The 144,179-nt window shown below is 39.6% G+C and overlaps 3 protein-coding genes across 9 annotated transcripts; all 3 read right to left on the bottom strand.

Moving 5' to 3' along the window:
- Positions 1 to 43,747: 43,747 nt before the first annotated feature.
- On the bottom strand, positions 43,748 to 56,686 carry SMPDL3A (sphingomyelin phosphodiesterase acid like 3A). 3 transcript variants are annotated; one of them, XM_021547118.4, is made up of 8 exons: positions 56,277 to 56,686; positions 54,463 to 54,676; positions 53,202 to 53,346; positions 50,282 to 50,378; positions 48,861 to 49,039; positions 47,431 to 47,611; positions 45,431 to 45,555; positions 43,748 to 44,278 (listed from the first exon to the last, which is right to left on the bottom strand). In XM_021547118.4, exons 1-8 carry the CDS (start codon positions 56,365 to 56,367, stop codon positions 43,967 to 43,969), a joined length of 1,344 nt encoding a protein of 447 aa, XP_021402793.1. In that variant the 5' UTR covers positions 56,368 to 56,686; the 3' UTR covers positions 43,748 to 43,966. The 3 variants fall into 3 exon arrangements, with proteins under 3 accessions (XP_021402793.1, XP_085431233.1, XP_021402794.1); XM_085575107.1 differs by lacking the exon at positions 56,277 to 56,686 and adding an exon at positions 56,016 to 56,192; XM_021547119.4 differs by lacking the exon at positions 56,277 to 56,686 and adding an exon at positions 55,955 to 56,168.
- Positions 56,687 to 58,956: 2,270 nt separating this feature from the next.
- FABP7 (fatty acid binding protein 7) lies at positions 58,957 to 62,342 on the bottom strand. Its single transcript, XM_021547112.4, has 4 exons — positions 62,223 to 62,342; positions 61,435 to 61,607; positions 60,709 to 60,810; positions 58,957 to 59,324 (listed from the first exon to the last, which is right to left on the bottom strand). The coding sequence occupies exons 1-4, from the start codon at positions 62,293 to 62,295 to the stop codon at positions 59,274 to 59,276; spliced, it is 399 nt and encodes a 132-aa protein (XP_021402787.1). The 5' UTR covers positions 62,296 to 62,342; the 3' UTR covers positions 58,957 to 59,273.
- Positions 62,343 to 73,521: 11,179 nt separating this feature from the next.
- On the bottom strand, positions 73,522 to 126,848 carry PKIB (cAMP-dependent protein kinase inhibitor beta). 5 transcript variants are annotated; one of them, XM_021547108.3, is made up of 4 exons: positions 126,271 to 126,394; positions 125,706 to 125,775; positions 78,017 to 78,191; positions 73,522 to 74,357 (listed from the first exon to the last, which is right to left on the bottom strand). In XM_021547108.3, the coding sequence occupies exons 3-4, from the start codon at positions 78,162 to 78,164 to the stop codon at positions 74,272 to 74,274; spliced, it is 234 nt and encodes a 77-aa protein (XP_021402783.1). In that variant the 5' UTR covers positions 78,165 to 78,191; positions 125,706 to 125,775; positions 126,271 to 126,394; the 3' UTR covers positions 73,522 to 74,271. The 5 variants fall into 5 exon arrangements, with proteins under 5 accessions (XP_021402783.1, XP_021402782.1, XP_021402781.1 ...); XM_021547107.2 differs by lacking the exons at positions 125,706 to 125,775; positions 126,271 to 126,394 and adding an exon at positions 126,695 to 126,848; XM_021547106.3 differs by lacking the exon at positions 125,706 to 125,775 and having other exon boundaries at positions 126,271 to 126,424.
- Positions 126,849 to 144,179: the final 17,331 nt, after the last annotated feature.

Here is a 144,179-nt window from a genome sequence, read left to right as displayed (position 1 = left end):
TCAAGGTTAGTGATGCCAGTGAACACTTTCTTCAGAAGAACAAAATAAAGCACTTGGATCAGTAACAGTAGAAATCACCTCATCAGTAACTGCCAAAAAAAATCTTCTTTTATTATTATATAAGAGCACATCTATGAGCTTTCATGCTCTACTGATCTTGTGTTTCTAATACAAAACTTCAAAGTGTCCCTTGTTGCCTCTTTTTCACATGCTAGTGGAATGACGGGTTCTGTATCAATTCTTTAACAATGAATATTACAGAACCCTCCTGATGGAAACCAGAGTCAACCTTCAGCCCACCGAAGTCAGAATAGAGTCTGATTGATTTAAATGAACATTTTATTGTATCCTAAACACACATTTCGATCAGCATAGCTATGAAAGTACTTGAGGAGCTAACTGATCACTTTCCCATGATTTCTCTTTTCAGTTTATATAGTAGTGAGAGGTCATGGGATAGACTTGACACTTGGCATTTTATTTTTCTTCTCCGTGTATTTGCAAAATTATGCCCGACACCCTCAGGCTTGTGCTGAGGTGTCTGCAGAGGGCAAAGCAGAAGAAATGAAAGGTGATTCCAGCAGACAACAGACTCCTGTTAGTCTGTCAAAAGAATTTGTGCTTTAGGTATTTTTGCCACCATTCTTGTCAGCTTCAGGTTGTCATCTTGGGAGTTTACAGAAGTCCTTGTCACAATAATACAAGCAGAATTATAGAAAGAGAAATGTAGGAGACAATGCAAAAGGAGAGACTTAAGATTAATTGCAAAACTGCACTTTTCCATTTCAATGTTTTTTCTGCTATCTGGTCTAAAGCTGACACTTCACTCTTGTAGGTGTCCACTAGCACAGCTAGATTACAGAAGTAAAGGGAAAACTGAGGGAGGAGAATTTCTGGGGCATCATGAGGAGTTAGGCTCTTTCTCTTTGCAGAGAAATTAACTCTCCTTGGAAAATGCTCCCAGAAAGGACACAGGCCAATTAAGTGTTTTGGGGTTTTTGTTTTTGGTTTTGTTTGGTTTTTTTTTATCTTTTAGTACTTCTAGACTTTTATATTATATATCTAATGCATTATATATCTAATGTGCTTGAAACCTTTCTCTTTTAGCATTGTTGCAGTACCCAGTAGGCAAACTGTAGGTTATCCTAACATTTGGAAGGGACCAACTGTAACATTCTTAATTTGTATAAGATTCTTGGGATTTTTCTCAGCACACACTGTTTTAAAGACAGTACATCTGGCAAGGACAAAGACCTGACACAGCTCATAATCAAAATTCTTAACTCTCTTCTCAAGCTAAATGAGCTCTCGTGCAATCAGTGGAGGACGAATGCATAGTGTAAAAGTGATTGCAGCAATGTTTCCCCATGTTCTTCCAAAGCTTTTGTCCTAAACTAGTCAGTGAAGCTTTAAATGGGATTTACTTCAAGCTTTTTCAGGCAACTTTCTATGATTTTGATTAATCTAGAGCATGTATATCTATTATGTGGATATGTAACATTTTGCGTGCTCAAAGCGGCTCAAAGATACCATTTTAGACTTAGTGCAGCACAAGAACATTGAGGAAATAAGTTCTATGCAAGGAGATATAGATGGGGTTTTTACCAGGACACAGTAGCATTTCATCTGGAATCAAAGCCTTCTGGTGGCAGAGACTCCACTCTCACTTCTTGTCAATATTGGTCAATTTGTGAACATCAGGGTAGTGACATATCCAAAATATCTGCAGGACAAGCAGGAGGAAGTATATTTAAATTGTTCTTACTGGAAACAAAGCAGTAAATATTTCTCTCTACAGTCCCATTTCAAATGCCTGTGACTTGTTGGCAAGAGAGGAGTACAAAGAACATTAGTGGCCTCTTCCTTTGGAAAGGGCAGGAAAGATTTCATTGTACTGCACAGCAAGTAACTTCACTTTAAAATACATGTCATTTCTAGGAAGGAACTTCCACTTGGGGGAGTTTTGCTGGCCAGAACAGGGCTCTGGCAGACATGAGAGGGCTGCTACCAAGGTACCTTATGGTCTCTAAAAAGAAATGGAGCAGTATATTTCACCTATGCATTATGGAAATAAACAATAATATAGTGAGGAAGGATAAGGTAGTATGAGTAAGTGTATAAAACAGATATGAGAAAGAAAATGCTAAAAATTTCTCTCAAGAGGGATTGAGGTTTCTTCTTTCACTCAATAACATGGTACAGTGGTGTAGTGAACAGGGGCACCCAATGAGATAAAGCATAATTCACCAAAACATTTTCAGTAAGATGAATAAACACATTTATTTGACTAGTGGCAAATAATCAAGAAATTTTTATAGATTGGTCCAGAAAGTCACCAAATGGCATTGGACAATTAGTTGAAGCTTATTAATTCTGCTCAGATGTCCAAGAAATTAGATGCCTCATCATCCTGTCATATAAGTATTTGCTTCTAGCTGAGACCATGACCCTGAATTTTCTTCTCAAATTAGGCCAATTTGATACAGCTTTTTGGCCATTTCCTTTATCAAAAATATGGACATGCACCTAAGTAGCATCTTATTAATCCACTTTTAAAACTTGTGGGGAAAACACTACAATTTTTTTCTGTCTTCAGTATTTTTCTAGCTTTCTTTTTTTTTTTATCAGTCTTGTCTACATGTGTGAATATGAAAATAGGTGTTATCTGTAAACCATACCAGCCTACAGGATGAAAACCTGTGTCAGAATGGGCTAAATATGCACAATATTGCAATAAGAGTTATTAAGGTGCAAGCAAAGCATATCTCTGATAGAGCTGAACAGTGTCAGAATAAAAGTTATCTTGTTCCTGAGGTAAAAAAAGGCAGAACTGCCCTTGATGGGAGAAGATCAGGTTAGGGAACATTTGGATAATACTGAACATGCACAAGTCCATTCTCCCATGAACACTGAGATAGGTGGCAGATGACACCAAGAGGCCACCACAGCAATTGGGAGAGGCTCCCTGAGAAGTGGAAGAAAGAATATGTCACTTCTGTCTTCAAGTGGAGCAAGAAAGAGGATTATGGGAACTAAAGGTTTTTTGGCATCAGCTCTCATCCGGGGAAGGTGCTGGAGCAATTTATCCTGAAATAATTTCCAAATATAGTAAAGGTGATTTGGCATAGTCAGCAGGTATTTATAAAGAGGTCCTGAGCATTGTGGTCTGTCCTTCTGTTCTGAGCCAAGGGGCTGGGGTAGATGATATCCAAAGGTCCCTTCCAATCTCAGTTATTCTGTGATCCCGTGATCTTTGCTTTAGGGTTATAGTAATTCCCACAAATTCTACTTCCTAAGGAGAATCATAAAATTTACTATTCTAGTCTTATCTTGGGAATTGAAGGGATAATCCTCAGGCATTATTTCACCTGAATAAACTTCAGTTAAATTTTTCAAAGAAAGTATATTTGATAGCTCTGTCAAAAGAGATGTAGTCAAATAAATTCTTTTAACATCTTCAACAAAGAACCTCCACAAAGCCAAATATGAACAGGGGAGAAAATCAGAAGGTAATCAACAGTTCCACAGAATTCAAGGAAATAAAGACATCCTCTAACCCAGTCTAAAATCTCATTATGTCAGGAAATCTCAGAAGATACTCAAATGTCATTAAGAGTGAGACAGCTTGCTGAAATCTACAGATCACATTTTCTCAGACACAATTTTTATTCTTCTTCATGTGATTTTTGGAAGGAAGTGCAATTTCTACTTATGATTATTCTCACTTTGGCCAGAGACACTATTTTAGTAAGCACAATATTGGAGACATTCTTTACATACTACTGAGAGAGCAGACTTTCATTAGCTCAGTCTTATTTCCCTCTAGGTTGCCTTTGGACTGCATCCATCTCTCCACCCAGTGAGATTTAATATTCCAGCTTTTGCAACAATATCTATAATTACATGGTGATAGCCCCACAGCCTTACAGTAACCTGGTTCATTCCATTCTATCTTCTGCTCCTCTGAATTGATATTTGTCTCTGGAGGAAATGAAAGTTGAACATTATTTTCCTGAAGGCAAGAGGGGTTTTTATACATTTTTAAACTGATCACAATGGTTATTTGATTACTTAAACATTCAAAGAATGTAATAACATTCCCCTTCTGAGAGTCAGAGCTACTGCTGCCCCTTCTCTCCCCTTTCTTCCTGTTATCAAGCAAATAACACAGGCCTGTGAGTGAGTGCCTCCACTCACTTCCAGGCACTTCGAAGTGAATGGAACATGGATTCTTGAGTAAGTTGGATGCTTATAAAAATTTACATCTGAGAGAGAGTACACAAGACTGGAGATAAAGTGTGCAGTGTCCATGGCACTCAACCTGAAAGTGGAGAAGTCTAGCAATACACAGTTTTCTATGGAGCATTGATGCTCTCAGTTCAGATGTAGCTCCTATACCATTTCCCTTTTCAAACCTGTGGCATGACTATGGCACTACTGAAGTCGTCAGAGATGCCCTTTGAAGTAACAAGCAATGAATTGATCTATAAAATATTTCACCAATTGTATGGTGTAAGGTGACATGGTTGGGATCAGTGCTAGGTCCTTTACAGTGCTGCTGCCAAGAGATCCACATACACAGGTGGCTCAGGACACCACTACTTCATGGACCAGCCAGAGCACCTGGCTGTGGATTCTCAGCACAGACCCTACCCCTGTGGCCTCTGAGAGCTGGAAAACCCCAGCCAAAATGCCAATAGCTTGTTGGAGTCCAGCCACAGCTTGTTCACTCCCCAAATATGCATTCCATGGGAGACTGCCTGGTTATACCTTTACCCTTTAGAAGGCAGAAAACCCACAAAAGTTTAATCAGCCTTTGCACAGTCTCCCCTGGTCTTTAGTTTTTATTGTTTCTTTGTTCCTTTGCCCTACCAGTTGCTGGTGATCATTCCCAACCATGATCCCACCCATCAAACTAGCTGTATAGTATATTTTCTGCTCTCCCACTCTCTTGTCCAAGTATGCATCACTTGCCCCGTTACCAGATTCTATCTGCCAGCACATGACAATTTCAATTTCCCAAGATTGCTTACCACATTGGACTGCCTGCAACAAGAGACTGATTATCTGGAATTCTGTCCTTTCATAGTGAATGGCAAAATCTACCATGAGTATACCACAGTCAGCCTGAGAGGATCACACCTATTTAAAAATAAAACAGGTGAGATTTTCTCAGGAAAAAAAAAAAAAGGGGGGGGATACTGTTGCTGTAATGCTTTGTATCTTTTGTATTTGTTGTAAAATGCCTACAGGCTTCCAGAGATCTTGCAATTATTAGAGCAGACGACAGGATATATTTATGTGTTCCTTAGGAAGAGGAATGTTTTCTTTACTTTTATAAACAAGTCTTCTGTATCTTTTGACACCTGCAAGCATAATTTGCCCAGTTCCACGCATCACAAATTTTTTTTATTCCTGTTAAGCCTTTATCTGCATTAAAACATACAACATAATATAACTAAGAAGCTAAATAAAGTTAAGAATCAATATTATTTTTATTCCCTATAATTTTAAATTTAAAAAATTGATGAAGTGCAAGAATAGTTTTTAAGTATTGTATAAGCAATAATATAACCAAAATCCTAGAATCATAGAATCATTTAAGTCAGAAAAGACCTCTAAGATCTTCAGGTTCAACCATTTACCCAGTCCTGCCAAGACCACCAATACACCATGTCCCTAAATATCCCATCTATGCATTTTTTAAATACCCCTAGGGCTGGTGGCTCAACAGTGGTTGAGGTCACTAAGGGTAGTGACCCTTAGCAGCCTGTTCCAATGCTTAACAACTCTTTAGGTAACGAAATTTTTCCTAATACCCAATCTAAACCTTCCCTAGCACAACCTGAAGTTATTTGCACTCATCCCATCCATTGTTACTGGGGAGTAGAGGCCAACCCCCACCTTGCTACATCCCCGTTTCAGGGAGTTGTAGGAGAGTGAATGGCACAAATGCATGGTGCAAAAAGTTATTATGAAAGAAAACATAGCAAAATGTGTTCCACTGTTTAGACAGATATCCTTGGGGTTCAATTTACTTAATTTAAGGCAATCAGAAATTTAAATCTTGCCTAGAATAGCAGTCTAATCACAGGGGGAAAAAGAAGAACCTCCAAGCAATTCACCCACTCTGTACTGAGATGGATGTCTAAGGCATGTAGGATAGATCACCTTTTGGAGAAGTTTCTCTCTTGCTGCTTTTCCTTCCGATAAGCAGGAGACCAGGCAATGAGCTTAGGTGAGATATTGACCTTTTAGAATACCAGCATTAGGTGAAATTAAGCCCCCTCTAAATAAAGTATCATCTTTCCCAGGGTTTTCATGTTGTTCATGTGATAGTCATTGTGCATGTAAGTACAATATGAAGGCCAAATGCTAACAACTCTTTACATGGGATTCTGTGGGAGGCAGCCTTGGGGAGGATTCTCCAGGAATGCCATGGGAAACCACAGTGGTATAAGGAAAAGTATTGCCTCTGGATTCCTGCCTTCCCCATGCAGATGAATGTATGTCTGTCATACACTGTACACTCCCCGGTTCATGTCTGTCATCGGCTGTACTACCCCCCTGTTCTAGAAAATTCCATGTTTTCTGTTTCCCCATTAGTTCTCTCAAGTTAACCATTCCTTCTCCTTGTTCCCATTGGTCCAGTTTATGCCACTCCATCCCTGCTCCCCCCTTACACCCCCTTCCCATTGGACTGTTTGTACCCCAGCCACCCCTTGCCTTTCCCCGTTATTTCCTCTGGCCCTCCTTCCCCGCTCGCTCTTGCAGCCCGCTCTCCCTGCGTGCAGGTGTTCCCCTGCTCCCACTCCCGTCTCCTTCGTCCTCGTTCTCCTCAGCAAACCCACGTGGATTGCAGCGGCTCAAGAGTCCTCCTGTCCTTTGGTGGAGACTTTATTACGCTATCCAGGCACCTGGGGTCTAGCCAGCAGCGGGCTGCCCTGCAGGACAAGGCTCAGGTTGCCCACAGGATTCCTCCCAGAAATTGACTGGGATTTCCACCAAAACCATTAGAAAAGAGGCCACTGATTCTGAAAGCACACTTACTGTAGCTCTATTCATTACTAGGTCCCCTAAGAGCAGCAGCCTCAGGTTCTGAATCTTCCCATTGTGCATCCATCCCAGCTCCCTTCTTGTCTTTGGTTTTCCATGACTACCAAAATAGCTGTCAGGATCTTTTACTTCAGGTTATGAACATTGCATGCAGCTTCAATAGCAGCCAGAAAAATATATTCAAAATCCAAATCCTTATTGATTCTTTTAGATATTGTCAACAATAATGATTTCTGTTTGTAGCAAGTGCTTCTTTGAAAAGAAGCTTCAGGGAAAAATACGGTGCATTTACACACAGACAAGTTCCCTTCACTTGAGAAAAACTGCTTCTCTGTATCTCAGGAAAAGGGAGATGAATGAGCTGCTTTTGTGGTCAAAAAAGTAATTACTGTTCCCTGAGCCAAAGTGGATCCATCTGGCCTTGCTTGCGGTAAAGCTGGACACTGAAAACAGTGCTTGTCTTTAAGCATGAGAAGGTCCGGGAAAGAACAAGCAAACAGCTTTTCTTAGAGACGTGTGCTTTCTGTCCCAGCTAGTGCCTTTTAGTCCTGTAAGTTATTAAATGAGATCCTGAGAGCTCAAGGGCAGTTTGGCTGGGCCAGCCCGCAGGTCAGTATGCCAGCAGCATGCTCTCCTTTGAATTCCCCAGATTCCACTGAAAACTTAACACAGCTGACAACTTGGCTTTAAAAGCAGCGCTCCAAGGTACTTCCCCTTGGCTCTCTCAGTCTCATCCAATACATTCACCAACACTTGCTCTTACTGCAGTTTTGTGTTTTGTTCATAAAGAAAGTAATTTTGCTCTGAGTCTGATTTTTGTTTGCAATTGTCAGTCAGGCTGGTGTTTTGAGCCTTGCAAAGACATTTAACATTGCAATGCAAAGGTCAATGGAAAAATCTGGAAGTGGCTTACATATTCTTGTAGGCTTTGATAGTCACCACTTGCAAAAGACAGACTGAAAAAGAACAATGAAGATGATTTGCACATAGATCTGGAAAAAATAATCTTAAAAAATCCCAAGGTAATCTAAAATTGTATTATTCCAAGAAAGAGGGCAGCACAAGATACTTGTCAATAAATTTAAAATACAAGCTAATGGAGGCTGCGACTATGGGTTATGCAAAAGAATTGTTGACATTGTAAGTGCAAATGAGAGATGACAAACAGGCTACACTTTTAGGGGACTGACTGCAAAGATGGGCAATATAAGCCTGATGCACAAGAAGAGAATTAAAACAGCACATTACTTGTCTAAAGGAAAAATTAAATGCACAAAATACTGTGGTGATACAGTGGATAACTGATTTCTTTGACCTCATTTATTGGCTGATATTCTGTCAAACAGAAAAGAATTAGAAAGGACATGAAAAAAAAACAGGTAAGCCAATCATGTGTATGGCATACACAGATGTATCCCAACATCACTTGTATTTCACATTTCTTGTAGTCCCAGGAACATAAAAGACATTAATTAGAAGGCAGCTCCATTCATCTTCCTTCTAAAGAATTGTATAAAAGTACAAGTAGTTTCAAAATGGAAGTTACAAAGTAATATTTAGCTTTTCTTTTTTTCTTCTTCATGACATGCATGAATCCTAACAATGAGGGACACCACAAAAAAAAAAAAAAAATACTGCGAAAGGAAAGCAATTGCATTCAGTATTCAAACTGTTTTATTTCACAGTGCTGAATATGAACCAGGAAAACTTGGAATTGTTCCCATAGATCAAAACAGAAAAATAGCTCATGCGTCTTTTCCTTCATGTAAAAAAAGGGTTTATGTTCATTAATGTCTTAATTCACCATTCCAAATCAAAATCATAATACTAAAGACATCTCAATCTGTAGAGATAAATTTCCTTCTAAAATAAAGAAAAAAATTGGAAATTATGTAACATTTGTCTTTCTCCTCACTAGGCTAGATAGTGAAAGAAAGCACAGAAATTTAGAGCATATCAAATTACAGTGGCTCTTCCTGAATCCAATGACATATTATGAAAAAAAAAAACATGACTTCCATTTGTAATTTGATTACAGGAAAACAGAGATGAGGACAAAGCAGTTTGTCATACGTGGCAGTTGATACCCTGCAACTAAACACTTGGTGGGTTGATCTTTTTTTTAGGATACAAATGTCTCTTCTACACTGGGGGGCGGGGGGTTGGGGGGGGGGGAGTTCATTAAAAAAGGATGCTAAAATGCTTAGATACAATCCATATTTTTAATATATTCCAAGCATATGAAAGTGCAATTCTATCAGTTTTACTAAATTCTGAGAGTTACTTATCAGTGGTTTTGAAAATATTACACACAATGTCTACCTTAGTACCAACAATGACACTGCATTATTTTGACTGTGTTTAAATTCATATCATTATTTTGTTTAAAATCATAATTTATAATTAGGATTTCATATGAAAAGTGCTTTTCATTAACAATTTCACATCTTAGTACACTAGGCAATGGTTTGTTTTTTTTTCCTGAGGGAAATCTTTTTTTTGCTACAGCTTTCCAGCTCACAATCATAACAATAGGAGATATTCTTTTATATATGTGACGATCAAAATAGAGATATTTGAGGGTTTTTTTCTGGAAAGCCTCTGAAGATTATAAAGTGAAATGAGTACCATGACATATTCAAGTTACATTCTCTTTTATACATTTCCTAAAGAACACAGAGTGCCTGACAATTTCTTATCTTTATTGTGTCTCAGCCATAAAGCTTAAGTTAAATTATAGTTTGAGATGTTAGCATTAATATGTTAATTGCTTGAACATCACTTTTAAAATACAATATGACAGTTACTGAATAGCACAAACTACGTATGTATTCTAATGCACTTTTTCTCAGATTCCTGTATTCTTCTAATCTTGTGAATATCTTTGAAGAGAAACTGTTTATTTTTAGTGAGAACGTGTTCATCTACAGGTCCTACAGGTTTAGGAAGGTATTGATGCAAATGCTGCTTTAAGTCCGTTCAGTTTCCAAGAGGTTTTTTATCAGAGAGATTTTGGAAATTATATATGCTACTCTGTAGGTTAAAGTTACATTCTTTACAAAATAAAGGTTTGTGAACTGATTGACAAATCTCCTAGCAGACTTGGGCAACTTGTGCATGGGTTTAACTGAACTTTGCTTTCATATCTGTGCTGAATAGCTTCTAACCCTACAAATGCCCTGGGCATCCCACATGGTCCAAAATAACCTGTAGATATTTACCAAAAGCATTGCTGCAGTGGACTTGACTTTTCTCTGTTGTCTTCCCCTCTGCAAATCTGTTCCTTCTCTCCCTCTTTTTCTCCCATAAAAATCCTCCACTCTTCATCTTGCTCACACTAGAACTGCTCCTGAATGCAGCAAGCTGTTGCACACAGAAAAAGAATACTGAAAATAAGAATTCTTGCCTGTCCAGTAATGTCATGGCTCTGGCTCTTGAGCCATGGCAAGAATTACCCTTTTAAAATCCACCATCTCCATGAAATCTTAACTTTGTACAAGGAAAGAAAAATATTTTTACTTGTACTTGGTGACAGAGAAGTAAAAGAGTTATCTCCCCCTGCTGCACATCTCCAACTATTAGCCTGGGAGAGAAAATAACCCATTTTCAATATGCAGTGCTTCAAGGTAAAACACCTGGGACAAAACAACCATACTGACACAAACACAATATGATTTATTACCACTATGTAGGAAAGAGATGCTGTGTCACAGTACAGCACTGTGAATGTCATCCCTGCTCAGCAGCAGTTAAAAAATCCACAGAGGATAGACACAAATAATCCACAAATAAGAGTTTATGACAGCTTCACATCCTGAACACTGGGTACACCCCAGATATACAATATAATAAAAATACATAGTTGATTTTTAAAAGGGGACAATAAAAGGCAACTAACCACAAACAAACAAGACCATGACCACACAGACTAGAAAAAGGCAAGTGAAATAAACCCTTTATTTCTCTAAATCTGAAAAAACAACCATTGAATCCTTCAACATAATAGCCAAGAACACACAATCTACTGATTAGACAACAGCTGCATTCCATACATAACTAAACTGGGGAAATCACTTTCAGTGTCAAAATTAATAATGGGCTTAAAAGTAGAGGAATAGTGGAGGGCTGGGTTAATTTGTAATTGTTAATGTAATGGTCTTAATAAAACCCCAAGAAAAAACCCTATGCCACAAACAGCTGGGAATTGGCAGAAGACAAAAGGGAAGAACCCTGCACATTTGCTCAGGTCCAGAGCATCAGATTCATGGTATTGAAGGAGTCGGGATTTGAAGCTGGACAGAGCTTTGATCTAAAGGAGCAGGGTAAATACTGCACTCTTGTGATAACCCATAACTAAGTGCTTCTGCTGAGACTTGTTTAAATTCAGAACAGTATGTAAAGCAGCCACCTGCTTCCCTTTTCACCATAATGGTTCTGGTGACAATTGGAAGACTCAAAATTATCCAGAATATGTTTTATGCCTTTCCCCAGAGGCCCTTCCTTCTCAGTGTAATCGTACTCTGCAGCCTATTATGATGTTCCCATCTGTCTTAGTCATCTTGCAGCCAAGCTATTTGTATTTATCTCCTTAACCTTTCCTTGCAAATCAATTTCTCTAACTCGGTAATCAACACTGTCTGACGGAGAATGAAAGTAAATCTTGGATTTAGGAATAGGGCTTCAGACAGCAACTGCAGAATCAAGAGACGCAGAAATTCTCTAGGTCCCTTGTATTGCCTTTGCTTGCATTGAATACTTACAGGAGGAAACAATGAAGCAAAAAGGATTGACCATGTTTGGAAGAAAAAATGGGCACTGGATAGGAAAAAGCACAGAAAAGTCTAATAGCAAAAACAGGATTAAGATGTGTTTTACACTTTCCTGCTGTATTATGAAAAAGTATCCATCCATCCATCCATCCATCCATCCATCCATCCATCCATCCATCCTTCTGTTCTTTCTCCTAACATCCTGTTACTAACTTTGATTTTGACTTTGGCCTAACTAAAAGTATGGTTGTAATATTCAATTAAAGGTCATTCAGTGAACATGTACAGTCTAATAAGTTATAAGGATTATCCTGTACAGCCTCTTGTTCAGCACTGTGCTGCCAAAAGCTATGAATAGTAATTTTCAAGAAAATTTTGGAATCAAGTTGAAAGACAAAGACATGCAAATGAACTAAAAAGTATCTGTCACTGCCCAGTAGTGAGAGCAGCCATTTTTGAAGCACTAATGAAGCCAGTAGCTGCTACAGTTGCTTCTGACTTTCCCAAGTGTTACTTTTCCACATTCACATTCTTAGCGGTTCTGTGTTGAGGACTGCTTTCAAAAACTGCAAATAAAAAGCTTAACCCTGTTCAGTTCCAAAATGAAATAAAGAAATGGCATAAAATTGCTCTGAAGCAATTCCTTGTGTTTGGAGCAAGACCTCCTCACATTTGCCTTGCCATGGACTGTTTAGGTTATGCTCATGGCTATTTCAGCAGTTAATGTCACAAGACTCAGGGTGAGACCTTATGGCAGGAGAAGTGATATCTCTCATAGGTGGCACTTGCTCATCTTTTCAAGATAAAACACTCACAAGAATCAAGAGGAATGTGTTAAGAGGAAGGTGTATGTTCAGGTTTTCTTGTGTGCAGCCCAGGGGGAAAGGAACAGCAGCTACTGTGGGTCCTCACTGTGTTCTTTGGCTTCCTCTTGAAAAGAAATGGCAGGGTGGTATTTGTCCACACATTTTAAGGCTCCCTTTAGGAGCCAAACAATTATTACTGTGGAGTCATTAATCTCATAGCATTACTGTCCTCATCCTCCATAAATCTTAGACAAGGTTGCCAGACTCTGCCTTTGGCTGCTTCTTCTGGGTATCTTTTTGGCTACCATCTGCCTTTTGGTTTAGAAGGGGAGAGCACAAGCAATGTGAGTCTGTGTGTACAATTTGTTCACTGAACAAGTTCAGCCGAAAATCATTACACAAACATCTTGGCAGAATGAGGACTAAACAACACAAGCCCATGCAGGGGGTCTTCTCTGCTTCTATAAATTGATCTTCACATTACTGGGACTCAGATACTCTACAGAAAAACTTACAAGGTGTCATGCTATGTTCATTACTCCCAAATGGAACAGGAATGTAGGAGACTTCATGCTGTGTTTTTCTGTCTCTCAGACTCCCTCACTCAGAAACTGATGGCATTAAAGATAGGTATCTAGATATCTAGATCTATATCTATAAAAAATAAAAGAGGTTTAGCCCAAGAGGAGTCCATCCTTATTTACAGACTCCTTTACTCAGAACAGAAATAAGGATTTGATCCAACCTCACATAGATGTCCCATCTTTTTGGAACAGGCAAAAGTTCTTGTATTCTGAAATAAAAGAATCTTTTATTCTTAAACTTCTCAGTCTCCAATGAAATCAAAAGGGTGTCTTGAATGACCAAGACATAAAATCCATTTCAGTGATAGAATTGACTGAGTCTGGGGATGTGAAAAGTGGCTTTACTTCACAACTTACTATCCTGAAAAGAAAGTTGGTATCTGCACATAAATCAATGCTGCTACTGCTGCTAGTCTCTACTGCTTTCCTCTCTTATAATAGCAGGCTCACTGCCATAATCTTGGCAATTTTACCTGGATATTACTGGTATAATTAGTTCTTTTTTAATGCACAGAATGAATTTGGAAATTAATATTTATTACTAGGAAGCATCAGTGGACAGAGGTAATTTAGCTTAATGCAGCCTTCCTGAACTGTATTTTCTGTCACATTTCATGTGACATAAACTGCTCAATAGATCCATTATTCCAATTATTTCAATATTATGAAAATTTTCCATTAATAATGGTAAGTCTGATAAGAAGAAAAGATGATTATATGAAGACCAAAAGGGAAATAAAGCATTAATTTCTTTATAATGAAACCAAAATTTAAATCATAATAAACTTTGATGATATTTTGTGCATAATGAAGAAGAAGAAAAATGTGTATGATAGCCCAACACGCAAGGGAAGGGGGAATTTTAATAAATATAGATTTATAAAATAACAGTTTAGTAATTCAACTTGTGAAAAATTACAGCTTTTAAAATTTCTCAGTATTCTTCCTCACTTGCATTATTTGAACTTTCATTTGCTACTGAACAAACAATAATGTATTAATGGACACATAAATATTTTTTCAGAATTATTTTAAGACACAAGGATAAGAAAAATCATTAAGTATTTGATGACAGTTGCAATATCTGCCTGATTTAGAAGCAGATCTATTCCCAGGAAAATACAGAGAGGTTGGTAAAAAGATGATCAATAAAACTCTGCTTATAAGTATCATATGAAAGAAATAAAATTAAGGTAACCAGGTTCAATGGATTTGTAAATTAAACTGCAGGAGGAATATAATTTATTTAATTTTCTTTAATTTTTGTTCACTGAACAAAACCAAAACCAAATTAATTAAAAACATTTTAAAATGAAAATTTTACCCATGAAAGTTCCAAGGGCATTTTATCACTGCCTTCAGGTGGGATGGATTATCATTTATTCTCAGCTCTTGCTACAACTGGATCTTTATCTTTGTGGATGTAAAAAAAGTATTGACACAATACAATTCAATGGCAGATCTCTCAACAAGTTTTCAATCATTTAGGCCATGTTCAGAATAGAAAGAACTGTAGAATACTTCACCTGCTTGGCAGTGGCAGAGCAACAGACAATGAAAATGGCACTACAGGTGGGATGAAGACATCTGTTCTTGTTTCATATTAATCTGCCCATGTAGCTAGGTTAGATTAAAATTATTTTAGACAGAGATGCATGTGCTTCAAATCTATTAAGACTTACACTTTATTTATTCCAGTTGTACTGATAATAAAATATGAGGTAGAAAAGTGGTGTGACACAGGGAAAATTAGAGCTGGGAAGAAATCAGAAGTTGGTTTCCTCATCTGTGATAAACCCAAGCTGCAAACCTGTTTCATACATACAGGACCCAAGACACCATTTTCTGGGCACTGCTGATTTGTTGCTTGGGCTTTTTATTCACCTAAGGAAACATGCTTGTAATGCATGGCCTGAAATGTTACACAATAATTGGCCTATGAAATTTTTTGGTTGCACATTTTCTTCCTCTCTGCTTCTATTTCTCTGTATTTAACTGACTCTTCTTCAACAGAAAATCTGAGCATCTTCTTACAAACAATCTGAGCCACAAAATAAATTTGTTTCCTACCTCTTAAAAATAGCAAGATTCGCTTCTTTCTGGAGCATACAAGAAATTTAATTTCTTTTTCAAGTTCAGGGCAATTTCATTTGGCTGCTTTGGTTCTCAGATAATTCATAATTGACTTGGAAAAAAGACAGATTCAGCTTGGATCTAATCCATATCACAAGAAGCAAATCACAGCTGACACTCTTGATAGCACAGTCAGCAGAGAAACCCAGAGCCTGCTTCTATAAACATTACTCAAGCAGAACTTACATTCTGAGTAATTTATTGTTAAGAATTTTGCTAGCATGACGACACTCTTCTAATTCAAGGGAGACATTGCTCCCTTGAATTAGACCCTATGTGTTCCCAATATTACATCAGCTTAACAAAAAAATTTAAAAAAAAGCATTTTAAGCAATTTTTGTTCATTGCTTATGTAGGAGTTGAGTGAGTTTTTTTTGGTTGAAGTAGGATTTCTTATACTTAGAAATAAACATAAATTAAACATTTGAAATAATCTGCATTCCACCTGAGTAAGAATGTTCACAGTGGTTCTTGTATTGACTTTAGTTGTAAATAAAAAGCAACCCCCTTAGGTAAGCTAAGGCAGAAGCACTTCTTCACCAGAAAGGTTAATTGTGCCAGGGAAAGGATAATGCTTGGCTTTGTGCCCAATCAAGGCACCAATAAGCTCTCATTACTCTTACTTAACCTGCAGGAGAAAGTGGAAAGCCAGAGCTTGTGGTGTGCCCAGCTGACAAAGGGATTGCTTTCCTTTCCCTGTCTGGTGCCTGGCTCTGCTGTGCAGTTACACAAACCCAGCCCCATCAGATGCCACAGGAGCATATGTGCAGCACCAGTTGGTGCTGATGCAGTGGGCTTAAGCTCTTTATCTCCCTTCAATCCATGCTGCATGCTTTATCATTCATGTTTACTCCTTTTGAAATGTAGAATAAAAAGCCTTTTTTCCAGTAATATTTCTTCTTTCCTTCCCTCTGCCAGTTTTATTGCTGTGTCCCTTAATTGCTGTCTTTCACCAAAGGTTTCCAGGTTTCATCATGCCAGTAAATAAATTATTTCCATTTATAATTCCAAATAGTCTGTTCATAGCTGTCAATGGCTAATAGATTCATTCATATCCTGAAAGGGCCCCACATCAAAACCTAATTAACATTTACTGAGCAGAAGAAAATTGAATGGAAGAAGCAGTTCTCTCTAGCCTGTGTAATACATACTTGCTCATTTTTCCTTTCCCAGATTTGTGTCCTTTACCCATATTTGAATGCATTTGTTCTAACTCCCTTGGCTTTAGACATGGCACATACAGACCCCTGTTCCCTCTCAGAAGCCTGTGAAAGGCATCCTCCTGAAAGCAGTGAGCATCCTAATGGCATGGGAAGGCTTCCCACAGGTCTCAAAGTTCATTGTGAGCAGACATGCAGAACCAGGGCTAAAGCTACATTCCTGTCTGCTCCCTGGCTGTATTCCTGCACTGCTCCTCCTGCTCTCACAGTCATATGTTTGAGGGGGAAATGTAGCAGATCAAACTAGTAGTTTAAAATTAAAATCTCATTTAATAGAAGAGGAACCCCTTCTCTGGTGGTTCTGACCAATTGAAACTGTCTTAATTCCATCCTGGAGGGCATCCCTCTCTCTCTCCTGCAACAGGTATTCTTTGTCTCCCCTGGCAGTAGATAGTAAACAAACCAATAGCATATCCTGAAGATCCCAGAGACTCAGGGATGCCTCCCACAGTGTGAATGCATCAGCAGTCAGCATGCATCCTACCATTCAGCTGAGACCTTCCCCTCCTGCATAGGTTCTCTGCTTGGGCCATGGAAGCTGGAAACTCAACCTGTCCCCACTCCCACCCCTCCTCAAATCTAACCCTATAGGACAAATCCTCTCAGCATTCAATAGGGGAACAATGCAGCTGAGTCTTCAATAATTTGGCACTAATCTGATACTAACTCTCTTTGTTGGAGGAGTCTGGACTTTCTGTTGTGAGAAAAGCTTTCCCAGACTGAACTTTGTTCTCCTGCCAGATTTTTTGTTTGTATTTCATTTTTGAGAGTGGCTTACCCAGAAGAATTGATATGTACACACACCCACTTTGCTCCTTCACAGTCAGAATTTGTCCACATGAGTGTGAGAAAACTCAGCAGTCTCTAATAATCAGTTTCCAGCACCAGAACTACTTTGGCTGAACATTGTGGAGAGAGAGCCTACACAGAACTTACTCACTGCCCAGGGAGCCTTTAGAGCAGCCCTCCAATACCTAAGTGGTCTTCAGGACAGGTGGGGAGGGACTTTTCCCAAGGACAGGCAGTGATGGGACAAGGGGGAATTGCCTCAGACTGAAAGTGATAACACTTAGATTAGGTTCTAGAAAGAAATTCTTTGCTGTGAGGGTGATGAGGCACTGGAACAGATTGCCCAAAGAAGTTGTGGATGCCCCATTCCTGGGAGTGTTTTAAGTCAGGTTGGGCAGGGCTCTGAGCAGTCTGGTCTAGTAGGTGTCCCTGCCATGGCAATGGGGGTTAGAACCAGATGACCTCCAATGTCCATTCCAAGCCAAATCACTCTGTGATTCTATGAAATTAAGCCCTTTCTGTGAGTTTCAAAGCTGAAACTGGTATGCACAAGAGAGACTAAACATTTTTACTGAAGCAAGTATATGCCATTTGGAATAAGATAATTATTATATATATTTTAATTCTAGTAGAAGAAGCTATATTAACAAAAGAATTTCTGTATTATTTTGTCATTTAAAGATATCATAATCTTGTCTTGCTTCAGATTGGAGGGCACAACCCATATAACAGCAAACAACAGATGAAAAGTTCATTCTTGCTTTTCAGTGACACTGATCATTGAATTATCATAAATCTGTGCAGTGTAGCTCTACTTTCTTTATGAACCTTGAACCTACTACTTCTGTGCCACGATTATTTAGTTATTAATTTACATTGAAAAAAAAATTAATAAAAGGGCTTGCAGCTGAATTTTGTCATTCAAAGGTCTAATCCCAGAGTGATTATTTTTGTAATTGTTTAGAAATTATCAACTTTTTTTAAGATGCAAGAGTAAAAAAAAAAAAACTTAAAATATGTTCAGATTTTTTTTTCTTAAATAATGTTAAACCAAATCTTACAGGCAGTTTTTAAAAATTATTGTTTTTTACTACTGTGATGCAGTGAGAGGATTCTGTTTAAACTGATACTCATACAAAAAAAAAAAAAAAATCCCATGCTGTATTTAAATAACTCAGGCCAGAATAAACAATCTGCATGCGACAGTGGTGGCCATCAACGTACCCCATCTCTGGGGAACTATTGTAACAGGTGTTACTCAGGCTTCTGTTGCAAATTGCTGGTTTAAAATTTGTAAGCTTGAACACCCTTCTTCTAATAAAGCCTTTGTACAACAACAGCAGAAAGGCACTCTCTCAGAGAAACATGGAAATACCTCAATGGCTCACAAACAAAATTTCAGTATGAAGAATTGAAAAGTCAATAAAAATTATTTTAATATTATACTTTTTTTCTTTTCCTAAGTGGTTGTTTACAATAATGATTACATATTTCCTTGAAGGCTTAAATTTTAATAGCATATTTAGTTAGAGAAAATGCTATCAAATGGATTCCAGGAAGGGAGTTAAGGTACTGAGGTAGAAGGGAATAAGGCATTTGGGAAAAGTCTGGGCAAACTGATTAAAACAAGGATTTATTTTCCCTATACTTCCTAAGGTACAAACCAAACTGGTTGTCTAAATTTCCTGTGTATGGAAAGAATACCCAGAGAGCAATTCAACACAATCAACTTAGGTGTTTGTCATAGACTGAGACAAAATAAATATGCCCTGCAGGTATCCTTTCTCTCCACTAACTATAGGGGAACTGAAAGATGTGGTTTAAATTAGACATATAGCAAAGTGATGTGAGATATATCGCTTACAAAGTATAAGTGGGAGATACGTTAGCAGCTGAGAAATAAAAGGAAACTGCAAAGTGATAGGAAAAATGTGGAAGATGGAAAATAACATAATTAGGTAATCAAGTGGGGTCACACTAAAGGATTTGAAGAGCAAGACAAAATGGTTTCACAGCAACCAGGTGAATTTGATTGGGCTGTCATACAGTATAAAAGAAAACAGAGAAAGTGATTAGGGGAAAGGTTTGCGATAATCCCTGCAAAAGTTGCTCTGCTCAACTCACAGATATAAGAGTTTCCTGTATAGTTGCAAAAGAATTGCCAATCTTTGGGATATTGTGAAAATACAAAGGGTATTCAACTGCAGTGTCTTCAAAAGAAGAGGAAGGCGCTGAAGGTGAAAATGGGTTGCACTTTTACTGTAGTGGAGATAAAAAATACGCCAAATTGAGTGAGAAAGGGTTTTTTTTGTCTTTGAACCAGATCTAAACCTCATATAGAGAAAAAGTCTGTTGTATGTTAATAGGGATTTTTTTTCTGGTCACCTATTGGGGCAGAATTGCTGGCTGAGATACTAGAGATAAAAGAGACATTTACATGGAAAATCTTCAATCATAGACTACAAAAGGGAATCTATTTAATTGAAAAAAATAAAATTTGCATGATTAAATAAAGAAATCTGTTCCTTGGTAATGCATTATACCACCTAGTCTTAACAGTCTGACTACACATTTAATAGTTTCAGTCTGTAATATAGCAATAAATATTACATAATCCAGACAAAGAAAGAGCGGATTATTTGATTCAACCAAATCAGAATAATGAACTGATGAATAGCAAGTGACTGCAAAATGGCTTCCAAGGCTGGCTCATTTGGACATTTTGAGAAATTGTACTATAAAAGCCTTTGGTGATCATCAATAACCTGTGTTATCTGAAATCAATCACAGGGTAACTGAAGGCACTTTTAGAGCAAATCACTGCTTTGTGACTCATATTTAACTAAAATATTTTTATATTTTCATTGCTCATCTTCCCAGCTCAAAATCTGAACTGTACTTCTTTCTGGTTTTCTAGGAATTAATCTAGGGCTCCTATTTTTCTCTGTGATGTTTTGACTGCATTTTAAGCATAAATATTATGAATCCTTCCCTGACAACTTTTGATTTACCAAACATTTGGCCAAGTCAATGAACACATTAAGCTCACTACATAATACCAGATGGCTTTATGGGCTTGTGTCCTCTCCTGGGCAAATCCTGCTGTCATCTCTGAGCATCTGCACAGAGCCACAAGGGATGTGTGCACTTTTCATTCATTCAGCTGGGTCACTCATCATTAATATTCGGAGGAGGAAAGGAGGTGTCAGACAAGAGAATTGGTTCTGGCTTCTGTTAGCACATTGACATGTCAATCATCCACCCTAGAGGCTGCCAGACCCAATTTAGAACAAAAGTAACTGCTGGGCTGAGCACAACACAAAAGGAGACGAGATTTCTTTGTGTTAACCAGTCCCCACACAGTGTGGAAATGCAATTAGAGTCTTCCTCACAACCAATAACACATGAAACCCAGTCACTAGCAGGACGTACTTTGAGATAAAATCTCTGACCCCAATCACATTATGAACGATTCTGCTGCAATCATAGGGTTCTCGAACTGAAATTGTATTGAGAATTTCAGTTCTCAAACTGAAATTGTATTTAAATGCCTCTCTCAGGAAGGTGGTCCAACCCAGCATAGTGATAACTGTAATATGTTAAATTCCCTGCAATTTCTTACATGACAGCTTTGATCACTCATAAAAGGTACTGTTGTTTTCTAGATTAATACCATCACCTTTAAAAGACAAAACAGCAGAAACAAATTAATCCTCAAGCTGTTTGATCTCAGTGCAATTCCCCAGCAGCTGCATGTGCAATAGCCTCCTAGTGCTCCCTACTGGAGTTCATACAGAATGCCTCCTGCTTCCACAGGCAGCTTTCAGGGAAAAAGGTGGGTATGATAGCAAAACCCACATGGGATGAGCTGCTTGGACTAGGAAACAGGAATTCCTGCTCCATGAACCCTTCAGCCTTGTCTTCCAAAACTTTGATCTTTTTTTTGGGACCTTGAGATAATCAAAACAAATGTAAGCATCAGCAATGAGAGCATTTGCTTTCACAGTTCATGCCTGTGTACCATTTAAGGGGAAAAAGTTTCATTTTGCTCTGGTAGGTGGCTTCTCTCTCAGCAGATGGACTAACATAGGACAGCTTTCAAGTGACTGCCTTTATAACAGTAGATTCAAACCCCTCAAACATTTGCTTCTGAATGTCAAAGTTAGCTTCTTCTCTGGCCTCAGTTGAACCAACACCTAGGCTGAAAATATTCTGTTGAAAGTTAAATATTTATTGCATTGATCAGCTCTATCTCTGTGTGTAAAATCTCCTACCACCCAGTGATATTCAGATAAACATTTTTTCAGGACAAGCCACAGGTACATCAGTAAATCTCTATCAGAATCAATAGACAGACACCTTTCTATGTCAGCTGAAGAACTGGTTTATTTAGTTTTAATATAAGGTTGTAAAATACAGGTTCTTTTCCCTTATGTTTGCAGCCATCTTCTGTTTACTACATGTGACCAAGCAAACCACCCTGAACTTTTGCCTTCGTCTGAATGTGGGAAATCTTTCACCTCCAGCATTTCTCATAACAGATAGCCATTGTTTCATATACCTAATTTATTTCCTCAGGAAAAGAAATGGGGAGGAAAAAGTACTTCAGTGTCTTTAATTCTCTTATCTCCTTCAGCCCCACTGACTGTATCTGACTGCATCATGAAAGATGGATTCTAACTATAGCCTGGATTCACTGTGAAGTTTTATGGTCAGATACATTAAACCCAAAGTGTGAACCCCACACTTCTATTTCAGATCCTGTAAAACAAACACAGAACATCAGCAGCCAAAGGTTGTAGCTAAACTGCAGGAGAGGCAAACAGTGACAGCAGGAAACAGTAAACCACTTCTCCTTTAGCTCTCATAGCTATATATTACTAATGCTGTTCAGTAATAAATGAGTTTGAATGGCTGCAACTCACAAGCAGGTGAGAATAAAGCCTGACCTCCCTACTTATGTAACCACCATGGGTACAAGCAATAAAGTATAACAAAATATCTGTCTTTGACTCTTACTTAGACTTGTACTTTATCTGTACAGATATTTTGGTATTCAAGTACCCACAGACATTGTTGTATGACTGACTACACCAGCTATTCTGCATCTCAATAATATGGTGCCATGCCCACAGAAAAGAAGACTAAAAAGACAGTGATTTGATGAACTTTTAGGAGTGCATTTTGATCACCAGCATAAGACCATTTCCCTTTTATAGTCTAAGAGACTAAATAGGCAGCACAGTGGTATTTTTACATGCCTTAATTAATGCTACTATTATGTAAATTATATTATTCCTACCATTAATATCACCTTCAAATAGCATGTTCTTGCCTATTTCATGTACTGCTGTAATTTACTGAAAGAATATGGCACACAAACTCTGGCCAAAATATCAACATCGGTGAAGTAAATATCGTGGCTAAAGAAAGATGCAGAGGAGCTTTTGTGCTCTCTCACTAATGACCAAGTCACTGTGTGTGAGTCCAGCATCCTTTCTGAAGCTGTCTCCTCTAAGTGATGTGAGGGACCAAGGAACTAATGTTCACTAATGTTTTTTCTTTAAGGTGTATCTTCAGCAAAACGCTGATCCTTCAATACTTCAGTCAAAAATATAGTGCAGAGGAAATATGTATATCTTAGGTCAGATTAAGCCAGATCTCCCCACAACATGAAGAAACAAGGCTAATTCAGCTCTGAATAAGTGCCATCACTGATGATGTAAACATCTGTATGGCAAGTAATTCAGGGCACAGTTATGTTGTTATGCATGTCAAAACTGTGTTACAAATACACACGTTTACATAGCACGTCAGAGAGGAAGAGCACATCGGTGCTAACCTGTCAGAAAAGACAGGAGCTCTCTTTGCTCAGCAGAGGTTTGCTGTGTTCATTTGTCCTTTTCTGTTCCTCATCCCTAAAACTGACATTAATGCATTTTTTTAAACATTAAGGAGATGCATGAGGTCTTTAGGAACAATATGAATAGCATTGGTATAAATATCGTCTTTTCACCAAAATTGGTTTTCCATAAGGAATGTTGCTGTTACAGGATAAAGATGGTCCAATTTTCAACACACTGACAGCATTTGGATTAGCAACACTGTATTTTCTTCCCCTTTTTTTACATTAACATGATTTTTACATAAGACACAACTGGTCCCTCTGTAATTCATCTCCATACATAGCATTTCCACACACAACTTTATGAATTCAGAGATAAATAGTTTGAGAAGGCCGTCTGCTTTCATTTCCATCATTCTCTGTGTGCTCTCTGATCTGAGGCTAAGTTTAGCAGCTGCCTAATACACAGTCCCAAGACTGAATTATCTCTGTTACTTGCGAGGACAAGATCTCTTCTCATTATGAAACATTCTATCTGTTAAAGAACAGGGGAAAACATACACAAAATGGAGGGATGAACCACCATTATTGTTCACTCACAGTTTTAGGGAGATTTTTCACATTTAAAAAAACCTGCATGTGAAAAGAAACTGTACTAGAGTACTGAAATGGTCAAGATTCCTGAGTTGAATTTTAAACAATGGAGTATTACCTAAGAAAACTCACACTAAAGCACCCAAGAGAGTATGCAGTATTTATTTAATGTTGAAGACAAGTTTAAGAACATATGCAATTGAGACTCCTCAGCCATCAAAGGGAGCTTATGTTGAGAAAGCAAGGAAATAAAGCTAATAAATTTAAGAAAATTTATACAAATATAAATACATAAAGAAATACAAATAGAAATATATAAATTTTGATTTTCAGAGATTAAAAACTGGCTAAAATCCCTATATTACAATACTGAAAATAAAATATTTCTTGTTAAAATCAGCTAAAAGTCTATATAGGACTAACAAAAGCACGGCTTCTTTAAGTGGGGGTTCAAGAGAAAACTGTCCCTGAGAAAACTGTGGCTCTTGGTTTTTGATTAAAGACATAGTCACAGCAACCGACATCTTCATAACTTCCAGGCTGGATCAATACTCCTCATTATACTGCTTAATGCACATCCTGAGATTAAAAAGTGCCTCTGCTTGCTGGTGTCAATCCCAGCAATCTCTTGTAATGGTACCAGCCTTGAAGAACATGATCCCCCAGCACTTTGCTCCCTAGCACAGCTCCAAAGCTAAGAAGCCAATCATCCTCCTGTGTACTGTGCTGAGCTCCATGGTGAGCTTTCTCAGCACAGGGTCCAAGAGCTCCATGTTGGAAGAGCTGTTCCACAATTAGCAGCTATACTCACAAACTCAAAAAAAATTAAGATTGAAAATTCCTCTTCAGATCCTTACGTTGTTGGAGTTAATTTGCAGCAGCACTCACATCTGTGGCTACCCCTAGGTCTGAGACCACAAAGCCCTACAGATGATGGGAGGCAGGAAGGCAGGAAGGCAGGAAGGCAGGCAGGAAGGAAGGAAGGAAGGAAGGAAGGAAGGAAGGAAGGAAGGAAGGAAGGAAGGAAGGAAGGAATGACAGCTGCTGGATAAAACCCAGGAGAGTGTCAACAGTCTAAACAGGGAGTGACTTTCTGGAAGCCAGGCTGAAAGAAATAGCCTTAAGAGATAAGACGAAATATACTGGCACAGGAGAAAGAAAGAAACGAAGCACAAGGCAAAGTTTAAAAGATCAAAGCTCTAAGATGAGTACAGAAAATGTTTCCATGAAAAACATCTGAGAAAGAAGCAGATCATGGAGGATACTACAGACCTGAACCATAATCTGCTCAGATGCAAGGCTTTGTGGGCTTTTGAGAATAGGTCTTTGAAAGAAACTGAAGAGGAGATGGGAGCTGACCCAGCACAAAGAGACAAAACACAGGCATCAGAAGTGAGTTAATCACCAGGTCAGAGATGATGAGCTTGAGCAGAAGATTTGCTACAGAACAAAAGCTTCAAAGATCTCAAGAAATCCTGGATCAACTGATGGAGGAATGGATTAGGGAATCAAAATTAAAAAGCTTTAAAGGAAGAAGAATGGGTAGTCTATAGCCAAATTTAAACCAAAAGAGAATGAGAATAAGAAGACATATAAGTGTGCTGCTGAATATAGCTAAGAGAAAAATTCAGCAAGCCCCAGAAATTCTGTCCAAAACTACCCAACAGACAGTAAAATACATCAAGGAAATTGTTTGGAGGAAAGAAACCACTGCTCTCAAAGACAAAACTTGGTGATGAAAAATGTCATCAACAGGAAACAGAAGAAAAAATCAGAATAAGAGATCACAGAAGTATTTGTTGTTAAGAGTTCTGAAATCTGTTGGAGAAAAAGTTAGAAAAAGTACCAAAGCACCTTATGGCCTGAGTCAAAAGGAGAAAAAAAAATAGTGGATATTTAAGCAAACATGTCTTCAAGTGTCTCTTATAGTGCAGATAATCTTAAAACTTAAAGAAAGATTACAGCTGATTTTGTGTCCAAAAGATAGCTTGCAATTTGTTCTTTTCGAGATTTGTCAAGAACTCTGGATTGTGTTGAACTAAAATGGTTTCATTTTAACCTTGCTGCATCAAATGACTATGCCAATCACCATCTCTCCTGGCAGCCTGGCCTACCTCCCTGTTGCTCTGATGTCCTTTGGCAGCACAACACAAATGGTGAATGATGAATGAGAATTAGACTGCATTTGAGAGCAAGCCTTGGTCTGATGTTATCAAAGACATTTAGGGGCTTCTGCCTTGTGAAACTAATTAGGGGTTTTCCCAAGCATGTGGTTCAAAAATAATGTCTCTCTTCTAGAAGAGCAAAATTCTGAGCAAAGCAGAAAAATGTAGCAATTGGGAGAGCCTAACCCTTTCACAACCATTGCTTAACATCACTATATTAGTTTTGTTCAAACTCCTGTGTGAAATTTCCTAGCTTCAGGCTGCAGCCCAGCAAGTCAGAAGCACTTCTTGACAGAAAAGAAAGTAAAGCTGCATTTCACCAATATAAATCAACTATGATTTGAAAACCTTTTCCTGCTAAAAATTCAGAGATTGTAGAAGCAGGATAGCCTGTCTAAGAACCCTACAGTTGGAAATACACATTCCCAGTAGAACTGAGGAATCTAATTTGTAAATTGTAACAGGAATCTATTTGCATACTTAGAAATCTACAATATTTTCTACACTGCCTTCTGTCATTGTCATCTGCTGAGAGATTCTGATTAATGGCTGTGATTCTGATTTCTGTGTGCTGAGACTCTGGTGCTCTGGTGAGGCACAGGCAATGGACTGGTTTGCTGCTTGCCTGGACTTATCCAGCAGTATAGAAACTTACTTCAGCTCAGTAAGGAATACTCATACTACACAATTCATATTATTTCTGGATATATATAGAACTGTAACCAATTTCTCTTTCAAAGAAAACATGATGTTACCTCTTTCTGGCCTGAGCAGAGACCCAGGAGTCTGGGGTCTTGTGAGTTATTTCAAATGCAGGAGAAACTCCCAGAGGCCAGCATATCTTGGATATAAATTAGTTTATTACAAAAAATGTTCAAAGCAACTTTTCCTCAGAGAAAGAGAAAATAAACAAGAGCAGGTTTCTCAGCAAACAGGTAAAGGTTGACCCTTTTGAACAACACTTGGAATTCTCTGTTTTCTCCCATGCCTGTTTATAATTTTCTTTTGTAGACTTTTCTCCTGGTTATTTCTGTAATTCTGCATCCCACAAATTTGAACATCATTACAAAACCCATTTGTTCAGTGATTTTTTGCAATAGAAACTATTTTTGATCCTGATTTCTGAATACCTACAGAAGCACAATCTTTTTCTTACCTTTATCCCTCACAAAAACCTTTTGTTAAACCTATAAGCACTTAATGACATCTACCCAACTATAACAACATCCTGGTTTTGAACACTTAGCAACAGCTACAGAATTTCTCATTGCTGTGAACAGCAGCCATATCCAGCCCAGTGCCCCAACATCTATTTCAGCAAAAGGCAGACAAAGATAAATTATCCTGGTGTTTGGAGATAAAGAAACAGCAGCATAATAGTTCTCATATGTTTTAGTGCTTCAGCTTCAGAGGTGACAGAAAAGGAATTGACTCAGGAGTCACTACTGACACACACAGCACAACTGGATAAGCTGGGGGCAGGAGGAGGAGGAGATCACAATGATGCTGCCTTTGGAAATCCTGTCAGGGGTGAATGCTGTGAAATATACAACATCCACACAATAGTATGGATTCATGCTTAGCAAGACCTTGAAACATGTCTTTCATGCTGCATTTCTGGAATACTATTTTTGTTTTGTAATACCACCCCCCTCCCCTCCTTTTCCTAATTAGTCATATTTGAGAAGAGAATCCACTCTTCCTTTTAGTTTTGCAGCAATTATGGGCAGACATCTATCTAGATATCTGTGTGTCTGCAGTGCATATGAAGGTCTTGACGCCTTAATCCTAAAGTAAACTCTATACAGCAAACAAACAAGATTTTTGTTGGATTTCAACTGAGACACACAATATTTACAAAAAATATTTACAAGACCACTTTGAAATTTAAAATAAAACCCATGAGGGATTTCAAAGCAATGTTTATAATTGATTTGGATAAGCTCAGCTTTTAGGATTACTTCCTGCTACTTTTTAAAATAACTGGATTATCCGAAGGATGAAGAAATCTTTGACCTATATATTCTAGTTCCTGTCTCTTCCATTTACTTGGTTTTAAAGCATATTAAGACAAGTTAACCCATATATAAATGTCTTGTGGGACATTAGATCCAATTTTAGTCATGCAAAAAGTACCTGTGTACCACAGGAAGACAGATGGACAGACTCTTATTTTAGCACATATTGCATGGCAGAAGGAAACCGGTGGAAAGCAGTACTTGCATTTCTCTCTAGCTGAGAAAATTAAAATCATAGAATTAACCCAGAAAATTATAATGAAATAAGATAAAGCAAAACAAACAGCAACAGCAAACAAATATATCCCCCCAAAATCCACAAAACCACCTTCATGCTGCTTGTATTGATACTTTTCATATCAGTGTTGGTTACATGTTCACCAAAGTTACAAAAGCTACATATTATCAAGGAGAAAGGATAGACAATGTGGCAACTTATTTTATCAGTGAAGTCCCATTCCTTCAGGGAGGATGTGACAGGCAGACAAGACAGTACCATTCCCATTAGGGGAAATTGTTGTTGACATTTCCCATTAGCGGAAATTGTTCTTTACCAGGAAGGAAATGAGGTATATATTACATAAGGAAATACAATAGAAGCACTGGTCCAAGGGTGTGAAGCAACAATCCTTTTCCAAGCAAGGACCACAGCTATTTCAGATAACAGCTCCCAAAATTCCGAGGAAATATGAGTCTCTTGACTGCGCCTCAAATCTTCTTGCTCTTCAATGGGACTGGCATAGAGTAGCACACAATGAGGCTGCAGGGATGTGGTCCAGGGCAGAGAGGCTATGGACATGCTGTCCAGGTTCTCAACAGGACTAGTTGAGCCACCTAAAAATATGGATGAGGTGAGTCTCCTGCATCTGCATACACGGTAGATACTTGACTTCATTCCCCTGTACACTGGCTCCACCACCTTTACATCCATTCTTTCTTTAAGCAATGTTTTGGTTTAGATCGCACATCTGTCTTCCCTTTCATCCAGGAGAAATGCACACAGTGTTCAATGCTAAATGACTCACATGGAAGAATATGTCTGACCTAGAGTGTGGTAAGTTTTACTGTTAACTATTTTTTTTTTTCACTTGCCTCTCTGATATACTTTGCTGAGAAGTCAATATCATTATGACGCCTGGAAAACAATATTGTATATTGCATATTTTTGTATATAATATACATGTTTTTGTGAAACAAAATCATGGCATACACACAGTCCTTTGGTGGTTTTGATTTCTTGTTCTCTGAATAAATGAAATGCCCCCTTCCCCACTTTTAAGACAAACATTGATTTGAGAGACAGACAACAGTATCATTTCAATTTAGTAATAAAGTCACAAAATTATTTTCTTAACTATATTTAAAGTTTCCTTACCAAACATAGGCATTTCCACACTGGGACAGGGGAGGGCACTAAAGAGTTATACATAGATCAGAAAGCTGAAGCAATGCTTTGTTCAACATGTAAATTGGCTCGACAATGGTCCTGAGATTAGCATGTAAACTTCTTGAATGAAAAAAAAAAAAAAGCTTTGATACATCCTATTTTAGTTGCTTGAACCACTTCCTTAATCGTTGGGAAAAGCTGCTGAAGCCAAGCTTTTCTTTTTTACTTTATTCTTTCAGCCAAGTAAGGAAAATACATCCCTGTCAATAGTTTTCTAAGAATATGTTGGGACTCCAAGAGTCGATGTGGTTTGAACAAGACTAGTGTGTTTAGGCATTAGTTTTATTTGTCTCTAGTCAATCAAATTAAGTTTTAGGATAAAAAAAATCACTTATAAGATCCTTGTTCTACCTGGGCTAATACCACTACAGAACAGAGACAGTTCTTGGATAGTGTCAGTTTGGACAATCGACTACAACCATTACTGTACTGTCAAGAAATCTCCTGCAAGACTATTTACAAACTTACTGCACTTGTTAGCTCCTTAGGGGAAGCAATGATTCATCTTCATGTGCATGTGTGTTTTGTCGACAGAAATGAGCAACATGAAACTATTTACATAATTAATTACCATAAAGTTCCGAGTAGCGTATGAAGCTGAGACAATTCTTCCAATTTTCTGCCTGTCAGAGTCCACTATCACAGCTCAGAACATGAACTGAGGTATTTCTTTGTACAAGCCCATCCGAATGAAGACTCTTTTAATTATAGCAACTTTTTTTTTTAATTAGTGGATAATTCTGTAACCAGTGGTAACATTTGTCATGGTACAAGGCTATAATCAGATCTCATGCACTGGTGGATGAGTTTATCACTGCAGAGATCAGGAAGGCTTTAAGAACAGCATTCAATAGTTCAACAAAGTACAAGTTCTATATTTTCCTAGAGACCTTTTTTCTATTTTTCATACTATGCAACATGTAATAAAGCAGGAGTAAACCTGGGTGTGTTGGTCAGTCACAGGAGTGTTAGGAGGCAACATTGTGCAGTGCACACAAGGAAAAGAAATTATAACAGGGATGGAGAGGCATGAATGCCACTTCACAGGTCACTGTTCTGGCTCACTGTTCTGGCTCACTGTTCTGGTTAACCCTGATGAAAAATATAACATTTAAAAATGGACCAGAGATATCAGAGGAAGAGTGCTAAGCATCCCTGAAGCTTTTGAGTTGATGGATGTCCTATATGCAATGAACACATGTATGTAACACATCCTAGGGCTTGATTTTGAAATACATCCAGCTCTGCATCACACTTTTCATTTAGCAGCTCCAACAGATGCTCTGGTGTAAAAAGGGTTCCTCTAGCCATCTGGATCACATCCTCCTTATTGACGTTTTAGAAGGAGTATCACATGCAGCAGAAACAGAACGAGGGAACAAAGAGAGATGTGGAGGAGAATGCCTGCCTGGAGAGTCCTGGAAGACAGCCCATGCAGAGGTGTGGTGGAAGAGTCCAACAGCAGAAGTCCTCCAAAAGCTCCCCACCCCATAGCCAAGCTCTGCTCCGGTTTCCAGAGAAGGACAAGTTTGATGCCTCATGGTACAGCGAGACAAGCTCCCTAATGGATCAGAAAACATTTTTTTCTCTCCATGATCACAGTCTCCCATGACAACCGTGTTTTTTCTCCATAGGGATACTGTGCCTGGCTGCCAAGAGATGGACTTTTGTGAGAAACAGAATTTTCACAGAAGCTGGACCTGTCCCCAACAGATGGAAATGGTTCAGGTGCTTATGGTGTCCAAAGTATATATAATGTGAACCCATATTTCCGCCTTTGAAAGAAGCAACAATGAAAACCACATTGCAAACAGAAAAATTAAGCTTCTTTTGAATTTCAAAACAAAGCAAAGAAGGAATCACTTTCCCTTAAGAAAATACCAGGAGCTTGCAAAAACAAGGACGAGCTATGCAAATGTACCCATCTTGACTTTGTGGGTGTAATAGAAAACAGAAATCAGAAATGCACACCATGTGTTACAATATTTTTTAGAAAGAGATCTGGCTGCTGTGCTTACCATACTGACACAGACCCTCCAAATCAATTGTAAGGACATTGCCATGAAAAACAGGATAGAGGGAAGAGCTCGGTCTTCCCAGGAGCCGCAGCGGGCTCTGCGCTGGGGTTACTGGAGGTTATTTCCTCCGCACACTGCGCTGCCTTGGCCCCGTCCTTTCGATTACACACCCCGCTTTTGTGCGCCCCGGCTTGCCGGGGGAGAGAGCTCCGCGCCTTTGCGGTTTTGTTCCCTTCATTACCATGCAGACAATATTCGGCTGTTCTCAAGGAAGGTCTGGGATCCCTGCTCTTTTCCCAGGCTTTCTCCTTGTCCATGAAAAGAGGAGAAACAACGAGGAGCCTGTTCGGCTCCGTCTCGCCAAGCCGTGGGCTGATGGTGATGTAAGGAGGCGGCGGGCGGTGAGTGGCTGCAGCCGGGCTGGTCATGCTCTGTCCAGGCGTGGCGCGGCCGCCGCCCGGCAGCCGCCTCGCACCTCGGCCCCGCCGCCGCACAAAGGCTCCCAGGGGGGAGCGCTCGGCCAACAAAGCGCCAGCCAAGCGTGAAGTGGAAGGGGATCTGCCCCTCGGCGCAGGGACGGCTCCCAGCTCTCGCCCGGACGGCTGCCCGGAGCTCGCACGCTTCCTGGCTCACGCAGGGGAGCCTGCCTGGGGCTGCGGATATGGTGATGATGATGATGATGATGGCGGTCATTATTAGCCGGTGGAACGGGATTTCGTGAAATTGGGGCTGGCTGGGGGAGTAAGCGCAGAAGGAAGAAAACCAAATCTGTTTTCTTTTCGCATATCTCAACCGATGTAAATCAGCATTGCCTCGTTGCCTCCAGCGGCAGATGCATTCACTTACAGATCCGCACAAAAGCGGGTCCATGATGTCAGATAACCGAAGGCAGTTTATCTCTACAAATGTTGCACACTTCCTTGTCGGGCAATTACTAAGCTAGATGTCTACTACCATACATTTTAATAGAAACGTTAAGGCAGTAGGTTAAAAACCAGTCTCCTTTTTTTTTCCTTTTTTTTTTCCTTTTTTTTTTCTTTTTTCTTGTCATTTTTAAAAATTAATTTTGCCTAAAAAGTATTTATTATTATCGATAGGAAGAAAAAAAATCTTTAGGCAATCCTTTGGTGATTGCTTGTCAACTTTCCCGTTTTAATTTTGAAAATGAGTTACATTATTGCAACTAGAGATAGTTGCCTCGGAAAGACAATTAGTAATTCTCGGGCTTGTTGTGTGATCTTGCCAGACACCCAACACAGAATGCAAACCCCTAAATATTTGGGGTTTCTTCACAGTAGAAAGTAATAAATACAGGATTTATCCTTGCTAACAAACTTCTTAACTAGCTCTAGTTTTTCAGTCTTCATTCTGCCTTCACTCTGCCTACTAAAGACTGACTCCTGCGGTGACACTTTCAATACTTATAGCCTCTTGACAGATCCATGGGGAATGAAAAGCAATAGAAGTTCGCAGCTTGTTTTCAGAGGGGCAAGACACTGAAAGCACATAGCCAAGTTTTTCTGAGAAAGTATTAGACCTAATTTAAAGAGGAGGAGGACATACGGGAGAAATTAAGTATTCCACGTTATCTGAAACATCTCTCACCTCAAAATTGGATCAACTTCCAAAGTACCAGTCATTGTTGTATCCTTTAAACTTGCATGAGGGGTGTCAGACAGCATGCATGTTTTACATGCCTTCCAGAACCTTGAGTTTGAAACGTGCTGTATTTAAATTCAGCCAAATTATAGACTGTAAATTAATTAATTGTTAATTGTAATGAGAATAAGTGCCCAGGTAGCTAACCTGCATGCCTTTATACTCATCAAGACACAAAGAAAAATGAACAGTAAAGCCCTGATTATCACCCAGCAACACAAATATTCATCATTAAAACCCCTCCTCTCAAGTTTGTCATCAGACTTTTTAAGTGCTTCACAATACATTTGCAATTTTCTGTCTTCTACATCAATTTCTCAAGAGTATGCAGGTGCTGCTTGTTTCTGCAGCTCAATGACATATAGTGCATGCACAAAAAGTGTCATGAACATTTTCATTTGGGAGAACAGAAGTTGTCTTGTGGGTAGCTCAGTCTCTCATTGGCATTTAGAGACTGACACATAAAAATGATGGTGCCGAAACTGAGATTTACAGCAAAGCCATGCACCCACCAGGACATTCAGGGTCTCTGTCTCTTTACCTTGCTGTATCTCATACGTGCACATATGCAGATGTTTATGACAGCAGGAAATGTATGCAATAGAGAGGCTACAATTGCACTAGTAAAATCAGAAATTAGAAGTGCTTGGAAATTGGAAATTATTTCTGTATTAAAAAGTAAAATTAACAATTTGAATAGCTGGTGAATTCCCTGAGCCTGCCACTGTATGTTCTTACACAGCTGGGGAGAGGAGTGGTTGGGGTTGATTTCTTATTGAAAGAAAAAAAAAAGAAATTAAGCAAGTCATAACCCAGAAAATTTCAGTCTTCCCCCAAGCAGTTTTCTTTGCTAATTAAGTTGTCTTCATCGTTAGATGGTTTTCTCTTCCTATAATAACAAGCTATGTTGTATGACCTCACCCTTTTTCTTCATGGTACTTTTCATGTCAGTGCTCTACTCTCCAGCAAAAACTATAATTTGCACAAGGTGTTGCAATCCTGTGCTGTTAGGATTCTCATTATGACTTGGCAATTCACTGTTCAACCTGATTTTACCTCACTGCCAGTAATTCTTTCCCAAATCCACCTTCCAAATATAAAATCTGAAAAAAAACTAACAACAGTGATTTCTTAAAGGTAGTCTTGTTCTGGGTGTTATCCAAAGCAATGGCTTCTGGATGTGGATGCCCCATGCCTGGCAGTGTTCAAGGCCAGGTTGGATGGGGCTTTGAGCAACATGGTCTAGTGGAAGGTGTCCTTGCCCACTATAGAAGGGTGGAACTAATGATCTTCAAGGTTTCTTCCAAGACAAACCATTCAGTGATTCCGTGATCTCTTGCATTTCTCCCACCACTTCCTTTTCTTCACTGGGTCCTCTAAGCAAAGTCAATAATTGCTTGAGCTATAATTTTTAACATCTAAACATTTCAAGAAACATACAGAAGATGTGTCTAGAAATAGGGAGGTGAACAAAGCATGTTGCTTTGATTTTATCTACTTTGTTATCATACTTATAATTGTACTGCAACCGGTTTTCCTAGGAAAAAACTATCCAGTATTGATACTGATGGTGACTGAAAAGCAGCAGAACAAACAGAAGGTAGTGAAAATATTCAAACAAACCACAAAAGATTACTAGAGCACTATGCCACTTGAGAATCCAAAAATAGATTGCTTTGGTAAAATTTATAAATTATGTTTAAAAAAAACCGATAAAAAGTCAGTAAAACCTAGATAGACCTCCAGAGGAATGAAAAGAAGCCATCTATCTGTACTTATATAAATATGTGTTTTGTTAGTTTTGACAACAGTGAGCTCCATTGTAGGGAATAAACATTTCCAGTTCCAGAGGGGAAACCTTCACACTTCAGAAAGGCAGAAAGCAGAAGAGGCTTTTCATTCTGCTGTGAGACGCTGGGTTTTGTACTTGTTACGTGTATGGGGACCCAAGCTTTCATGTTCATGGGGAAGTAAAATAGTTCTTTATGGAGTATCTTATAAAGGACTATCAATCATTCCAGTATGAGTCTGAAGCAGAGGGGAAGCAAAAGAGAGGTCATGCACAGAAATGGTTGTGTTTCAAGCCATGCAATGAAAGATTTGACTGTGGGAAAGCAGATTCACATTCATGCAGACCCTGAACTTGGCCTTGCAGAGCGGATAAGTGCTGCTTGTGCCTGCAGTATCCTCTCACTGAGGTCTACCACCTATAAAATAAATCCTGTAATGAAAGCAGATCACCTCATAATGCAGTCCTGGAAGGGGTTGATTCATCCAATATCTCCTGCTTACAAATGTACCACGGGGTTACCATAGTTCAGGCAGCCTCATTAAAGGCAGTGCGAAACACTCCGAGCCTGAATGGAGAGGAAATAAAAGCCCTATAGATGGTTGTTACACACAATCCATTTGTTACTATGCTTCAGGCAAACAAAGGAGCACATTGTTTATGGAGCTGCTTTTTGCCAGCAGCAGAACAAATTCTTATATGATTCTAGTGAATATTTTACAACATTCAACAAAAAGAAGAGTGTGCCTCCCCAATAATGCTAGTAATTCATAACTGGGAGAGAAATGAGTGCAGAATAGAGAGTGTGAGAGTAAAATAGTGAGATCAGGTAATTTGTAACAGCTGTACAAGGAAACCAAAACTATTACTGATTCTGAGCACCTGAAGACCTGCACTGGAAAAGAGGTGGAATTTTTCATTCTTTTATATGCACTGTATATAGAATGCATAAAGTCTAGAATCTATTCCCTAACCACTAAATTCAATGGTTTATCATTTTGCATATCAATGGGTGAAAATGTCTAAGTTCAGACAGGCAAAAATAAAAGGATATTCTTGAAATAAAAGTTGGCCAGACACTAAAAACCACAACTGAAAGCATTGAATGAAGCAACAAATTTAACAAGTATAGGATCTCTCTAGTTACACAGTAAGAAAGTTTAAAATATAATTGCTATTTCTAGTTCTATATTTGGCATGTATGTTGAAGGGTTTTTTTTTTTTCTCTCCTGACAAATTATTGAAAAACATAGTTTGCTGTCTACATATTATTTGCTTTCTCATATTCTAGGTTAAATTATGTAGATGATATAGATGCAGACTTCATCCTGACCTCACTGGAGTTGCACCAGAGTTTAAACATACCAACCAATGTCAGCCTAACCAATCACACTGGTTAATTCACATGTTTAACCACTGCTCTACTTTGTCAGACTGTGTCTTCAGGAGTATACTGTCATTTCTCTTAAATGTGAACAAACAAAAATTCCCAAAGCTGGATTTCTAAAAGGAGGCTAAACACTCCTTAAGCTGGCATAAGGTGAGAGGTGGGCCTTTTACCTAAACAAAGAAAATGTGTGATTATTCTTCAAGCTGAACATGCAATACACTACATAGAGCTAACCTTTCACAATTTAAGCACAGGACACTGGTCTGTCACCACACTTACAAACTAAACATTAAGAAAAAATTATCACCTAAAAAAAACCTAAGGGCTATCAGAGACAGAGCCCAAAACCCCCTAAACGTATTGTGAAGTTTTATTTAGCAGCAGCATGATAACAGTTGTGCAACTGCAGCTGAAGGAAGAGATTTTCACCTCCCCATGTCATCATATGACTTACCCTGGCTTAGAGGAGAAGGGGCAGGTCTCTCTCAAATGGCCTTAGGAAAGCAAAGCAAAGAGACCCTGAATGCAGTTAGGGGCCTCAAAAAGGGAATATGTATCTGCAAGGAAATGGCACACCATGAGGCCCTGGCTGTTAATACTATCTTTGTCCCAAGAAGAGAAGTGGCGGCAAAACACGGCCTGGTGAAAAGACATGAAGACAGCACTGGGGCAGATATGCAAATTTCTGTGGGAAAACATCTCCTTGGAGGCATTGAGAAGCACTGACATGTTTTCACATAAATCATTAGGCAAGACAGGATCCTATTTTCCATTCAAAAGGCACTCCAGAAGCTAAGGACCACCCCTCTTCCAGGCACAAACAACCACTCTTGCCTCTATCCAGCTGCCCACACAGCAATTGCTTTTCTGCATAACTATATGAAAGTAGCAAAAATGATAAGGGTTGTAAGGAGTTTATTGTTTGTGTATGCATGGTAAATACTGACAATTGGGATATAGGAAGAGCCACGTTCAGATTTCCCAATTGCTGATTTTCTGGATTCTAAGTTTCCAAAATCATTCAAGGCACTATGACATTGTTTGTTTCAGTGCAGCTAATATATGCAATAAAAACTCCAGTGGGATGGATTTCTGCTGCAGCTGAAAGGTCTTATGGACTAAGTAAGCAAGTAAGTGCAGTGAGTGAGTGGTAATTTTTTGACTGTTTCAATGGATCAAACTTTAATTGTAAGCATATTCTGAATGCTGGACTCTCCTGAAAACTTGAACTGGTGCTATGCAAAAAACCATAACAAGTAATGACTGACATTTAGCAATTAAAAAAAAGAGGATGTATGACTGGGTGACAGAGAAGGTTGCTGAGAGAAGCTGTGGATACCCCAGCCCTGGAAGTGTTCAAGACTAGGTTGGATGGGGCTTTGACCACCTGGTCTAGTAGAAGGTGCCCCTGACCATGGTAGAGGGATTGGATCTAGATGATCTTTAAGCTTCCAGCTAATCCATTCCATGATTATATGACAGGGAAAAACTTGGGGCCTTAGAGAAGTGATTTGAAAATCCTGAGTAGAGGGATGGACTTAGTAGGGGGGTGGAGGCCGCCCAGGGAGTTCATGTGTACTGCCATGAGCAGCGGCACCTACTGAGCAGCACTCCAGCCCCAGCAGCTGCACCTGATGGAGAACTGCTGAACAAATGCCCTGATGAGCCCATTGAGAGTGCTCTGCTCTGCCCTGCTGCCCCACCAGCCTGCCTCTGACCCATTTCCATGGCAAATTCCCTGCTCCTAATCCTCCTTCCCCTGACCAGACTAAAGGGAAAAGCCCATTTCTTGCTGACTGGAACCCCTCCGTCCATCCGTAGTCTCACACACTACAAGTAACACACTCCACTTCCTCCCGTGGGTCACTTTGGGGGGAGCTCTTCACCACCTGTACAAATATTTAGCAACTGTTTTCTGCAGAAAATTCCCAGCATCACATTGGATGAGACTGTGGGCTTGGGGCAGTGTAGTGATTAATGGGTCCTCTGCAGAACAAAACCTCCTCAGCTCTGTCACAAGATAGTTGCTATGGTTTTTTGACATTGCTTAGCAGAAATTTATTTTGGCCATGGGATTGGAGGAGGGGAAATATAAAAAAAAAAAATACTATAGAAAAGCCCTCCATTGTACACTGGCAATTATTCTGAGCAAATCCTGTGCCTGTCTAGAATTTCAAACTCTGTATAAATACTTTCAATTAGATTTAAAAAAACAAAACCAGAAGCAACAAAAGAGGAGACTTGTTAAGAACAAACAGCTTGAAACATGTCTTGTTAGCTATCAACAAAGTCATTAGAAATGCTGGAAGGTTTCAGCTAGGTTGATGTAAAAACAACATCAAATATCCTGTGAGAGACAAAGTTAAATGTTCTCTGCAGTGATTCAGTCGAGGCTAGGTAAGAAGGCACACTTCATTGCAATCAGCTCCAACAACCTCAGAATCTTTTAGCATGATATTTTACCAAGGTCTCAAATTTCAGCTAGCCCTGTGGCAGATGGCGGCTTTCATAAATGCAAAATGTTCTAATATATCAGACAAGTTCTGCCTAAAACATCCAACAAAACAGAAATGAGAAGTTGGCCAGGGAATGTTTTTGAATGTGCTTAAAAATGGATATTTTCTATTTTATACAGCATAAAACGGCCAGAGCAGCATGCAACAGTTTTAAGGTGCTCTATCCATCTGAAAGAGGAGGTTTTCTGCATATATTTTGAGTGACATGACAGTCTGGTATCACCACCTCCACTTGAAGGAAAATCCTGCTAGACTTAATACTGGAGATTTGGGTTTCAAAGCTTATATAAGATCATAGAGAAAATGCTATTCTTTAACAACCTTAGGCATGCCTAAATTATCTTGTAAACTCCAATCCACAAGATGCAGAGTGCTCTACCTCCTTAGAAACATTGTATTAGGATGTTCCACCTATTGTCAACAAACATCAAACCAGAACATCTGGGAGCACAATTCATCTGGATTCACAATGTCATAAATGAACATTATCCAGGGTAAAGGAAAGGAAAGCAGGTTAGCTGTGTTATCATATTATGGGCTACAAGGAAAATTATTCCAGGAAAAGCAGTATACTGATACAGATACTCTGTTACTGCTACCTGAGTCTGTTTATTCAGTTCCAGGAAAGACTGCATTTTGTCACACAGAAATACTTTTTAGTTCTATTTGAAAACCCATTCCTGAATCTCAAGTAGAATTAATCATTTCTCTATTAATTCATCACTTTACTTATTTCAGTGCTCTTAAGTCAGTATTTACCAGCTGATCATCTGATCTGCACAAAATATCAAACATCTTAGACTATTCAGAACAAATAAACTGCTGCAGCTTTATTGGTATCCATTGGCGTGTACTCTGTTGGACAGGCAAGGTGTCAAACATTATAGCATGTGGGAGAAGTTTTGAGAAGTGCTTTATAGTTTCAGTGGAAAACTTCATCACTAGCAGAATTTCATATATAAACATAACAGTCCCAATGAAAATTTTAATTTAGAAAGTAGTTTAGTTCCAAGGTAGGAGGAGAAAGCATAGTCAACACCATGACAATGCACACCAAATACTTGAGAGGGAAGGTGACAGGCTCAGGTGCAAATCCCCACTTTGCATTTCTCCTGCCTAAAATCTTGACACAGTCTTGGTTTTATTACAGTGGGGAATACTGAAATATCAGGATGCTTTTCAGGATGGGAGAAACTTTTTCTTCCCAGGTCCACATCTACAACTCAGTTATTCCTGATGTCTGAGTGGTTGCTTTCAAATCCACCAAAGAGTTTATAGGGTATGAGAACAGTGTTCAATTCTCTTACCCAGTGCAAACTAGAAGACATGATGGGGGAATATTTCAGTAATTAGATGTAACATATTTGGCAGGTAGATCCAGATTAAATTTGATACAAATGCAGATAAGAGAAGCAATTTTCTGTATGTTCTCTAAAGAGAGCTCTATCACTGAAGGCACCATAAGTTGAATTTGAACAGCTGCAATTTGGACACATCTGTAAGCACATCTGTGCTCTTTACACTGCTTCACTAAGTCTTTGAGGCTGAGGTTGCCACATTTCCAGTAGTTTTCCTTTCAGCATTTTTTTGTTTGATTCCCTGGTTGTATTTTCAGTCATGTACCAATTTACTGCATTTTCCATCCTACATGTGGCCACTATCCTGATACTTACTTTGGCAGGAATTCATATATGGTGATCAGTAGGATAATAGAGTGTTTAGTACAAGGCCTTAAATATTTCCACAACCACCATAAACTAATTAAGCACACATAGGTACTTTAAATTTTTGTTGTTTTTTTTTTTTTCTCTACTTTTTTTTTTTTTCCCAAGTTCCTGCAGCTTTGATATTCCAAACACAGTATGAAAACAACATTCACCTTACACTAGGGTTCCTGGCAGATCAGGAACTAACTAAACTAGTGGAATTGGAATTCGTAGGTAGGATGTTCCTCCAGCAGAACAAAAATCCTAGGGTTGAGAGATGACAAATTACTTAAAGCAGTATTTTCTTGAGAGCTCTAGTGGTAAGCATACAGAACCTAGTCTTCAGCTTTTGGAAAATAAGGAAGAAAAGCAATCTTGAAAATTCCTTTCTTCATTGACATTGGCATAGTTCCTTTGGACTGAGAATGAGAGGGACTCCCACGAATTTTATTTTATTCTCAGACCCATGTAACAACTGACCTTCTTGAGATTGCTTTTCCATGGAGAGAACTTAGACACAGCATTAAACTAGATACTTTTCTTTGGAAATGCTGTGTGCTTATCATTTGTCCATTTCACCACAAAAGAATACAAGTACTTAGTTACCTGCTTCTGGTTTTAGACTCATCAGTTTTACTAACAATACATCACTCACATATTCTCCAGTCCCATCTCCTTCAGTCATTTAATTTCTTCAGGCTGACAAGTGAAAACAATAGAATTGATGAGATCACATCCAGACACTAATGAGTGCAATCTAAAGCAATTAACAAGTCCGTCTGGATGCACCTTCGCTTCGGTTTGGATCAGAAACACATATTTGAACACAGTTTGCTGATCATCCTCACTTACTGTGCCTTTATTCATGTTTCCCAGTCCTCTCAGAGAGTGTTCTTTCAGATGCAACTGCAGCTGGCAGCTGCATTTCAAGGGTACATCTAACATCTTCAACTGCTACTGAAATGTGCAGCAGTAAGATCAGCTCCTCAGCATCAACCCTCTTGTTAAAGAGAGCACTCCTACTAAGCTGCAGTTCCTGTTAATATAACCATAAGCTTTCACAGGATTCCTTGTGGAATTTCATTCAGTTCTTCCCTGGATGGGGGCTGAGACCTGGGGGCTGAGACCTGTACCTACTGCAGGGTTCAAAATCCATCAAGTGACATGGCCCCTTAGAAGCCAGCAACATTTAATACCCAGAAGAAGTGCAACATGGAAGTACTGCTACTTCCTTGAAAAACTAGTTATCTTCAAAAGCTAGGAGTTAAATCCTAGAATATCTGAGAGACCCTTGTTCATATGCCTCTAGATCAACTGTAGATAAATTAAAACCTTTTTACTCCACTAGGTGGTGTAATTTGTCTTTCTGTCAAGTGTAGCCTTACAAATACCCCCCCTAATTCTTCATTTCAAGAGGAGGCCATAAAAATATCATCTGAAAGGTGAAGTGGGAATCTCGTCTATAAGGGCCAGCTACTTTATCAGGTCATGCTTCTTTGACATTTTCCATGATTCCTTAGAAAAGCTTCTGTCAGCACAAGATAACTTTCTTGTAGAACATTCCTGCATCCATGAAGGAATAAAGTAGGAACCCAAAACAAGAACTACACAGGTATTGTAGGTATTAAGCTTAAACAGAAGCCACAGAACTCACAGAAACAAACTAGCACGGTTTAAAGATTATAGACTGAACTGAACAAAATCCATCTGGCAAACTGGAGGAAGCTCAGCTATCCTACAAACTCCAATTGCCCTTATGCTATCCACCCACAACTCCACTTGCTTTGCTTGGAAAATGGGTACTGGTAACAGGCATTTTTTTAATAAACACACCCAAGAGAATCACAACCAAGGAACACGTACAAAACACAGGGAATCATGAGCTTTCAGAATGGAAACTTTATGGCACTTCCTCACAGTCTGTACACTCACAGTCTGTACAGTGCCTATGTTAATTTAGGTTATTTACATATCGAGATCCATTTGAGGCCAGGCAGAGTAGATAGCTCTAAAGAGTTATGCTCACCATATCTTCTCCAAGCACTGAATTTAAAATATAGGACTGCCTGCTGTGCACTGGAGGATTTGTTTCTGAATGCAAATTTAACAAACCAACCATCTCCTCTGAGGATGATTGATACATGAGAAATCTAAGCTATCTGCATCTACAGTTGTGCATGCTACAGAGTCCAAAACTTTATCTGAAAATTTTCTGCTGAATATTTCAAGTTTGAGTAGAAACAAATCCAGGAAGTTCCTCAACAGCTGCAGTAAAAGCTTTAATCTCATTATAAAAGACCCATCAATTGGATTAGTTTCATAGCCACTTCTACAGGGATAATATAAGGGATAATATAGAGCAAGATCTGTGTTGTATTTTATTGACCAAAGTTTCCAAAAGTATAGCTTGTTGTGTAGCAGAAAAATGGTTAAAGTCCTTTTTGATTATAAACAAACCAAATAAAGGGCCATCTTAATAGCATCATCTTGTGCATGTATTTAGCCATAAGAAGAGGAAGAAGCAATCTCTACAATTGTAAATTTGAACATGTGATAATACATTAAGTATGAGGCTGCTCTTTGAAAAAAAATAAACCTAAGATACAGCACAAGTAAATGTTTACCTGTGCCACACAGAGAATGTATAGGCTGAGTTGATACTATGAATGTATATGCTGAAAGTATATGAGAATGTATATGCTGATGAATGTATATACTGATGTTGATCAATTTAAACCTGGTCTATGGTGTGCTGCAAAATCTCATACCAGAACACTCCTTGACAGCTGTATCAATGTACATAGTTCTATTGTAAGAAAAAAAGCACTCTGTGCTCAGCAAACATATTCTGAAAAATTAAATTAAGCATTTACAGGATTGAGGTTTGTGTTCCATTAAGTCACTTTTATGCCATCATTAGAAAATGCACCTAAGGAGTGGGTTTGAGGGATTAACAAGGAAAACCTGGCACAGAGAGATCTATAATACTGGCATTGCATCAACAACATAACTGCACTCAAGTCTCAGCAAATGCAGGTTTTGCCGACTTCAGCTTGCAAATTTTGACAGACAATGGTTGAAACCTGCCCCCATAAAAATCCCATGCCTGTAATGGCATTGCCTATGTTTAAACACCCTGAGAAATAAGACTTGGATTTACAAAGACTGGAGTGAGTAACTTCTATTCCCACACACTGGGATGCCTGTTAGAGAGGGTATAGGACACTTGAGACAACAGCAAAGTATCTGGCCACTATTACAAAGCAAATAAACTTTTATTTAGATGATAAAGAGAAACATATTTGCAATAAGAAAGCTCTAGGGAGTTTACTGCTGCCCTGAAATGTCCCACAGAGAAGTCCCACAGGCTCCCTGTCAGCATGTCAGTACTTGAGCAAAAGAAAAAGCAGGTTCTTTAAATCACAGGCTAAAGTCACTATCTGCATTGACTGCACAAAGATTTCATCTCCACACTGCCTCATGATTGATGCAATCTGTGTATGAGGAGTAATCTAAATATTGGATTGCACATATTTGGCAGGTCTTGCACCCCTCTTCACAGCGAATAGTTTTGTCGTAACTCACAATATAGTTACTGTAATACTGCTCAAACAGTGTGCTGTTTGGCACAGACAACTGTTTGGCCATTTCATATAGGCTTTCTGGTTTCAAGTCTTCAATGCCATAAGTTTTAGTCAGGATGTATTCTAATTTCCAGTTCGATTCATTTTTCTTGTTGGCATCTCTGAGGTCCAAGTAAAACTGCCACAGATCCTACAGTTAAAAAAAAAAGAGAAAGAAAGAAAACATAGGCACTGCTGTATTGCTTTCTTCCCTGCTTCATTAAGTCTCTGGAGTGATATATTGATTAGGAAGCTGTCACTCCTCATTATTCACATGTGAATAGAAGGTCATGTCCCACCCCAAGAGCTGGGCTTACACCCAAAGCTGGTACTTGCAGAACGGTAATGGTGGGGGGATGGGGAGGAGAAGAAAAAGGAGCCACAAAGGCAGCAGTGTCAGTGTTAGAGGTTTTTCCTGTCCAAACTCCACAACACTCCTATCTGCCTTAGGAGTGGGGCAAAAGGGTGAGAGCCAGAAGTTTCCTTTCTGTGGGCACTGCTTGAGGGGCAGAGTGCACAGAAAAAGAACAGCCTGGGGAGAAGTTAAGGAAAAGGAGGTATGCTGATGCAGGAGTGAAATCTGCACAACAATGGAGCATCCTGAATTAACATAGGTCTCCAGAGAGAAACCCCAGTCCCAATCAAGCTGCAGGGTGCATTTTCAATGCAGGGTCAAGATTTTATCTTGAATTACAGAAAGTCTAAACCATTCACAGACAAAATAATTACACAGGATTCACTTTATCTCCAAAAATCACATGAAATTACAAAGTAGAAGACTTCTACTTTTTCTTTCCTTCTAAATTTATGTAACATTTCCTGTAAAAACTCTTTATAGGAAGTTTTGTGATTACAAAAGACATCATATGGTTAAAAGTGCTTTCTTCATCAGCTCTTTTACACCCTTTAGAAACATTTATTTGGCTGCATCCCAAAACTCAGGCTATCATCAGCAAACAGCATTGGTATGTAAGCATGCCCCATGCCCAAGATTTAGGTGAACTTCTTTCACTCTTGCAGAGCTCCCTGCAAATGGTTTTAGGATTTTGCCCAGAAAAATTGTCTTTGATCCTACATCATAAAAATATTCGATACAGAGCAGAGACTACTGGGTAGTTCTGCAGGCACAGAAAGACCAACCAAGTTATCTTTCAGATTTCCTTTCCTTTGCCCACGAAGAAAAACTAAGAGTAGGCAACAAAATTCCATCACCAGCAGCCATAATACTACAAAGGCTATCATATTGCTGTAATTTTTACTAACATTATAATGTCTTAAAGAATGCTTTAAAATCTTAACTTACCTGCAAGCTATAGTCAAAAAGATCATATTGATACAATCTGACACCAGGGTTATTGGACTCTGTTTGCAATACACTCTTCACTGGGGTTACAGCAGGTGCCACAAACAAGGAATTGACTGGCTTTTCTGCAGAAAAAGGGAAGTTGAGGAGACAGTTTTCTTTCAATCATTTCCTTTTCAAACAAATATTTTTGTAGGGTACCAACACAGCAAAAACAAGAGTGACAGGCTTAAAGACTTTAGAAATTTTTTCACCTGATTAACTGCATCACTGTGAACTGCCATACTTCCAAGGGTAGACCAAACCCTGTGTGGAATACCACAGTACTCACTCCAGTGTGTACCACTGCCTATACTAGAGGCTTCCCAACCAATTCAACTGCCTGTGCAAAATTGCAAAATGGTCTTGCCTATATGTGAAGTCTCTGTATTTTGTATATTTCTACTAAAGAAATATTTAAAAACTTTAGTTGTTCTTTCCATGCTGTATTTTACATGTTGCTTTATGTATTTACGATGCTATTAGAAACACCAGGGTCTGTTTCATCACCTGCTCCAGGGTAGCCCAGCACCTACTGTGTGAACACCAACCTTTACTGCAACTGAAACATGAGGATATATTGTGAGTTTTATTGACACAGAATGTGCATGTGAGTGCATTGAGAAGTTCACTGTGGAGCAAAAAGGAAGTCCTAACTATTCCCATCCCTGACAGTGTCACAGCAGTGACATCACAAGTTCAGCCTCCACACATAGGCAGAAGTTTTAAAAGTTCGGAAATCAGTAGATTTTTCTGGAGAAAAGTAGAGCTGAGCTCTATTTCAGTACACTGGTGTTGGCTGCAATATTGCATTTATCTTGAATTCTCTGGAATTTTGTCAAGAGGAAAATGTCCTGAATACAGTGTAAAACTGTACAGACAAACACAATGTGTATTTGATTATGATTTAAATTTTGTCAAAAGATGCAAAATTACTAAAATATTGGGGAAGTGGTTACTTGCACATGCAAACTTTAATGACAAACACCAAGATCAGTCTGATCCCAGTGAAATTTGCAGTAGAGATAATGATTTCATGAACAAATGGGACAGTGTAAAAAAATAAAGTTATAAGGCTGCATTGAGCATAATTTAAAAGAAAAAATAAAGAAGCCAGTTATTTCACTGGGCTAGATTCTTTTTTACTAGAGATTAACACCATGTAAAAAAGGTAAAAATTTGGAATAGTATTACCTAATCAGCATTTTGGACATTGCTCATATGAGTTCATATAAATCATAGATGAAGAACCACTTAACATTTGGGTATTTTACATAAGTCAAAGCAATGAACCTCTTACTGTTCTATGGTGAAGACAAGACTTGTTAGAATTCTTCTGTTAGAGATCCTAAGAGTGCTCCATATGCCCATGCTTAAAACTAAGGGATTTCAAAGCCATAAACAGAAATTTCAATGTGGGTGATTTTCCTGGAAGGGAAATTAGCTGATCTAAGAGATGCAACAGGCAGAGACTTTCTTTCTCCTGCCTCCTGTTTACCCTTATCTTAATTAACTTTGAAGCAGCAGGGAACTCAGCAGAGAGGTACAGTAATGATGCAGGAAATACAAGAACATAGAGCATGTCTAGCTGGCCTGAGAACATTCCCTTTGACACATTACACAATAGCAACTGGCTGGTATAATTTGCCCGTGTCACTGTGAGAGCAGAGAGGAAAGACTAGAAATTCTCGTCTAGGCATAAAAAAAATAGGAAGCTTGGGGAGTCTCTGCTGACATCAACAACAAAAAAAAACCACAGTCACCCTTGGAAGGTTCTCTTTGGAAATAAAATTGGAGTGTGGAAATAAAAAGGAGACTTGAATTCCTGCAGATAAATAACAGTATTTCCCAATTTCCTTTTTTCAATTTATAACACAGGCTGACTAAAAAGAGCATGCAATAAAGTATTAATTTACTTTTAATCAGGAAGAAAAAGTTTAAAAGTCAACAAGCATCATTACCTTCTTCATCCAGGAGCACCATGATACTATCTCTATGGGTATGTCCAAAAAACTGGCCCGCAATAACACTACTGTATTTGCGAAAAATCTTTACCAGTCTCTCATTGTAATACTCCCTGATAGCTGTAGTATTCCTTGCATATGGCAAGTATCCTACTGGGACATGACCTATTATATACACCTAAGGAGTTAAATACAGAAAGCACAATTAGCACCTTCATTTGAAATTTATAATCCTAGCTGTATCCTAGAAGTAGTTACCACAGCTTCATAATAATGCTGCTTTTAGAAATGGCATTCTAAAAGCTGTAAACCATGGCAGTTTTTTTAATATAAAATCCCAACATTAAAATTGCTTAAGTTCATAATACCAATTTAGTAACTTACTGGGGTGAAAAAAATGTTCCACTAAATCTATGCATGATTTTAGGCCTAAGGAAAATGTTATCAATTATTTCAAATTAAAAAAAAAAAAGTTACTAGGGAAAGGGTTATAATTTGGCATCTCAAGGAGACACAAGAAAAAATTTATGTTTGAGTATTACAGAGTCTGCACCAGAGAGACAGAGAGTCACCAGAAACATGGATAACTGGTTAAACCCCTCTGTCCGAGGTAGAGACTTAGTGCCAACTGCACACACCAACTAATATGCTGCAGGGTTTCCTGAGGAAAGGAAATCTCACTTCTGTTGACTGTAATATAATATTCTAAAATTGAAAGACTGTACAAAAATATAAATATGTTTCAAATTAAACCATTGCTCAGATGATGATCCAATCCTCACACCAATCAACCAATCAATCATGAGACAACAATTTAAACCTTCACTTCAAAACCCATGTAATAAAAGTTATTATAACACTCAAATCATAGCAATTACTGCAGCTTGGCTAAGTTTTGCAGCTGATAAACTCTTTTCTAATTTCTATTTTTTTATACCTTAAATTACATTACAATATAAATAAAATATGCTAGCTTTTGTCCTAGGCCAAGAATATATGTTTTAAAATTAAAGGCTATGTTTAAAAAAGGTCAGAAACTGACTTCTGCAGTATTTTACATGGTAGGAAAGAAAAGGTATTTTACTCTAATAATTAATTGCTATTATTAATTATGAATTAATAATAAATAAGTATAATAAATTAATTATGTGTAATTGTAATTATATATAATATATTGATTAATAAATATAATAAATTATTATAATTAATTTGAGAAACTTCATTCAACTAATTTATTAATTGTTGTAGTAAAATGGGCATATTAAAGGAGGAATGATTAAAAAATAAAATGACTTTGTAGTATCTTTGGTGACATTATTATTCTTCTAGAAGCATGTTTATACTCTCATTATCTCTACTTCTCCCTTCCTTTTTTTATTTTTTCAAAATTGAAACAAATAATGATATCTTCTGTTCCTGATCCCTACCTTTTCCTTCTTTTGTGAAGAAGTTTCAAGTATTTCCTCCAGCCAGGCAAACTGGTTGGCTGGGTCAGTGATATTCACAGTTACCTTGTTGGGGCTGTAATATAAATTTGTATTCAGACTGATTATCCTGAGTGGTTGATAGCTATTACTGGATTCAAACAGCTGTGTGTAAAAGCCACCTGTGAAAATAAGACCAACATCACATGACAGATTAAAGGCTTCAAAGTACAACTTTATAATCAAAGTACACCACTGACAAAATACCCAACCTTCCTCTTTCTAATAGCATATAATGCGTATTCAAGCCACAGTCACCTTATCACAATAGAACATGTTAACAATGTTTTCAGCCACATTTTACTAAAAATTGACACTATTTAATAATTTATGAATTATTGCCTGTATTATCTTTATGTTTATTTGACAGTATTTAGATGCAATTATTCAACTGACATGGAAAAAGTGCCCTGTAATATTTCTTCCACTTTGACAGATACAGTAGCTTTTAAAGGTCCATACTTCTTGAAATACAGTAAACATACAGGCTCCTTCAGGAAGAACTGTTCAAGTTTCGTAGCCTTGTACTTTGAAAGCCATTTAACTTCAGACTGATGATATGATGAAAAGTAAGGATCACATTTTTCAATCCTTGCTCCCAAAATTCTCCATGGCTTGCTGAGATTCTTCAATAGTATAACTTCATAGTTCATGGACTTCAATGGAGCCATGGCAACAGAAGCATAACAATATAATTTAACTGCCTATTTGAGTTTTATTATCCAAGTTTCTACTTCCACTCTTATCCAGAGTTTGCTCTTTTTCAGGACACAAAAACACAAATTAAACTTCCAAATCTCTAATGTTTGAGTGGATTGGAAATTGGGTTGAACTTTTCAGATCTTTTCTAAAAGGAAAAATTCTAATTAGGATAGAATTATTCTGCCAGTTTAGTAAGTTGCATACAAATATTAATAGCATAATCACCACAGCTATGTGCCATCATAACCCGAATGAAAATGTACTTATTCAGTATGCTCTGAAATACATATACCATTAAAACAGAAACAACATTTTAACAGTTTTTCCCATCAAAGTAAAGTTTTCATGTGCATCAAATGCCTGCATCTAAAAAGTGTTATGAGGTCTCGAAAGCAGAAAGATATTTCACAAGCATTGGTACAAAGTCAGTAACAGTAAACATGTTACAAGAAGTGACAAATATTGCATCAGAAAGTAATAAATGTATTCTGAACATAGGCATTGCCATTCAAAAAGATAAGTAACTTCTTCCAGGAGAAACGTTACAGATAATCCATTGTTCTGACTCATCCTATGAGACTTAGCTAAACAAACAGCACAAATCCACAGAAACATTAATTCTCTAAGCCCTAGCTTCACAATGTATTACTGCCATACTTTACCTTTTCTGAAGGTACTGATTGCTTCATCATTTAGCCAAGGTTTCCAGAAATCTGCTACAGCATTGTAAACTTCACTGGTAGTTACAGGAAGCTGGTCCTGTGAGAGAGGAGGACTTGCCTAAGTCTTAGTATATAGAATCAGAAAAAGCCCACTAAATTATCTTGCCTGACTTCTTGCATAACATGTAAGTGTATCCAGTCATCACCAGGAGAAATTCAAGAATTAAAAAACAATTTCTGAATATCTAATATTGCTGATCAGGAACAAATGCCTAAACTGAGAGGTGAATGCATGGCCTTATTAATGCATTATTAAACTAATGCCAGAAATATGTCAAACCTTAAGAATACAGTAGAATGGAAAACCATACATTTTGCAAAATTAATAAATAATTAATAATGTCTAAAATATTAATAATTAATAAAGTCTAAAAATGAAGTCTTTTGGATGAATATACGTTTTCTTTTTCAAATAACTTGGGTTTCACAGCAGGTCCCCAAAACTCCACTTCTGCCCTCAGAAACATTCTGGTGAAATTCACAAATGTTTTCATGATGTCTTTTTTCTCATAAGAAAGCATTTAAAAATTACAAGAGTAAGTTTTGTCAATGTTTTCTACTACTGGCTGTAATTAGGACTGATGAGACCCATGCTCTGATCTAGCCCTGACAGGAAGATACCAGCCTGTCCTTGCCTTTCCTAAAATATCTGGAATCTTGGTGCTAGAAGTAAAAAGACAAGGGTTGAAAAAATTGCAGTGCTTGTTTTCTTAAAAATAAAATTTGACCTTTCTAAGATCTTTGAAACTAAACCTATGTTATTAGAGGTTTAGGCAGCAAGTCTCTGTCTAGGAGAAGAGCAATCAGACCTCTGTTGAGACATCTGTTGACTGCAGTGCCCAGACATGGACTGTTAGGACAGCTTTGAGCCAGAAATAACAGTCACCAGCAGATACAGCAAAAACCTGATTCCAGATAAGAGGCCATGTAATGGACTGAAGGTGTTTTGGGCCCTGAACTGCTAGAAGCAGTTTGGGGATTTGTTTTAAACAGGAGGAAGAATGTGAAATAAGTAATACTGTGCAGAAAGGCTGAGGTCACAGTATATGATCTGAAAGGTATCCCAATGCTTGATGAACTTGAGCAGTATTTTTAATATGTTCTGCAAGAAAAGTCACCCAGGACTGTTCAGTTGTTAAGACAGACAGGTCAGAATACAAGAAAGCAATAAAATTCTTTGGTTCATGGTAATTGCATTTTACGCTTGCTTTGGAACAGCCTACAGTGTGTGGATTGCTCCATATCTCTTCCAGTCTACAGGACAGTTACCAAGCATTTCCATATGAAAGAAAGACATGTCATAAATAACAAAAAACAAACACTAAAAAATTGAACAAGTTGAAATGACCCATATTGAGTATTGTCTGATCCCATGTCTTTTTCAAACAATAACTGAAAAACATGCCAGTTCTGCACAGTTATTCAATCACCAACGTGTTTCAGTCTTCTGTTTGCCACCCATCTGCTCCTCCTGAGCATCTTTTCTTTAGATTTAATTTCACAAACAAAATTCATACTTGTTGAAAAAGTCCCTATATTCTTTGTTTATAAGGCTTTTGTAGATTTTTTTCCTCTATCAAAGGAGATTGCTGAATAAAACCAATTCTCTGCCATGACATTTTAAAAAAGAAAACAAAGTGAACACGAAAAACTTTGTGACACTTGAGTTCAGGTGTTATTTATCTAAATACTTTCCCAGTAGTTTCTAGTGAATCAACATGTCTCCATGTCAATGTGCATGAAAAGCCAAAGCTTTACCACCACAGTAAGAGCACAAAGGACTGAAGTCACAGTTTGGTTTGTGCACTCACTCTTCCAAGATATATATATAGGTGTTATTTCGTCTCTCACATTTCCTTTGCCCTGTCTCTCAGCACCTCTGCTATGCCCCTATTTGGAAACCACTAACTCCAGCAATGACACGGACTATCACACAATCACCTGCTGCACCAACTTACACCCTGACAGGACTAATAAATACCATAGAAAGCTGGAATACAAGCCTTGAGCGTGTGAAAGGGGTGTTACTGAATTCCCATGAGGAATTTCAAACAAAATACTTCTGCTGACTCGCTTCACATCCCTTCCGATCCCCTTACATCCAATGACAGCATTTGCTTCTGATCCAGTGTGCTGCCAGATCAACCCACAACACACTTTAAAGGACAAATGAAGCAATTGTTTACTTTTGAGTATGCCAAGAACAATATTCAGCACAGTTAAAGTGAAAAAGCACCATCCTCAGCTGCACATAACTAGTGAATCATCAATGTGATTATTTCTAAATGTTTAATGAGGAAAGAAAAGTAGATATATTTTTAATAGCAGTGGAAAAACAATGGGAACTTTACAAAAATTCTGCCATTACTCTAGCTAAAGAACAACAACAACAAAAAAAAATCTAGTGATTCCAGTTGACAGATTTCCAGTAGGCCTTTGAGTAGGCTTTGAAACTTACCACAGGCTCACAGATCAATTAATGATGTCACTTCTGACAGATTAGGTTACTGTACATGCATGCATGACACACACAGCAAGGAAAAGTATGTGTGTATTAACTATGTTGACATGTGGTAGTTCTAAGCCATGAGGAATGATTAGTGATAAATTTGTGTGACTTCAGGTCATGTACAGATTCTATCTGGCATCAATGTTTCCTTGGGTAAGAACACAGAGAGAGTGATGTACTTTCTGTTCTAGAGGGCAACTATTTATAATATTAGATGCTAATTGAAGAGGCATAGAATTGTTTTTTCCAGAATAAGTTACACATAATTAACTCTTATTTTTCAGATGTGGCTTTCCAGGAGTTAGGAACACACTCAATATGATGTATGAACAAATGTATAACTTGTTTTACCTGTGGCCAGTAGTCATGATTGCCTAAGGCTGGGAAAACCTGAAGATCTGGAAAGAAATTACGAATTGTAGAACTCAGATTACCAATGATGCTAATGACCAATTCTGTGGAGAGCTCTTTTACATGAACGTGAGGAGGGCTATCTCTGAAAAAGGAAAAGGTTTGATTAACAAAGGTTTGTTAGCAACACAAGGAAGGCAAAAAAGTCTGCAAACACATCTACATTCTAGCATATAACGTTACTATACACTTTAATTAAAATCACAGAATCAAAAGTTCTCTGCAAAGGCTTTTGTTTAAAAAAAACATAAACAAGTGGACTTGTTTAGACAATGGTTATCCTATGATTCATATTTATCATAATGAAGATTTCTTAGAAATTAAAGTAATAATTTTGAGCTACTGTGCATTATATAGTTTGCATTATATAACTTTCATCACATGCACATCATTGCTAGTTCCTTTTTTCCCTTTTAACCATATCCTGTTGAAAATTAAGTACAATAAGGTAAGTTAATTAAATAGATTAAACACTTGCCTTCATATATTTCTTAACACTCTTTCCCAGCAAAAAATAAGTGATATAACATAAACAAACTGGTTCTCACACTCAAAAATACTAACCTCTTTGATAAATTATCCATTGATGTATGCCTTAAAAATTTGTGTGATAGTAGAATTGAGAGTTCTGCTATGCCAGAAGGATAAATCAATGCTATCTTTTATGAATATCTAGAAAGTAACAAGGCACAGTACTGTCGTGATAGCATAGTACTATGAAGCCACTCCCTTTCACACTTTGTCTGTTCCCACTGCTACGGCACACAAAGCCTCACAGGTAACATCTCAGTGAGACAGTACTATTAAGCCCACTTTATGATACTGAAGGCTGGATCACGACAGGTAAATGTTCTTACTCAACAGAGGCCTGCAATGAGTCAGTTATTACCAAGACCTTTCCTTTTGCTTTTTCTGCTTCCCACCCTCCCTGCACCATTTCTGTGAACTCACACTAATATAGCCATATGCTAAATATCACAATGAACAGTCCAGCAGTTACTACAGAGATCAAAGTCTGTTCCTGAGGCCTTATATTCTCACTCAGTCTTGCACTAAGTAGCCCTTTGGTCAACTAAAGGGACAAATGGCTACTAAGACAGCATTAGTGAGATACTGAACTCAAAACTGTTGGTGCAAATACAAACTTGTGAGTTGCCACACTATCTGGCTATCCAGCTTTAACTGCAGAGTGAACACTTACCCTGTCCATATCATGAATGAAACCTGCTCTTTTGAATCGTTCATAAATTCAAATGCTGACAAAATAAGTTGATAAGGAGAATCACACAAAAAGTCTCCAAAAGGGCCTGGGTTGGAGGCATTGACTCCTTTGGAAGAAGAACAAACTTTGGTGCGATCAGGGGTAATGTGGTACGTTGGATCTAAATGTAGGTCAGATACATGCCAGAACTGCCCTGTTTTCAGAAAACAAAGGTTACAGGAAATGCATTATTTGCATTTGAACTGGATATACCAAGGTATCCCAAGTTTACACCAGTTTATCTACTGCTGCTCCTATTCAAAGTTAACAAATTGTTGAATAGCCTGTCTGATAAGTGTGGGCAAGTTCTTCCTGAGAAGTCCTTCATGTAGACTGCCAAAACCAGAAGCATGTAGAAAAACTGAAAACAGAAGCAGAGGTATGACTTTATGCTATTCACCAAAACTGAAATGGAGATTGGAAGGAACTGAAAAATCAGTTCCTTTTCATTAATAGCAATCTGGAAACTGGATAGTAGAGGAGGCAATAGGACTTCTCTACTCCATTTGAAAAGAAAGGGAGCTACTTTTTAATTATTTTTCCAGACCTTCCCTGGCTGGAAGCTACTGTAAAAGATGACAAGAAAGATATCTTAAAATAAAGGCAAGAAGCAGCATGTGTGCAGAGACTGGCCTTCTCACCATAGAGCAGTGTGTCAGTTTTACCTACTCACTACTTTCCAGGCTGACATGCTCTCAGCCACTGTTATATGTAACACTGCATGGATAAAGGAGCTGAGAAGTATACAAATATGCTGAATAAGATGAACGAAATCTGTGTTAAGACTATCAGCCTTCAAGTTTCATGTAAAATAAGATTAATTTCTTTCTGTCAGTTTCAAAGCACTTGGTAAAGGCACACATATATGTGGGGCAGTGGTTGTGAAATAGGGACAGATATAAATTGATTTTTCCCAAGGTCACACGCTAACTCTATGGCTGAGCAGGCACCACACGACTGTACCCCATGGTGTTTTATTTCAGGAATCAGATCAGAGGTGATCTTTAAAATCTGTAAAACTGTGACATAGACCAACAGGAGACAAAACAAACGCTGGGACACTGCTGCGTGCTTGTTCCGAGGAAAGTGTGAGTAACGTTATGAGCATTCTGTGGGAACCATTTCGGAGCACTCCCCTGCACGCACGCCCCGAGCGGGGATCAGGCCAGGCAGAGTGTGTGTGTTTGCTGCCAGCACAGCACAGCCCAGCCCAGACAGCACGGCACAGCCCAGACAGCACAGCACAGCACAGCACAGCACAGCACAGCACAGCACAGTCCAGACAGCACGGCACAGCCCAGACAGCACAGCACAGGACAGCCCAGCACACAGCACAGCACAGGACAGCCCAGCCCAGCCCAGCACAGCCCCCAAACGCGCTGTTTGCAGTGCGTGCCTCGGGACACCGCGCCAGAGGCAGGGCAGGGCTCACCTCATCTCACCCGCCGGCCAGTCCGGGCAACTAAATATAAACCCCGTGTACCGCCCCGTACCTCAACTGAGCCCTGCTGACTGATTTAGCAGTCACGTGTGGCCCAAGTCGGTCGGGATAGGGAATGCTACGGCAGCAGGTTACGCGCGGCAGCAGTGCCGCGGGAGGGAAGCGAGCCGCAAGCGGGGACAGCGCAGCCCGCCCCCGTCCCGGCAGCGGCCCCCGGCCGGGCCTCCCTGGCAGGGCCGCCCCTCACCCGCCTTCCCCGCCCTCCACGGGCGGCCCCGGCCGGGCCCCCCGCCGCTGACCCCCGCCGACTCACCCAGGGCGGAGCGGGCCCGCTGCGGGCCGGCCGGCGCCGCCTGCAGCGCGGAGCAGAGCAGCGCCAGCGCCAGCGCCAGCCGCGGCTCCATGTCTGCCGCGCGGGAGCGCCGGCCCGCCGGCGGCTCCAGCCGTGCGACCGCCCCGGGAAGGAGGCGAGCCCCGGACGGCTTGTGCAAGCCTCGGGCCTCGGCGGGGCCGCCGGAAACCACCGCGCCCCGCCCGCACCTCTCGGGGCCAGAAGCCGCTCCCGGCCGCCACGCTGCTGTCGGAGGGCGGCTCAGGCTGTCCCCTTGAGCCGGCCCTGCCCGGGGTGACCTTCAGGAGGTGCCACCCCCGGGTCGCGATAAGGAGCTCGCAGGAGCCAAGCCTGGCCGCGGGCGGGGCTGAGGTCGGGGCACCGGCTGATGCGGGGCGGCCTGAAGGAAGGCTGTGCTCGACACCCCACACCAGTCTCGAGCATCTCTTGAAAGGAAGGCTTTTCATGGCGTACATGTAAAAATGGATCCCGATTACTTATAGGGCTTTAAAACACAAAACAATGCAAAAGCCCAAACCACACAATTTGATGAAAAATACTACCAAGTGCATCTTTTAACGCAGCTTAAGGGGAGCGATGAGGTATATTGTAAATACAAGTCTCCACTGCCAAGACTTTAGGAACTGCTGTTTATTGAAGTCACAGTAGTTCCATACAGAGGAAGAGTACTTGGTGTCAGTTCCAGGAGATCACAATAATGACATCATGGATCCTATGGCTACTCTGCAATGTCCCATTGCTCACTGTGCTGTTCCTGTCAGAGCTCTGCAAAGTTGTGTCAGCAGCAGCTGGAAGTCTCATTTGACAGTATATTCCTCTCTTTTCTGCTCTGAGCAATGTCAGTTACTTCACAGGCACCACTTCTCCACTTTTCTCTCCCTTGTTTAATTTGACACTAGTATTGTTTATATTTAGAATAAGGAAAAGTAATTTTTGTTTAAATGGCTACTTTTCTTCTTTGTTTAAAAGTGACTGTAATGCAAAATATTTACCATTCAAGATTTATTTGTAAACAAGGTCTTAAAAAATTGCCTCTGCATTCCTTTCCTAGTATTTAAGAAAAAAAAATCTCATTTTTTTTTTAAATTCATGACCCCACAAATCATTTGTTGTGCAGATAAATGGCAGTATTGGGAAAACAAATCAGTTTACTCCAGTGAAGAGGGAAAAGTAGCTGCTCCAAACTTTCTGAGAAAAGGTGACTGGTAAGGACAGTCATGTGGCAAATGCACCCACAGGCAAGCAGGCAGCAGCAGAGGGGAGGCAGATGAAGGCTGTATTAGGTACTGAAGTTTAGAATTAAATAGATTGATAAAACAAAGGGCAGAAGATGTTGCTTTAAAATAACTTGCACTATTCCAGTGAAACAGCCCAAAGCATAGAGAGTGGAGCTCTCCATACCACTGGATCATAGCCTACTTTTAATTTCTCTGATTAAGAAGATAGCTCTTAGGTTTTAAAAACTATCAATGTTCTACAAATAAAACATGTTTATAAAGGCTTATAATCTGCATTCCAGATGTATAGTGCTCCCCACAAGAGAAGACAGACTTGAATATTCATTCTAAACTAGTTTTCGTTAATAAAGCTAACATTACATTTTATATTTGTATGGGGTAGCATGCCAATTATATGTGAACATTCATCAGATGAGTTACCAATTTTATCCTATCCAATTTTATTCAGGGAAGCAAGAAGCCTCTTCCCATAGCATGTGGCAGATCTGAAGGATGAGGCCTGGGAAGCTGGGCAAGATGCACCTCCTGCACCTCTGGCTGCAGCCATACACACCACTCAGAGAGCAAGCACCAGCTAAATTCACAGTTCAGCTTTGCCTTTGTTTACAAAGCTGTAGGTAGCTACACCTCCTTGTGGTTCTCTGAATCAGTGGGTAGAAAACAGGGACCCTCTAAACAATGTCCTCCATGGTGCCAAAAATCTGTTTCAGCTTTCCTAAACCTAAGGCAGTTTTTCCCACTCTGGCCTTTTAGGGATATATTCTTCAGACATAAAGCTTTAATTTCTCATTTTAGAAACACTTTATTTTAAATTGTTCACAGTGCAAATTGTTGTCTCTTCTATATATTAGCTAGGAAACAACAGCTCTAAAAGAGAAGTGTAGTAGGTTTATGTTGTACTGTTTCCCTCCCATTCCTGTGGAGAGTGATGTAAGGGAGTTGACCCTTTCCTCCCAACCCTGTGAAGGACTTCAATATTTGCATATTAGCAAAAAAAAAAAAAAAAAAAAAACAAACAAACAAACCAAAACAACCCAAACAACCCAAACCTATTAAAACAATTTTTTTAACTATTAAGATCAAAACTCTACAAACTCTAGAACATCATCTGTCAATCTGCTGACCTTAATCTGCACTTAGTAACAAGTTATCAGTGAAGAGAAGAGCTGAAACTTAGGTGAACATCTCACTTCTCTGTATACATAAATACAATTAAGTTTAGATTTCTCCAGCAAAAAGCCACCAAAGTAAATTTTTCATTTCCTTCAGTGCTCTACACTACACAGAAAGGCTGCTGCATCAATGTGTACCACATGTTTTTCTAGCCTTTAGCTCAGAAAAAGAAACTTTGAACACCTCCCTTACGGACACCAGAATATTAGCCGATTAAATACAAAAGGAGCACAGGTTTAAAAAATGTTTTAATTTGCCTTATCTGTATTCCAAAACAATTCAAATATTTTCCATTTACTGAAAAATAAAAAAAGAGGCAAGTGTTTCAGAAATTTAATGCCAAGTTAACCTGCTTCACTATACAGCACAGGCATGCCAATTTGATGGCATGACTTTTTTACAAAAAACACCCCTCCCCTGCCAAAAAAAAAAAAAAAATCTTTATTAATCTTTCATGCCAGAGATGTGCATTTTAGCTATGATCAATCATGGACAGAGCATTAATCCATCCAGCTGAAGTAACATCTGGACAGAGGTCAGGTATACTCTATGCTTTCTCATAGTGGCGAACAGCAACCACATCACCAAAGGTGAGAGTCTGCAAGTCCAAGGAAAAGACAGACATGTTAGAGACTGGACCATTTTCTGTAATGGTTTAACACATTATGAAAATCCATGCTAGATCAAGGTTGGTTAGCATCATGTAATTTTTAGAAAAACAAATAAATCTAGATTGACATTTTAAACAAACAAGAAGCCAAACCTTAGCTATGGTTCCGATAAGAAATGATACTTTCTCCTTGCTGCTTTCACACCCAAGAAAGACATCATGTACATTTATGAGGCAGCTGCTAAAATTTGATTTAACTTGCTATTTCTTAAAATAGAGCATTGTTTTAATACAGACTTAACACTTATTTTCCCAAAGCTTATCCTACTAAGATGTGCAATCTAAAATTCCAAGGCCTCTATACTCCTACACATAAATACAAACTCTAGGAGAATACAGTCTAAAAACGATTCCTTCTGTCCCCTGTGTAGACTACCAAATACTCTAAGTCACTGCAGTTGTGTTCTGGATGCATTTCCTGAAGTAGAACAGGACACCTCATTGTATTCAAATTCCAAAGGACAACATTTTCTGTATTTGTGTGATTTGTGCATAGCTGCTTCAAATATAAAAGCATGTGTTTTCCCTTGAAACACTTGCCATGCTGTGCTTCAGTACACTTAAAAGTTTGTATTATTTGCAACTCTTCATCCACACAGATACTCTCTGAAGTAATTAGGAAACAATATAATGGGTCTTCTCCAACAACCATGTCTCATAGATTAGTATAGCTGAAGACATTCTATTTTTGAAAGCTACATCTCTATGCCATGAAAAGTGCTATGCTGGACATTAGCCATAGTAACTTACAATATTTATTCACCCGAAGAGGTTGGGAAAAGCAGGTGAATTTAAACTCAGACTCTTCTCCACACAACTGCAGTTTATCATAGTTTTTAACAAGCTAGGAAGACTAAACCCTTTATTATTAAATATGAAAATACTATTAGCTCCTGCAAAATTGTAACTTTATTTTCATATGAAACTACGTGTTCTGTGTGTATACATAAAACAAGTTTTTAAAGAACTCTAAATTGCCACTGGCAACAGATAATTTCCTATATAATCAAGAACTTTGTAATATTACAAGCTCATGAGGACTTTTTTCCTGGGTTTTTACAAAAAGTCTAGAAAGAACATATATACTCTGGAAATCCACAGGCTGGCCTGCCTAAAACCACTTGAAATTTTTAATTGTTTGTAAAACAAAACACAAACAAAACCAAAATAAATATTTTAAAATCCCCACTAGTTTTCCCCAACAACTAGTTTAAGGATTTATGTCTAAGTCACAGTGTTCACGAAGCTTGAGATAAGGGTGAGTTGGGCATGTTTGTGGTGCATGCAAATGCTCAGTGTGCTCTATACTTACCATTACCATTTTGCCATCCTTTATTTCTCTCACAAAATTTGTCTCTTTGCCGTCCCATTTCTGTACATGCACTAGCTTCTCTCCATCCAGGGTCACAACTGACTGCGAGATACCCAGAAACACAAAGACATGCCTTTATTTAAGGTACTTGGGATTCTGCTCACACATTCAGCATGCACTGTTCTATTGAATTCTCTTCAATAGATGGATGTGGATCTAGAATAAGAAAGAGTCCTAGACATTTTAAAGCCAAGGCTTTAAAAAAAATCATCCTTGTTTTAAGCATGAAATCTACATAATTCTTATTTGTGTCAAAGGATGAAAAGTTGTTTCCTTTCAGATCCAGTCTCACAAGAACCTGCTTCAGATATGCCTTGGAATAATATTTGATATTAAGTCCCCAAGAGTGCAGGAAAATACTGAAATCTGACTATTTTGACTGGGAAAAACTATGCCAATGATGTTTGGTTTGTGAGAAAAGTGGGCAACTAACACAATAGACACTGGGAGACAGGGAGCTGGCAACGTGATAAATTCAGAAAAGGCATGGTGTAAGCAGGCAGGGCAAACAAGACGCAATGTTGCCTTTTTTCCCTGTCCTTTACTATGTTGTAACTAGTAGCAGCAGAAGATACATTTTTTTCTTTTGACCCTACCAATAGCAGAGCCTGGGGGGCGGGGGAGGCAAGAAAAAGAGAGGCGACTGCAGCCTCAGAGTTCACTTACTTTGCAGTTTCTGTCATCGGGGGTAGTTTCATCAAATTCCTCTCCGAGTTTAAAGCTGATTTCTGTGTTTTTGAAAGTGCTTTGAGTTCTGATCACTACTTTGTCCCCCTCGCTGCTGATAATCACAGTGGGTTTAGTCACATTACCCACCTGCCGTGTTGCAAACCCCACTCCTAGATAATTCAACGGAAAAGAGAAACACATAACACTTCGGAATTTTTACTTTTTTTTTTTTTTTTTTTCACATATCGAAGTACAGAGATCTTTCACCCCGCTCTCCAAGTGCAAGCTATCCCTGTGAAACGCTGCTTTCTGCTTCTCTCGTGCCCTTGTACCGAGACTATTCACCGCTATTGTCCGCCCAGCTGTAGCTCCCTCCCTCCCTCCCTCGCCACCGAGCACGGCAGCACCGCACTCCGTCCGCGGTCACACGCACAGCCGCGATCGCTTCCGCTGCTCAGAGTTTCAATTCCTTATCACTCCAGCATAATGATTTCTTTTTCCCTTGGTTGTTTCAAAGTCATCCGCAGGCAGCACATGCTCGTCTTTCACACGCTTCCCTTAGCCCGGGGGCATTTCCCGGAACCTCTCCCACACAAACACACCTGCCCCCCCAGGTGAATGATTCGCATCGAATTAGCTCTATGGATAGAAGAACAGACGCCAAAATCACCCCCTCATCACCACCACTGCTGGCAATGGCGGGGAACATTTTCAAATTTTTTTTTTTTTCCAGATGCTGAAAAATTCCAAGGCTTTCTAAGGTGCTGCCTCCCGGTCGTACCTACCCAGTGCCTTCATATACTCGTCGAAGTTGTGGCTGTCTACCAGCTTCCAGGTGGCGCAGAAAGCCTCGACCATGGCGGCCGGCTGCGTGTTCCAAGCAGGGTGCCGGGGATTGCAGGAGCAGCAGTGCCGCCGCGCTGCCCCGCATTTAAAGCCGGCGCCCGGCGGGGGGCCGGAGGCGGGGCGCGGCCGCGGTCCGCCCCCGACGGCCGCCGCGGAGACGCCCGCACCGATGGGGGAGGGCGCTCCTGCCGCCGGGGAGGGGGCGCGGGGTGCCCGGTCGGGCACCCGGCAGGACGTAGAGGGGGCAGGGAGAGGGGCTGCCTCTGCCTGCCGCACCACTCCTCGCCTGAGCCGCCCCGGGGACACCCCCGGCCGCCCGCCTCCCTGTTACGGGAACGCGCGGGCTAAACGACAAGCGGGCACACAACGTGAAAGGCTACTGAGTGAAAACACAGGATCGTAACGCTACTGCAGTTATGATCCCCAACACCAATTCCAAAAGTTTTCCCATGAGTATTTTCAAGGCCGTTTTGGTGCTGGCCAAGTACCGATCCTTTACCCACCATGGCATCTCTATAGATGTTGTCTGAACTTGGTATTTGCTGTTCCTGGCTCAAAACAGCATCTTGGCTCCACAGTTGTCATCATTTGGAGAGTAAGAATGAAGAAAAAGAGCTTAAAACTCTTTTTTTTTTTTTTTTTTTACTTTTTGTAAGAGAGGGAATGTCTTCCTTCTAGATGTGCTTTGAAATTTGTTGAAGGCATTAGGTGGTCGTCTTGTCTCATCTTGAGTGCTTTTCAGAAAGCAGCGTCTCTCTGTGAGACATCCCACGGTGTTAGCTTTTCCTGACCTATGCCTTGGATGGATTCCAGAATAGTGAATAGAGCACTTCAACTCTCACAACAGAACTCAGGGTCTGAGTTGAAAGAGAATTTATATGATTTAGGAACAAAACCTTAACAATTTTGTTCAGCCATACAAAATAGAAACAATTAGGAATACTTTTCTAATATTTTTAAATTATCATTTGCATTTCTTTCAGGCACTTGTAGTATAGCATATTCTTTGGGTATAGGGCAAATGATGTTTCTGGTGGGATTTTAATTTAAGCATGCCATGTTGGATGGGGCATGGAGAAGCCTGGACTAATGGAATGGTCCCTGACCACGGCAGGGGGCTTGGAATTGGATGATCCCTTCCAACCAAATAATTTTATGACTCTGTGATATTAAATTCCAAATTATTTTAGCAATATCCTCATGAACTGGCAGTGTCTCATCTCCCAGAACTGACAGGAAAAAGTTATCTGCTCATACAGATTTTGATGCAGTAGCTCTGGAGCCCCTGTTTATTATTCTGGTGCACATGTGTGAACAGAGCCTGGGAGAGCTTGTGCTGTCTTTGTTCACTGGGGCTTGTATACAACCAGTCTCACAAACTTTGTGATATAGAACTCCTAAAAATTATTCAGTACCACGCCTGGTAGCTGTACACCTCAAGGACATCTCTGTCTTGCACCTTCTTCCAGACAGTGCTGTAGCCTGGCCTTTGGGAGGCAGCCTTTTCAGAATCCTTCATAATTTAAGCAGTCATACCTACACTGATGGGACAGCTCTGTTCTACTAGGATTTCTCAATGTATTTAAATAAGACAAGTACTTAGTGTGATGACCTGCCCTTAAGGGGAAGGAAGCACATAAAATTTCATAAGAAAAATACATTCTTTAACACTTTGCACCATGCTTCAAATATAAAACAGGGTCTGTTCAAATGTTCACATTTCTTCTTAAGTGGATAGGTTGCCAAAGTCCTCACATATGTTTTAGGATGGTGAGATCCCACTTGTCTGCATTAGTGATGATTTGGGACCAGTGTAAATCAACAGCAGGAAATATTACATTATTGACTCCTTTGTGGGGTGACAAGCCACAGTTCAAAATGTTTTCCATGGCATCTTATGCCCTGTGTTTGATTGTGGAACCTTATGCAAGAGTTATGCTAACATCAAAAACTAGAACAAATCATCTTGAGCGACATAAATGCTTTGCTATGGCTGAAACAGAGATCACAGTGTGAAATACACTGACCTGGAGTTTCAGGTTGTGCATTTTAGGTTGCTGCACAAGACACCAGCTTGGAGTTTCTTTTGTGCTGTCAGCACTTGGATGGTTTTAACAGACTGTGTACTCCTGTGACAAATAGTATCTCTGGAGATTCTGAACAGCCAGGGACTTGTTCTCCTTTATGCTAAACCCTTTACACCACCTGAGCAATGTAAATAGGTACATTTGCATTCCCTGTACAAGGTCGGCTTAAGAGTTGAATATTCTGCAGCAAGATACCCTGTGTAATGAGTAATCCTTACTTCCAAAGGCCATCTGGTGAGACTGTTCTAACCTTCAGCGTTCAAATACAGGACAACCTGCTTTTGGCTACTTTTCTCCCTGTTATATCCCTTCTTCACACACTCTCAGACATTCAGAAAATGAGACTGTCATCCTCATTTAACCTTCATTCTGTACTCAAAATAAAGAAAATTACTTCTTCAGGGAAAAAAAAAAAAAAAGGGTGTGAGTGGTATGGGGAGGAAGGGGGCACCATAGGATGGTCACCAGGCTGCTGTAGTAGAAAAGTCTGACCATGAGGTTCTGTCATGTGTGGATTCCTCATAATCTATGTCAGGAACTGTTGAGCATCTAACCACAACAGCCAGTCACTAAAGGCTTAGTGTCTAGGGAATTTGGTGCAGCTAATATTTGAAGTCAGGTTTATCTGTCCTTATTCTCTGTCCCTCTCTGGATACAATGCAGATAGGACTCTCTTATTTCACCAATTCAGTTAATCTCTGTCTTTTCACCATCTTTGTAGTACAATAGCCAGGAATACTATGTTAAGGGAATACTATGTTATAAGACCTTCAGATAATGCAGTGATGATTGCATTATTCAAACATTTCTGGCAATGAAGGTCCAGGAGCTGCAGAACATCTTGTACCCATATGTACAACAAAGGGCAGCAGTAATATCAGGGCCTAACTCCTCTGGTACAAAAGCAGATGTAAGTATTCAGAAGCCTTTTAGGAATTGAATTCCATTGAAAGCCAAGAGGATTCAGGGTCCTAGCTAACCTAAGATTTCTTTAAACTCTTAGTGTTATGAAACATATAGGGAGCTACTTTTGAATTAAGGAAACTGAAAATAATGTGCAGCTAAGAGAAGTTTCCTCTATTTATGGACAGCAAGCTAAGGTACTCCCAGCAAAGTTTTAGCTTGTTTGAAATCCTGCTGTGATTCTCTGTGTAGCTTTGATCTCAGTATAATAAATGACCAGAGTTCATATATGAGTTTAGTAGCTATTGTGTCAGACAGGTTGATTTACTTCAGGGCTGAGTGTGATTTTGTTTTTGGTGCTGCAGAAAAACCTAATGTCAAATAGGGCAGTAGAATGTTCTTAACTAAAATTATCATATATGTCCTCTAGCTAAGAGATTTGCTGATCCCCCTAATAAAAAGGAACCGTCTCAGTGCTGTTGGTGAATACTCACAGAAAATGCTTAGGTTTATTTACTCTATCAATGGACCACTCATTAGAAATCCCAGGTTCAAAAAGAGATAACTGCTTCATAGAGAAGACACCCAATTATGCAGCTGCACAAGCAAGTGGTCACAGAATGGCCCCAGGTACTGTATGAATCCAGTTTTGTGCTGTATAAATGCCATGGGTAGGGCTTTGCTGGAGCTTTGGAACAGATGGTAGGCAAGGTGCAAGGTAATGCAGGCAGGAGCATGAAAGACATGCTTACACCATATCCTTTCTAAGAGCGTGACATTTCTTGAGCAAAACTTAGGAATATGTTCAGCAGGTTTCCTGCCACTGTAAAGATCAAGCAAAATAATGCCAGAACTGGCTAATGTTAGACACAAGGCATGTTAAAGTCTAATTCTGGTGTTGGTTGCCAATTGGTGAAAACGAAGTGGTCTGTGATCATGCATTTCATCTTTGTAGACTCTTCTGTTACAAATTGGTGGGACATGAGTTTAGGAGAGTCCTGGAAAGTAAATATCCAGTAATAGCTCATTATGAACATATATTTGGATTGGTTTAAGATGAGAGGACAGCTGGTTGACAATGATTTAAAATATGCAAATGCTATGGATTATCTCCAGGGTGTTCTCTGCTTCTGAAAGGCATTTGGGAGATTGTTATCTCTTGTTTAATATTATTGTGTGACTTACATTTAGATTACTCAAGTCAGACATTCTCCTCAAAGAATTAGCCTACATTAAAGCCAGCCACCCTTCTGGCTCCCAGTTCAACTAATTGAAGATGCAGTTACTTTAATTTTGTGCCACTAGGCTGTTGTTATTTTAATATTTGTCTTTGCTTTGTTTTACATTTAAGAATAGAAAAACTATTAAGAAACCATTAAACTGTAACAGAAATGTCTGATACTGCATGTCACTTACAATATATGTCTAGTTACTGTAAAAAATCAATACAAGAAATCAGCTTTCCAGAATTAACAATTTCAGCATGGGTATATGTAAGAAAGCAAGAAACAAAGTTGTATAAATAAGCAACCTGACTATTTCAGGGGTAATAATAACTCATAGACATTTAGAAGGCATGTGAATACTATGAACATACTAAATTAAAATAATTCTTATTAGAAGAAATGGAAAAATAGCACATAGGTTTAAGGAGATTAGATGACTTGCACTTGACCTGTTGCAGCTGATTCTAAGAGACGTGTAGATTTGCTGTTCAGGGCAGACTAATGAAAATATTAGTGGAGCAGAAAGACCCTCTGTATTAAGGTCCAAGGACTCTATATTATACCAGAGGAGGGAATGATATGTATAGTCATCCATATAAATTTTACAGTGTTAAATGTACAAGTTTAAGTTCTCATACATCATAAATATTTTGTTCTCCTTCTGTAGCGTTAGAATATGCTATGGAGGCTGTCAAATACATAAATAAGCATGACTATATGGAATTCAGTATAACAAATCTCAAGCTAATTAATCCCAAGGTAAATCCTTTCAGCAAAACAAGAAATAACCGTGCAGTCTTCAGGGCTGAATTTAAGAAATTTTTGAAATGGCTTAATGTACCTTCATTCAGTTTGCCCATCAGAAGCATTCAATTTTCTACAATATACTGAAATCACTCTCAGTACCAGCTAAGGTTTAGGCAAGAAGTAAATAAGTTTGTTTGACAGAGTTTCAAGAATTCAATAATTTAAGAAAACAATTACTGAATTTGTAAAACAGATGCAAAATTAAAACTCAACTCATTAATTACCTGCATTTGGATATTCCTAAGGTCCTCCTTTGTTCCACTGAGCTAGGGACTGACAAGACACAGTCACAGCCTTCTGGAGCCAGATATGATCTCCCAGATGCAGCTGGGGTCACACTCCTCTGGGTTTGTGTCCTCTAAATCAGAGTATCACTCTCACAAGCTGTTTCCTCAGAAGTTCTAAAGAGCAGTGTTAGTGCATCCAGAGAAATATATGAATTCCACAGTCTTGATAAATAATTGAATTAAGTTATCAATTTATGGGCCTGTCATGGATGAACAAATGCCTGACACAGGCATTTGAAATGAAACCTCATGCTGGGTGACCTAGCTGGAATTACATACCTAAATTAATTTATTCAAGAGTGCAACCATATCCCCGCATTACATACTGGTTTGTGACCAAGCACTGACTCATTTCTGAGTTTTCACGAGTCTAAATACACAAACTTCCTGGAGTACAAAATTTTAGAGCAACTTGAAGCATTGCAGTGTTAAGATAGCTCATAACTAGTTTTAAATAAGTACCAAGACAAACTTGGGGAAAATTTTGGTCATACTGGATGTTTGGGGACAATTATAGAGAAAGAGTGATCTCTTCAGTCTGGTACACAAAACTCCAGTCACTGAAAGCTAAACCTACGGAAGTTTATATTAAAAATGAACTACATATTAGCTGTGAGGAGACTTAAGCCTTTGGCCAGCTTTCAAACTGCCTTACAAGATTTTCAACTCTGTAAATTGTAAACTATGCTAACAACAACAGCTATTGGACATGATGCAGGAAGTAATTCAGAGGAGTTTTATATCCTGGATTATGCAAGAAATTACATGAGCTGGTCACAATAGACAAGTCTATACCAGGAAACTTAAAAACACATCCCACTTACTAAGTGTGGGTTCCTACTTTGCCAAATCCAGAGTCTATTATGGGAAAAAGTACAGATATACACAGAAATGAAAGCAGGCATGTAATCCCTGACTAGATAATCATGGGAACTTACTTTGTGGACTGTACTGCACTAAGTGCCACTGAGGAGGTTTAGAGACTGCCACTATTCCTTTAATTTCCTATATTCATGTGTACATGTTATGAAAGTTTTCTCCCTCAGTGTGGCAACAATAAACACAAACCAGACCCTCTATGGTCAAAATCATTAACTAATCTTGTAATATTTAAACAAGGCCTCTAATAGCATCTTCCTCCAGACCTTTGAAACTTTCTTTAGTGACTGATCAGCTCTGCACCCAGAGCTCAAAACATCCAGAGTCCAGAGCCAGTGGAGGGTGCAGGACCCCTCTGACTTCCTCTCACCATGACTGGCTCAGATGTTCTGATAAAAGAAGGGCTATGGAGAGGAACATGGTGCAACTGTCATGCCTTTAACTCCACCTCATTGCTCTTTGTCTTCCCTCCCTTAAATATACTCCTTATTACATTCCAGCATTTAATTTCATCCTCTATAAATCTACCTAGAAGTTTTTTTGTCACAACAGCCAGTGCTAAAAAAGAAAAAAAAAAAAAAAGTTCAAAGGTTGTCTGAAAAAGGTTGTCTGAAAGAAGATGCCCGGAAGAAACTTATTTCAGCACTTTTTTAGATTGCAACAGCACTCTACTTGCATAATGACATGTTATTTGTTTTCCAAAGAGGCTTTCCCTGTCTCTGTGTTAGAGACAAGGGCTGTTCTGGGCCTGGCTCAAGGGTCTCTCATGAGTCTGTCTGATAAAGTAAAATTTACCTAGTACTTCTTGAGAGGAACAGCAATAAGTTGTCTTTCTACCATCTTATTTTAGCAAGTACAGAGGTAATTAAAGAGATTCGTTTCTTCTATTGAGTGTTGAAAGCACTAACGGTGGATGTTGAGCTTGAGGTGTGAGCGAAGCAAGGACTGAGCACTGACGACAGGAAAGGAGTAGATGGATGTAAGCTTTGAACGGAGTAAGGCAACAAGCCAAGAGGGAAAGCAGAGGAGGACTGGGCTGTTGAGTCCCCTTCCTGCTGCTCGGGCCCGGGCCCGTGTGGGACCGAGCAGCCGCTGGGGCGAGGGCGGCGCCGGGGCAAGGGCGCCCTCTGCCGCCAGCGCCCGCGCCCGCGGGGAGCCGCGTCCTCGTCCCGCGGCGCTGCCAGCGCCGCCGCTCCTCCTCACGGCAGCGATCCCGACAATCCCGTCCTGAAGGAGACCCGAGCTGCCCCGTGAATCAGGTCCTGAAGGAGACCCGAGCTGCCCCGTGAATCACGTCCTGAAGGAGACCCGAGCTGCGCCGTGCCCGGGGAGCCGGGGAGCGGACGGGCGAGGCTGTGAGGGAGGCGAGGGCCCGGCTGTGTCTGGCGCGGGCTCGGGCGCCATCGTGTGCCCGCCGGGCGGGAGGCGCCGCTGCGGAGCCCGTCCCTCGGGAATGCCTCTGCACCCTTGGGAAACTGGGCGTGTTCTGGAAAACTGCCTTTGGAATACTGCTGGGCATTAGCAGCAGTTCACACGCTCCTTCTTTTTATGTTTACACTGCTGATGTATCATTGACAAATATGCCCGAGGAGTCTGGAAATAAAAGCACAGAAAGCCCTACACAGAAGGGTCAAGCCAATCTCTCACAGATTAGCTTTTCCATACAGTGTATAAGTACTCGACTAACAGCATCAATCCTTGCAAAGCAGAGTCCCGGGAATAAAGCACTAGTAGGGATTGTCCAAATCCTCACATCAGGGCCCTTACATTGCAAGCAATTATTATAAATATGTTTAATGTAGAAAAGTCCACAGCACACAGGCAACCCCCGCCCCTCCAACAAACAAGCAAACACCACACAAACAACAACCAGAAAACCCCACAACACTATTCATCAAATGTAAGTCTTGCACTAAAATCCAGAGATCTGGCATCGGGATGTGGCACATGCCAAGATGAAGTGGCGGCCTTCAAGCTTCCTCTTGCTTATATCCATCAGGATAGTCCCCACTGGACTGAAGGAGATAAACAAGGACAGTAAAGGAAGAGCTCTCAGTAATCATTGCTAATTACTAACAGAAGTTAAGAAAATGAAACAAAATTATCCCTAAAAGAGGTCAAAACAGTCATCTGTGGTGGGATTTGCACCCAAGCCCAAATTGCAGAGTGGGCACCTAAAGCAAGGCAGGCTGCAAGCCAGACTTGGACACCTGCTTTAGAGTAAGAGTTTATGGGCTGAAACACAAGATGCCTCCTGTAATATGTGATATATGTTATACCTCCTGCTTCCAATCACACGGATTTCTGTATACAGAAGCACCAAGGTTCTGGGCCTCTAGCAAAACTCCTGAAGTGAGCTAGAGACATTCTGCCTCTCATCAGCCCAGTCTGCAGCTGGGTTTGAGGTCTCTTAAACTTGTCTCCCACCACTGCCTTGCACAGCCTACCTGGCAGGCTCAGGACCCCACTAGATGGCAGGACAGTTTAAGACTTTGCTATTTCTCCTTCAGAGCAAGTGCCCTGGTACCCCGGTGGGCTGAGCCCCACTGGTCTGTGCTGTCTGGACCCGGGGGAACCCACACTCACCACCAACTGGGGCTTATGCTCAGTGGAACAAATGGAGAAATTAGTGGAGAAGTCTTTGTTCAATTCTGTTTCATGGACTTTATCACACAGAGCACTAGCAGACAGAAGAGAGGAATATGAACTAATATTAATTTGCTAAATCTTGAGGTATTCCTTTTTATATGAGTGATACATAAAGGATATTTAGCCTACTAATGGTGGTAGGTAAAATTGTAGTAGTGGTAAAGTGCAGTTTAAGCCTCTTATAGCCACTGCTCTCTTGTAATTTTTAAGTAACCAAGTGCAGTTCTAACTTCTTAATGACATCTGGAAAACATCAAGGCAATTTTTCTACATATTCAAAATACCTAAATTGTTCTACATATGCACAAAGAAATTACAAGGGTGTTTCCTTCCTTTTTTTTTTTTTTTTTTTTTTTTTTTTTAGCATGCCTAATGGATAAGAATGGACAATTGCTTCATTATGTTCATTATTTGGAGACAACAAAGTTACCTTTTTTGCTTGGTACTAAAATGAAGTTCTTTGCTTTATAAAAGCATAGAAGTGCTGTAAGATGATAAAAAAGATGCTATTACCTGTACCAAACTTGCTGGAATGGAAATTTGGATTTATGCATTATAATACCAGATTAGCCTTAATAGAAGTTTGCTGCTGTCATTTATCAAGGTAATTGTGTATCTAATTTTAGGCACCTAAGTAGTTCTATTGACTACTGTGAAACCCGTCTGCATTTAAAGTTAAGCATATTTTAAAATACCCAGTTGATTCAGGGCCATAACGTTGTGGCCATATGAACCAAGAGAATGCACTGTTCTCAATTACCCATTAGTTGAACTAAGGGAGGGTGGTACAGCCCGCATGATGGTTGAAACTGGACAAACTGGCTCACTGACAAACATACTCAAAGCACTTCATTTGCTCTTTGCAGACTCAGACAAAGTTTAGTAGGACTATTATCTGTCTTCAGCACACCAACAAAATAATTAACCAAAGCTTCCCCAACTTCAGCTGTGCTTAAGACAGAAGCTCTGCCCAAGCCCCAGAGTACTGGACAGCATGGCACAAAGCCTTCCAGACAGCCTAAAGGGGTGAGTTCCCTTCTGCCTGAGTCAAGAATCATGCACAACTAATAAACTCTACTCCAAAGACCAGTTTATATGGTACAATGTCTCCCACATCAGTTTGTGAGTCAGTTTATACTCGTCAGAAACATGCATTTGACTCATAACTGGAGAAATTTGGTAAAATCCAGGCATAACTTAATATTCTTACTGCTATAACTAACTGGAAAAGAGATCTGTCGTGCAGTCTAGACTAATACTTATTTAGATACGAACCGTAAATGCACCGGGGTACCAGGGCACTTGCTCTGAAGTAGAAATAGCAAAGGCTTAAACTGTTCTGCCATCTACTGGGGTTCTGAGCCTGCCAGGTAGGCTGTGCAAGGCAGTGGTGGGAGAAAATTTAAGAGACCTCAAAGTATCTATTCCTGTGACCCAAATTTCAGAGTCTGTATTGTATGAGAGAAGAAACGAAATATATCCAGTGCTGCAACTGTGAAAGAAGTGCAGAATTTTATATAGACCATGACTCAGAAGAACAAAACATATAAAGACTTATGTTTCAGTAATACTCATATACTTGATTTTGATGGCATCACCACAGCTTCTTCTAATTTACCATTTTTGGTAATGTGATGCTATAAAGGAGGCCAGTATAGGAGAATGGGACTACAACCCAGAACAAGAGTGTGTACCACAAATACAGTTACCTCCTAGTCCCTCTCTACTGTGGTTTTCAGCTCTTGTCCTCTAGTGTCAGCTAGTTCACTCTCTCAGAATTTCTTAAGCCACCTGTTTTGATTCAGTGGAGTAAGTTATTTCCAAATCTGAAAAAAAATTTAGATGTTGCACTTGTTAAATTAAAACAGATTTAAGAGGTGGGAACTAATTGTCAGTTCAGTTGAATTAAACTGAATCCTTTATTGAATGGTCCCCAAAAGCCAGGGTATGAGTAAATGCATAGTAGGAATGAAAGTTGTGCCTTGCAAGCTCTCTTGTGCTCTTACAAGCTCTCTGCCAGGTTTAGATTACACTAATATTTCATAGATGGAATGATGTCAAGACACATGTGGGATGTACCCATCAGAGATGCTTCTGCTATATACATAAGTGGCTGCTGCCCAAGAAATCATGAAGGTTCATGTCTGTACCTGAATCTTAAGTCTCCTACAACAATGGAGTGAATACCAAGTATTTTCAGGAGCATGATCTCCAAAACAAAACAAGCCCTTTCAGTAGAGAAACAACTTTGTCTAAAATCTTTGCAAAAATCACAATTATTGAAACATCTTCACTGTCAGCAAACAACAAAGCAAAACCCAGATGAAATAAAAGAAATATGTATTACTGGGCTTTAAATTTTGTCCTACAGGAGAAACAATAAGAAATCAACCAAAGACAGAAAAGATTATAGACATTTAATTTCCACAGTGAGATTAAACAATTTTCATCATATACAAACATACCTACTTTACTTTAGATACACATGAACAGCTACAATATTCAGCATGAAAAAGAATGGCTGAAGTGGCGAGACTGCTAAGAGTGGGATAATCAAATAGAGGTAAGGAGAGTCTGAAAATAAACACTGATGTTTAAGTAGTTTATAAAATCTTCTGGCGACAGGAGCAGGAGAAAATTTTATTTTATGTATTTTTTTTTTCTCACACTCATCTACATATGTCTAATGAGAACAAAAATCTCAGGAGATAAATTACAGATAATGTCTGTAATCTAATATATATCATGTTGTGGGGAGTGAACGCACCTCTGTGTCAGAGAGAAAAAAGCTGGTTTGGGAAATCAAGAAACAGGATTTTTATTTTGAAACAATGTTTAGTTCCTGGTAGACATATTAATTGGAACTGTCAAAGAAGATTAGTTAGGATGAATACTATAACCAAAACAAGAGAGAAAACTGAAAACAAAGAGATGCATTCTTTAGTTCTCTTCCTGTTTGGATATGTAGAACATTGCTTTTGAAGGATGACAGTGGAAAGAACTGTATGCCATCCACATAATCATCTAGGTACAACAGTGTTGCAAAGTCATGTCTGTGATGCTAAAGTTGCTACCACACTTCAGAAGGGGTGACACAGGGAAACTGGGAAGTCTGTTGATGCAATTCATTAACCCAGAAGTCCTTAGGTGTTAGGAATCATTGCGTTTTCCTTCTGCCTCTTGACTTTCCAGCAAGGCTTTGGATGATGACACTTCTCCACCCTCTGCTCCTGCATCTAAACAGAGACAGAATTAAACATTTACACCACACACATTCTTGCAGCTTTTTTTAATGCAACCAAGTATTTGGGTTCACTGATCATCTCTGTTTTGCCTAGTTCTTTACTACACAGTCATCGGTGCTTTAGAAAGAGAGATTAACTCAAGAGATAAAGAATTTTGAGAAGCATATTCTAAAAGCTGCTGCCTGTTGGTGTTGATTTGCCTACTTCTTGCACAGGCTGATCAATGTGAATTTGGCTGTAAAAATAGATTGGAAATAACTTTGTATTACTGTTAGTATTTTTTTTCAAGTAAAAATGTTGCATTCCTTTGTGCATGGTTTATGGACATGCCAGTGTTCTGTGTGACCTTCTTTGACTAGAAATACCTACATGAATTTACCCTGTCTTCACAAGATGGGGGATTTTTTATTGCTCTGAGTTGGAAGTTCACTTTTCTACAGATTAGAGTAGAATGCTTACATGACTGGTGTAAATAAAAACTTCCCAGTATCTCTGGTCATTATATGTACTGTTCCATGTTGTTTCTTTTGATCAAGTTTACTCACTGAGAAGCAGAAACTCCTCTTTCCTTGATTTCCTTTTGAACCATAATAATAATTTTCATATTACCTTCAAGCCCAACATGGTAACACCAGCGGTAATAGAAAACTCAAACCTATGGCAGTCCATAGCTTTTGGGTACAAGGAGAGGCCTGCTCAGCACATCTGGCTGTACAGTCCTTCATTTCATACTCCATCTCCTCCACAGTCATAATCTAAGGGGTATATTTTCTGACTTCCTATAAAATATCAAAAATACCCAAAAGAGTTATATATCTTGGTCACTACATATCACAGCAAATATATAATGCTGTACACAATTCATCAGCTAAAGCACTTGGCAGAAACTGCTTGATGTTTTAAGTCTGCTCAGAGATTCAAAGGCCTTGGACTTCTACAGCAATAAAGAACCGAGTTACTTGACACCCTCCATCCTTATGTAACACACCACTATTGTGGAAAGGGTGACAGAGCAATCTCCTCTATTGGCTGTTTCTTTGCAGGTTGGACATCTAATATCAGTGGAGCCTTTCAGACAGGATAGAGGAAAACATTTTGTTAGAGGAAGTCTAATTTCATACTGGGGGACACTTAGGTGTGCAATAGGTGATAGTTAAGCTGCTGAATGTTATCAGCAGAATGATGCCCTAGCACAGGTTACCAAATGTGGAAGACCAATATAGCTTCTTGCTTTCAAACTTCTTGCAGTCTCCTCTTCAACCTTTGGATCATCAGTGACACCAATCAACTATTCAGTGTGGTTCCAGACCACCTGTGGAAAGTCTCAGCACTCCAAAACTTGCACACCACCAGAGGAGGATCAGATATAACACAGAGAGTCTGCATTTCAGAGTTAGGCTCCAAGATAAATAGCTGGTGTCAGAATATCTCCTGTTCATATCACATGAACATCAACTTCATGTGGCTTGCAGAGTACATGGACATTTTTATCATATAGGTACAGTCCTTGTGTATTCATTAAAAAAATAGAGCAGTCTTTTTTCTCTTCTAAACCAGCAAGTATTAGCACATCCTGTTCCTGACTTCTCACTATGACGGTAGCTGACAGCATTTTAGAAAGAGGAAATGTATGATCCAATGAGCATTAGCTAAATTTGAAACAAGATGGAAAGAGCCCTCACCATTTCCCATAATCTTCACTGAACCTGAATTTGAGAGTAGCAACAAAATAGGGCATACTTTATATAGCCACATGTCCAATCTTCTCCACTTCTCTCATTTATCTAATTTCTTCGTTCTGAGCTGCAAATTACTTTCCTTTTTTAACAACTTATTGTTAAAGTCAGAAATAGGCAAAAGAGATGTTTGTTAGAGCCCCTAATGTTTCACAAACAGGTTCCCTGCCACAGCATTTGAACTTCAAAACTGTCTCTCCGTTTTGATGAATCCTCCTTTGTTTGCTTGCTGTTTCATGAAAACTTTAACTTACCACACACTGAAGCTGAAATTCCCATCTGATACTTGTGGAATTCCCATCCCCAGAAAGCACCCAAGCTGTCAGAGTGGACCTAACTGCATCCTGTTTATCCTTATTATCACCACTGTAAACCGATAACAGAATGTGCTGCCTTCCAACATGTTCTGGCACAGCTATATGTAAATTAAAAAAGCCAAGGACAATTCCATGTTCTTAATTGTTCTAGAAATCCTGGCAATGCTGGTCCTGTATATCTAAGAAAGCATCAGAACATTTTGCTAAAACTAACACAGCATAGTGTTTAATTTCTTCTTAATGAATTGGATGGAGACCAGGAGAGGAGGACTATTGTGTCATCTGGAGGGGCTAGATATTTACCTTATGCCATGCTATAAGTTTTCTTATAAAAATATTTACACTCTTTTCTGTTTGTTTTGTAGGGACATAATTTTCACAGTCATAGGGAAAAATGTCCATTCTGGATTCTTAGTCTTATTTTATTTTCTTATTTTCCTTGCTTCTCCAGGTTCAGGTCAGGATATGGTCATTCCACCCTTCTCACTCCTCCAGGAAATGCTCTTTCTACATGCTCATCTGTCCTTTGATAGGCCTATGTGGGGTTTAGATTACAGAACCCCAAACACATGACTATAAATTAAAGCACCAAAATAGTAACAATTTGAGAGCAAATAAATCCTTCCCCCTGGCCTTCATGGTGCTTTAGGAGGCTGTACACCTAGCATCCTGTAATTTCTCTGGGCAATGTAAAAGAAGACTATGCATCACTGGAAACTAGGAATCCCTTTAATGATCTACTTCAGTTCAGATTCATGGACTGTTCACACCTCAGCACAGGCTTGCCTTCCCCTTTGCTGCACTCACACCATCACTGCTCCAGGATGTGGGACCATCTGTTGTGGTGGCACCACAAAAACAGTGATGGGCATGAGAAAAAAAAGCTTTCTGAAAAGCATTCTGATTCAGATTAAAAAAAAGTAGGGACAGACCATGCTCAGGGCCAGTCTATATTTTTTGTTTCTTAAGCATTAGAAATCAGATTTTTATGAATCTGAAAATTCCCTGGAAGTCACTCCGAAAGTAAAAAAAACTCATAAAGCTGGTGTTGATTAAAGCTGTGCTAGATCAACAGAGCACCTTATCAAATTAAAGGACATGGCAAAATAGGCCACTGATCTCAGACAGCAAAGTTGAAAGCCTACTAAGCAGGAGTAAAATACTATGAACTCTACTCTTAAGGTATATGCCTGTATATTCTGAGAGCTGTCATTGTACTAAGAGCACAGCTTTGCTGTCTTATGCAAAGTTATCTCAGTGCAGTACTACAGGAATTTATAGCTGGAATGATGTGTTTTCCAAGTTGCCCGGACATACATATGTGTTTTCTCGCCCTTAAGGGAACTGGAATTCAGTTCCCAGCACTGAGCTGTTTCCCTAAGCTGCTAACACTGGATCTGTGGATGGATATGGGTTAATATTAACTTGTCAAATCAGGAGGCACAAGTGATAACTGCTTTGGAAGGTTGAATTTAATTCTAAATGATAAAAGAAATATTAGTATTCATATCAAAACTACATGGTGGTGGAAGTCTTAAAAAAAAAAAGCAAATGACTACTGCATATAAATGTCCTCTTCTGAATGCCCAGCCATTACCTTCTGAAACAGAGAGCTCAGCCAGTTTGTGTGGCAGGTCTGAAGTCCCAGCACCAGCAGGAGAGCCCAGGATATCTGGTAAGGCGTTTCGGCGGCCTGACCGTCCTGATGAGGCAAAATCTGTGACCACAGGCTCCACATCAGTCATTGCTGACTCTTTTCCTCATAGCAACATCTGTGTACAGAACAAACAGAAGAAGAAAACAACTGTAGCCTGATGGATGCTAGTCACCTGCTCAATGGTACAACAGCCAGAGGCTTTGCCCAATGGTTCTTTTATTATTAAAAAACATACATTTCAATATTTTGTGTTTAAGCTTTATTTCTGCCCCTGAAGAAAACAGAAGACTGTCTGTGCATGTCCTTACCGTGCCATTTGCACATCAACTTTGCACCAACAAGAAACCTGTGAATAAGGTCAGCAATAGGCCTCTCTGTCAGCTATCTGTATGTCCTTTTTTGACCTATTCCTTCTTTTTAAGCGGTTTTGCCATACAATCATTTGGAAGAGAACTTAAGCTCTGTTGTCATACAGTCTATGTGAAATGAAACATTGTTTTCCTTATTATGAATCTTGTTCAGATCCTTATTTAGAATCTTGTTAGAACAAACTCAGGAGCAAACTATATAAAATGACCTCTCAAAATACAAACTGAAACCCTTTGTAGAATTTCTTTATCCTTCACATATCAAATCACTTTGTTTTCCTCTGCTAGTGGTTAGCCTGGTTTAACCTTCACGTGAGCATGTGCCTTTTATCTAATAAATAACTGAATCCTGAAAATATTGGAATGAACCATATTCTGCTCCTGTGATCCCTGCCTCAAAGCCCATTGAACTGAATGGGAAAACTTCGGACTACAATGGGCTTTTGATCAGGCTTAGAGATGCTTGCATGATCACAATCAACAGATGAAGTGTAAACACCTAGAGCAGAAGGATACTTGGCTGCAAGTGGCACACAGAGACAGTGTGAAAACTGCCCTTAGCAGTCACAAAAGGCTATAATACAATAATTTACACAATAATGTGATAATTATCAGAGCAATTTATAATAATTAGGCATCCATTACTCAATTAAAAACAATAGTTACTTGCTCTATATGAATGAAGTTCTGTTTGCAATGTGGGAGCAGGAATGTTGTCTCTATGTAAATCTGGTCAGTGCTTTGTGTGGGAAGGGATACAGATGGTACTGGAGACCAATCTGACTGAAGGCTGTCAGCTTTTGGTTGACAACTGGCTGTATTTAGACTAAGAACTAGATATGGAAAGTGTAAATCATGTTAGTGTTGTTCATATAAGAAGCAGATCATCACAGTCCCCCTTTAAAAATTCTGCTAAGCTTGGAAAATATTACTACTTTCATTTCATGGGTAGAAAAAATTATAGAAATAGATACCAAACCTGACTTGCTCTGATGTGCAGGAAGGAAGAGGCAGAACTTTGATTACTGATGCTGACCTGCCATTCTACCACAAACATTTTCTTTTCTCCATCAAAGTGCCTTTCAGCTGTGTCAATCCAAAACCAAGAAGAACTATTCTTAATCTTCTTTGTATCTCTAAGTACCTTGTAATAGAAGAAATTAATCCTTCTTGGCAAGAAAGAAAGGCACAAGTAGGACCACTAAGTCTGAAAGGTGACATAAACATGCAAATAAACTGCTTGCTTTAACCAAGGGCAGTAGGTAAATGGTCTCACCCGGAAATTCAGCAGAAGGTTTCTGTTCTGCAGGAAAACAGGTTGAATACAAATGAAATTATTCCATCAGTAGCAAAAAGTTGAAACTATACATGGACATTTGAGAGTGACATTTTTCAGAAAACACATACAAATCATGGAGTCATCAAGGTTGGAAGAGACCTTTAAGATGATCCAGTTCAGTGGTCAAACATGCCTTGGCATTCTCAGTTAGATTTAGAATTGTACTATCAGAGGGTGAGATCAGCACTTGGAATGAAATATGAAAAGAAGGAGAATGAATCCATGTTTATATACACAGTCTCATGGCTTTTTGAGGGTGTTCATATTTATTAAACTCTAGATGTCCTAATTGCTTTTCCTCATATGTTCACCACAGTGAGTAAGGAGACTGTAAATTACACTTCAGAACAGAAAACGTTTGGGGTCTTCTTTTGTTTAGTAACATTGTTAAAATTAATCTCAATGCCAAAATACCAGCATGCTTGCATTTCTGCCCATTTCATTTCAGCCATTAATATGGTGGAGCCAGAAGTACTGTTGTGAGTAAACTGCTGTTCATGTAAGATCTACAGAATCTCAAGCTTGTCTTGGGACTTTTCCCCTCCCTCCTTTTCTCTCTTGCATGGATGTTTTGGCCCCTAAATGGTTACTTTTTAAATGGAGAAAATCTGGTCTACAACTCATGCCATATGAAGCTACTCTCTTCTGTAGTACAGTTTTCACTTTTGCACTTGTTTTAAAGCCTTCCCTTTCCTCTCTAGCACACCTCTTTCTCCTCTGATGTAATCTCCCTTCACTGCATAATACTAGACAACCCAGGAAGATGATGAAGGACACAGTCTGATGTGCCTCTATGTAAGTGAATTTTGATTTATGCACTTGATTTAAAAAGTATGCAAATCTAGACAAATCTAGAACATCTCTGTCAGACAGCAAATCAGCTGATCATTATCCATCTGTCTGGTGGCCATAATTCAAATTTGGCTATCTAAAAATAGATCCTTTATATGCATAACATTTACCATTAAGAGTTTTACCTTTGTTTTTTTCTATCTACACTGCACTAGCACAGCATGTTCTCTAAGTACATTTGAAAGATGAGGAACTACCCCAAAAGGCTTAGAATTAACACTACAAAATGTAAGTCCATTTATAGGTACATATAACCCAAAACTTAAGCTCAACTCCCAATATATGACAGACATTATTCAAAATAGCTTGCAGCTGTACTTGAGATAAATGCCATTTTGTTTGTTAATGTTCTAAGGGATTTCTTCCATTTCATTCTGAGGCTCTCTTTTATCAGTATTTTCTAAGGCCTGTCACCGCAGGCCCCCAGCCAGGTAATAATTAGTATTGACTCCATGATTGCAGAAGGATGATCAATTGCTTTATTATACTATTAACTACTTTATTATACTATCATACTCATCTTATTCTATATTACACTATACTTATTAAGAAACTCAGTAACCCTTACAGCCAGACCTAATTGGTCAATCCATCCAAACACCATCCAGTGACCAATTAAGAAATCACCCTTTGGTAAACAAATCTCCATGACACATTCCACATGTGCACAACAGCAGGTGCAAGTGGAAATAAGAATTGTTTCTCATTCTTTTTTCTGATCTTTTCACAGCCTTCTCTGGGAAAGTCTGTGCCTGCTCTTTGTGGCCAGAGAGCTGCAGCCACAAAGGCCTACGTCCAAGTAAGGATACAGAGTTTCTCTGCTCTTCATCTGTTTCTACTTTTACATTTTTTAACACATTCATTGGAAAATATCTACCTTTCTGGAATCTCCTTCCATCTGTTAAGCTCAGTCTTATTCATGCCTCCTCACAGAGTAAACAGTAATTACAATGTGCACAGCATCTATTTTTCTCAAATCCACTCCTCCTTCTGCTGCCAACATCTTCTTCCACTTCACTGAACTCATTTTGCTCTAGCCTGATTCAAGATAAAGATACTCACGTGTTGCAAACACCTGTGTGCAGTTGCTTCTGAGTTTCCAAATTACTGTTGTCATTTCTCTCCTGTGTGACTCCTCAGCAGACTAATGGAGCACAGTTCCAAAAGAACAGTGCCAGATTTCCAAATCACAAAGTTCTGTACTACCCCAGTTCTCTTTTTGCCACAGCAAAAGCCCAGTCCACCCAAAAGTATAAGGTGATTGGGTAGAAGAGTTGGGCAGGGATGGAGGCTGTCTGCAAAGGATCAGTAGTAGGAAGGCAGTGTATGTCCCAGGAGGCCTCACCTACCAGTTAAGAGACTGAAGGCTATGGTTAGCAGCCCAGCTAGCACTTCATCACCAGGACTAACTTTGCAGCTCACTACTGGGCCAAGACAGTGTTAAGTAGGCTTTGGGAGTATTAGATGAATCCTCTCATATATGCCTCTGACATGCCTGCAGGATCGCCCAGAGTGCACAACAGACAACTCAGGTGTGCATGGGGGAAGGAAACGTTCTGCTTGTGAAAACTGACTACAGTCAAAAGCAAAACTCAATTAATGATCTATCAGATATTCAGGTAAGTGTCCCAAGACAAAACAATGGCAAGTAAACTACCAATGGCATTTTCTCTAAAAGACAACTAGTTTGTTAATCTTTGAGTCTTCTTTTGCTGACAGCATAACCATTCCTTTGGGGGAAAATGAGTCACAGAATCTGGTGAGAATTTCTTTAAGTAAATGACAGGAAAATAACAAATAATTCTTCTGAAACAATTTGTGTTGAGAATCAAGGGAAATAATCCTTCAAGGTGCTCAGTTGTAGCAGGTGCCACAGTCCACATTTAATGTCAGTGTTGTCACTTCTTCACTCTTATCTGTTAGAAAATAGATAAATCACCACCTTAAGTATGTGTGAAACCTAATTTTGCTTCTGATCTTTCTACTGTCTAACACAGACAAAACACCAGATTTGTTCTGCTTGGAAGGACAAACTATTCCTCAATAAATATCAAAAGGTTCCCAACATTGGCACTGTGGCAACTCCACTCCATGCAGGAGCCTGAAAGACCAAACACACAGACCCTGCTATTCAGGCACTTTTGTCAAAAACATATGAATAGTGTCTGCTTGTGCTGTCAGAGAAAGCTACATTTCCCAAACACTGTTTGTTCTGAATGCCCTTTAGCAGAAACAAACTGGAAAGCATGAAATCCTCTCACAAAACAGATGAAAAATTCAATACCCAAGTAGCACTTTCAGAACCAGACTGACGGATTCTTTGTCTTGCAGGTCTATTATTGTAAGATGCATTTCAGCATCTTAATATATTCAGAAAAAACTTTAGTCCTTCGAGTGGTGTTTAGTTTGTCTTTATTTACTTGTAATGAGTTTTCTCCATCTACCTCTACCCCAGAATCCTGTAGGTTCAAAACTTTCTAAGTAAGAACAGAACATATTGAAGGATGTGCTTCCTACTGTGCAACTGAGATGAAAACCACGTCTTCTTGCTGTGCAGTGGTCATGCTTTCATATCCACTTCTGCTGCAGCTGCATCCTCATGTCTTTGTCTCCTCTTACCAAAGGTCTCAAAATAGGAACATTCTCATTATACATGCTTACATAATCATTATGCTTTATCCTGAGTCATTTCTGGACCACAGAAAAGAAAGACCTAGGAACATCCATGCTTTTAAGGAAGACAGCCTAGAGATTATGATGATGACTAACAGTAACCTGGGCACTCACATAAATTTTATGAGAAAAATTTATCTTATGCAGTTTTTTTACATCAGGAGCATTTGTTACACACTGGCAATCCTACTGCTGAGAAGCATACAGAAAGATAAGCAATTGTTCTTCACTAATATACCTTTGCCATATGTATATCCAAACACAGGGGTCTTGATTCTGTTTAAGGCTTAGGACAAGAAATCACACATTTCTGAGTACACAGAAACACTATAATAACTATATGAAAGTTAGAAGTGATCCACTAATGAAAAAAAGTAAATTTGTTATTTTCCAGGTTTTTTAATGTATCAATAAACTAGAAACAAGAGTACTTTTTGTTATATCATGTTAGAAAGATGATTTGGGTTTCCTGTACCAACAGTGTTGACTTTTCTAAAAAAAAGTTCTCAGAAAATTTTTTTGTTTTTCTATGCAGGGAAAATACTTATATCCCATTTCAGTAAATCTCCAGTGAAGAAGCATGTTCTTCTACATCTGTTTCAGTCTGTTGCAGCCCATATAACACATGATATTTTTGGGATGATATTTGAAAGTTCGGTATATTGTATAACAGGTTTTCCCTTTTGCTTCTTTGCAGTGTACACAGCTGTACAGACATTTTACACAAAGGTCTTGTGTATTACTTTTGCTCTGGGTACATGATATCCTCTACACTCTTGCACCAGAATCAACATCCTTATCAATAGTAAAACCAGCTTCCATATATGGTCAGACTGGGACCATTCCTCCAATTCCTGCTCTCAGAAGCACTGAATGAATACCCAAGATCTTGATCTTTTTTTTCAGAAGTCCCATCATTTTAGCACACAGAATCTGAAAAACTTAGCCAAAGCTGTAGGACTGTTTCTTCCTCAGAATTGAACTTTGAAACTTTCAGTTAAATTTTCTGATAATTTCCATGAAGAAAACATTATCCTCATGGGAAAGACAAGTGGGGGAAAAAAGGAACATAAGATTGATCCTGCTGCCTTTAAGCTTCTGGAGAATGTGCATATACCAATGGTGCAGTTCAACCAACAACACATACAGAGGAGAAAGCTTGACTGTGAGCTGTGTCTGACCCTGGGGTATGCAGTGCTCTCATGCACAGGAGAACACATTACAGAACTAATAGCAGCTCTAAATAATGGCACAAGTTTCTCTTTGTGAAAGAAAATAAGGGAGAGAGGAGAAGGGGTCATGATACTGACAACTGAATCAGAAGTTATCTGCAGTGAATAATAAATGAAGTGACATTAGCTGAAGGCAGTCAATACCAGACAACCAAGCATGTCACTTTCCAAATGCCTGTGAGTGACCAAGAGCAATGAAAAATAAATGTTAGTCAACTTAATGGGAAACACAGTTCAATTCTAACTCATCAGCCATGCTGGGAAGAAATCAAACACATTCCCTACTATGGAATGAGAAATTAAGCTCAGTGGTAACAAAACAATTGACCAACCTAATTCTTCCTCTTATATTTTGTCCATCCATCCCCACTGAGTTTCCATTTCCTGTTGCAAATGCACATATCACTTTCTGAGTTCAGCCACACAGTTCCAACCTGCTAAATCCTCTCTTAGAATCTGCATCTGGCCTGAAATTCAAGAGAATTTTTCCCCCTTTCAGGAATATGTATGAAAAGTAATTTCAGAATTAGAAATAATTTTTACAGTTAGTCTTGCCTTGCTGAGTCCCTGAAACTACAACATTGCAGCTCAATTTTATTTATGACCTTTTCCACTGCCAAGGTCACACAAGGAAATGAGTATCCCCAAACCTCTTCAATCTCCTTTCTCCTCAGCCATTCAACTGGGAATTCCTCAAGGAAGCATCAAGCAAGATTTCCCCTCTGCTTTGGTATCTGCTGCCCCGACATCCCACAAACACTTCTGTATCACAACTCTTCTACATAAACCAGCATATGTACATCAATCTGTATTCTTTGTTAGAAGAAGCAAGGGATTTGGCTCTTTACTTGCCAGCTCTGTGGAAGAAAACTATTCTGACAAAACCATAGGAAAACTGAGGCAAACAAAGAACTTGAGGCATACTGAAGTCCACTTACACAGTGCACTCCAGTAAAGGAATCAGCCCAGTGAAATGTAAAATGCTTTTGTGAGAAGAGGAATTTATAATTTAGCAAATATATGAGAATGGAACAATCCCATGCACATAACCAACGTGACCATGTGCCTAAAGTCTCTCACTGGAGGGGGGAAGGCCCAAATCTCCTTGAGATACTACTGACATGAATGAGGGATATTTCCATCTCACTCAGTGAATCCAAGTGTACCTGTACATACAGTATGTTCCCAGGAAGGGAAGTCCTTGTGGAAGGGCTTACAGAAGAGGAGTTGTGAAGCAAGAGGAATTTCCTGGTAGCAACACGTGGGCACAAAGGGTTGAAAGCTGGGAGCACAAGGCTGACAGAGAAGTAAAAACCACAGGGAACTGTAACTGTGCTTCTACATAGAGAAGAGAGATTGCCTGAGGGTTTGTGTGACACAAAGAAATTGCACGTGAAGCTAAAGGGACACAGGAAGAAAGGAGAACTCTGGAACCTTACTGAGGAAGAGGAATGAAATCAGTAGTGAGGAGTTTCTTTGGAAGGCAAGCAAGATTGGAATAAGAAGCTTGTTCAGTTCTGGGGAACACTGCAGGAGACCAGCTCTGGTGCAGGATGAGCAGAGAGATGGGCACAATGGAGACCCTACACTTAGCAGCAGATGAGCTAGATAACAGTATAACAAGTTTGTTTAATTTTTTAACTTAAAAAATGTTTACAACACCAAGGATCTTTCTTTTCAGGTTTTTTTTTTTTTTTAAAGGGGGATAAATTATTGCATTAATATGACATGTGCTACAACACCTTGGCCACCACATATGTAGTATTTGTGACAACCTTTACAGACTGATATTGTTTGGAGCCCTCAAAAGAACAAGCAGCTCAGAGAAGTGCATTTTCTTTGCCCTGCAGGCAGCACCCCTCCTAGGAGAAAAGTCCCTGTTTATTTCATATTGAGACCTCCAGAGTGTCCCTTGGAGGTAGAAGTGGGTTTGATGAAAGGGTTACCTTTCCATTATGAAATTGGTGAGGCACAGAATCTTGTGCTTCTTTCCATTCAGCAGCTGGGTGATGATAACAGGCTGGCAGCAAGCAGGAATTGCAGTGTGAATAGCTGCAGGCACCTTGCTAAGCTCATAAGCCTTCAAAGCATGGGACTGAGACCATCTCCATTAAAAAGCAAAGACAAGCTCTTAGAAGTACTTTATTGATTTAGCTATGCAAATAAGCTAGGTAACATTCTATAATTATATATAAAGCCAGTTTAATTTTATTTTATTTTATGATTATTCCTTCTTCACACCTACAAGCTGTATTTTTTTAGCCTGGATCAGACCAGGAGACCATCCCATCCTCTTCATGGACTACTTCCCTGCTCATCTCAGTTTCACCTGACTGATGTGGAAATGTTTGGGTTTAGCCAGTTTTGCAGCCACATCCCCCATCATTTCTTCACCTGAGCATAGAAGAGGATACTCTCTATCTTATAATGATATAGTTTCTGTCTGATGAAAACTTCAGAAAAGCTAAAGCCCAACCAAATCCATGCACCATTCTTTTCCTTGAGTAAAACCTTCCTATATAAGTTTTTAATTTCTGCCTTCTGGTTTCATAGTGCAAGCACACACATGGTGGAGTAATGATTTCCAGAACAAGAATTACTCATAGCAGTATGTTCTAATAAACAAACAAACAAACAAACAAACAAACAAATGTCAACCCAAAACAAACAAACAAACAAACAAAAAAACCCAAAAAACCCAAAAACAAACCACAGCAAAAATCCCAACACAAACCAAACCAAAATAAATTAAGTGAAACTTAGTATTAAATTTCTACTTAATCATAGAGGACTGGAAACAGCATTTAAAACAAAGTAAGCTTAAATCTATTCTTTATGGAGTACTAAAAGCACTAACATACTAATAAAGGCTAATTTCATTTTCTTTACCATGGAAAGCTGCAATAAACCTGCTTATCTTTGTCATAAGCAAGTCTGTAAATCTAACACTCCAAGTTTTTTATTATTCTGTTTGCTTCTTTAAGCACCAGCCTGACAGATAAAGCAGTTGACAACTTCAGCTGTTTCAGTAGTGCTTATTGCTGATGGGAACACCTCTATCACTCTTCAGCAAATATCAGTCAGAGCCACTCAGATGTCTTGCAGACATTACCCCAACACTTCTCTCAAACACTGTTCTTGGGGTCTCAGTGCTCTTTGCTTTTGCCATGAAACTGCATAACTATTTCCCCCATAATTATTCATCTATTTCTCACTTCAGTTGTGTCTCATACTCCTCAAATGATCTGGGCTTCCTGATCTATTCTTCTGGTTCATCTAAGAATACTCCTGGAAATCCATTCCAAAATACCTAATTTGCCATTCTTCACTGAACAGGATAGTGGAAAGAAAATAATATTTGCTCAATTCAATAAATACTTAAATAGTTAATAAATTATTATTTTATTAACTCAGTTCAAGGGCAGTAAAAAGTCTTTGATTTTGCTTCTATAAGTGAACTATTGCAAGATAATTCTATAAAGGTCTCTCTGCTGATCTACTCAAAGCTTTTTCCAATTACATTTTTGTAACTAATAAAAGATAATTTTTTTCTCTAAAAATTTTGTCTTGACCATATTCCTTAGACCACCACATGTGCTTGAAAATTCTCCAAAATCATTCTGGTTCATTTTGCCCTCAGGGGAAGATGAACCAACAGAGAAGAGAACACTGTGCAGTGCAGACTTAATCTGGTGACTGTTAAAGTAAGTGATCCCAGGCAGGAAACAGCCATTTGGCAAGTGAAGTCTAATACAAGGAAAATGGAGCTAACCTCCAACTGCAAGTCAACTGGTGCCCTGAAACAGCCTTTAATGAGTTACTTAAGTTTCCTACTGCTCTCCTTGACATGTCAATGACTTTAACATTCACAAAGATGAAAAATCAATAGGACATATGGATACATTTTGAGAAGTTATATGACTTTGCTGTACTGTCTTCAACAATTGCATTTTAAATGAGGACCCTTAGTTCCTTGCTTGGTATGTTCCATTTATACTATATTTATGCTTTAACATAATTTTTTTTTTGCCTCAGAAATAGTATTTATTCAATATTCAATGAATAATCCTTCATTTTAATTTCATTCTCCAGCATACATCATGCTTACTCTAACAGAATGTCACTGACATCACAGTTTACCTGTTCAATCTTCGCAGTGGCCCTATTTACTGATTTTAATTAAATTACAGCTAGGAAAATTTGCCTCCTCTCATGGTGACTCATCAATAAAATAGACTGAGATTTGAGAAATCCATTTTCTTTTAGGTGTATAATTTAAGTTAAATAATGACCTTGATTCACAAGACTTTCTCAAATATATTTACAACAGACTTTAAATTGCAAGAAAAAAAAATAAATTGAATCAATTACAATTCACTGAGACATATCCTGGTAGCACAGGTTTACAATTTGACTCTGCAGTTCCCCACATACTTCATCTAATTGCAAGGCTTGTGTTGCTTTCACTGAAATTTGATAATACAGCCAGGACACGGTACTAAGAATGAGTGCTTTGACATTCAAGAGCAGATCACTGAGTCAGATTTGGCCCACTCAGATTTGGTGATTGGAGTCATCTCCAGGGGACAGGACACCTGATGATACAAAGGATCAGAAGAACAAAACCCTTGGACTTAATCTCTGCCAGAATGCTCAGACTGGGGGAAAAGCTTTTTCCACAGAATAAGGAATATAAAGGCATAGGTATTTGAGAGCATCTTGTTCTTAAATTTTCTGGACATGAGCCAGCTATGCACTGCTCCAGATTATCACCAATGAAAGAAACTAAATAAATCAAAAATCCACAATCCCACAATCTCTTGAGGAGTAATGAAGGAAACAAATATGATTATCCAAAACATGCATTAGGAATGTTTTACTTAGAACTTATTTTGGATTAATTTTATACTTCAGGTGAAGGGTTTAGCTGCAGTACTATACTTGCTTCCCTCTTCCTACTTTTAGATTACTCTATTTGTTACCTCTGCATGTCTGCTGAAAGGATACCATAGATCACAGCAATTTATAAACCTCCCTGACTTTCATGCTGTTTCAGAGTGTCTCTTTTTCCTAGGAGAATAAGTCTAATAGGTAAAATTCATAGTAGTTACAAGCCTAAACAAGTCAGTAAAATACACATGGGATTAATTTGGTTTAATTTCTTTAGCCTTGCAATATACTTCTATTTTATGAAAGTATGAATCATCCCTATTACCCTCTAATGACCTTAGCCTGGGATACTAAACCAGCCTTCCTATCTTAGAGCTTCACAGTTATAGACTAGTTTCATAAATAAGAATATATATTTCTATCAAAATTCTACTAAAATATGCTAAGGAAATTATTTCATGGTCTCAGCAAACTTGGCAATTAAGAAGAATTATTGTTTCTCAAAAAATCTATGCCCTAAAAGCAAATCCCCACCTCCAATTATTATAGCCTACCATCTTTTGAATAACAAGAACCAAATAGACCTTTCCAAGGCATATATGAGGCTGGCAGACAGGTCATTTCCACACAGTTGAATTAATGTATTTTAAATTAATTCAATTAAAATTATCTCTAATTAAGGCAAATGGCTTTCAAAGAACCCTTTCCATTTGATAAATAATCCTTCAGTAAACATGCCCTGCTATTGAAACACCTGGATTAAGTGCTTTAAATAGGGACCAAAAAAAGATGTATTTATATCTCAATTGATAAGGAGACTGTGAAGATCACCATTACATACAGGATGATTTAAAAGATGACAGTAGAAGGTTTAAGTGTGCTTTTTATAAATTATTTGAATGAAATACTCAGACTTTCAGTACTGAAAGGGGGCCTAGAATAAAAACTTTTATCAGGGCCTGTTGTGACAGGACAAGAGATAATGGTTTTAAACAGAAGGAGGATCGATTTAGATTAGACATAAGGAAGAAGTTTTTTACAGGAGGTGGTTAAACACTGGCACAGGTTTCCCAGAGAGATGGTGGATGCCCCATCACTCAAAACATTCAAGGTCAGGTTGGATGGGGCTCTGAACAACTTGATCTTGTTGCTGGTGTCCCTGCCATTGGCAGGCGCATTGGACTAAATGACCCCTGAAGATCCCTCCCAACCCAAACCATTCTATGATTCTAAGTATGGCTGGACCCTTAAGCTATTTTAGCTGGGATACCATGATCCACTCTTAATCTGCATGGACCATTGACCCATGGGCTCTCATGGACTTAAGGAAAGTGAAGGAATGAAAACCAAAATATAAACAAGCAATCAAGTGTTGTTCCTATTCATTATACAAACAATATTAAGTGGAAGTTCCACATATTGAATCCTTTAGATTTAAAAGTTTAACAATCAGCTTGCTTTCTCCTCATCTTTTTTAGTTTTAATTTAACATTCAGTCTGCCATATTCTGAGTGAGAGGTGGGTTTAATTTTGACATGTTAGAGCAATGCCGTTCTTCCACAAGAGTAGCAGAAGCAACAAGCAAGAAGCTTGTCTAAGCAAACATTGCTTCCGTTTGGAGCAGATAGGATTTTCATCTTGAAAACTCACAGGAAAAGGTGAATCTGCACTTCCACTGTGCAGGGATGGTGCCATGTAATTCCTGAATCACATCATTTTAATGAAACTTTTTTACTGGGTCCAGACAAGAGAGAGAGCTCTGACTGCTCCTGAAGAGTTCTTGCCAGTATTCAGGGATTGGCACAGGGTGGGAGGACAGTCAGCTCTGTTGCTATGGATATGGCGACTACTTTAATCACCAGGTTCTTTGACCCCCCTGAAATTTTCACTTTGTGGTTTCACCCCTGGAGGCCCACAAACACAACTTCACTGAGTTTTGTTGCTCTGGAAAGAGGCCATACACAGCCCCAGTAATACAGCACATTTCCTTCTGCCCCACAGAAGGACCACAGCAAAAGGCTCCACCACGCCTGCAAAGGCTCTTACCCAGGCAGCACCACAGGTGAATCTCCCCACAGAAAGACACAAGAATGAGCAACACAACCTGCAGAGGGGGAGTCACACGTACCATTTGGAGTTACTCACACCTGCCATTTCAATCCCTTGCTGAAGGCACTCTGCTGCAGGGGAATGAAGAGCCCAAAAGGACTCATTTTCCTTTGTATAAAGATTACTACTCAGCACTGACATTCTGTAGCCTTCAGATTTTATGTTTAACTGGAAATAACAGCCCCCTGGCAAGCTCCTCTTTAGGTTTTGCAGCCTACACGGCATTTGGTCAGAGCATGTACCTGTGTAATGTGTGAATTCAGGGGCTGCAGAATGCTCAGAAACAAATTTTTCCCATCTACTAAGCTAATGACCTCTCCTTAAATGCCTATGAGCTCTGAACATTTCCTTTTTAGTTTTGTCATCATAATCATATTACAGCCTGACACCTGACAGTGTAAATTAATCAGTCTTCTTTTTTTTTTTTTTTTGTTTTCCATGCAGATTCTTCAGAAGTCTCTTTCCCCCTATTTTATCTTATTAAGCACAGAAAAAGAGAAAAGGCAAAAAATATATAGGCATTATAACTCAGTGACTCCTTTTGCAAGCCAAGACCACTTTAGAGGACATACTCTGCAAATATATGTCTTTCCCAGAAACACACAGACCTAAGTGCATTCCTTAATGGAAATTCCATAGGAGGCTTTATTGGGCTTTTTTGGTGGAAGTATGAGTTGAACAGTTCTAAAGAAAGCCTGGAAGTGATACTGACAAGTGTAGATCATTGATGTTGTAGTACTCAAAATACTTACTCCTTGGTTCACATACTGGGATTTAGTTCTACATTAAGACCTATATATTCAAAAGGTCAAAAATATGAAGCTGCTTGTCATGGTCTCCCAATGAGTGCATATCCTTAGAGATGATGGATTATCTTATTCTAAACTTCACTCAGGAGATGAAGAGAGCCTACATCTCCTCTCTAGAGCCTTGCATGAATTTGGGTGGAAAACTGCAGATGGGGAGATTTCAAGAGACCCTTTCTGCAGATGACCTCTTGTTCTTGAAGAGCTGCCACAGATTACAGGCATGATAACATTTTTCCCTGGTCTTCCCTGCTATATTTATGTCTCACTTCAAAATGAGCAGATGAAAGGTTTGTTGTATTTCTAACTTGTGTTTTTCTTTAAAAGAAGTGCGGAAATAGTTCTGCGTTTTGATTGCAGATGAACAGGCACAGCCTTTCACTGAACAGCACCTGTATGCTAGTCTCTTTTTAAAACCATGGGTCACATTCTGTTCCTTGCGACATCAACTAAACCACTACAGCTTTGTTCAGTGAAATGCAGGAACAGAAGAACACTGTCAGAAAATAAATTCCTGCAGATACCCTCCACAAATTGCTCATGTATGCTAATAGAGGGGAAAAACTAAGAGCAGCATTTGCTCCGCCTGAGAAGTTTCAGCACTTTTCCCTCAACTGCAGTCCCTCAGATGACTGTGTGAAGGCCAAGGACAAGCAAAAACAGCTATTCTTGCTCAGTTCAGAGCTGTTTGTGTCCAGCACTCCATCTCAGACTCTTCATGGTCACAAACAGCTCCAGAAACCTGGCTCTGATACAGATGTCTCTTCAGGGCTGACCTGACAGTCTGCATTTTAAGGGCCAAATAAATAGCTTCACTCAATGAATTCCTCTTCCCTTCTGAAGGAGGAAAAGATGCACCCACAGAAACTGAACTCATCTCTGTACTTCTAAACAGGGAACTCCCTAAAACACTGATAGTCACAGCCAAGAACATAATTTTAACTTATAATATGGAGGGTTTTTGGCTTTTAATCAAACCACATTTATTATACCAAACAACAAGCTAGCTCTAGCATTTCAAAGGAGAGCCTAGAAAGACAAAGATGACTCCCACAGCATGTAAAATCCAGCAGCAGAAAAACACTGGCAAGGCTATGAACATTTAAAAAAGGGGGAAGTTCTCTGTTTACTTAGTCTGTTCAAAGCAGTAAGGAAAAAAGCATAACTCATTAACTAAAGTTCTGCAGGAATGGCAGATGCTAATAAAACCCTGCCAAAATGTTTTAAAAACAGCTCAAAAGAGGCACAGAATATAATACAGCAAATGAGAACATGAGAGAAAAGCTACTTACAGGACAGCAAAAAGAGGCTGATGAATACCAGAAACACCCAGAAACAACTGGAAAGTGATCTCAATGTCTGTCTTCTCAGCTGACTACAGCAAAACACCAAGGGAAAGCTGAACTGTTGCCAAGAAGGAAGATAAACTTGCATACATTTAAAATAAATGAACAGATTACAAATTCACATACAGAGAGAATGCCATACAGGAGGACTTCAGGACTTCAGCCTTTTCATTCAGGGCACTTCTGGTACAAAAGTAAATCCTTAACAACAGTGCCATTAATAAAGGAATTCTCCATCCTCTCATAATGGAAGGCAAATCCCTCTGCACCAGCAGTGCTGTTACGTTCACCCCAAAGGTGGCAACTGCTGCCTGGACACCGTGTAAGCAACAAGCCGTGGCTGTTCTGTGGCATCCTGCTATCCAAACAGAGAACACATAACTGTGGCATAAAAACTGCTTTCACACTGCTCTAAGATAATATTTTGCCATCATATTTTCAGCAAATACCTAAACTTAAAAGAGTTCATATTTCAGCATCTAAACACGGAGAGTTTCACAGCAGACAAGGAAGCTATCTGGCAATAACCACATTGCCTAATGTTGTATTAGCTATCTGTTGATTTGGATGAAGAATCAAGAAGCCTGCAAGAGAGGAGTCATTAGCAAGGCTTCCTGGCAATCTGCACAATTCTGCCCCTCAGAATGCTAAATACCTTAAATGTTCATGGTTCAGGTATGCCTTCAGCCCTACAGCATGGCTTCAAGAGGGGCCGGCATGAGCTACAGAAGAGAGCCACTACTCAAGCTGTGCCAGCCCTCCAGATTCCACTGTCTCCACAAAAATAACCTGCCATCACATAAGTACAAGAGAAGCAAGTTGCCACTGGAAAAGCCTCTGTGCTTGTAAAAATCAGAAAGGCTGCATCAATTTGAAGACACAAACATCTTATGAGCCATGTACGTCAGCAGCAAAAAAAAAGGCAAAGAAACAATCAAGAAAAATTAACTTCTTGGTTGAGGAAATGATTCAATGTTCTGTACCAAGTCAAGATTGCTCCATCTACAAATGGGGGGGGGGTCTGAGATGGGGGAGCCTGAGGGGGAGGAGGGGGTTTATTTTCCACTGAATAGGTTTCTTCCAACAAAGAAGACCCAAGATGAATAAAATTCAGCTGCTGTAAATCTAAAGCAATCTCACAGGAGTTATGTTTCTCTAGATGTGAACTGGCACTACTGAGATAGGGGTCTTAACACAAATTGCTCACATCAGTTGATTACTTATCTACCAGAGTGAAAAAGGGATATTTCAATGGATGTCAGTGGACACATAGTTAGGTAGCAGAAAAGAAAATAATTTGCCTACATACATATTCCTTTTTTCGACAGCATCATGTCTATTTCTAATATTTAACCTAGACAGGAAAAAAAAGTTAAAAAAAATAAACTATTTGTTTAAATGGCAATTTATTTAGCCTTCAAACAACTTATGCTTTAATTTGGGTACAATATGAAACCACCCTAAAGTCTCTACCAATGTATTCAACAATGCAACTCTTGGCAAGTATAACCTTTTCTTCCCCAGATTCTGTCTTGGATGAACAACCTTTTCACTGCACTATGTTGAGAAATAATGAAATCACTTGATGAAACACAGTACAAACTTTGTGAAGGGCTAAGAGAACTCCTGCCTGTTTCACAGCTACTAGTTATAAAAATGCTGCTCCAGAAAGTTATTAGAATATTAACAAAGGTCAGCATTTTGAAGTAGAAATGGTTACATCACAGAGATTACTGGATTCCAGAATACTTCAAAATAAGTAGTGCTACTTTTCAGCTTCCACCTCAACATTTTTGCCACAGTTGCTAATACAATAAAGAGAGCATAAATTTACAGGAAAACCACAATCTTGCCTGAAGCTTTTAGCACTCTGTAAAATTAGTTTTCTTCTTGTGCATATCAGTTATGCCTATTTTATTGGTTTTGCTCAATTAACACCATTCAGAAGAAAATTCACTGATGTATCTTTCTTTGGCCACTAGTTACAAAATATGCTCCATTTATTTTATTATAGATGGCAAGGCAAAGCAAGAACGGGTTTTTAATTAAGAACCAGGATCTGGAGAGAGTAATGTGAATAGAGTGAGACATAAAATGTATCAGAGTCACACTACCTGTTCTACAGAGGCAGAAAGAAGGTATGTTGTTGATACCATGCTGATACTCACACAAAGCCTAGCTGGTGATAATGCAATGGTAACAGTACCATTAGCCCTTTTCCCAAGCTGTTGTCTTCCCTTCCATTCCCCCTCCCTTCAGAAATCATGCCTGGTTTTAGCAGGGAAGAATCAAATTGTGACTGTTATCTCAAGTTAAAATGCTGTCTTGTTCCAAGTCTGTTGCTCACCTGAAGACCAAACCCCATGCTTTTACTACATTACTGGGCAAATTGATAGTACAGTCAGTGTTTTGAACCACACACTCAGCCCAAAATGCTTTCTTTGCTCACATGCCCTTTCAAACCTGGCATTTTGTGTATTGATTTTGGCTGCTTTAGAGGTACCTAAGTGCTGAGGAGAGGAAGAAAACTCCATTCACATACAAAAGGTCTGTTGATGCGTTCTCTTTATTCTATTTTGAAGAACAAAAGCTTGTCTATTACACATCTTTGCAGCTCTTCAGGGATTCTACCAGCTAAAGGCTAGATTTTTCTGAACAGTTACTGCAGCTTCCAAAACTGTGACTTAGAAACAAAACTTTCACACTTGGAAGTTTACTAAGTGGCTTGGTGCCAGATAAAATAATGATCTAAGAGCTTCCTAATATGCAGCAGGATGCTTTAATGAAAGTTTGCCCATTACATATGCAAGGACAGGTTATTTACTGTAAACTCAGATAAACTTTGTTGGTCTTGCAGTAATGAGTGCATTCAGAGTCTCCCAAACAATATACTTGGGTTGTGTAAAGTCCAGCCTGGCACATCATCATTTATAAAACCACTTTTGCATTTCAATAAATTTATTTTTCAGATAACATGTCTGAGACTCTTACTTGTTGACTTTTTCTACAATAAGTTCTACTTATTAATTTGCTAACATATGGACAAAGTATTCTGAACTTGAACTTAATGCATTTGAGAAGCTCAGTTAAGTCTTTTTAAAGGCCAACCAAGTTATCTTGTATGAAATTTTTTAAGAAATCAAAATTAGACCATGAAACATATTAATGGATTGATGTCCATAATGTTCTTAGGTTTATAAAACACATATAAAGGCATTTCAGCTTATTTGTAACATGCATTTATTTTGTATTATTAGGTGTGGACATCCCTACACTGATGTCTGAGAAGATGTGTCATCCAAATTCTTTTATTTATGAATGCTCTTGCCATAGCCATTAAGGTGGGGTAACTAGGGATAAGAAGAACTTCTCTGAATTTCATTGGATATGAAACTGTTTGGGGTTATCCTAAAACTAATAAATCAACACCTTTGTCTAAAGTGAATAAAGGTGGGGCTAAGCTCAGTGCAAGTAGTCACTTGCAAAGTAAATAATTCTTGGACTGTTGTGATGAAGGCCCACTACTGTCCCTGGAACTGATCATGCCTTTTTTTTTCATTTCACACACCAAAATTCTTCACAGCATCTGGGTTTTATTCACAGCATCATGATTTTCTTCATTCTTCAGCCAAGAACATGTATATGTATGAGAGGTGCTGTGTCACCTTTGCTTGAGGTAGCAGATCTGCAAAGTACAGAGAAGCCAAACTGCGGAACTAGATGCCAACGCTTTTTCTCCCAAACTGGATGCTTCAGAAAATTACTTCAATCTACAAATTTCATATATGAAGGAAGAGCCACCTGGAAATAAGCAACAGGTAACACCTAGGAGAAGGGCCTGCCTAGGGATCCCACCCATCACAGACTTTACCCTGCTCTGGGTTGCCAGGCAGCACCTGCGTCTACTCACTGCTCCCTTCTGCCAATAAAGAAATCATCACCTCTGCAATGACTCCCTCAAACCACCAGCCATGGCTCATTCTTTCTTTTGAAAACATGCACAGAGGAATACCTTGGGATTTGAAGAAAAACTGCCTAGACCTGTTTTCTCCTAGGTGAGTGCTTTGATCCCCAGAGAAGAAATTAAGCTGAGCAATAGCACTTTCCACTGTGCAGAAGTATTGTAACTGAAATTCTGTTTTTTTGATGTCAACTCAAGGTTTGCGCTAGTCTTCACACTTTAAGGCAATGCTTTTATTGAGTGAAAAAACAAACAAACAAACAAACAAAAACAAAAACAAAAACAAAAACAAACTATGTCACAAAATGTGGGGGTCAGGACTGGCATTTGTCAGGCCACCACCTGAAATACAAAGGAAAAATATTATTCTTGTAACCTAAATAAACCTGCTTCTGTAATTTATGCAGATACTATTTCTTATACAATAAGAGTCCTTGGAACCAGACCAACATTCATAACTTTCACATTTCCAGCAGAGTACTGTAATAACTGTGCTTGTTTTCTCCTCACAAGCCATGAATTCTTACCTGTCCTTTTCTTCAATTAGCTCCTAGCTAAAAACTGGAAGCTAAAAATTGTCATAAGCATAGAGCTTTTAGAAAGAGCTACACCAAACATGAGCTAAACTAAAACAAAATCAAACCAAAGCACTGTATATTTATTTAAGTAAGATTTGACAGTAATAACATTTACTATACTGCAAGGAACTGCTGAATGTTTCTCTGAAGGAATATTTTCCTTGTATTGCCAATATTACATTACCAAAATACTGACAAAAAACTAAAAAAGACCTCAACAAGAGGTCTTGGGGACAAGAGTTGTAAAGCACCTTATGACATTTCTTAAAATGCTTTACCCCTCTTTACTTCTTGCAACTGGAAGTAAATTAGGTAAATCACAACACAGACCTACTGATCTGATGACAGGACAGTTGTAATTGCCTGTCTTTACATGCTATGTTGACTCGCCACACTTAATTGTTTTTCTGATCTCCCTGGGGGAATGGTTATTGGAATTCCTCCTTGCCAATGAGGAGTTACTATACCTATAAAGAAAGTAACAGCATTGAAAGAAAGTTGAAGAATCATCTGTCAATTGTTTATATTATTTGCATGTATCAAACTCAAACAGTGATTATTTACACTGGAGAGAGTTATTTGACAGTTTTAATATAACTATACTCAGGGGAAAAACCTTATGCCTCTTGCCAGCCTTTGGTAAAGTTTAAGTGCATGGCATACATTAGTTTGTGAGGAATACTGGAGTTAGAATCCTGAAAATAGTAAAGAAGATCAGTGTAGGCTGTTAGAGACACACAGTTCTAGAGATAGAGACCACAAACATGTCCAAAATAAGCAGAAGTTATTTATCCAATTATTTTGGATCCTCTGGGCATCAATTTTTGTGTTTGTTGCATGACTCCTACAGTCACCTCAATCCCAAAAAAAATGAACAGGCTGCACCCAGTTCAGGACCTGGATCATCACACAGTGAGGCCTGAACTGATGACAGCCCATTTTTCATCACACATCACAAAATGCCCCTTGTTTTGTTCCCCTCACCAAATAGAAAGCTGATTTGCCCAAGTTCTGAAAAGCCTTGCTCACATGGCTTTTTTGGAGAGAAATTTTCAGGCACATCCCAAGTTAATAACTGAGTTTGACGTCAGTGAATTCTGCAACTGCTAAGAAAAAAACAATAATCAATTCTCAAGGTGGCATAACTGGATGAAATGAAGTGACCTTTGATAAGCAAACTTTTCATTCCACCTCTCTGTCAACCCAAGATTCTGTATTTTCCAGGAGAGACTCTTTGTTCTTCTTATAAGCCAATCTAGCAAGTTTCCTCTTCAAAGTAACATTTTTAGGGAAAAAATGTAATACAAAGCATTCAATAGTGGCCAAAAAAAAAAAGTGTTCTTGTTATATTCTTCAACACAATTTTAGAAATTTTACACTCATTAGTCCACATGAGAAATTTGCAGTCCCTTCAATTTTAGGAAAGAAAATAAATTCGGGAATTTACTAACATTATTTCAGACTTACTATTAAGTCATTATTTCAGACTATTCATAGGCACACTTTGGACGATGTCTTTGTATCTGCCCATCCTATATGAAGTCTGACTCTGCTGCTGAAGAAAAGCATGAGCTTGCTGAGCTTTTCTCAAAGTCAGCTGTGGAGGAGAAGGGAACAAGTAATATACTTAGGAAGAGTACAAAGTAGTTCAACTTTATTCTGTTTAGTCTTCTAAAAAACGCTCTGCATATAAAAGCGAATCAGGGTCACTGCTTCTGGGACAACTAAAAAAAAACCCATTTAAATCAAAGCAAGGAATCCTGCTTGACTTTACTGAATACTTTCTGGGCAGATGGGGTGTAAGAGACATAAAGAAAGTTCGGGGAGGAAGCAGACTCTGGTGGCTTCTCAGAGGCTACAATCCACTGATTTTTGCTTCAGGATTTCAACACCCATGAATTTAAGAATACACTAAAATGTCTGTATCCTGGGGAAAAAACAAAAAAACAAAAAACAATCAACTCTTTCATAGTGAAAACAAGCTAACAAAACAAAGTTCTTCTGTTCAGATGGGAGTAAATGGATGAGGCAGGCAGGTAGAAATCAGTAGCTTAAACTTCAGCATTGGTCATAACCATCTTCTTCCCCAAGCACATTTACAAGGCCACAGGGACAGGCTGGCATAGGTTTGAACTCTGGCACAGAATCAGTCAAGGTGTTGACTAGGTGTGAAACATGTTTTACACTTTTCTCATGCAAGAAGTCATTCAGTCCCTTGCCAATGACACTTGGTTTTGATGCATGTGGTTTAAAATTTTTTTTCCCATGTGTCTTTTTGCCTAAATGAAAATGTATCCACTGTCGTTGGCTCATTTCCTGCTCCTGCTCCCAGAAATTCCTCCACTTTATTTTGGACCCTGAATACAAGTTCTTTGAACTTGCTTGAGGCTGGAACTCTAGACAGTATTACTTATTCATTTGCTGAAGCAGAAAAAAACCCTTCATTTTTGCAATACTAAAATACCTCTAATACCAGCTAAGTGTTGGTTGGAATTCTGTTCTGCCTTCCTGCTAATTACTACTGTGGCTTCTTGCCAACCACCATTTTGAAGTCAAATATCAGCTTCCAGATGAACAGCAATGTGAAAGACAACAAAGAATCATTCTAAATAAAATATATGGCAGAATGAAAGGAAAGCAAACAATTTCTTGTGGAGACAGCTGTCTAAAAGTCCTGGCTAAGCAGCTGTCCTAGAAGACAAGGTAGGATTTTGTCAAAATGGGAGTTTGTCCAGATCTCAAAACCAGCACACTTTTCATTATGTCACCAAGGCTCTCTTGGTGGATAACAGCAGTGCTACCCTGCATTGCATGTAAGTCTCTGAGAGCAGGACAGGAGGAGGTGACTGGGAAAGAACCAGAAGTAGAGGATATATCAAGGCTGAAAACTCATTGTTATAAAATCACAGAATAATTCAGGTTGGAAAAGACCTCAGGTCATCTACTCCAACCTCCTACTCAAAGAAGAGTCAATAACTAATTCAGATCACACTTACCACAGATTTGTCCTTTCAGCTATTGAATATTTTCAAGGATAGAAATCCAAAACCTCTCTGTGCCAGGGTTTTACTGTCTTCATGAAGAAACAGCTCTTCCTTACCTCAGGTCTGAATCTGCTGTCATAGTCTCTTGCTCTCCTCATGTGCAACTCTGTAAAGAGACCAGCTCCACCTTCTCAGCAATATAGGAGAAGGCTGGTCATAGGTCCCCCAGGTGTTCTCCAAGCTGAACAGGAGCCTGTTCCTCATCATCTCCTTAAGTGCTCCTCCCTGACCAACTCCAGCTCCAGTTTATCAACATCCTTCTGGTAAGGCAGAAGCAAAACTGGACAGTCTTCCATACATGGTTTAATGAGTGCTGCCCAAGATGTTGTTATGCCTTCCTTGGTGAGTAAAGTTTAGTTTACTGTGGGCAATGCACAGAGCAGGGTAAGAGTTTTCAGGTTGAGCTGCTCACTCAACAGGTGTGAAAAAGATAGGGAACTATCCCCTGATACAGCAGGAATCTGTATTCTAAGAGTTTCCATGTTTTGGAAACTGGGCATGGTGACAGATTTCCATCTTGGCTGTGAGACATACAGAACAGAGCATGTGGTACTCCAAATCAGGCATCAAAAATCAGCTTTTTTATTCTCAATAGGGCTGGCACCGAGTCCGGTTTCCAGATGGTTTTCTGTTGCATGTTTCTCTTGCTTAGAGGAACACAGCAAAAGCAGAAGGGGAAGCCCTTCCCCACAAAGAAGGAAGGAATCAGAGAAACAAAAGTAAAAACATGAAGAATGAGTCAATAATTAGTAAATTACATCAATTTCCGTGTACCTTTTCTCCACTAAGGAACCAGCCATGGAAGCTCTCTCTTTTATGCCAAAAATTCAGTGTTTGATTGTGCTGTAGTAGCTTTGGCTGGCATTTTCCAATCTTATTTACACAGTTAGATGCAAAGCAACCCATTAAAACGCTTGTTATTTATTAATAAAAGTGATGCTTGAAAGGACAGATGCTCTTGTTTACCATCCTCTCAGATATCAGTCAGTTTTCATGTCATGCTCTACATTATATAAAGTCTGACTTCTTTTGTTCTTTATCTGCTTTTGATATTTAATTCAAACTGCTAGATGACTGCATTAGGGTCTGGTTTAGTTGTTTCCATTAAACAGCTCACTGGTTGCACATTAATTTTTTAACCTAATTAAAAGCCAATGGGAAATTTCAGTTTAAGCATTTGAATCCTGGAGTAGCTGTGGCTTCTAAAAGATGCCCAGCACAGCTGTAGGGCATGTACTTAATACAGTGGGGACATGACAAATTTGACCTAAAGGACTGCTAATTGCACTCACCTTCAACTATGTGTAGGTGTTCCATTTATGTGTGGTATTAGAGCCCACTTAATACCTAGCAAAAGACAACTCAAATACAATAGAGGATAATGTAAAATCAATAAACTGAAGCATACTATACAATCAAAAGTCATTTGAAATCCAAGCTGTAGCACTACACACCATTGTACTGCACAGCTCCACTACATACGAGCACTCGACTGCATGTCTGGTTTTCACAGCTACATCCTTTAAAAAAAACTCTTAAGCACTCAGTACAACTGGGGCCATAAATATTTATTTAATCTTATTTTCTAATATTGTCTTTCAAAATAGCAGTTGGAGGCTTAAGAGAGACTACCATGACACAAAAGGTCCAAGTGGTCAACTTTCTGTTCTTAACTCTGCAGAGTACTGAGCACTGCTGATGTCTACAGTTCTCTACCTCTGCTGGGGAGACATAAAAGCTATTTAGCAACTTAAAGGATAGAGCCCTATTAAAATTAAAGAAATGTGAAAGACTTCATCAGAAAGGTTTATTTAATTGGGAAATTTTCTGTTCTAACAGTAAGACTTTTCCCTGCTATCCAATCTGCAACAGATCGGGCTGTTCTTGTAGGGCTATTTTGCTGCTGTGGTCTTGAATCCAGGCCCTCTGAGGAGACCAACAGAGCAAAGATACAGCCAGTTATAAAAAACATGGTTCCCAGGATGTCATCCTGCCTAAGGGATCCATAGGATCCTGAGCCTGGGGCTTTTGGCTGCTGCTGAGAAACAGTAGCTGAGATATAGAGGAATTGGGGCAGGATGCACAATAGCCTCTAAATCTACTGCTCTTTCAGCTTTCGCCTCTTGATATTCAACCTGTCCTTATAATTTCCTCACTCTTTACCAACTTTTCTCTTTACCTTCCATCATACTGATGCAGAATTCAAGGTAATAAATAAGCATTGCAATCAATGACTTTTTTTGTGCCAACTACAACTTACTTGGCCTGAAGCAGAAATGCAGGCATCTACAGACTGTGGCAGGCAAAATGGCAAACTACCTTTGCACAGACATAAGCAGCATGTGGAAAGAGGGGCACCTGTGTCCCTAATCCTGAAGAACCTAAGGAACAAGTGTAGCACTGCTGCCAGCTGCACTGTAAAAAGGCAAATGTGTGGTTGCAGCACTAGGTTCCATGAAATGTAAGGTCAGCATGCAGCATTTTGAAGGGTAATGCATTTTTAATCCCTGGTCAGAGATTTGTCAAAGGCAGAGGAGGCATTTCAGGATTGCCACTGTCTGGAGTACAGCCACACAGATGCCAGTGTATCAGTAAAATACCTTTTTTCACACACCCTAGCAGAAGGCAGACACAAGCAGAGCCACATAGTCACAGCAGAGCTCCAACCTGCTTTATCTCCTGGCCTGAGACCAGAAAGAGCCACAGACTCAAATGGGGCTGGGGACGAAGTGTGGCTAAAATAATTTAATTTTTCCCATTATATTGTAGAGCCTATTGTGCCTCTTTGTCACACAGAAAAGGAGGGAGGGAATATCCCCCCAGACATCAGTATACAATCTTCTGTGGCTTGCAGTCACAAATCAGCAAATTCAGAGACAGACCTGTGTCTGAGCAAGGCCACATCTTATTTCCGTGCAGGTTATCATACTGCGCACTGGATTTTTAAAGCACAATTATAGCCTCTGACAGCCTACCTAGAGGAGTGGAGTGGTCACCATGGTAACACCTGCATCAAATGGCAGTGAACACCTGATACCAATCAATCTTGAAAACATCTTTTTAAAGAAACAGCTTCCTGGAAAACTGCAGATGGAGATTTCTTTCTGAAACTAAGAAGATGCTCTCTGTCACAAAAATGAAAGTTTTACTTTACCATCTTTTCATCTGACTCTCCCTCCATACAATCCTATTGTGTATAAGTTTATAAAAGTGATAAAAAATAGAAAAGGCAATGGTGCTGTGTTGAGAAGGGTGACAAACACTGTAGTACAGCTGGCATGTAAATGATACTTTGCATTTTTCCCCCAGAGCATGAACTGTGGCTTCTGAGAATATGTCCATGCTCTGGTTGCTAAAACAAAATAGAAATACCTACCGTAGTGCCCCCCTCACCTTCCCAGGACAATAGATTTCCCTCAAATGTTAAAATACCCTAGACATGTCATCAGCTTCTTTCTCCCTTTTTGCTTTCCAAAACTGCAATTTAATTTCATTGATTAGAGTTGTATTCCCTCATGGGGGTACAAGAAGAAAAATATATTTAAGGAAGTGATATTTGCACTCAGCTTGGCACTGTGGGTTTCTGAAGTACATTCTGCCACCAGCCCTCCAGACACATCCAGCAGCCAAAGAGCAGATGTAGTTGCTAAAGTCTCTGTGGTTTTTTTGGTGGGTTGTTTTTTTTCTTTCCAGCTCGGTTCCAGCCCAACAGCCATTGGGTTCTCTGTGCTGTGACTGCTTTTCTGCCTCTTTCATCAGTCTGCTGCCTCCTCTTATCCCAGTAAGGATAAACAATCTCAGAAAATACCTCACGCAAAAAGTTCAAGAGCCCCAGCAGTATTTCCAACATAGTATTGTTATTTCCTATTTAGTTCTATCTCAAGTTATTGCTATTTTCATTAATTGAAAGTCTGCTTCTTAATTTTCCTTTGAAAAAGGCTTTCTTTTCAGATGTCATCTTCCATTTCCTCTACATTCCCTTTTCCAAGTAATTCAGAGCTATAATCATCTGTTCTGATAGTGCCTCTCCTTTACTGAGTAAGATTTCAGAACAGGAGAGCCACTGAATCTGCAAATACCATAGACTGACAAAAGCTGGATATCCAACCACCATAGAACTGATAACAAATCTGCACAGAAACTCCTACAGCATCCTGGAGATGTGTGGAAAAACTGCCTGAGTCCAAGGAGGCAACGAGGCACGCTTTAAGCTCACTGAAGTCACTGGAACAGGCCCCCCCTCTGCCATGCCCTCCTCACTGCTGAGCAACCACAGCAGATTATGTGCACAGGAACTGCTGCCACGGGTGGTTTGAGCTCATATCTACACTGTACACAAAAGCTGATTAGGAAAATGCTTCAAACTTATTTCCAGAGTTCTGGTTATATCCAAAAGTAACTGCTTAAGTCATCAAATGGCCACTTAAAAAAATGATGTGATTATTGCTGTTCAAGAAGAGTGCTATCAGGATTTTTCTGAGAAAGAAAGTGCAGTAACTGGGTGGTTATTATATATATACACACACTCATCACTTTGCATGTATCCAACTGAAATGTCAAATTGTACTTGTTTAGCTCAGGCAGGTAAAAAAACCCAGTTGTCTCCTGTTTTAGTATAATACTGGCCTCTACCTACAGGTGTGTTTCAGCAGAAAAGCAAGGCATGTTGCTTTGAAGCTAGAAAAATAGAGGGAATTGATGATATGTAAAATTTTTGGCAGTTGTTCTCCGCCCTCAATATGTTATGCAAATTAACTCCCAGCAGCTGTACCAGGTATTTATACTGTCTGTGATGTTCTACAAGTCAGCACTAGCTGTCACGCAGTCTTGTTATATATGAGGAAGTCCAGCTTTAAATCTGCTTTCATAGTGTGGAAGTTGCATTTATTCAGCTGTGGTTCTGACGTGTGTCTCACAGTAAATGGCATTATTGCTCAACAGGGCAACAGACTCCAACAATAGAAATATAAAGCTCCAAAATCAAAATGAAGACATCTATAACAGTGCATTGGGTTTTAATCTGTGGCAGGGCCCAATTAAGATTTTCAATCCGCAATTGATTTTCAATTGATTTTCAATCAATAACAGAAGAGATCAATTGATTCCATTGATTTTGGCTGGGATCAGAAACCATACTTCAACTATGTCCAATATCTTTTGCAAAGGCAAGTGGCAAGGGAATATCAGGCAACTGCAAGAGAGTAGTTGCAGGATTTGCGAAAGCTCTTCTGGCTTCCTGTGCTTTATAAGCCTGTTAAACAATACTCAAAACCTGCCCTTCCCAAATTCTTGGTTTAAAGACAACATAATCTATGCAGTGGAACATACACATGCAGTCTACCCTCACTTGGAAAGAGCATTGTCGTCAATAAGTAATTAACTATGCACTTCAGCCTGGAAGTGAAACTTATACTTGCCACCACAAAATGATGATTCATTTGTTTCCCGTATCCATTTAAAAATGAAGGGTCAGCACAAAAAAATAGCAGTGAGGGTCAAAACTGCCATGAATATTTTCATTAGCTTCTCTATCAGGTCTACATAATGCTTTTGTTGACAGGAAGATCAGAAATCTTTCACCTCTATGCAGCCAACTCATCAATGCTGTAGGAGCTGTCAGTACTGCAAGTTTTGAAATAAATGCTAAACTGACACTTTCTGATAAGGCTGCTACTGTCCTTATGTGTATGAACTTCAAATACAAAATTCTAGATACTGGACATGGCATCTGCCTTTTAGGCTGGTGTTCATTTGTAGTGCTCCCTTATGAATACAATCTTTGTGTAGGCACATCTACACTGGGAGTCTTTTTTATCCCTTGATGCCGTGTAGTAGCAATAACTAATAAATGGCTTGCTAAAGAGTTATTTATACAAGTACAAACACAAACCCACTGGATTTAATAATATATTTTCTTTTTGCACTTGTGTAAGTTAGTAGTGAAATAAATACAACTTGGTAAAAATTTGGTCCATAAAGAGAAAACAGGATCAGAACAGCAGACCTTTCCAGCAAAACATGTCAGACAGTCTGCCTTTCAAGTTTCCCTTTCAGATTCATGGTTCCATTCCTGGCACCTATGGTAAAGGTTTTTTCCCCTAGTCCAGTCACAATTTCTGAGTTTCAGTACTACCACTCAGACACATCTGATGTCTTTTTTTTTCTCCTTCTTTTAGTGTCTCAAAAAGCAAAAGGCAAAGATAAAGTCTGGATTCTCTGACAGGGCTTTTCTTCACACTGTGATTAATGAGGTTAATGTGCCTAACTGAATTTTCACTCGCAAACATCAAAACCAACATTCCTCTGAAGCAGTGTAGAAGAAGGGCACAAATTCACCTCCTTGCTGATGGCAGCATGGCCTGAAATTGCTTAAAAATACACTTGGAGATAGACAGTCTATGCTACTCCTTGCATTTCCCTATGAAATCCTTTAGACATAAACCATTGACCAAGACAGGGACTAAGATTTGACTCAGCTGCACCAACACTCCAATAGGAATTTAGAAAGCAAGGGGAATACCCATGTCTCACTGGGATCATCTCCCTTACCTTTTAGATCTTTATCATTTTTTCATCCTTGTTCTCCACGTCAATCACCTAAAATTTGGTTCTAATCCAAGTTTGTTCTGTATGCTTTGTCTGTGTATCCAGTCATTGAATGAAACTTGCCACTGATTTTTGTCAAGATGCACCTTCCCAAATTCAGATTAAACCTGCTGCTGCTATTACCTTTGGCAGTGACTCCTTAAGTGACCTAAACCACTCATCTGTGAGTCTCCTAAGAGAGAATTCATGGTAACTGTGGCCTCATTCTGCCTTCAGCTTAGTTTTCATTTATGTTAGGAGCAGCCTCCTAAGTGCTGATTGCTACTAAAAGGCATTTTATGCCAGTTTTTGAGAGGCACAAGATTGCTGGCTGAACTCAGCTCAACTGCAGGGGAGGGACCAAATTTCAGCCTACACAAACCCTTCTCCTTCATGCTTCTTGTTTCCATTACTGTAATTACAGCATCTTATAGACTGTAAGAGGCAAACTTGCTCTTTCTTCTGAAATACACAAATATGGTACCAATTTAGATTGTGCACTGTGTGATTGTATTGATCTGTTTTCCCACTTCAGCGTGGTACCCAGTCTCTGGAGGATTTGAAGTAAAAAAAGGTGTCTAAGTTGAATAAAGATGGAATGTTAAGGTGGATTGAATACTTTATCCAACTCACATTTATGTAAATGGGAGCATTTTCAGGATCTCAAATGTAGGACAGGGGTCAAAGAGGGGGATTTTGTACTGGTTTGGACTAGCAGCAAGTAATTCTGCCTCCTGTGAAGCATCTTTGAAACCTGAGAGGATGCACAATGACTTAATCCTCCTCACACAGCCTCTGCTGAACATGAAAGATATTGGCAGGCATAATTTCCACATTGTAAACCCATATTTGAAGAGTTTATCTTTCAAAAAATGGATGGAGCTTATCAATTTGCACATTTTTGCAGTTCCGGTACACAGAAGGGCTCTACATCTGAACAGATACTGGAGGTTAATTCAATTTCTGAACCCATCATTACAACTATTAAGCTAAACAACTTATGCCATAAGCATCATCAGCAGTGACATATGTAAAATAATGACATTTCATGAATTCTTTTATCAATGTTTAAAAAGTCTATAGCTACTTGGTAGGTTATCTTACGCTTAAGCCAAATTTGCTTAGAGTGCAGTTCTTTCCTCTACCAGCAACTTGAATAAGGACATCCTCTTTCAGAAGAAATTTTACCGATGCAGGGAAAAAAACCCAAAACTTTTCACATACAGTGTTATTAATATTTATTGATAAGCATTTAAAACTTTAAGTCTGTTCTAAACATTCAGGAATGAGCAATAAATGAAGATTGTTTTGAGCAGCACATTTTTTTTTTTTTTAAACGGAACTGTCTGTATTAATGAGGCTTAATTAAGCAACATTTCCTTAACAGTCCTGACTGTAAGTACATACTGAATTACTTACTCATTTGCAGAACTGCTCGGTATCTGCACTTCTCATGTGGAATCTCTAAGAATTTAAGTTAAATGATAGAGTGTAAAAATTATCTGCTATAATATTAGGCTTTAAGTATTAATTACACAAGTTCAGATGTTTTGTTAACATACATTTTCTTCAGATCTTCAAATACAACGAGTAACTGTTCTCTTCAACAGAGCAGAGTTCCTGTTTCTTCTAGAGCTGTAAATGCTTCCTGTTTAATTATTTTCTTCTGGGACATCACAATGTAAACAATTGGTATAATCAATAGATAGGTTATCTGAGGGGTGTTCACTGCACATGCACCACTTCTTACCTACACTATTTATGTGTGTGCTGAATGCTTTTGCCTTCAAAACTGTTCAGCCTGCAATACCAATACATTGGCAACATCTCTACATACCTGAAGTGGACAAGAAAACAATGGCACCAGATGTGGTCAGGACAAGGAGAGAATCCCACCAGCTTGCAGAGGGTGATGATGAGACAACAGTAACATCCAAAAAAGAGGTGAAATGTGGCAGCAATGAGGCTTGGCTTTGGGAAGATTGTGCTATCATTCCAAATGTCCTGTCACTTGGCCAGGATGTCTGTCGGAAACCAACACTCTGCAAATTCATACACCTCCACAGATTTACGGATTGCTTTCTGTTACACATAATCTCACTATTTCAAATATTCACAGAATTAAGAGGCAACAAATAACAATTGTTTCCAAGACACCCGCTTGATGTCAGGAAGGTGGCTTCTGGGAGCAATTTCTGGATGTCTGTGGCAAATCTCCCCTGGATTTGAAAACTGCATTAAATCTAAAGAGTTGAGTGGGAGGTTCAGGAGGTAATCGATAATGTTGAGGAGGTGATAAAAAACCTGAAGAAAGAAAAATCTATCAAAAGCTATTAAAATATTATATCTTACACAAGTAGCCCATGAGCTTCTGAGCACAGGACACATATACAGAGACTATACAACAGGAAGCACCTTCATGTGTTCATAGTGCTTTCCCTTATTTTTGACCTCTTCCATCAACAAGACACTACAGAGTAGGTACCCACTTGATAAGAACCAGCTCAACTGTTCACAACTGCTCTGGACAAAAGCATAGGAACAAAAACTCCCCAAAAGAAATCCCCATTATGTCAGTTTTAATCAAAAGAACAAATTGCTTTCCATACCAAAAAGAAGTCCAAGTCATTTACTCAAAACCAGTTTCAGAAAATCTATTCCTTTATGTGACAAGGCAGAACATCAAATTTCTAACAACAAGAAGACTACAAAAATATTTTCAGTTTTGATTTGAGCCTCCAGATCTGGTGTGTAAGATAACCTCCAACTAGCCCCACAATAATCTCCTGCAAAGGGAAAGGACTACTCTTTCCTATGGCAAGAAGTCTACTGTGTCTGCTGATTTTCAAGAGGTAGAAAGCAGAGTTTGAAAGTGGAAAATTACAAGGGTATTTTGTGCTAATAAGACATCATCCTTCTGATGAAAATGGAAAAGGATCTTATTAACTGCTCATTCACTTTAGTTTTTTTTTTACTTCAAAGCAGCATTAGACAATGACAAAGCACTCTAAAGACTGAAAGAGCTCAATCAGAAAAGAATCTAATATTATCAATTTTATCTTCCTATTGAAATAGCGCTACCCTTTCACTTGGGCTAAACTCTGGTTGAATGGTAAAATGGAAGTTTCACAGTGCACAGAGATGAAAAATACAGATTTTTCCATACTGATAATCCTGTAAACCCAGCAACTCTGGGCTGGTGGCTGCAGAGGCAGCCCTGCAGTGCTGCCCTTCGAAAAGGGCACCAAAACAAATAACCAAATCTTGTAACAGTGCCCTTAAAAGCAAGGTGATGATGAGGAAATTTAAAAGCCAAAAGTCCCAAAGAATCAACACCTGCTTTCCTGTTTACAAAGACATCTCCAGAGACATCTCTGACATTGGGCAGTCAAGAGCAGGAGATGACAATTTATGTGATGGCTCTACCATTCATAAAGCCATCAGCAAAGATGTGAGAGCTGAAGTTAGCAGTTCCAACACTAAATCCCTCTTTAAAACCTATGATGAGAAAAAAAAGAGGTCAGAAGCCCAGACTGATCCCAGATGCAGGATGTGATCACTTGCCAATGCTTAAGTAAAGCAATCTGCTCTCACATGGGGGTTCTCTGAGGGCTGAATGGCATTTGGAGGTGAGGGGAAGGCAGTGCCAGGGAAGGCAATGAATCATATCTGATCCCTAAAGAGATGCAGAGGTACAGCGGAAGTGGAAAAGGGGCTTCTTCAGTCTTTATTCTTGCATTGTGCAGGCCAGACACAGCTGCAGCCCAAGGGGTTCCCTAGCACTTCTTGGAAAAACAACATCTCTGCAAAGAGCAGGAGAGGAAAAGCAGGAATCATTAAACCCCAGCCCTAACTTCTGCATACGCAATTATGGCTTCATTCAATAAACAGGATTTTTACAAGTGTTTTGCAATCCTCCCTGCAAGATTCCTTGCTGCTATCAGTAGGGGAATGCAATTTTACATGTCCTGAAAACACAATATTTATACCTGCATGTAGCAAATAACGAGAGTAAGATACTGATATCAGATAACTGATATTAAAGGCAGAACAATTAGCCTGAAGCCTGGATGAAAAGCCTCAAGAGAAGTGTCCTCAAACACTGCCTCCCTCTCTATTTTCATGTCCCATTGTCACTGCACCTTCTCCTGCCCTGCCTCCACACAGAGTCCTGCATGAGAATACCCATGTCTGTCAGCACAAGGGTATCCACCAGACAGGAACTGTAACTGCATTTATTAATGCTTCTTTTGACCTCACGGGCTGTGACTGACCACCTGATATTCCACTTCTGGTGTCACAGAGATCAAACCTGAAAAAAAACAATCAAAGAAAGCCTTGGCACGCGGGGTATCACATGGATGAGAACTGAAGGTCACCTGCAGACTCAGGTGACACCAAACATCAGGCAATGTGGTGCTGTTCTTGCTCTTCTCTCTGCTGTGTATGTACACCATGAAATGGTGGGAGACCACCTGTGCAGCTTTTAGCAGCCTGTAAGAGCACGTAGTTCTGATATTAATTCACCAGGTATTTTTCCTAGTCCATGTCTCTGTCAGGTATGCACAGCAACAACATTCCCTCTGTTCATTCCAGGAGCAATTTCTTCCCTTCACCTATAGTGAAGAAAAGGATGAATGCACTTTTGCTTATTCTGAACACAGTTCACATGTCAATGCTCTACATAAGCATATGGCCAGGTCACACATCAATTAATTAACCATGCAATTTTACAGTGACAAGCAGGCAGATCTATAGATTTTTTATTTGCCCTTGGTATGGAGGACATCGCCTAAAAAAAAGCAGGACCAGGGTACCACTGTGCTTCAGAGATCCATCTGAGAGGCTACTGTAGCCAGGCAGGATTTGTAACAGATGTTCTGATATACATCAGAAGCCAAATTTACCCTCATTTACCTTCAGCTTCCACAAGGCAGAGAGGTACCAACACAAAACTCTATCCTTCAAGTCCTGGGTGGGGCATTCCTTGGGTCTTGATAAGTTGTGGGTCTAAGCTGGCTAAAAATACCCTGTGAGGCAGGCAATTGTTCTTCCAAGAGCTGTTAAACAGTTCTTCTAAGGATGCACTGTTTCCAAACAAATGCATAAAACCCCCTTGAAACAGGAATAGGGCAGGATACATCTCACAGAAAGGAGGAGACACGTGGCATAGAGCCTTAAGATTCCCTATATTCAGCCAAGTTAACTTCAGAGTTTTATTCAGTATCATAAAAATATTCATGCATAGCAATTGAAGCACATCCATTCCCACTGAAGGATGTCCAGGCTCTACTGTCAAATTATCATACAGTGCTCTGAGTTTTTTCTATTTGTCCTTAGTAATGTTTTACTTCTCCAAAGAATCCTCAGGGCAGCAAGAAGGAGAGGAGAGACCAGGTATTTAGCAGAACTATCATGTCTGTTAGTAGCAAAAAAGTGACTCTGGCCCAAATACTGTCAGTCAGGGGTTTGTGCCTGACCCTCTTCCTGCCACATGCTCTTAGGATCTACCAGTTAACAAGTCCTACAGCATCCTTTCAGTTTTCATGGTCACTGAGTTTCACTTGTCTCTTCAGAGATCTGTACTTTGATCACATCTGGGAGTTGATTGTCATAATACTCGATATTTATATGAAAATTGTATCTATGTGAAGAAAAAGGAAGCAACTTCCTTTTACTCTCCTGAAATTTTGATCTTTCAGATACAGAACCAAAGGCTGAAAAACAGATATTGCAGATATTGCAGATATCAGATATTGCAAACTAACACAGATAAAATAACCTAATCAAAAGAGAGTGAGCTGCAGGTACACACGAAGTCTTTTACTAATGCAAGTGGCAATTTTATCTGAAATTGTAAACGACTATAAAAAGAAAAATCAAAGTCAGGATTTACTAATAGCCTTTCTGAGATTTCATGCAACAAGGAAATGTGCTGAGCCTACATATCCAGGTAAGCTGTATTTAGTAGAGGGTGGTTGCAGATTGCTTACAAAGTGACCCGAAATAGTTGAATCGACCTGGAGTCGGGCTGTAGGGAAAAACAAATTGAGTGAGAAAACATTGCCCAGTGTGTGCAGTGGCAGAACCCTTGCTTTGTGCAGCATGTCAGCACATGTTTCTAGGATCATAAACATTTCACAATTAATTTCTATTATCACATGGTAGGCACAGCTAAATCCAGGGCACATCACTCATTTGCCTCACTAGAGGACACAAATGGCTCAGCCTTTCAAGCAGCCTGCCTGGTGACACAGTTGTCTATTCTGTGCTTTGAAGGCTTCATCTCACGACTCTGAAGGTAATGTTTTCCCACTTTAGCTGGGGCAAGCTAGAGATTCATGAGAAAACCTGCCCCTACATCAAAGATCTCCAATGGAAGGATGGCCTCCAGCCACAAAAGAACATTTCCAATGCAGGATGCTCCACAACCATCCATGTCACCAAGCCACATGCTGGAGGGGATATTTCAGGTGCCACAGTCTAGACTGTGGCACAATACAACTCTGACAGCAAGATGTGGCTCATCATCAGGCTGAAGTAAAGCCTGAAGATAAGCAGAAATTGTGGCCACAAATAGTGACAAATCCAGGAAGCCGAGGTGGAGGTGTGAGGCCAAAGCCAGTGGTGTTTATATCCTTGGATAAGGTGGCACTTTCTATGTTGCCTGGAGGTACTGTGAGCCCACACATGTGGGCTTTGTTGAAGCTCATTCTGGATTAACTGGACAGCTGCCCTCACCACTCAGTCCCAGGTGAAAAAACCACAGTGTAGAAAAAAATCAGGGTTACATGGTAAAAATGTTTCTTCAAGATCAACTTATGAAAAATAAGAATGGCTTAAAAGAATTTCTGAATTAGAAGTAATCAATTCGTTGGTATAATAGAAAAGCTCTTTTGATCTGTTTGGCTTTTTTGTTTCTTGGTTTTGTTTTTTTTTTTTAATTTTGAACCATCCATCCCTCTAAAGCTCTGAACAATTCCTGCATTATCTCAGTAGGCACTGCTGATTCAAAGCAAGGATTAGTCACAAATCTGTGCCACCCCAGAGCCATTAAATCAGCAAGCTGGTGGATGGGAGAAGGGCATATGCATCTGATAACTAAGAAGACCTTTCCTACAGATATTCGTGTTTGATTACCAGTATCTTTTTTGGATATACAGTTTCAGCAGTACACTGTAACATCCCAGTTCTTCCTAAATTGTGGAGACAAAAATAAGACAATCTTTACCACACCAGAACAGTGTTGCTTATGCAGTGCAAAATCCTGCAAAATCACCGGAACAATTTTATTCTTTTGAATAACAAAGATACTTTAATAAACTCTATTAAACTCAAGCATCAGTACCAACCCCAGCATTAAATTGTTGAATACAGAGCACTTTTCCTATGGGAAATTTATGACCAAAGGAAATATTCTAGACTTGGTATTTTTATAGCATCCATTAATTTTTAAGTGGAGGATGGAGCTACCCAAGGCTTAAAATGGTATTCAAAGTGTCCTCTACCTTGAAGAAGAAAAGTAACCTGCATTGTAATACCATGCCACAGCCCCCAAAAGATGAGGTGACACTGGAGTACAACTGCTGTTACTGAAGTACATTCATTTAGTCAGCCACCATTCTCCTCAACAGACATCCTGCCTGTTTTGGTTACAAAACAAAACCATCTTGACCTTTTATCTCACTCATCTGCACAGTAGCATTGATGTCCATTGTCACAGTGTATAGACAGGGGTCCTCAAGCCCTTTGCATGTGTCACAGACCTTGCTCCCTGAGCTCTCACTGCTCTGTCACCTCAGCTCTGCTCCTCTCTCCCACTGGTGGCTGTCTTTCCCAAGGCTTCCAAGTAAACATCCTGTAAACTCAACACCCAAGACAAGAAGCACAGACAGTTCATGAGCTGTTTACCAGTAACTTATTACCAAGTGCAGCATGACCTGAGGGGGGGAAAAAAAAATTATCTATTATTTTTGTTCCTCTAATTTAGAAAATGAGGGCACAATTTTCTCCAGAAAGCAGATGCCACAGAATTATTAGTGAGTGCTTCCTGGTATTTTGTTCACAGTTTAAACATTCAAATTGGAGTTGCAATAAGTGTTTGCTGAAATTTTAGCACAGTCAAGCTCTATTTTTCTCTAGAGAAGTATAATTTCAGATGTTACAGTTCACCAACAAATTCTGAATACCATATTTGTTCAGAGTGGCATTTCTCCTAGGATCTACAACTCCAGAGCTACACTGAAACATAATTAACAATATAACACATCACTGCAGTGCCTCTGCATCTTCCACTTGCAAACAAACCAGTGCTAAACTCTGTCATATCCCAGCAGCACTGTCTTCTCAGCCTCCCTTCCTCTTCATCCTCCCCCTCTAAATTCAGAGACACAAATCTACAGAAAACATGCCAAGATACTTTCTGAAGAGATGTAAAAAGGAGAACAGCATCATATATATTCCTCACCCAAAATAAGCTTATGTGCCTTTTATACAGTCCATATGCTTATTTTCTTAACAATTTTTGAAACTCCCATGCTGATACCAGACACGAACAAGCCATAATATTCCTTCCTCAGTTTCAGGGCTATTACCCCCTGAGGATTTCGCTCCTCTGAACATTTCCAGAACATCTCCAGCCTCTCCCAAGTTCAGCAGTGACTGTGCTGGCACTGTGCAAACACAGCTCACAACACCACTGAGCTGTTTTTAGCTCCCATGCTGCCTAAGGCTGAGAATCTTCCCCCTCATCACATCCCATTTAGTGATGAGCCATCTATCCTCAAACTTCTGAATGCCACATTCTCACTTAGGAGATGGAGCCTTAGAAAGACACGCTCCAACAAAAGAGCATGTCTCTATGTGTTCTGCTGTCGAGGCCTTTGCCCCAAGACCAGAACAAGGTCTTACCCTGCACCACTTTTGCTCAGTTGTATAAATAGGCTGGACCTGCTGTCTTGCTGGAGCAGCTCAGAGTGGCACAGGAGGAGTGAAGCCAGATCCCCTTGCCAGCTCCTGGTAAGACATCTGAACAAATATCCCCATTTTGGGAACAGCTTAACTTCAGATGGGAATTACGTTCCACCTTTGAGGGGCTCCTGCTTTTCTAAGCCTGGGCTGCCTTCCCTGCCCCAGCCCCAGCCAGGGATCCGCTGCCATTCGCACATCAAATGTGACTCCTGTCAGATGGCAGCTCGGGCTGTCAGCCTCGCCTCTCCTCCTCCGTGGAGCGCTGACGCTGGAAAGCCTGAACCGGGAAACTGGGATTGCAGGAGACATCCTTTGCCCCGAGACAGCACTGCCAGCTCTTATCTCTGCTCTCCAGCTCTCAACCAGGAGTAGAGCAGTAACAAATGCACTCAATCCTACCCTGGAAGACAGCCGTACAGAAAGGCCTGGGCTAGAAATCCCAGCTTTTTGATGGCTATGATCAAATGCAACAGCACTGGGAAGAGAGGTGAGAGTGGGGCTGAGGAGGTACTGAGCCATTCAAATTAAAATTGACCTTTTTTAATTTGCTTTGATTCGCCTCTAATCTTACGTGCTTTTTCCTACATTCTGAAAAGGTACAGAAATGAGGCCAAGATACAGATAAAAAAAAAAAATTACCATTCCCTCTCAAAATATACGCCTAGAAAAAATTAGTATTTAATATTTATAGTAAGGATTAATCAAGCCATTAAGCCATAAAAAGCTTCATTAAAAAAAAAAAAAAGATGCATATCTAAATTTCATCTTTCAGATCTTCCAGAGTACTTATTTAATTTTAAGTAACAGAACTTCAGGTTCTAGGTTTTACAAAAATTTAAGAGCAAGCAACTTTTAAAATCATTAAGGTGTGAAGTTTTAATTGACTTTTTTGGTTGTCAGAATAATGAGGCAGATATAACTCCATGTGGATGTTCAGAATTGATCAGCTGGATAAATTTGTTCAGCGTTTTTCTATGTTCTGTAGACCACCAGCTGGTACTAAAGAGGTCTCCAGCTTTCTTCATTCTCCCTTTATATGACAAAATTTAACTCTCTACAATGGCTGGATTGTTAACCAGTCACTTAATTAACACAATGAATATACAGCTGAATGTCTCATTGCATCTCTTCAAGATAACTAAGTTTCTGTAACAACATTCAATTTCCATGCTGTGTGAATATTATAGTTGACTCAACCCAAGAAATTGCATCTCCTTAAACGAGATTACAGCAAGTAGGTTTCCATTTAGAATTATTTTAATAGTCAGTAAAGCCAAATGAATCAGTATAATAATAATAATAGCATCATAATAATCTTAATTTTTTTTCTAGCTTAAAAACTTGCTAGAACAGAACACACAGTCTCTTGGGAAATCTGTTTGAGAAACACACCATCCAATTTATTCTGTTTTACTTTGGAGTGTTACTTCCAGTTACCTGTAACTAATGAGAATCCAGAAGGAGAGAAGGAACATAAAAGTGAGTTACTCATTAATAAAAGGAACTGTGTGGACAGCATGTACTTTCTCTTCAAACTATAAATAATAAAACTACCAATTCAGAAGAGAAAAAGCATTGCCTGTCTTTTCAGTGATACTTTTTCCTAAAAGCATCATGCCTTATGATAAACACCTTCTATGTTCAAGTGGAGGCCTTCCAATCACACCAATAATAGGTTGTTTCCATGAGAAGCTGGCTGAGAATTATTTTTATTCAATTTATTCCTTCCACAATTGTAGCTTTTCCAGCAAACAAATGCAAGTTCACAGAGAATGAAAACAAATATTCCTCCAACCCTCACACACTCACCTTTTTAATCTTTTTTAAGCTCTCTGAGGTAAACAGCAAGCACTTTTAGTGACAGTTTCTGAGTAATGATGGGGAAGAGAGGGGAAGTGGTTGAAAGTACCACTGGCTTCTTAATGCCAACTCTTTTATGTTACTCAGGGAACACATGTTCAATCACTGCTTATGAAACAGCTTTGACAACATGGAGAGGAGCTTTTTGCTTGATGTTTGCTTAAATGAAACTCCATCTATTGTAGAAGCAATTGCTTATAGTTTACTTTTTGGTGTGGTTCTTTAGTATTTTTTTCTGTTAAACAGAAGCAACTCACAGTCTTAATAATAGATTAGTCAGTGGCTGTCTTCTCTGGAGGCTTTGTCACCAAGAGGTTTCACTGCAATCCAGCTCTTCCAAGAAGAAATTTATAGAAAATATCAGAAGAGTGGTAACAACAGAATTTCTAACACCTGACCTTTCCAAGAAGAAAAACAAGCAAGACACATTAGAAGACGCCATCACCACTTAGGGACCTTTCTTTTAAAGGTTGCACATGATTCCTACTTCCAAGAAAGCAGTAGGCTGTTTCATTTTTGAACACAGAACATAACTATCACATTAAAGCTTTAGCAAAACATGTTTACAGAAGTCCCTGCATTTTTATTATACTGTATTGTGCCTTGGAGAAAGCTTTTCTTAAGTGAACAAAAGCTGCAGCAGACTGAATTAGAGTTGAAGCCTAAAACAGATCACATGTTGTACACTTAGAAATTGTTTTACAACACTGAATTTAACCTAATCTAAGGCAAACTGTATTAGCAAGATATTTTAAGACAGGGAATGCAAACCACTGTGCATCTATTTGTTATTTCTTATTAAAGGTACAGTCAACCGGCCTTTTTTCAGTCTGTTAAATAAGATTCCTCTTCCCTGTTATGTTTTTCATGCACAGATGGTGAAAAAAGTCTTCACAACAACTTTTTGGAGGTTCAGCTTTGAGCTTGGAATGACAGGGCCACAGGACAGCTCAGGCTGGATGGGGCTCAGGAGTCCCTGGTCCAGCACCAAGGTCAGATGAGGCTGATCACTGCTGTGCTCCCTTGGGGCTGGAACTCCCCAGAGCAGAACTGGCACAGCCACTGTGGGCAGCCCACACCTCTTCCTCCTTGGACTCTTTTCCTTGTGCACCATCTGAACCTCTCTGGCTTGGTCCAGATGATGCCCCCTGTATCTTTGGCTCTCTCTTTTTGACCACTTCCCTTCCCATGGTACCAGGGGCTGCTGTCAGCACCTTCAGAGCCATTTTCTTCCTGACTGCGCCAGCCAATCCCTCAGCCTCTCCTCATGGGGCAACTGCTCCAGCCATGAGCATCATGCTTTTGATACTCTAGAAAATGGCTCCTTCCCTGGAGGAGAGTGCATCCTGGCAAGGAAACAAGAAAGGTGAACTACACTGACACACTCCACAGCATTATCTGACTCCCTGGAACCACAAGCCTGTGTCCAAGCCCGGCTCTGCTACAAGCAAGATTGAAGCTAAATCAGCATCTTCTCATCACAAGTTGTCTCTGTGGCAGCATCCCATCCATCTTCTGGAAGAAATGGCAACAATTGCAGAGCTCTGCCCTGCTCCTCAGTTCCAGGTTGCCTTTCCTTTTTTTTTTTTTTTTTTTTTTCCCAGAGCAGCTTATAAAGCCAGTCCTCAAAATTTCTATTCATACAAACAGCAGAAAAACTTCAGCACTCCCACAGTATTGTGGACTTAAATCAAGATGAAGTGCCATATGATCACTTAACACTTTTTGTGTCATCTGCCAAAGCAAACAATGCTATTCACAACTGCCTAAGCCCTGAGAAATACGTATACTTCAGGCAAACTGTATTCTTCTACTTGGTACTATGGGGGAAATTCTAATTCAAACACTGTTTTCAGAACTGCTTGTCCGCTCACAGACAGAATTTCTAGGCATCATCTTCTCAGCTTCTGTTTCCTTTTGTCTTTTTACCCAACCAAATCTCGTCCACAACAGACGGAAGAGACATACCAAGGTCTCCACATATATACTTCTAGGACAAATTATACCAACACTATTTAATGGAAACCCTCTTAATTAAGGACTATAAAATCCACCTTTGTAGATAAAACTGCTTATGAAAAAGCATACCATGTATTGCCCAGGAACTAAAGCTATTTTTGATGAGACATAGGAAGGGTACAGAATCATCTCAATGACAATCTCTATGTTATCACTCTGTGAAATACCAGAGAGCACTTTCATCAGTTAGTATGAAATATTTAAGAGCTGCCAATGCCTCTGCATCTGTCTGAGCAAGGCCAAGGTACCTTGTAATAAAGAAGATACAAAATATTGATGGGTCAAGGCGCTCAGCTAAAGGATACAAATGACACAAGATTCCAAAGTAGGCAAAACAAACTTTAAAAGCGATGTTGAACCTGAGCAAAGGGCAGTACTTTATACAGACAGAATACCAAGTTGTGTGGTGTTGAATGCTGCACATCTTCCAAGGGCATTTCAACAATTCCAAAGCTGCATTACTAATCACAGTTCCAGGTTGCTCAGGAGCCTATGGACAAACTTCTGCATTTCCAACCTTTGCAATTGAAAAAGGCTAAAATAAATGGCTACCCATTTGTCCATGGGGGCTGGAAAGCTGTTCTACCTCAGCAGGTGTTCAGAACTGCAAGCATGAACATCACTGTGTACTGTAAACCCAGTTCACCTTCCTCTGTTGGATGGAATATGTGGGCAGGATGGGGAAAGACAACAGAGATAGTTTTGCTATTATTATATATGTAGTAAATGATGCTAAATCTGTAGATTAAAAGAAGAAGCAAGAAAAGGAAAAAAGCAAGTGCTCCCTGATCCGCAGCTGTTTTTCTGGGATCTTCCTAGGGACGCAGAAAATGGAATATTTTTGATTCAGAGCTGCATCCTTGCAGCACAACCCAGCACAGAAACTGCCTCTGCCTCTGGGTTCAGCATGGAAAGATGTCACATACCAAAGCAAAGACATGCAGAAAACCTCTGCTGCATATATTCAGTGCTTTTTGTGCTCTGGGAAGCCAGCTGAAATCCTTCTGTCAAAATATTTCAGCCTGGGTGCACCTGGCCAGAGCTCCACACCCCAAGACTGCTCAAGGTCTGTCTCAGAGCAAACCTGACCCCAGTCAAATCATCACCTCCCTTTGCTGACAGTGTCTTTTTTGGCTGTAGTCAGATGCGCTGCCTCAGCCACAGCTAAACCCTGTGAAGGACTCCTGCTGCCAGCCCACCCCAGCCCTCCCCCTGCTCTCTGGGCAGAGGCCACGCTCCCTCTCTGCAGTATGTGACTGTCCTTCTCTGCCCTGCCAAGGTAAGGGCACACGTTTAATGTCCTACCCAATCTTTCACCACAGCACAAGTTAAACACTTCCACTGGCAGGGTTTTCAGATCCATCCCTTGGATGCATTTGAACTGAAGCAGACTGGGTAGCACCTACCTACAATGCTACTTCCCACGGTGCTGGGAGCGATGCAACCACTGGTGAGAAACTGCTGTGGGAGTTGTCTCTGACACCAGCTGGGAGGCACCCAGCCCAGGCTGCGGGGTGGCAGCCACCTGGAGCACAGGGAGAGCCATGTGGGGCTGCCAGGAGGCCAGGTCCTTGCAGCAGGGAAGGATGCTTGGCTCCATCCAAGTGCAAGAGGATGAGGCAGGGCATGACCCCATATAAGGATTTGTGCTTGTTCCCAGAAAAAAAGACATCACTGTGTACTTCGTCTGTCCTCTTGCTAATATCAAACAAGAGAATAAAGTCAAATGGAATTGCTATACAAGTGTATACAAGAATGAATGAAGGCTTTAATGTATATAAATGACTTAAAAGATATAGAGGAGAGCTTTGTGCAATGTAAATGCAGAAAAATATTTTCAAAGAAATCAACATTATGCAGTGAGCACTTTATTATTTATATATGTACATTCATGCCCAGAGACCAAGGCCAGCTGATACAATTTCTACAAAAACTAGCAAATCAACTTAATACATTATAAAATCTTTCTAAAGAAAAAAAAAAATCAACCAAATCCAACCACCTCAAAAAAACCTACCCACAGTAATTTTATAGGGAGATAATGAAAGAGAAAAGACACACAAGTATTGTGATGCTATTAATGTTGGCAAGACAAGAAAGGAGAAAATGGGCAATTACCCGTAAACACAGCTCCTCAGCTGTGTAACAGAACAAATAATCAGAACAAAAACCACCACCTAAAAGTCAATAAAAGCACATGTATTCATAAAGGTCTTGCTAGATAAACTCTCAACACCTTTTCATATTTCTCCTCCATTATCCTTCTCATGACATGGGGAAAATGTTACAGCATCCCGCTGTGCAGAAAAAGCAGAAGAGGACGTTCAGACGTAGCCTTAACCAGAAGAAACAGCAGTGGCAGTAGGAAGCAAATTAAAGTCAAATCAAAAACTTGTAAGCAATTGAGAGAAACTGATTATGTAAGAAGGTAGGTTTTATTGTGACCACAGTAATCAAGTGTTTGCACTGAGTCAAGAAAACAAAGAAAATTATTGCACCACTGGCTAAGAAGCATTAAGTTATGGACCAGGAAAGCAACACATCAGCTTATGAAGTTGAGGAATGACAGTTTGTATTCATAGTTCATTATCAGAAACATCTCAGACTATTGAGCTTATTTTGAGAGGGCTATGGAGAAAAAAAAATAACTATCAAAACTTCCAATACTGTGCTTTGCCATGGAGCAAAGAAATTGAAAAATATAATCACCAAGCCTTGAGCAGCAGAAGTTATAAAGCTCAGCATCGTATGTAGCACCCGCACAAATTTTCAGATATCTATTAAGTTGAATGCTTGCTACAGTGCTTCCTTCAGTGAGGGCATCAACTGCATCTCCCTCATCTCCCTGGCCAGAAGCCTTGAGGTTTGTAAAATTTCATCACTTTGAAATCTTCTCTCATCTGTTTATATTGGCAGAAATTAATCCCCAAGGGTAAAAAAAATACACCAAGGCAATGAGGGGAGCTATCAGTCAGACAGCATTATTATTATTTCAGCTTCATCTCCTTAGGAAACCAGGCTGAAATTAATATAGTCAGGGCAGAAGGGAAGAAATAACAAACATAAATCTAAAATGGGAAAAACTTCTAAAACCAGATTTTTTAAGCCAAGTACAGAAGACATTATTTCACGTGAAGAAAGCCAGATTTGGGAGATTTTCACAAACAGATCACCATTTCTGACTTTCTAGGATTTCTGCTAAGCCACACTCTTAGGCTGCAATGAAAATCTGGATGATCCCCTCATAAAAACGCAAACACCAGAATCTTAATCCATTCTAACACAGATGTTTGACTGTCTAAATACTTCTACCAGACAAGATCACTTGGATTTATTTTTGTAATTCTCCCCTTTCAGTGGTGGGGTTGATCCCATGGGTCTGATTGGCCAGTCCAGATGCCACAGAGTGCAAAAAATCAATCCAACATCCTGAACTGTTCCACTGCTCACAAAACTATTTGAGAGAACGAGGTGCGCCCTAGGGAGAAGCTGCAATGCACAGAGGCTCTTTGGACACCAAGAAGTGGAGAGAACACACCAATTTCACTCACTTTCCCTGCAAAGCCATTCAAAAGGAAGGTACACCCAGAGAATTGAGTGTGGTCCTGAGGCATCTTCACCAGGAGGAGAAATCAACAAATCCCAGCAAAAAGGCCAGCAGGAGTTCAGGGAAAGTATGATCTTGAGCTGGTGGTGATAAATACACAAATGATTCCTCATAGATTTTCCACCTCAGGTTTTAGAAACTGAAGGAAACAGTGACATTCTGAAAGGCTCATTAAAAGCCCTCCTCAGTATACTAACAGAAAATATTATTTGTTAACAGGATAGTCAGATGGACACAAGAGAACAGTTTTGCACTTTCAGACAGATTAACAATATGACCTGAGTTTCTCTGCATTTCATGATTTGCATCAATATTTTTAAAATTTGTAGCGAAGTTCATGCATATTTTCATAGCATACTGATGTGTTATGCTGTTTTACCTTAATTTGTAACTGTCACAACACATCTAATTAAAAAAAAAAAAAAAAAAAAAAAAGAGACTGGTCTCTGTTCCAACAGGATGTATTACAAAGGTACAGAACTAAATCTCCACTCTAACAGAACACTAAAGTGTGTGCTTTTAGAAGTTATGTGATTATTTATAGTTAAGTTTCAAATTACCTTACTTAAATTTCTAAGTATTTGCTATCAAACACAATGTAATATTTCAAAACCATCATGGTATGCACATTCAAGATCAAAACTGCAAAGAGAATTTTGTAAGTTGAAATAAAAATCTCGATAACTCAAACCATTCTCATCCCTGTGACTTCTTCAGTCAGAAAAGGTAAACAAAGTGTCATTGTCTTTCCTTCAGCTGTTTTTAAGATCTCTGTTTTGATAGAATTTTTCATAATGAATTCTTTTTCCTAGATATAGAAGGTGATGAAGTTATACTGTGTAAGACAATATGCCATGTGTATTTCCACATTAACCAATCCTAACCACAATGCCCCCAAAGGTACACAGTAATTTTATCCATTGCTTCAGGAATTTTTAATACTCTTTTACTTCTCTCTTTGCTGAAAACGCTTGCCTGCTCTGCAGAGTCCACAAATAACTTCAACAACTGCTAAGAAGCATCATTTATAACTGGATAAAGGAACAATTCTCCTGCTGCCAAGATTCTCTGGCAATCAGAAAAAAAAATCCTGCCTCGCATGTGATCTAAGTACAAGGACATTCCTTGCAAACACACAAAGCTGAAAGTCAGTGATGTATTTTATCTGGTTCTCTAGAAAAATACTTTACATCCACAAGCTGAATGTTAGTTGTTCATTATCTTGTCCGTGCAACTTAAATTATGGACGTCATGCACAAGGGTTATGTTTCAAATAGATGTTGTAATATACCTAAGCAATAAATTACTCTCTAGACTCCGTGTTGTCACCACTGATTAATTTGACTATATAAACATAATTTCAGGAAGGAGACGTGCTTAAAAATCACACCTGCCGCACTTCTGATTGCTTTTCTGCCGAAGAAAAAGTCATTTCACTTTCCTTCCCGATGAGAGGCACCCTGTGTATGACAGCGATTAGTGGCTTCCCCTAAAGGTAAACAATACCTGTCGCTAAGAAACATTAAACCTGGTCAGTCCGGAAGCATCCAGGGCAGGGAGGCAAAAGCAGATGGCCCGTGACCCATCCCGAAGAACGCCCGGGACGCGGCGGCCGGGCACGGGACACCGTGTCCCCAGGACCGCCCTGCCCGGCAGCTTCACCGCTCCTCGCCCGGAGCTGCCGGGCCGCCCGCCCTCTGCTCCAAACTTCTCCCCGTCCCCTTCGCTGCCCGAAGGCTGCCCAGGGCCGGGCGGGACGCGCACGGTACCCGGGCACTCCGCGCCGCCGGGAACGCTCCGGTTTGCGGGCGCAGGGCTCCTCCCGCCACCCCGCCGCTCCTGCGGGATGTTCCCGGCCGGCAGCCGGCCCCGGCAGCCACGGCCCGGGCGGAGCGGGACCCCCCCGCGCCTCTCGCCCCCCGCCCGGCCCGGCTGCCCGCCCGCCGCCGCCTCACCCGGCGCCGCAGGTCGCTGCCCTCGGATGGCGCTGCGCCGGGAGCCGCGGGCTGCCCGGGGCCGGCGGGATGCCGCGGGATGCGGTGCCGGGGAGCCGCGCCGGGAGGCGCCGGGATGCCGTGCCCGCCCCCCCGGCGGCCCGGCCCCGCAGCCCGTCCCGGCGGGAGCGGCGTGGGAGGGCCGCGCCCCTGGGGCTGCCAGGGCTGGAGGCGGCCGGCGTGGGGCACCGTTCCCCGGAACACCGAGCGCCGGCCGGCTCGGGCTGCCGCTGCCGCCGGGAGAGGGGACCTGGCTGGGACACCCCTCCCCGGTAGCCAGCGCGGAGGGACGCAGCTGCCGAGGGTCCCTGTCCCGCTGCAAACTGATGTGGGGGGAAAGAGCAGGTCCTGGTGCCCTAAAAACAATAGGGAAAGCAGCTCTTACCTGGAGCTTTGCTGACTTTACTCCCTTTTCTTTCTCCTCTTTTTGGCTGCAGTCCCTCAAACTGCACCAGCAAAATGACACAGGACATCCTCCCACTCCTGCCCGACGCAAGCAGCGAGCGTGTGACAAAAAGTTGGCACCTGGATGTAGCCAGATGTGACCCTTTTTGGCTCCGAGCCTTGATAACTTGCAGTCGCACAGGGAGAGGCCGTGGTGCAGCTGCACACCTCTGTCAAGGCTGCTGGCCTCTGGGACATGGGGCTTCATGCAGGAGTTTGGAAAAATCCAGCCTTGGCCTGGAATCAGCAGTCTTTGCCGTTTTCTGCTTAAAATGGTGCCCTGTGAAGAGCTCTGCAAGTTCTCTATCGTAAAGACTGTTCAGTGGAAACATAAAATTAACATCTTCAGGCATATTCTACTACATTATACCAAACTGGCTTTGAAAGCTTTTTAAAAGACCTAGACATTTTGAGCATAGCATAGATTTGTTGGTTGTTTTTTATATTTTTAATTGTACCAAAAGGACTCTCTATTTTGAAATCTCTTTAAACAGTTTTGAAAATCACACTACAATCTATATATCTATATACATATATATGAGACTTCATCCAGCCATTTCCCTATAACCAGTCAGAGCCAAATGAAAAGGGAATCTGCACAGAGGTTTTCCATTTATACTCAGAAACTTTCCATTCATATTCTGAGAACTGGACAAATGCAGACAAAGGTGGGTATTTTACCTGTGCTTTTTCAGTGTTTACACTACAAACCATGTCAAACTTTTTATAATATTTATTTATGATAACAAATGAAGAGAAACAGAGGATTAGAATTTTATTCCATTTTGAAAATGAGGTTGGCTTTCATGAGCCTAAAATCCCTTGGTTTTATTTCTTGCATATTTCTGGCATGACCTAGAATACTTAGGATTTATTTTTAACATTATTTAAGCCATGTTGTTAAAGTAATCCTATTTACAATGGGAACTTTAAACACCAAATAACTCAGGTGATGGCTTAGAATTGGTTGAATGCTGCACTTTTATTAGAGCTTTCCAAATGTCCTCTCAAAGTACAAGAGCTGTGGTTTGGAGTCCTGCCAATACTCCCTCTAAAATATTTTTCTTAGAATATAATTTGCTGTATCTTCTTTAGTGATTAGTTTCTTTGCAATTTATTTCATTATTTGTGCAGATGGCTTGATTTCTCAAAAAATTCTCTTATGACTACTATTTTTAGCTTAATGACAAAAATAACTGGTAGGTGTCTTTCCTTTTCCAGGTTACAAGGAAGAATGATTCTGCAGTTATTCTCTCACAAAGTTAGCATTTGCACTATAGATTTACATTCAGCAGAAACTGAAATTCAGTGTGCTGGTCACCTTCGGGGCTTTGTTTGTGTGAGAACACATGAGCTAAGGAGAATACATGGGTATTAGTGCCAAGGTCCTGTCCTGGACTTAGCTGGGTAACGTGAAGACCTTGACATCCTTCCAGCTCACCTGTATGTCTTCTGAGGAAGAGCCCAACCTGTGTGTTCTTTCAGGCTGAGGCAGTGGCAGGAGTTCTGAGCTAGTAGGAGATGTTCCTCAGCTTTCCTGATGCAGCTGGCATGTGCCATGTGCAGGTGGGACTTCATGTGTGGGGTTTGGAGTGGAGCACTGCCGACACCTGCTCTGAATCAGATCCAGCGTGGACGCCTGGAGGAACCACTGCTGCCTATGAGTGAGATGATTACTCCATGACAACGAGTTCTTCAGGGACGTGTGTGTTCCCAATGTGGCACTGAAAGAAAAATCCTTTCTGCAAGGAGTGAATCAGATACCTTAATGGTGTTCAGCAATGGAAAACTGCTTTGAAGCAGCTGGGATCAACTGCTGTGGGCATACCTTGACAGAAATGTGGAGTTTCCCTACTCAGAGCCACAACTTGGTTTCTCTTTCATTTATTTATTAAAAACTGCTATTTCTTTATTTCAATTTCCCCTTTCTTGTACTTGAAAAAGAGATTTTGTATTTGTAAGACTTGCTGGGAGTATTTTCATGTTGTAGCTCTGTTCAGTTCTTATATTTTCAAATATCTGGAGGATTAGGAAAAAGTTGTAGTCTACTTTAATACTATTCATGCCAAACCTGTCTTTCTTTATATTTTATTGTACGTATTGCTGGGAGTTTCAGACTCCCAAAGAGGCTTCTAATGAGATCAAATGCTGTCACAGGAAACAAGCCAGTGAGGAAAATACTGTAGATTACTACTTTTGAATTCCAGTTGTGAAATTTATGAAGGAAATTATGGTTTACTGTGGTGCCAAGGAGACAGGGAATGAAGTCAGTGCCCCAGAACTTGCTAGTCCTGTGACCATGTTCCATGTTCCACTTGGCATCTAAAATTTTAAAGATAAACAGGACATAAACAGAGTAAAAATTAAACAAAGACAAAATTCAGACTTTTATGACTGTTTTGCTCTCTGCAGCAGGCACTGGCAGTACTGCCAGGAGGGGAAGGGTTTTACAGGGGGGGAGCAGTGGGGAGCTGCAGGAGCACCATCCTTCTCTGTAGGCTGCCTCACTGGGTAGGGCATTCCTGCCAATGGCCCTTCCCTGGGGATAGAGCTTTGCCGAGCTGGGTTTTCATAGGATCTGAGCAGCTGTGGTACTGGATGAAGCAATGCATCAGAGGCTGAGGCTGCCTTTTAAGCTGGAGGCAGAATCTTGCAACAGTAAAGGCATCTGAACTCTCTCTCTTCTGCTAGAGTACTGATTTTAGAAAGCTGACATTTTGGACTCCTTAAAAGCATCAACTTAAGAGGTGCAAAAAATCAATATTCCTTGGTAAAAGAAAAAAAAAAAGATTCTTAGACAAATAAGATTTTAAATAGAAGAGATTTTAAATAGATCTTATCTGCAGATAAAAGATATTTTTCCAGAAGCAGAAGTTATGTGCAAACAAGGGAGCTTACACAGATCTAAAACTTAAACAAATTAGACTTAAAAATATAAATGAAGAATTTGTAGAACAGCTTGTTAAAGGCAAGTATAAAAGTTACTCATAAAACCTTAGACCACAAGAACTAGGAAGCAAAGCCAAGGTATTATCAAGGAGTAGGAGGATCACAAAAAAGTTCATGAAAGAGATGCTAATGCAACTCTTTCCTTGCAATTTCTCTACCAAAGAGCTTGGAGACATTCATATCCATCCATTTTCTTTACAAAATCAGATCTGCAGAGTTATTCCATAATGAATAATTGGAAGGAGGGAAAAAAGCTCATTTAAGGAAAATGGATAATAAAATCAGCTTGCCTGAGTCCTATTCACCTTGAAGCATATTGAGAGGTCAGGCATTGAACAACTGTCCCACTAAGTTTAAGGTAAATTTGCCATTCAAATACTTTTTGAACTCAGCCAAATAGACAAATAGAAAATCTTGAGAAGATCTCCTGACAAAATCTTGAGAAGTGCTCCAGACAATCCACTTAAAAATAACCTAAAAACCAGTATCACTTGGCATATGAATAACACTGAATTAATACCATCCAAGCCTGTGTCAGCAGTAGTGTGGCCAGCAGCACCAAGGTTGTATCCCTGTGCTCAGCACTGGTGAGGTCACACCTCCAATTCTGTGTTCAGTTTTGGGCCCCTCACTACAAGAAAAACATTGAGGTGCTAGAGTGTGTCCAGAGAAGGGCAATGGAGCTGGTAAAGATCTGGAGCACGTATCCTATGAGGAGCAGCTGAAGGAGCTGGAGTTGTTCAGCTTGGAGAAAAAGAGGCTTAGGGGGACCTTATAATTCTCTACAGCTACCTGAAAAGAGGGTGTGGCCAGGTGGAGTTTGATCTGTTCTCCCAGGTAACAAGCAGTAGGATGAGAGGAAATGGTCCCAAGCTGCACCAGTAAGATTTAGATTAGATATCAGGAAAACTTCCTTCACCAAAAGGGTTGTTCAGCATTGGAAGAAGCTGCCCATGGAAGTGGCTGTGTCCCTATCCCTTGGAGGTGTTTTAAAAATGTGTAGATGTGGTGCTTATGGACACAGTTTAGTGGTGCACATGGCAGGGCTGGGTTAATGGCTGACTCGATGATATCAATTGTCTTTTGCAACCTAAATGATTCTGTGATCCTGTATGATTCTATTGTATAATTGTATGATTCTATTGTATATTTGTATGATTCTTATGTATATTGTATATTTCTTATGAGGAAGCTGTGCCTCTTCCCATCTCCTGGAGGCTTCATCAAGCTCCTTCATATGTAAACGATCCATTTTATATAAACTTTTATATTTCATTAATACTTCTGTCTAGGTCTTTCTGGAAAGAACTGTGAAGACCTTTATAAGGAGTCTCAACTATCTTGAGATTAAAAGGATCAATAACTACTTAAAGGCCCATCACAGAATATTAAGGAAAGTCATCCAGATTCAACTTCTGTCTCACAAAACAAGAAAAGAGTCACTGAATGAAATCCTTAGTCACTGTTGGAAACAAATAAAAAGAAGTACTTGTTCTATGCCACTCATTACTAAATGACACTTTGCCCACATAATCAGAGAATAATGTAGAAACAAACATCATAAATGGGTAAAAAAGTGCAAATTGTGGGAGAAAGATTTATCAGGTGCAATTAAACACAAAAATTGACATTCCTAGTTCTTCATATATATGAGGCCTCTAATAAATGACAAGGCTTATAATAGGGTACAGAAACAGAAAAGCAAGTGCATCGCCTGTGTCTCAGCTTCTTGCAGCTTTAATACCTGTGTTTTTTTCTTGAGGAAAGCTCAGACTCTGGAGACATTCAGAAATCTTCTCAGAGAGAATGTTAGTTGAGAAAGGTGTTCACTAGGAATACTAGTTTGTTTTTTTTTTAACTCATTTACTAATATTTGCATTAAAATGCTTGCAGCAAGAGCACTGCATGGAGCCCTCCCTAATTTGCATAGCACAATTACTCTAAATGACAGGATCTTGTTCTTGTTACCATCATACCCCCACATTGATCCAAAGCAGGACAGGGCCTCCAACATGCTGGCCTCTGAATTAGCACAAAGCAAGAGTGAGCTCCACAGAAGCTGAAAGGAACAGTGAAGTGGTTCTGATCAAGCTTCTGACTCATGAGATTGATTACATGCATGCATCCAAATACATGGGAACTGTCGGCTGTGATACGGCATTAAGCGCCATGCCTTGCTGCGACCTCAAGCAGAACTGACAGCTCTAAGGACAAGGGAGATTGCATCGCCCAAAGGATCTGCAGCTGAAATGCGTGTTCGTATCGGAATGACAAAGCCAGGGTTTGAACAGAGATGCTGCTTTTTCAGCCCGGAGTTGGCTCTGGCAGGTTACATGTGTGATGTGCCTTGCAGATATCCAGCTTCTGTCTCCTGCCCCTCCTCATGTCCAGGCTCGCACATGAATTCATAAAAGCCTTAGAGGATTTAAATAGCCTGGTTACAAAATTGTATTGAAACACAGATACTGATGCAAATTGTACAGTCTGTTGGCACTGCATGAATCACGCCAGGCCTAGAAAGAGTCTACATTAATTCCAAGTGTGCTGGATTTCCATTTCCAAACTGTTCTCTTTTCATATTCATATTGTGTGTTGCCTTCATTTAGATTATTTAATTTTTTTTTAGTTTTCTTTTGCATCTGTTAATGCTTTTGCCAAGTCTCTGTATACATAGCTAATTTCCAAAGCTTCCCTCATCCTGTTCTGTGTTTGATCTCCAGTTTTTCCAAAGAAATATATACAATGGCAATCAGAAATTGAGCTAAAGAAAGAAGCATCTCTTGAACTAGTTGTTACAATCAAATCCCTATTATAAACAGAACCAAAAGAATAAGGAAAGGGTTTTTCCCACTATAAAGTTGTTTTTTGCATCCCAGATATACACACAGTGGATTGGTGTCCTACCATTTTGGTCATCCTCACTTGTTTTGTATGAAAAACTTGTGTTCCTCTTTGAAGGCTGTTTCTGGTTTCCAAGGGAAAGTGAGCTACTCCCAAGTCAGTGCCATGGGGACCACAGGCACATGGGCAGCCTCGCCAACAGCACAGGCACCATGCCACTGACAGCAGTCTGCTCTTCAAAGGATGGAGAAGAAGGAAGCCCAGTCTGGCTGGTGACACTGCCACTGAGTGGGCACCTCGCTGAGATGGCTGGTGTGATGCATGGCCGTGTTCAGGAGAGGCATTTGAGAGTAGCTATGAAACACCTGCCATTAGGAATCTGCATTTACAAAGTCAGACATAACTTTGGTGAATCTGATGCCTGTGGGGATTAATGGGCAAGACACGCAGCTCGGTGTGCTGCAGCAGCTGCCAGGAAGTCACGACACTGTTGTTCGCTGTTCACTTCCAAAAATTACAGAAGCACTTGTAACAAATACATTTGTTCATAAATCCCTGGAATAGCCTGCTGGGTGAAAAGTTCATTAAAAGTCACATTCAATTAACAAATGACTGTCACAGACAGATGTGTATATCCTGAGGTGCAATTTAATATATGTCAGACACAGACAAAATGACAGGCTATATGATGATTAATGCTTAGCTGACAATTTCACAAAGCATCACACTAAGTAAAGGAATGTCTCTGAAATCAACAGCCTAATTTACACAGCATCAGCTAACTCAGGTGAAAATATGAAATAAGGAAAAACAGATGATATCAAAAGAAAAAAAGGGAAAATGCAATGTGCTTGCAGTCATTCCCCAGTCTATATTTCTGTTTCACCCTTCTGGGGATGAAATATTTCCTTTTCAGGTCAATAATTAGACAAAGATTTTGTTTGAAGTAATGAACCAAAGCTCAACAGAGCTGTAAGTACATTTCCCAAAAGACAAAAAAGGCAAGGTAGGGTGTCAAATATGTCTGGGCTTCTGAAGAGAAGCAGCATCACACAGATGCTCAGAAGACCCAAAGTGGATGTGTTCATGAGCCTTTCCAGAGCTTTGTGAAACATCCTCCAGGCCTGACACATATTGTGATATTACAACAAAAAGGCAGCTGAGACTGTGCTTTCCTTATATGACTGTGCTGGCAACAACACTGAGTTTAAGGATTTCTTCTGCCTACTTCACAGATGGTCACTTTTAGCTCCATGAAAAGGTGCATCACCTCCCACAAATGGCTGTGGGTTTATGCTGGATCCTGGAGCAGAAACGGAGCATAGGGTGGGCCACAGGCACTAGGGAATATTGCCAGAGGATTATCATGAAAGCATGGTCTCCACTTAAGCTCTGCTCCACTGCAACCATCAACATGTGCTTAATTGTGTGGGTCAAGACCTGGGCTGACTTGGTAGAGCTGTGTGTCACCAGCTGGAGTGTGGTCAGACATGGTTTTGCTGGGGTGATGGTTTATGCATTGGCATTTAGAGAGAAGGCACTGACTCCTTTTGTCACACAGATCCAAGCTCCTAGTGCAACTGAAGCAGTGCAAAAAGGTTGCCAGGCCATTACCTGTGTCCTAATTGCTGAGTTTTGCAGCATGAGGCTCAGAAAAGGCACGATACAGGCACTAGAAAATTGCTGTCTGTTGCCTTTATAGCAGAGAGAAAAACAATGAAAATTGCTCTTGTTTTGTGAAATAGTTTCTTAACAATCTCTGGTGTTCATGATTTTGTCTTGTCTACTCAGTGACCTCTGAACCTCTGGTGACAGAAATTTCATAGCAAGTTAGTTCAGTTGGAAGATTCACACAGTTCCTGATCTCTGGGGTATTGAATTCTGGACTAAATGCACCAGTTCTTTATACATTTATATTAATTTCTTCCTCATTCTATTGGAAAGTACAAGGAAGTTAGAAGACATTTACTTGTGTGGCTGTCTGCAAGGTGTTTCTTTACAACTAAGGTCAGTTCAGCTGCTCAGAGCTGCTAGTACCAGCTGCTGCAGTAATGTCAGAAACTGTATGAATTCCTGGGCTGAACATTTTCACTTTTTCTGAGCTATCTCTCCTCTGCACACCATAGCAGACAGATAAAAGGATCATATGGGATAGGGATATGAACCAGTCCCAGGTAGAAAATGTTAGGAAATTTTCCTACCAGGAGCAGTCTTGTCAAATGTCCAGAATAGGCTGTACTTACTGAGGAAAAGTGCTAAAAGGGCAGTAAACTGAGGAAAAAAAAAAAAAAAAAAAAAAAGAGAGAGAGAAAAAAGAATTGTTTAGTAAAAAGAATAATCTTCAGTTTTCACAGTCTACAAGGGCCAGGTTCACTGCATTCCTCTTGTTCATTTGTTTATGTCATGGATCTACAGGCTGCAGTGACATCTCTGAGGTCTTCTCATACTATTTATAATGTACTTGATGCTTCTGTAAGTGTTTTACAATATTATTGTCTCAATTATTTTTTTAAGTAAAGCAAATAATAATTTCTCTTTCAACTATAAATTCCCAGCTCTGGGAATAGGCTTAGAAGAACTGCTCTTTTCAGATGGCAGTCCCAGCTAAACACGTGGCATGTTAAGGTACCCAGCTTTCATCTGGAAAAAACCAGGTTGTTACTCAGATTTTTGTTGAGTAGCAAATACTCTTTAGTAAGCAGTGTGTAAAGGAGCTGGAGCTTTTAAAAGGACATAAACAGGACTCTCAGTGGCTGCAACACCTGGAAGAGCAAACAAGCACCAAGATGCATCAGTGACAAATGAGACAGAAATCAGTAGACAGACAAAAGACAAAAGAAACGGCACTGGGGAGAATTAAGTGCATGTCATCACAAGGTGATTGGAGAACTGGTATTACAGGAATCCAAGCACATCATTATCTATTAATTTGGCATTAGCTGTCATTTAAATTTAGTATCTGAGTAATCTTGAATAAAAAGTTACAGATATAGAAGACACTAATTTGGACTAAAAGAAATCAGACAATAAAGTGGACTTGAATCTGAGTTTCCAGTTCAGATGTAGGGATAATTATTTTAAGAATGATGTAAGCAGTAATAAACTTACTTTATGTCTTCCTGAGAAGTACTGATTTTATGGCTGGTTGAGAGAAGTCTCCAGGCAGAGAGCACATGGATATTGAGATACTGAAAAGCAGAAAAATCAATTCCCAAGAGGGGTGAAAGGATTTTTTGTCTTACAAAAAAAAAAAAAAACAAACCAAAAAACCAAAAAAACCCCCAAAAAACCACCAAAACAAAACAAAACAAAACCAAAACCAAAAACAAAAACAAAAACAAACAACAAAAAAAAACAGACAAGAGATAGTGTTTCTTGAAAGAACCTCTCAGAATGAATCAGCTCTTTGGACTGCATCAAGTTAGCTTTACAAAACAGACTGTTTCTATGTATTCACCATTCAGGAACCTTCAGTGATTCAGTGAATTAATTTCTTTCAGGAAGTTTCTCAGAAGTGCCTCACCAACATTACTGGAGAATTAATCTTTATAATTCAGTTGTCAAGCAGTGTGACTGATCACCTATGGTCTAATTCTTGCTCCCTCATTAAATGGTCTGTGTTTCAAAAAGACATTTTCCCCTAAAAAAAACCATCACCTAGTCACAAAATTAATCTCAAATCTAAGCAGCCTTGAAGATCAAAGTTCTTAACTTTGTGTTTATTAGTCTCAGGAAGTGAATGTGTCTAGAGCATAGACAATGGATTTGAAGATACAGGCTGACCCTCTTAAATAACCTTGTATAAGTTATTCAGGCTTTTGTAAGATGGGAGTATTAATAAATTAGAAAATATTTAAGATCTTTAAGAGAATGATGGATTTGGAGGTCCAAAATATCATACCAGGTAATGAGACTGTAGGGAAAGAGATTAAGGATGAAAATACTTGAGATTTGATCAGTCCTGAGGTAGGCAGTTTCAGCAAGAATCTATTGAACAGAAAAACCATCAGTGAAGGGTTGAGGAGAGATATGAAGCTTTAGAAAGCAGAATGGAGATATGTCTTCCCTGGTGGTAATTAAAATGTGAACTGTCCAACCAAAACTACCAAAACAATTGCAAAAAGAAATCATATTCATTATTCTTATCCAGATCCACTGAACAGGCCTATTTCCAATTCATTCATACATTATTGGGCTGCCAGAGCAGCACCTCCATTCGCAGGCTCTCCAGGACGGTGAGAACAGCTGCAGTGATTCACACAAAGGTTTGGTGACTACAGAAATCGTGCTTGCGGTCTTTCCGTAACTCAAACTTACAATGAAGTTCCTTCCTGCCACAATAATTTAGCAACAGTAAAGGGCTTGGTTGCTGTAGAATGCTAAATTTCCAAATCATTGCTATGTAGGAGACGCACAGCCTGAGGGTTTTTTCCACTTTCATAATCCCTGAAAGACATATTTCCTCTAATTGTCTGATAGAAAATATTATTTCCTTTTCAGATTTGTAGACATACCATGGGACAGTTTACAATGGCTGGTCTTCTACATTAGATAACCATATTATTTGAGGGTCTGTGACTGAAAAGTTCATTTGCTATATTGTTTAGAGTTTATGGAATGTTTAGTCACTTGAATGTGCTTTTAAATTTAATAGAGCCACTACTATAATTAAGTCTTCACATAGAGGACAGACAATGTGGTTCTTGCTACATGGGAAGTGCTAAATATAGACATATATTTTTTTCTGGTTTCATTTCATGCAAGAGAACTGAGAATTTCCTCTGTTACACTACAGATGTGAAATATGCAGCAAAAAAGATGTTTGCCAACCAGGAAAATGGACACTTTTTCTTCAGTTTGTGTGTGTGCGTGGAGTGGTTTGGGTTGTTTTAGTTTAGTTAATTTAGAACAATACAACTTGATCATGAGAGAATAATGTCTGGAATCACAATATGAAAATAACAAAAAAAAAAAAAATGAAACACTGAAGCACAGTGAAAAAAAAAAAATTTCCAAACTTTAGTTTTAATTAGCACCTATTAAAGTACAGCCCCACATCCAAAGCACAAGTATGACAATATCTTATTTTGAAAAACCTAAATGCTGATGGCAAGATATAACTGCCATAGGGGTTTTCTCCATTTTAAGGATCTTCTAAGAATGCTTAAATGTGCATGAACCTCTTAATTATTTTGTTCTTAAGCATTAACTGGATAACCAGGTAATGTGACAGATATCAGGTACAAAAAGGAAAATATATGGTACCAAACATAAACAGTTTGAAGGTGAAATTACCTTAGACTTGTTTGTTCCAGTGCACATTTTTGTTGTAGACAGTTCTCCTTCAAATTCATTATATTATTTCATCTAGATTTTCTTTCTCTCCTAGATCACACAGTGCAAATTGAGGAGGTGTTGCTGCCTTAAGACTTCCTTCCACAAAATCTCCATGAGATGGTCACAGATGTGCCACCATAGGAGTACAATGGATCTATAGTTTGCTCCCTTTTTTTTCATTCCCTGGAGCATGAAAGTTTCCAGGCCTCCTCTTTTCCCTCTCTTGCAGTCATCTTTAAAAGCCCCACTTTTTCTGCTAATGGCATATTGAGTCTTGACATGAGGATTGACAGAGTGATCCACAAAATGGTGCCAGCCTCCCCAGCCTGACTATCTGTTGTGCTTTCTTTAGGAAATGGGCATAAAGACTTGTACAAACATGAGCTCCAGCATTTATACTGCTGCATATGAAAATATCTGCTACTAAATGGAATCCTAGGAATGTTACCTGGGGTTCAGGACAGCATCTGTTACTAGCAAAGCTGACAAGGATAAAAACATAACACTGTAAATTCAATTAATAGGTGTGGTATAAATGGAAAATATTCATTATGGGTTTAACATATTCCTTTTGCACTAGTGCTTTATATGCAAAGATATGGTGCATATTTATAGGTCCAAACTACATCACACATATTTGGACAACAGACTGTGCCTGCTTGGATGTGCAAATCCAGATTCATTCCATCCCCATCCCGGGAAGTGTTCAATGCTAGGTTAGACGGAGCTCTGAGCAATCTGGTCTACTGAAAGGTATCCCTGTCCATGGCAGGGAGGTTGGAACTAGAGGGTATTTAAGGTCCCTTCCAGCTCAAACCATTCCATGATTCACTCCAATTGATCGTGCCCTTGTAGGCAGATCTCCACTTTCATTCTCCATTATCTGTGTTAGGACATACAGGCAGGAAAGAGGTTGTCAGTCTCCTGAAACATGTCTCCAGTCCTGAAACTTGGGGTCCCTTTACCAATAGCCCAAAGCCCTCTGCCCCAGCTCTCCATCTTTAAACCAATAAGAAAAATATTGGTGGGTTAACCACCATCTGCTTGCTGACTATGTAGGGTGGGGGAGCTTGGGGAACCAGACTTTTATCTCAGGCACATCATTTAAGAAAGCATTGGGAAAGCTTTAGAGAAAGCTTTAGAGATGAGTTCTATTGGTATATTGCAAGAGATAAATGAGGGCATCCCTGGGCCTGTAATTTACCCAAGATGATGGACACTGGATAGTGACCTCTAATCCAGCACCACCTGGACCAGTACACTTGGACCTTCCTCTTTCACCATCCTCACTGTCCTAAAACTGTACCTGACCTCCTTCAGACCATTATATCACCTGCCTCACTTGACACACTGCTGTCACAGATTCTACCACTCCAGAAAGAGGACAAATTCCATTTTATTCTTTTTCTTGGAGCACTGAAATTGAAGTCTACCTCTGTTGTTGAGTTGGCTCTTCTTACGTCAATTTCAAGTGGGTAGGCAAGAACATTTTTATCCTGAAGCTCTGGTTCACTGCTCAGAGCTGGCAGAAAATCTCACTGCCTTTTTTACTAGACCTTGCATGCCCACCTGAAATAGGTTTGCTGCAGGGAGATAGGCTAGATTTCTGTCTTGGCTAAAGTCCTAGAGTCAAAATTAGGAGTTAATCTAGTTCAGCATTTGGAAAGTTCATGTCAGGGTAGGTGTGAAAACAGTATGGCTGCTTGTGGTAAGACAAAAGAGAGCGCAAAGAGGAATGGGCAGAAAGTCTTTATTAAATAAAAAAATAAAATTACTGTGAGCCCTGCGTTTCTGAAAACAAACTTCTACATGCATTGTACTGAACCAGATGTGTGCAACAAAACCTTGCTATGCTTGGGTAATCTCACAGGCACAGAGAGGAAATTAGTGCTGAGCTTATTCCAAAGCAGTCACAGAAATACCAATGCTTCTGAATGCTTCCTCTAGCCAATGGCTTTTCCATCATTGCTACAAAGTGACTGCTCCAATACCACTAGTCCAGTGCAGAACACCATAAATTATGAAATTCAGATTTAGTGGTGAATAAACACTGTTCCAGAAACCAACCTGTCAAGCTAGAGAAGAAAACTGGCAGAAGTATGTTTTTGTTGACCAGTGTGTGATTTTTTTCTTTCATGGTATTAAATGAGTTTAACTTTGGTTTCTGCAAAATAAGTAAGTTGTCCATCATCAGAAATAAGCAACTGTTGAAAGAGAACTTTGGCTCTAAACATTCTCTCAAGTTTTTTTTTTTTCCTTTGAATAGGTACTCCAAATTAGGCATGATTGGCCAGAGTGGTCTGCTAGCAGGAGGTTCAGAGAAACAGACAGTTCAGCTGAAGTTAACAGGACTGCAGAGGAATTGTTAACATATAATTTAGGCAGTCATTGCTGAAAACATTGATTCTCCTTCCTGTTTAAAAACTGGCTCCATATGAAGTCAAAGCATTCTGAAAATAAACTCTGATTTACTTCCTTGAGTGCCTTGATCAGTATATCCATGGTGTGTTTTACTATTAGGCTATATTTGCACACAGGCAATTTGTTCCACTCCAAAAAATAGCAGCAAACTGTTATAGCTTGCCAAGAGATCATACCGACAGCTTAACAGATTGAGAGAGCAATTTGCCCACTTAGTACACAGACATAAATCTTTACACCTAACAGCTTTGCTTAAGGGCCAGGACTGCTTGCTCCTACACCTGAACCTGCCACCAACACAAGCATGGTCATGCTAGGAAAGAAGCTGCTGTGAGGGAGAACGCTTGGGTTTACAAAATGTTGACTTGAAGAGTGTTGCTCTCTCTTAAGTGAGTTTACACAGATGCAGAGTTCATGCTGTCATCTAAATTTTTTTTTTCAGTCCTCCAGTGCTTGTGGCTTTCAAGCCATACATGTACAAATTCCAGCTTCGCCTCCCCACCACAAGTGCAGATCTTTGGCTGAAGGATTATGGTCAACTTGTGCCCCTGACTGGTCTCTCAGGATTCTGCAGAGGAGGGATCTTGGTACAACTTAGCAAACTGCAGGTACCATGTTCCTTTCTCTAAAAATCTTATAAAAACAAGAACAATGACAGATTTCACCCCCCCCCCCCCCCCCCCAAATATGTCAGAGGGCTGGAGCACCTCACCTATAAAGACAGGCTAAGAGAGCTGGGCTTGTTCATCTTGGAGAAGAGAAAGCACCAGGGAGAATTAATGAGGTCTTTCAGTACTTAAAGGAAGCTTATAAAAGGAAGGGAGAGGGACTTTTTATATGGACAGATAGTGACAGGACAAAGGGCAATGGTTTTAAATGGAAAGGCAGCAATTTTAGATTATATGTTAGAAAGAAATTCTTTACTCAGAAGGTGGTGAAGCACCTAAAGAGGTTGCCCAGAGAAGCTGTGGATGCCTCATCCCTGGAAATGTTCAAGGTTGGATAGGACTTTGAGCAACCTGGTCTAGTGGAAGGTGTCCCTGCCCATGGCAGGGGACTTGGAACTAGATGATCTTTAAGGTCCCTTCCAACCCCAACTTTTCTATGATTCTATGTGAAAATTATTGCTTTATTTTTAACTAAAATTATTAAGTTACAAAAGGAAGAGTCCTTTTATCATTAAAAAAAAAAATCTACAGATAGTTGCTACAACTCAGTGCACAGTAAGACACTTAGCTAAGAGGTCAGCACTAGGTCAGGGTAAGTATCCTCTTGCCCAGCATTATGTCCCTGAACAAGACCAATAGCAAATGCTTCAGGAAAGAGTGTAGCTGAAGGACAAGCAGGTGGTGATTGCTTTGCCATTCCAGTTCCAGCAATTACCATTTTAAGGATTTTTCTGAATAGAGATTGGAACTGGACAATTATGCTTAATAGCCCTTGATGGATCTTGCTAGTAGCTATTAATCGAAAAGGGAGCCTCTTTTGTCATTTTGTGACTGATTAGTTGCTTTGAAAGCTCTTAGTAAGGACCTTGTGTAAGGCTTTTTTAGAAATCTAGGTAACTGCAGAAGCCAAATGACAATGCTATCAGGTTTCTGCAGCATGTGTTCCCAGGGGGCCAAGCCGTGCAGGTGCCTCCAGAGCCTTTGTGGCACTACATTTGTTGCTTCCTGTTTTCTGGGACAACTCCCATAGCCAATTAAATAATAGCTAGTGGTTCAACATGTTCACATTTTATTTAGTTCAAAATAGCTGGTAAGCTGCATCTGATCCCACCAATGTTATTAATGTCTTCAAAAATAGCCACAGTGTCCAAAGTATCAGTCCTAACAGCAGAATGATTCCTAAGTTCCTGCTTTCTTGTTCCAGCTAAATGCTTTTATGGAGCAAATACTAAAATCCTACATCTTAACTTCCTCATGATTGCCTTTTAAGAAGATCAGAACCTCTGTATTGCCATTCCTGACCGGCAAATGTTATTCTTAGCCTAAACTCATAATTGAGGGTAATAAGTCTTCACTGCCTTTAAGAATGAAAGAAAGGTCATTGGTAAAACAGACCACTAACAGCTGGTGTGAATCAGTGTAGCTCTAATACTATCCCTGCAGATATATAAAAAATAAATAAAAATATGATCTTCTCTTTAAGTACTTAAATGTTCCCCAATGGCTCTGCTGGCTGACTGGCTGGTTGGACGGATGGATGTATTTTAAGGGTTATTTAAAAAAAAAACTTATTTCAGCAATCAACTGGCTTCACATCTTGGCCACCTGGGTACACGCCCATCTGACTTTCAACCAACATCCCCAGGTCCTTTTTTCACCAGGCAGTTTCCCAGCCACTCTTCCCCCAGCCTGTAGTGCCGTGTGGGGTTGTGACCCAGGTGTGGGACCCAACATTCTTCTTGTTGAACCTCATCCCATTGGACGTGGCCCATTCATCCAGCCTGTCCAGATCCCTCTGCAGAGCCCTCTTGCCCTCCACCAGATCAAGACTCCCACCCGGCTGTGGCACGTGCAAATGGAGTGAGGGACTGCTCAATCCCCTCGCCCGTATCATTGATGAAGATACTAAACAGGACTGGCCCAGCACTGAGCTGGGGGGACACCACTCGTGACCAGGCTCGTGCTGAAGCTGCCTGCAGCACAGCCACTGTGAGGGGTCTCTCTGGAGACTGGAACCTGCCTAATGCCATGCCAGCCATGAGTCCTCAGGTACTCTCAGGCATCTCACCTGCATGAACCTTCCAATACGCAAGACAGGGGGATTCTGAGGAATACAGATGGATTCTAAATTCTTGGTGGCTGATGAAAAATAAGGGTAATAAATCATTCCTTGATGAATTCCACTTGTTTCTTTAGACTTAGGACCAGGATAAGCGATACAAACACAAAGCTTCTCATGACTGGACTGGTAGGGAAGATGGAAATAGACCGAATGTTGTCAGTATTGGGTTTTAAAGGCATCTATCAAATGTTACAATGCTAGCAGCAGTCTCCAAAATGCCAATTATTTAGAAACACTGAACTATACTATTTTATACAAATTGAAGGAGCTGATTTTATTACAAATATTTCTGTCTTTTCCAGTTAAGAATGTAGCATTGCGTAGTGATGTGAGACTGTTTTGTTAATTTATCCTTGAAATGCATTTATTCCAGGCACACAATAACAGTAACAGAGTAAAAATTAGTTTTCCTCTCTCACTTGCAATGACTGTGGTGGGGCTTAACAGGAGCGTTAATAACAATCTTGACCCAAGCTGCATCTAATCTTCTGCTTCTATAAATAGAGTGACAGCAATTTGCACAATCTGATGATATTTTGTTCTTTGCTTCATGACAGTAGCTGTATAAAACAATTTCAGATTATCCACTCTTTTCTAAAGAAGGATTAAATCCATACATATTTTCAAAAAAAAAAGAAAGAATGTTGTTAATAGATTTCTACTCAGTAATGTATTTTTCAGGATGATAAACCATCATTTTAGAAGCATACATGAAAATGCTTTACCATTTAAATCCATTGCATTGTTTGATTTTGATCTACATAAAGAGGTATTGCTAGAAGAAAAAAAAATACAAAACCCACAAACTTAAGGGGGAGATAAAGAGGAACATTTATTCTATACTCCTATCTATTTGAATCTATTAGATTTATATCTAGGTCAGTCCTTGAATAATATGGCCTCTGTATTCCATTAAATTTCTGATAGCTCTATTATAAGTCCTTGCACAGTCCATCAGAAATAAGAATTTATTCTTTTGTGTTCCACTTCTTTCTAACAATAGATATCAAAACTGAATACAACAATCTGTTGTCACAGACCTTATTTCAATATTACTTTTCATTTAGAGGATCAAGCGGGAAAAAAGG

This window comes from Lonchura striata, chromosome 3 (assembly GCF_050655825.1).
Source record: "Lonchura striata isolate lonStrDom1 chromosome 3, ASM5065582v1, whole genome shotgun sequence".
In the NCBI taxonomy this organism is placed as follows: Eukaryota; Metazoa; Chordata; class Aves; order Passeriformes; family Estrildidae; genus Lonchura; species Lonchura striata.
The sequence above is the reverse complement of the archived record's forward strand: the minus strand, read 5'-3'. Positions and strand labels throughout refer to the sequence as shown.

Coding starts and splice junctions, on each gene's coding strand:
- SMPDL3A (XM_021547118.4), bottom strand. CDS start 56,367: ATGGAGCCGCGGCTGGCGCTGGCGCTGGCGCTGCTCTGCTCCGCGCTG. Junction 53,347..54,462: donor TCATTCATGATATGGACAGG/GTAAGTGTTCAC, acceptor TTCCTTTTTCAG/AGATAGCCCTCCTCACGTTC. Junction 49,040..50,281: donor AATCAGTACCTTCAGAAAAG/GTAAAGTATGGC, acceptor TTATTTTCACAG/GTGGCTTTTACACACAGCTG.
- FABP7 (XM_021547112.4), bottom strand. CDS start 62,295: ATGGTCGAGGCTTTCTGCGCCACCTGGAAGCTGGTAGACAGCCACAAC. Junction 61,608..62,222: donor CGAGTATATGAAGGCACTGG/GTAGGTACGACC, acceptor TGAATTATCTAG/GAGTGGGGTTTGCAACACGG. Junction 59,325..60,708: donor AGGATGGCAAAATGGTAATG/GTAAGTATAGAG, acceptor TTGGACTTGCAG/ACTCTCACCTTTGGTGATGT.
- PKIB (XM_021547107.2), bottom strand. CDS start 78,164: ATGACTGATGTGGAGCCTGTGGTCACAGATTTTGCCTCATCAGGACGG. Junction 74,358..78,016: donor TGAGCTCTCTGTTTCAGAAG/GTAATGGCTGGG, acceptor GTCTCTGTTTAG/ATGCAGGAGCAGAGGGTGGA.